Genomic DNA, 144179 nt, shown 5'->3' with positions numbered 1-144179 from the left:
TGTCCTCTTGTATTGAGCAGTGCTGCCCTGGGGAAGAGGCGCTGGCTATCCACTCTATCTATTCCTCTTATTATCTTGTACACCTCTATCATGTCTCCTCTCATCCTCTTTCTCTCCAAGGGGTAAAGCCCTAGCTCCCTTAATCTCTGATCATAATACACACTCTCTGAACCAGGCAGCATCCTGGTAAATCTCCTCTGTACCCTCCAATGCTTCCACATCCTTCCTATAGTGAGGCGACCAGAACTGGACACAGTACTTCAAGTGTGGCCTAACCAGAGTTTTATAGAGCTGCATCATTACATCACGACTCTTAAACTCTATCCCTTGACTTATGAAAGCTAACACCGGTGACGGAAAACCAAGTTATCAGAAGATTGATGCTAATGAGAGAGAGATAAGTGAGACAATGGAGAAACATTCAAAATGCTAGTAAGAGAGAAGAGAGAGATTAATGAAAAAGAAACACATTTCAGAATATTGACAGACCGGTTGCTTTGAACCTGAACTGTTTGAAGTTTGATGGACAGGCGATACCCCAGCAGGGTGATAAAAAGAACAGGTTCACTAAGGCACGACACACCACGAGATCACGAGATAATGAGACCCTGGAAGAGCAGTGTGCTCCCACAAGTTGGTGGGAGTTGGAGGTCTGGTTCGAGGGAACCGACCATAGACTGACAGGGTGAAAAGGGACGATCGGCGGGAACCTGGTGTGTGTGTCCGCCCTTGCCTGGGTGCCGGGTTCACCACGGAAGAATGGTCGTACCTGGAACGGAGGGGTCACAGTCGGTGACCACAGAAGACATAAAAGGGTTCACTCGAAAGCTAACTGCGAAGAACATCAAAGATCTGTTTGAATCAAAATTTGCATTCTCTCTCTCTCTCCAACAGCACAACAGCGATTACTGTGAACTGTACTAAGCTGAACTGAACTCTGCGTCACTTGAGACCCCTAGACTGCGATAGAGCTTGGTTGATTCCTATTACCCTAGTTCTGTGTACATGTGTGTTTTATTATTGCTAACCTGTTGCATTTATATCGTTACGATTAGAGTACTGTGTTACTTATTTCTTTAATAAAACTTTATTAGTTTCTAGTAAACCAGACTCCAACTAAGTTCTCCATTTCTGCTGGTTTGGCATCCCAGTTACGGGGTATGTAACACACCCCATAAGCTTTCTTAACTACCCTATCCACCTGTGAGGCAACTTTCAGGGATCTGTGGACATGCACCCCCAGATCCCTCTGCTCCTCCACACTACCAAGTATCCTGCCATTTACTTTGTACTCTGCCTTGGAGTTTGTCCTTCCAAAGCGTACCACCTCACACTTCTCCGGGTTGAACTCCATCTGCCATTTCTCAGCCCACTTCTGCATCCTATCGATGTCTCTCTGCAATCTTTGACAATCCTCTACACTATATACAACACCACCAACCTTTGTGTTGTCTGCAAAGTTGCCAACCCACCCTTCTACCCCCACATCCAGGTCGTTAATAAAAATCACGAAAAGTAGAGGTCCCAGAACAAATCCTTGTGGGACACCACTAGTCACAATCCTCCAATCTGAATGTACTCCCTCCACCACCATCCTCTGCCTTCTGCAGGCAAGCCAATTCTGAATCCACCTGGGCAAACTTCCCTGGATCCCTTAACTTCTGACTTTCTGAATAAGCCTACCATGTGGAACTTTGTCAAATGCCTTACTAAAATCCATATAGATCACATCCACTGCACTACCCTCGTCTATATGCCTGGTCACCTCCTCAAAAAACTCTATCAGGCTTGTTAGACACGATCTGCCCTTCACAAAGCCATGCCGACTGTCCCTGATCAGACCATGATTCTCTAAATGCCCATAGATCCTATCTCTAAGAATCTTTTCCAACAGCTTTCCCACCACAAACGTAAGGCTCACTGGTCTATAATTACCTGGACTATCCCTACTATCCTTTTTGAACAAGGGGACAACATTCGCCTCCCTCCAATCCTCTAGTACCATTCCCGTGGACAATGAGGACATAAAGATCCTAGCCAGAGGCTCAGCAATCTCTTCCCTCGCCTCGTGGAGCAGCCTGGGGAATATTCCGTCGGGCCCCGGGGACTTATCTGTCCTAATGTAGTTTAACAACTTCAACACCTCCTCTCCCTTAATATCAACATGTTCCAGAACATCAAACTCAGTCATATTGTCCTCACCATCATCAAGGTCCCTCTCATTGGTGAATACCGAACAGAAGTATTCATTGAGGACCTCGCTCACTTCCACAGCCTCTAGGCACATCTTCCCACCTTTATCTCTAATTGGTCCTACCTTCACTTCTGTCATCCTTTTGTTCTTCACATAATTGAAGAATGCCTTGAGGTTTTCCTTTACCCTACTCGCCAAGGCCTTCTCATGCCCCCTTCTTGTTCTTCTCAGCCCCTTCTTAAGCTCCTTTCTTGCTTTCCTATATTCCTCAATAAACCCATCTGATCCTTGCTTCCTAAACCTCATGTATGCTGCCTTCTTCCACCTGACTAGATTTTCCACCTCACTTATCACCCATGGTTCCTTCACCCTACTATTCTTCATCTTCCTCACCGGGACAAATTTATCCCTAACATCCTGCAAGAGATCTCTAAACATCGACCACATGTCCATAGTACATTTCCCTGCAAAATCATCATCCCAATTCACACCCACAAGTTCTAGCCTTATAGCCTCATAGTTTGCCCTTCCCCAATTAAAAATTTTCCTTTCCTCTCTGATTCTATCCTTTTCCATGATAATTATAAAGGCCAGGGAGCGGTGGTCACTGTCCCCCAGATGCTCACCCACTGAGAGATCTGTGACCTGACCCGGTTCATTACCTAGTACTAGATCTAGTATGGCATTCCCCCTAGTTGGCCTGTCCACATACTGTGACAGGAATCTGTCCTGGACACATTTAACAAACTCTGCCCCATCTAAACCCTTGGAACTAATCAGGTGCCAATCAATATTAGGGAAGTGAAAGTCACCCATGATAACAACCCTGTTATTTTTGCACCTTTCCAAAATCAGCCTCCCAATCTGCTCCTCTGTATCTCTGCTGCTACCAGGGGGCCTATAGAATACCCCCAATAGAGTAACTGCTCCCTTCCTGTTCAACTTCCACCCATACTGACTCAAAAGTGGATCCTGCTACATTACTCACCCTTTCTGTAGCTGTAATAATATCCCTGACCAGTAATGCCATCCCTCCTCCCCTTTTTCTGCCCTCTCTATCCCTTTTAAAGCACTGAAATCCAGGAATATTGAGAATCCATTCCTGCCCTGGTGCCAGCCAAGTCTCTGTAATGGCCACTACATCATAATTCCATGTATGTATCCAAGCTCTCAGTTCATCACCTTTGTTCCTGATGCTTCTTGCATTGAGGTACACACACTTCAGCCCTTCTACCTTACTGTCTTTACACCGTTTATTCTGCTTCTCTTTCCTCAAAGCCTCTCTATATGTTAGATCTGACCTTACTCCATGCACTTCTTTCACTGCTCTATCGCCCTGGGTCCCATCCCCCTTGCAAATTAGTTTAAACCCTCCCAAACCATGCTAGCAAACCTACCTGCAAGGATATCGCTCCCCCTCGAGTTCACGTGCAACGCATCCAATCTGTACAGGTCCCACCTTCCCCAGAAGAAATCCCAATGATCTAAAAATCTAAAACCCTGCTCCCTGCACCAACTCCTCAGTCACACATTCAACTGCCATCTCCTCCAATTCTTACCATCACTGTCACATAAATGTCAAAATATGAGATGAAGAGTCCTTGAAAGTGAGTCCATTGGTTGTGAGAATATTTCAATGATGAAGCAAGTGAAGTTGAGTGAATGTTACTATAGTAACAAGTCTCCGCAAAAATGAGATGATTCTTTTGTGTATGGCTATGCCCTCAACATGTCTGCACATCCTAATATCTACTAAAGTACTTGTTAATACATTTTAGATTGCTGGTCAACTCAAACTTTTCTCCACCAAGGTATGTGAGTGAGAGATTGCATAGCTTTAGTGGAAGTTACAGAGACAGATATGAACTGTACTACAATAGGTCAAAACTAAGAGCAGGTTTTGGATGATGGTGGATCAATCTAGAGGAAAAAGCCATGGAAGATGAAAAGTCTTAGTGCGAATAAGGTAAACTGTCCACTTAAATGCATTAAAAGATCACTGAGAATAAATGGTGTTAACTTTGAAATTTATAATTCCTCACCATGAAAAGAATCTGCTGGAGATCGGGGTGCCCAAGTGCAGGGAGATGATGTGTAAGGTCACTAATGCACTTAGAAACTATAACTAAAGTTTTGTGTTTCAGTGAGGCTTCCATTTAGTTTTGATGGGGTAATGTTAGTGGATAACCCCAAGACTCTGAATGTGCCCAGACCAAGGTAACAAAGTGAGTGTTAGGTATGCTTGTGCATATCAGAGAGATGATCAGTTTCACACTATGGTGCAGGCTATACATCAGAAAGGGAAACACCAGGAAGCATTTGTGAATGGTTTACAGCCTATTTACAGTGAAATACAAGGAGAAGTATTAAGCCAATACTACTTGACTGGAAACAGCATCTGCAGATCATTAGGAGCCCTTCTTGCTTGCACAGAAACTGTTGTTAATACAGCTATGTCAGGACTTGATTTGAGACAACCAAGCATGACAGAAGTTCACACATTACAGTCGTTGGTTTTCACGAGGGTGGAGTTTTGCAAAACACTAGTTTATTTCAATATGGTTCTGATCCTATTAAAGTGTTCAGAGGAGAAAAGATCAGTTACTAACATTGCTCTATTAAAGTAAGCATATCTTTCGCACCCTTCTGCTTGTAAAGACCCTTGGCATTAACAAATATTAGAGTCTTCAATACTTCTTGACACCACTCATGGCAATGCTTCAAAATGAATGTTTTCTTAAAAAATTCAAGAAAAAAAACAATTACTCAAAGAAAGATTGTTCTCACAGCTCCATTTGGGGGTTCCTAGAAGCAATGAATTTAAGAGTATCTTTTCTCTTTTAAGGCTAGTGTCATCACTGACAACCAAAGTCCAGAGAAGAAGTCCTCCCTTATCAGTGGAAAATCTTTTATAAACATAATAGAACAACTTCCCATTACGTAGTATCCGAAACATTTGTAGCTCCCCACTGATCTCCCTCCTGGTACTTATCCTTGCAAGCAGATCAAGTGCCTACCCTACGCTTCCTCCCTTGCTACCATTCAGGGCCCAAACAGTTCTTCTAGGTGAGGCAACACTTCACGTGTGAGTCTGCTGGGGTCATCTACTGTGTTCAATGCTCCCGGTGTGGTCTCCTGTATATCAGTGAAACCTGACGTAGGTTGGGAGACTGCTTCATTGAACACCTTTGTTGTGTCCACCACAAAAAGCAGAATTTCCCTGTGGCCACCCATTTCAATTCTACTTACCATTTCCATTCTGACATGTCAGTCCATGGCCTCCTCTACTGCCACAATGAGACCACACTCAGGTTGGAGGAGCACCTTATATTCCGTCTAGGTAGACAATAGACAATAGGTGCAGGAGTAAGCCATTCAACCCTTTGAGCTGGCACCGCCATTCACTGTGATCATGGCTGATCATCCACAATCAGTACCCTTTTCCTGCCTTCTCCCCATATCCCTTGACTCGGCTAACTTTAAAAGCTCTATCTAACTCTTTCTTGAAAGAATCCAGAGAATTGGGCTCCACTGCCTTCTGAGGCAGAGAATTCCACAGAACCACAATCCTCTGTGTGAAAAAGTTTTTCCTCAACTCCGTTCTAAATGGTCTACCCCTTATTCTTAAACTGTGGCCTCTGGTTCTGGACTCCCCCAACATCGGGAACATGTTTCCTGCCTCTAGCGTGTCCAATCCCTTAATAATCTTATATGTGTCAATTAGATCCCACCTCATCCTTCTAAATTCCAATGTATACAAGCCCAGTCGCTCCAATCTTTCAACATATGACAGTCCCGCCATCCTGGGAATTAACCTCATGAACCTACGCTGCACTCCCTCAATAGCTAGAATGTCCTTCCTCAAATTTGGAGACCAAAACTGTACACAGTACTCCAGGTGTGGTCTCACCAGGGCCCTGTACAACTGGGTAGCCTCTCACCTGATGGCATGTATGGCGATTTCTCAAGCTTCCAGTAACTGCCCCACCCCTCATCTCCTTCACCATTCCCAATTCCTGTTTCCTTCTCTCACTTTGTCTCCTTGCCTGCCCATCACCTCCATCTGGTGCTCCTTCCCCCTTCCCTTTCTTCCATGGTCTTCTGTCCTCTCCTATCAGGCTCCCCCTTATCTCTTTCACCAATCAACTTCCCAGCTCTGTGTGGCCCCCTCCCCTCTCCCAGTTTCAGATATCACTTGCCACCTTGTAGTACTTCCTCCTCCCTCGGTCCACTTTGTTGGTCTGATTCTCTCCCCCTTCCTTTCAAGTCCTATTGAAGGGTCTCGGGCCAAAACATTCTGTTTACTCTTTTCCATAGATGCTGCCTGGCCTGCTGCATCCTTCCCATTGTGTAATAAGTGTTTCCTAACACATGAGAGATCTCAGTCGCAACCAGCTTTAATTGTGCTGTTTAGCAAATTACCCATTATCACACTAGTGTTTTTATATAATATTAGCTGAACATCATCAGAAAATCATAGAGGGGGTGTCGGACATTTGCAAAATGGAGAAGATAACAGCATCTGTTAATCATAGGTTGGAACAGTTTGATTCATACTGGGAAAAATGGTTTAACTACATAACACCTCATAGGCCTGATTTTATTCTCACAAATCAATGAATATATTGTTAAAAAAAAATCACTCCCTACTTGTACATAGTTTTCTCCTTTTGCTTGTTCTTTCTGTCCTCTTTTTTCTATAAGTGTATACCTCAGATAAATATTATGTGAAGATTTGTGGCAAATATGACCGTATGATATTTATGTACAGTATCTGAAATACATCTTAGGGAAATGTTTGTTTGATGATGAACTTCAATAAAAAATAAGTTACAAAAAAAAATTAAATCAAACAATTAGAAAGAGGTGACCCAGGTTCAGAAAGTATTGAATCATTGTGGATAGAGCTGAGGAACTGCCAAGTTAAAAATACCCTGATGGGAGTATACAGACCCCTGAACAATAGTAAGTATATGACCTACAAATTACAATGGGAGATAGAAAATGCATGCCAGAAGGGCAATGTTACTGTAGTCATGGGGTACTTCAACATATGGGTAGATTGGGAAAATCAGGTTGGTGTTGGGTTACAGGAGTGGAAATTTCTACGAGATGGGTTTTTAGAGCAGCTCGTGGTTGAGCCCACTAGAGGATCAGCTGTTCTGGATTGGATGTTGTGCAATGAACCAGAATTGATTGGAGAGATTAAGGTAAAAGAACCCTTAGGGGAAAGTGATCATAATATGATCAAATTCACCATGAACTTTGAGAAGAAGGAGCTAAAGTCAGATATTATCAGTATTACAGTGGAATAAAGGGAATTACAGAGCTCTGAGAGAGGAGTTCACCAGAACTGATTGGGAAAGAACACTGGCAGGATGATCGCAGAAGAACAGTGGCTGGAATTTCTGGAAGCAATTCGGAAGGCACAGGATATATACACCCCAAAGAAGAAGTAGTATTCTGAAGGCAAGATGACACAATGGTGGCTAACAAGAGAAGTTAAAGCGAACATAAAGCCAAAGAGAGGCTATATAATAGAGCAAAAATAAATGGAAAATTAGTGGATTGGGAAGCCTTCAAAAACCAACAAAGGGCAACTAAAAAAGTTATTATCAGAATCATAATCAGGTTTATTATCACCTGCATGTGATGTGAAATTTGTTAAATTATCGGCAGCAGTTCAATGCAATACATGATCTAGCAGAGAAAAAGAAAATAATAATAAATAAACAAGTAAATCAATTACATATGCTGAATAGACTTTTTTAAATGTGCAAAAACAGAAATACTGTATATTTAAAAAAAAGTGAGGTAGTGTCCAAAGATTCAATGTCCATTTAGGAATTGGATGGAAGAGGGGGAAGAAGCTGTTCCTGAATCACTGAGTGTGTGCCTTCAGGCTTCTGTACCTCCTACCTGATGGTATCAGTGAGAAAAGGGCATGCCCTGGGTGCTGGAGGTCCTTAATAATGGTCGCTGCCCTTCTGAGACACTGCTCCCTAAAGATGTCCAGGGTACTTTGTAGGCTAGTACCCAAGATGGAGCTGACTAGATTTACAACTTCTGCAGCTTCTTTCAGTCCTGTGCAGTAGCCCCTCCATACCAGACAGTGATGCAGCCTGTCAGAATGCTCTCCACGGTACAACTATAGAAGTTTTTGAATGTATTTGTTGACGTGCCAAATCTCTTCAAACTCCTAATAAACCATAGCCGCTGTCTTGCGCTCTTTATAACTGCATCGACATATTGGGACCAGGTTAGATCCTCAGAGATCTTGGCAACCAGGAACTTGAAGCTGCTCACTCTCTCCACTTCTGATTCCTCTGTTAGGATATATATGTGTTCCTTTGTCTTACCCTTCCTGAAGTCCACAATCAGCTCTTTCGTCTTACTGACATTGAGTGCCAGGTTGTTGCTGGGACACAAAAAAAAGGTAAATCTGAGAAAGTAAATTTGGAACACAAAAGTAAGCTAGCCAATAATGTTAAATAGGATACCAAAAGTTTCTTCAGATATATAAAGTGTAAAAGGGAGGCGAGAGTGGATATCGAACTGCTGGAAAATGATGCTGGAGAGGTAATAATGGCGGGCAATGAAATAGTGCATAAGTGTTTTGCATCAGTCTTCACTGTGGAAGACACCAACAGTGTGGTGGAAGTTCCAGGTGTCAGGGGGCATGAAGTTACCATAACCACAGAGAAGGTTGCTGAAAACCTGAAAGGTCCAAAGGTGGATAAGTCACTTGGACCAGATGATGTACACGCCAGATTTCTGAAAGATGTGGCTGAAGAGATTATGAAGACATTGGTAATGATCTTTCATGAATTATTAAATTGTGGAATGGTTCCGGATGAGTGGAAAATTGCAAACGTCATTCCACTCTTCAAGAAGGGAGAAAGCTGAAGAAAGGAATGTAATGGCCAGTTAGTCTGACTTCAGTGGTTGGGAAGACGTTGGAGTGGATTATTGAGGATGAGGTCTCAGGGTGTTGGAGGCACATGATAAAATAGGATGTAGTCAGCATGGCTTCCTCAAGAGAAAATCTTGACTGACAAATCAGTTGGAATTCTTTGAAGAAATAACAAGCAGGATAGAGAAAGGAAAATTGGTTGATGTTGTGTACTAGGAATTTCAGAAGGTCTTTAACAAGGTGCCACGTGAGGCTGCTTAACAAGCTACGAGCTTATGGTCTTACAGGAAAGATTCTAGCTTGGATAAAGTAGTGACTGATTGGCAGTAGGCAAAGAATGGGGAAGAAGGAGCTTTTTCTGGCTGGGTGCCGGTGACTAGTGGTGGTCCCACAGGGGTCTGTGATGGGGCTGATTCTTTTTACATTATATGTCAATGATTTGGATGACAGAATTGATGACTTTGTTGCAAAGTTTGCAGATACAGTAATATGAAGATAGGTTAATAGGTAGTCTTGAGGAAGTGGAGAGGCTATAGAAGGACTTAGACAGATTAGAAGAATGGGCAAAGAAATGGTGGATGGAATACAGTGTCGGGAAGTGTACTTTGGTAGAAGTACATGCACTTGGTAGAAGAAATGAAAGGACTGACTGTTTTCTAAATGGAGAGAAAATAAAAAAACTAAGGTATAAAGGGACTTGGGAGGCCTTGTGCAGGATTCCCTAAAGCTTAATTTTCAGAATGAGTCTGTGACCATTCATTTCAAGAGGACTAGAATATAAAAGCAAGGATGTAATGTTGAGACTTTATAAAGCCCTAGTGAGGCCTCACTTGGTGTATAATGAGCAGTTTTAGGCCCCTTAGAAAGGATGTGCTGAAACTGGAGAGGGTTCAAAGGAGGTTCATGAAAATGATTCCAGGATTGAATGGCTTGTCATATGAAGAGCGTCTGATGGCTCTGGGCTTGTATTCACTGGAAGTCAGAAGAATGAATGGTGACCTCATTGAAACCTATCAAGTGGTGAAAGGCCTTGATAGAGTGGGTGTGGAGAGTATGTTCCCTATTGTGGGAGGGTCTAAGACCAGAGAACATAGCCTCAGGGTAGAGGGGTGTCCTTTTGGAAGGTAGATGAGGAGGAATTTCTTTAGTCAGTGTGGGGTGAATCTGTGGAATTCTTTGCTACAGGCAGCTGTAGAGGCCAAGCCTTTATGTATATTTAAGGCAGAATTTGATAAATTCTTGATTGGTCAGGGCAGGAAGGGTTACGGGGAGAAGGCCGGAGGCTGGGACTAAGAGGAAAGATGGATCAGCCATGATAAAATGGTGGAGCAGACTTGATGGGTCAAAAGGCCTAATTTTGCTCCTATATCTACTGGTCTTATGGTCTAAAATTTTACTGAAGTAGGTAGAATGTACAGTACAATATCACTATTCTAAACCGAACACAAAGTCTTGCTGAGTTCTGCATCCTACTACACAAAGAAGCAGGATGAAATCAGGAAGAAAGGGAGAAAGAAAAGTTAGAAGGATAAATACACAGTCAATTCCAGATTCAAGCGCTGAACAGGGCTGAGTAGATTGTGTTGGTCTGAAGAAGGTAAGACTGTACAGTCATCAAAGAGAAAATCAGCACCAAGTAACCAACTTAGGGTTAACAGAGAATGTTACAATTAGGGTAAATTCAACCCTTTGGATGAGGATTGAGGATTGAGAAATGGGAATGGGGAAGGAAGAATCAGAATCATTTTAATACCACTGGCATATGTTGTGAAATTTGTTGTTTTGGGGCAGCAGTACATTGCAATACATAATAGTAAAAACTACACATGTTGCATGTAATTGATGAAGTGGTGCAAAAAGAGGGGGGGAAGTGAGCTAGTGTTCGTGGTTTCATTGTCCATTTAGAAATCTGATGGCAGAGGGGAGGTAGCTGTTCCTGAAATGTTGAGTGTGTGCCTTCATGCTCTTGTACCTCCTCTCTAATGGTAGCATGAGAAGAAGGCATGTCCTGGATGATAGGGGTCCTTAATTGTGGATGCCCCCATTTTGAGGCATCGCCTTTTGAACGTGTCCTCAATGCTGGGGAGGTGAGTGCCTATGATGAAGCTGGCTGTGTTTACAACTTTTGGCAGCTTTTTCCAATCCTGTACAGAGGCCCCTCCATACCAGATGGTGCTGCAACCAGCTAGGATGCTCTCCACAGCATACCTGTATAAATTTGCGAGAGCCTTTGATGACATACCAGCTCTCCTCAAACTCCAAATGAAATACGAGCTCTCCTCAAACTCCAAATGAAATATAGCCACTCTCATGCCGGCTTTGTAATTGCATCAATATGTTGGGCCCAGGGTAGATCTTCAGAGATGTTGACATCCAGGAACTTGCAACTGCTCACCGTTTCCACTGCTGATCCCTCAATGAGAACTTGTGTATGTTCTCTCTACTTCCCCCTTCCTGAAGTCCACAATCAGCTCCTTGGTCTTACTGGCATTGAGTGCAAGATTGTTATTGCAACATCACTCACACAGCCAATCTATTTCATTCCTGTATACCTCCTTGTCATCATCTGAAATTTTGCCACCAATGGTTGTGTCATTGGAGGTGCAGGTGAGGGCAGCATCATTGGTGGAGGATGGGAAAGCCTGTTCTCTGTGGGAGGACATCTCTGATGCTTTGGAAAACATCACCTCTCTCTCTGCAACTTCAACAGGATCCTATCACCAAATCGGAAGAAGTGCTACGCCTGTCTGTTCACCTCCTCACTCATCTCCATACAGGGCCGCAAACAGTGTTTCCAGGTGAGGTGTCCCTTCCCTGGGAATCTGTTGGGGTCATCTGTTATATCTGGTGCTCCAAATGCAGCCTCCTCTACAGTGGTGAACTTGATATATTATTGGCTCTCCTCCATCATGTCCTGTTTAAGTTTCAAGAAAATAAGAAGTCGGACATTTGATACATCCTTAAAATTTGAACAAATATGGCGACCTTTTATCCAATATTTTCATTTAATTTGATTTATTACTCTTTCAAGTTTTTTTTTCAAGGTTTTAGATTTGATCAGAAAGTTTTTCTCTCCTCTTTTTTTGGTTGTATCCTCAAAATGGACTGCCCAGTCCTTTTTTTGTTTTGTTTGTTCTGGTTTTTTTTATATAGTGCAGTGGGGGGTTTTTCTCTCTCTATTTAAAACCCAGTGTGTTTTTTTTCCTTTCTCCTTTTAACTGGTAAGAGGAGAATTGTTATTTTCCTTTTTTAATTATATATTTTATACTAATTTAAAACCTATGATTTTGACAGTGTCTATTTTAATCTTGATTACTGATATATATTTGAACTAATTCTGCTCTTGATCGTATTTGATTGTATCTATGTTTTTAAATCAATAAAAAGATTAATAAAGAAAGAAAGAAGAAAGAAAGATACAGGTTGGGGGAACTACAATTTCTTTACTCCGTCTGTAAAAAGCAGGATTTCCTGGTGGCAACCATCTTAATTCCAGTCCCCATTCCTAACTGACATGTCAGTAGATGGCTTCCTCTACTGCATTGGTGATGCTGCTCTCAGGATAGAGGAGCAGCATCTATGTAGCCTCCAACCTGATGACATGAACATTAATTTCTCTAACTTCTAGTCAGTTTCCCCTGTCCCTTCCCTCTTTCTCCAGTCCTGACTCTGGATTCTCTGTCACCTCTTTTCCTCACCTGCCCATCACCTCCCCCTGGTGCCCCTCTGGATCCAATGGTGCACAAAAGAAACAATAAGGTGTAGAACACAGAATAAAAAACATAATAAATATAAATATGTAAGACAGTTTATATATGTAGATTGATTGTATGTACATAAAGTGGCGTCTCAATAGTCTAGCAACAAACCTTACATTTTGCGAGATTCTGCAGGAATTACCATGCCTGCGACTGTATCAAAACCGCTTCAAATTCAAGTAAGTATAATTATTAAAAGCCCTCACCACCCGGGACGTGTCCTCTTTGCTTTGCTATCATTGGGGAGGAGCTGCTGGAGTCTGAAGACCACATTCAATGTTTTTAAAACAGCTGCTTTTCCTCGGGCAACCGATTTCTGAGTGGTCCACCAACACAGCCCCTTTTATTCATCTTTTGCACTTTTTATTTATTTTGTAACTTGCATAATTCTGATATCCTGCACTCTGCTGCTGCTGCAAAACCACAAACTTCACAACTGATGTCAGAGATAATGCACATGATTCCCATTCTAAGTATGTATAATAATGAACTGGGGCAAGGATGAGGTCAACTATGTACAAGCTAATGGCTTGGTGATAGATTTGGTAAATTATTGCTTATGGGAGGACACTGAAAAATGGTGGTTCCACTGGGTGGATGAGCACAGTTGTGTGTTGTTTCAGGCAGGGGAACATATGACATATTTCAGGCAAGGGAAGGTATAAGTGAAAAGAAGTCCTGTGTGGAATAGAGCACTCTGGTGCAGGAGAGTGTGGCATTTGCCAACGCCAATAGGAGAACAGGAGAATGCTGCATCTATTGGTGGCAGCCTATAGAAACCACACAGAAACAATGAAATTTCGCTAAAGAAGTAGGAAGAAATTCAAAGGTAGTAGTGAAGTCTCTCATAGACCAAGTGCTTTGGCAACTCACTTAAACCCACCAGTAGGAAACTGGATAGTTCATAGAGAATGCCAACTGATTATAGAGTATTAAATAAGGATGTTCCTGTGGTAGATTTAATCAGGGTCTAAGCAGTAGACACTGTGAATATCTCTGATGATAGAGACGATAAATACAAGGTTGTCTTTACCTTTGGAAGCTGTACACCTGGACATGCCGCCTGCAGGAATTCCATAATGGCCCACCTGTCTTCCATCAGCAAATGACTAAATGTTTTCCAGCCGATTCAACAAGTTGCTGACTTGGCACTCTTTGCAAACATGACTGAATGTTGCTTCACAAACTACTGCGGCTCCTAGCAAGGTGTGGGCAAAGGATGAACCTCACCAAGGCTCAGGTAGTGAAATACAACATTTAATGCCCATGTTAAGACCAGAAGAGTGGAGCAGTTGAGGTCAAGAGGAAAGCAGCACAGGAGCTACCAGCACTTGAGGTCGAGGCATTGATCATTTCTGGAATTTACAGGGAAATCTGTGGTTTCATGGAGGATTATGCAGATCGAGCTAGACCTTTATACTCATCATAGGTGAGTACAGTTGAATGGGAGTGGACAGAGATATGTGAGAAAGCTTCCCATGTGCTCAGGAAAAAATAACAATGCCTTCAGCACTGGGAACAAAAGATACCACACAGGGTGTAACCACCCTTTGCCCTTAAAATTACATCAATTCTCTTAGGTACACTCTTGTACAGTTTTACATATACAAAAAAAATTAGCTGGTAGGTTGTTCCGAGCATCTTGCAGAACTTGCTGCAGTACTTCTGTGGACTTCGGCTGTCTTGTTTGCTTCTGTTTGTCCAAGTAATCCCAGACAGCCTTGATGATGTTGAGATCTGGGCTCTGTGGAGGCCATGCTATCTCAAACCATGTAAAAAAAATCTAGTGTGCTCAGTACTGTAGAAATGCATAAAATACACCTGGCATTTTGAGAAGTGGAGGAAACCATTGAGGAATTATACATAAGACCTGGAGAACCAATATAAGAAAGGAATGCCGTTTAATAAAAGGGAGGTTCCCACAACCTTGAGGGAAGACTTCCTTCATCTGGTACCTGGCGGGGAGAGGTCAGGGTTAGAACATCCTAGTTCAGAGCAAATGGTGAAGGAATTGTAAGTGCAGTGGGAAGTCTCATCATAAAGACTATGTGAAAGATTTTTGTTGCAGTTTTCTGATCTGTGCAACTCACGATACAAACCCTGTAGTGTTCTCATGCAGTGTGTTGAAACTCTGACTAATCACCAAGTTAAACCGGAGCCAATGAAGACAGAGTCGTAGTAAGGTTAACCATTTACTGTTCACTCGTCCACATTAACATCGTATGGTGAAAACTGTTGATAAAAAAATACAAACATATACAGCGTCTGTTTCATTCTGGAGACCACGCTCTCTCTTCTTTTAGCGAGTGTCTCCAGCCGCCCTGAGTAGCAGGTGAGGGGGGGGGTCGTGTCAAACTGCCGCCAGGCTCGAGCCCACCCCCCCGTTTGAAATTGAAAAGCTGACACATGCGCTGCCCCACCACTTCCTTAACAGAAACCGCGTTAATATTTTTACTTCAAATACTTTCTTGTGAACTTACGGCGTTGCTTCTATAATGTTTCTTTGTGGGTAGAAACGGAGCTCTTCACGGTCATGCTGCACGCATGGCACCCACCTTTCCACCTTCTCCAAACCGGAGGTTACACATGAGACGTGACGAAACTGGAGGTGACGTCATCTCATGCCGCGATATACCATAGACAATGAATTTACCTTTGTTATACTGTAACTTAATTATCAACCTTTAGCTTTAACTAGAAAATAGTTACAAACAAATCATTTAAAGCATAGACCCAACAAAGTCAAATAAATGCCTTAAGGACAACACAACCCACAAAAGAGAAAAGCAGCTCTGGGGTACACCTGAAAATCAGAAGGACTCTTGCAGTGTAGATAGGTTTTGTTGAAACTTTTCCAACTTGCAGTAGGAGAAATAAATTCATTATCTAGTTTTTGTGAATAACTTCACATGAAATGAGTTGAAGGCTTTCTGTGCTAGGCAGCTCCACAAGCTAAGACATCAATGACACAAATCTTTCCTTGATGGGAACTATTGAGCTTTGTGGAATCAGATTAGGGACAGGTTACTCAAGTAACCTTGAAGCTATTGGTAATTGCAAGGAGGTGAGTAATTGAGTCATAATCGTCAGGAATTGCTGAGCATATGAATAAAATGATAAGAGAAAGGTTTAGGAAAGGGCTAAATGAAGAGAAGAAAAGTTGGGGTGAGATCTCACCTCAAGTGTTAATGAACATTCCATACAACAGGATATCAACACCGCAAGTGAATGATGCTGGTACTTCTGTTAATACATACTCTGGTGATGAACAGGAGAAAAAACTAACTTTGGGCATAGTTGTAGAGGAACTAAAAAGATGGAGGGACTTTGTAAAATATCTACAAAACAAAACATGAAATAAATAAAATGGATTTAGAACCACATAAACCATAAAACTAGAACAATGGGTTCCAGATGATGGCAGGATTTATGCGTAGGTAGGACCACTTGAACCATTTTATAAGGAAACCATACAATTTTATGGAAAGAGCTAGTCAAATGGTTTCTTCTGTTCAGCCTCCCAAAAAAAAATACAGTGGTTCCACACCAGTTAGACGGAATTGCATAAACTATAAGAAACAACGGGAAACCGAAGGAATTGTTAGCAGTGTGAGCATGGTGAAATGGTGGATTGTAGAGGAGAATTTTCCCAAGGCAGCACGGTCACCATGATCAGCCCTATGTGGCAGAGAATAGGCAGCAGATATGACTTTGAGTCAAAGCAACCATATATAAGTCTTGCAAATAAATAGTTAATTTCAGCAGATCTGTATAGCTGAAGTTAAATATATATATGTTAATTGGAACACATCAGGACCAGTACATTTCCCCTCAATTAGCTGAAGTTTCGTGGAAATAGTTTAAAAGGTATAAATAAAAGACAAGCTACCATTTAACAGAGGAACAAATTATGCTCTAATGAAATACAGAACAAATTAGAACACTGCCAATACTATAATGGTTGTCTATCATGTCTGACAATGATGGGAAACCTGCATGGGTGAGTTTTAAAGTGGAAAAACCATTGTGTTGGGACACTTTCACTCTTTCAGCTTTGTAAGTCCAGGTCCAGTTTTACAAGTAGTCATTGGAACTGGGGTCTTCCCTGGTTGCAATGGATGACCCCATCATGCCCTTCGCTCTCCATGGAGCATTGTAGGATTGCCTTTCTGGCCATTGGATCTCTCTGTTGATCTCAGCTGCCCAATCTGTTGGTGCTGACAGGCATGTCCCTATCTCAACAAGGTGTGAGGCCCACCTGTCGAAGTGGTGTACTGAGGTGTGGCTGTTCTCGCAGGCAAGCATCTACTTGGTGCCACAGGTGAGAGCTGAGTGTCCAGTGGGGACCAAAGGTAATATTCAAGATAATTGTCGATTATCTTCAAATTCTAAGTAGTTCTTAACATTTTGTAGTGAAATCATTTTATTTTCACTCTCAGACATCTCTGGCATTTTCAAGCCTGAATGCTTGAAACCACAGTGAGCAAAACAGTTCTGAATTGTCTTAATGCTTATATCTCATCAACTATCAGTGACAAAAACTACTGTTTTTTGAACACCAACACATGCAACTTAAAAATGGATCATTCTAAGAACTACGTAGTAGTAACGGCTACACAAGTGCATGTGACTGACGCTACTTAGAAACTGTTCAGCAACAGCCTCCTGCCCCAATTAAGTAGCATAGTGTCCTAAGTAAATGAAGGGAGTCCCGTCCATTTTCTCAATTAGTTTTTGTTCTTTAAGAGTTGTCCCAAATAAGTGATTGCCCCAATTAGCCAAAGTTTCATGGAAATAGTTATGAAGGCATAAAAAAGACAAACTACTGTTTAGCTGAGGAACAAATTATGTACTTAAATACAAAACAAATTAGAACACTAGCAATGCTACTACAGTACTATAAGACTGTGTATTAGCTCCTAATAGTTATTGATGGGGCAATTCAGCCTGTGTACACTGCAGTATACAGGCTGTCCAGGGAGGAGGAGCTCCTCTGGTGAAGGGGCTTGTCATGTCTATTCTGGGGCAGCCCCCTCACCTTTGGTCCCCACCAGACACTCAGCCCTCACCTGTGACTCCAAGTAGCTGTTTGTATGCAACAGCAGCCCTACTCCGGTACACCACTTCAACACAGGCTAAACCAGTTGAAGGTAGCCAGCAGGCCACGTACCCGAGGGAAATAGGGACATATCTGCCCTAGCATGTGAACACAGCTCCAGCAGACCGGAAAAATTAGATCAACAGTGAGATCTAAAATCAAGGTAGTGGCTCTTCAAAGCTTCATGGAGACGAAGGGCAAGATAAGACACAGAAGCAGTCAAGGTTATCTGTCGCAAACACGGAAGAACCCGGTTTGTGATGAATACTCTGACTACTGGGCCCGGACTTCAGAGGTTGAGAGAGTGGCAATGTTCCACTGAAGTGGCTTTTCCACTTTTATAAACTCTCCCACACAAATTTCTTTGTCATTGTTTAATACGATGGACAACCATCATGCTGCCATGTTCTTTTGCTTGAGTGTAAATGAGCAAAGATAATGCAGACAACAAGTACAGATATTGGACTGCCTTCATACAGTATGCTTGATGATTGTTTCCTTCAAATCTTCATTTTCATTGTAACATTGAAGATGATGTCAATACCTTCAAATTCTTCATAGTGCTTAACTTGTTGAGTAGTGAAATTGGAACCGTTTCAACTTCACTTCCTGCTGTTTCCTGCATCTTCAAGACTGAATGCTTGAACCTGCAGTGAGCAAAGAAATTCTAAATTGTCTTACTGCTTATTTCTTGTCAACTATCAGTGACAAAAATCACTGCTTTTTGAACACAAACAGATATAGGATGCTATTTAAAAACTGTGTACACATATAAACTACATATATACCAGTACACAAGTCAGGGCAGTATGACATTGAAAACCAGCTGTTGCCCATGCAGCAGGCTCCCCCTCTCCAGGCAGCTTATGAATCCAGAGGAGACCAATACAGTTCAGCACCAGCAGCATCACAGGAGTTACCAGTCAATGTTAGACTGCCTTAGCGACTCAAGCTCCGGAATTTTCCACGGGGTTTACTCTGGAATCCTTCCCCATGAGTGGGCATAGGTGCAAGCAGCTGAGGTTTGAGATCAGAGTTTTCCTTCTCCTAGATGAGCTGACGACCTCAGCTGACAAGCCCCATCTGCTTGAAGCAACTAGTTTTAAGGCACCAGTAACCCGCCTTTGCCCCTTTTACTGTCAGTAGAAACGGTTCCCCTGGGCTTACTAGCTAATCCACACATAAAGGCCAGGACCAGAACTTGGCTGTCAGAGGCAATTTGAGATGCACACCATTGGGAGCCACTACCAGTCCCTGCTATGTCCACCTTAAGGAACCATGTATATAAAATATATTTTTAATTATTTTATAAATATAATATATGTAATACTATATATAATTACATATTTAAGAGTTGACCCAAATAAGCAGCTGCCCTGCCCAGCTGATGAACCAATTAACTGGAATCCACTGTCTGTCTGTCTGTATTTGTGAGTTTAAAATATTTTTTTCATTTTTGTTTCTGTAAAGAAGAGTGTAAGGGCTGTAATTCCTCCTTTGAATTGCTGAAAATACCTATCACTTATTTTACATGTTCCTTTAGCAGGTCTGGAGAAGGGAAAGGTAGCTTCGACACATATAATGCAGGTAAAGAAGAGGAAGTGGGTTCGTCTAAAAGACATTTTGAATTATCCATGGACAACTATAAGTGTATAGAACTTATATTCCCTCTGCTGCTTGTAAGAAGTTTGTACGTTCTCCTCGTGGCCACGTGGGTTTCCTCTCACAGTCCATAGGTGTACCGGTTGATAGGTTAGTTGGTCATTGTAAATTGTCCTGTGATTAGGCTGGGGTTAAATCTGGGGATTGCAGGACAGTGTGGCTCAAAGGGCCAGAAGGGCCTATTCCATGGTGTATGTGAATAAACAAATAAATAAAAACTTAAATTTTGAAGCACCACTGATATACTACCAGCCATACCGATCCCAGGAAGTTCTTGTGTGAAAGCTGAATGTGGAAGCTGCAACAACTGAGATCATCCATTCTGGTGTAGCACTGTGAACGGTATAGAGAACTGGAATAAACAATCAGGGGGGGCATTTATTGGAAATATCACAGATTCAGGGACAAGGCAGCAGGAATCAGTGTTGATATGTTTGAAGTAAACATCATATTATAACAACATAACAAATAAAACCGGAGTCGAAGAAGATGAGTCACCAAATACTGTAATGTTTCAACAGTGGATTCCAGGACATGAAAAGGAGGGGCACTGATGCCAACAAATCAAACTTTATATCAAAGTGTACTGTTTAAAACAGTTCCTGTTGGTATGAAACTGACCAAGTTGAAATGGTTGGAATGATGGAAAAATAGTAACAGTGGCACAAAAGCTTAAAGGCACAACATGGAGACAAGTGGTTAAAGGTTTTCAGAGCAACATGGGGACTTAAAGTTTTAGGAAATCAATTTTGGGATATAGAAAGTTAAAATTCTTCATTCACCACTGCGGTCACAATCATATTCTACAAGGGAGGAGGAGTCAGGATATGAGCTTGCGTAAACTAAGGAAAGTATTCAAATCACATATGATGATCCTTCAAATGATATCATAAAGGTGTGGTATTAATACTCCTCTTATAACTCCAAACTATCGCTTATTTAGAATGGAATAAATTGTATATTCATTAATGGAACACAACAATTACAGACTGCAAAGATAATGCTTTGTATTTTTTAATATATTTGTGATTGGAACAGATCCAGTGGGTTGTCAATAAGTAAGGGAAATAGAAATGGATGAAATTGCAAAGGGAGCTAGAAAGGGCATGTAATAAGGGTAATGCCACAATTGTGATGGGAGACTTCAAATTGCAAGGGGATTATGAAGATCAGGTTGGTATCGGATCGCAAGAGAGGGAAATTTGTTGAATGCCTACAAGATGGCTTTTCAGAGCATCTTGTACTCGAACCTGCTAGGGGAAAGGCTATCTTAGATTGGGTGTTGTGTAATAACCTAGATGTTATTCATCACCTTAATGTAAAAGAACCCTTAGGAGGCAGAGATCATAATATGATTGAACTCATACTATAATTTGAGAGGGAGAGGCATGTTACATGTATCAGTATCGCAATGGAATAAAGGGAATTACAGAGGCATGAGAGAGGAGCTTGCCCAGGTGGATTAGAGTAGGATACTGGTGGGGATGATGGCAGAACAGAGGTGGCTGAAGTTTCTGGGAATAGTTTGCAAAGTGCAGGATAGATATGTCTCTCAGAAGAAGTAATGGCAGGGCTAGGCAACTGTGGCTGACAAGGGAAGTTAAGGACTACATAAAAGACAAAGAAAGAGGATATAAAAGAGCAACACTGAGTGGGAAGTTGAATGACTGGGAAGCTTTTAAAATCCAACAAAAGGAAACTAGCAAAGCTATAAGAAGAGAAAAGATGAAATATGAGGGCAAACTAGTTAATAATATAAAGCAGGTTTCTAAAAGTTTTTCAGTTACGTAAAGAATAAAAGGGAGGTGGGAGTTGATAATGGACCACTGGAAAATGATGCTGGTGAGGCAATAATGGGGACAAAGAAATGGCAGATGAACTTAATAAGTACTTTGCTTCAGTCTTTACTGTGGAAGACACTAGCTGTGTGCCAGAAGTTCGTGAGTGTCATGGAGCAGGAGTGAGTGCCATTGCTATTACAGAGGAAAAAGTGCTAGGCAAACTGAAAGGCCTTAAGGTGGATAAGTCACCTGGACCAGATGACTACATCCCAGAATCCTGAAAGAGGTTGCTGAAGAGACAATGGATGCATTGTTCATGATCCCTAAAGAATTACTTGATTCTGGCATGATCACAGAGGACTGGAAAATTGCAAATGTCATTCCTATCTTTACAAAGAGAGGAAGACAAAAGAGAGGAATTTAGCCTAACCTCAGCAATTGGGAAAGTGTTGGAGTCTATTATTAAGGATGAGGTTTGGGGTATTTGGAGACCAATGTATCAAAGTCAGCATGGCTTCGGTAAAGGGAAATCTTGCCTGACAAATCTGTTAGAATTCTAAGATGAAGTAACCAGCAGGGTGGACAAAGGAGAGGCAGTGAATGTCATTTACTTAGATTTTCAGAAGGCATTTGATAAGATGCCTCACAAGAGGCTGCTTAACAAGATAAAATCCTATGGTGTTACAGGAAATATACTGGCATGGATAGAGGAATGGCTGACAGGCAGGTGGCAGCGAGTGGGAGTAAAAGGGGCCTTTTCTGGTTAGCTGCCTGTGACTAGTGGTGTTCCTCAAGGGTCAGTATTGGGACCACTACTTTTCACATTGTTTGTGCATGACTTAGAAAGTGGAATTGATGGTTTTGTGGCAAAATTTGCAGATAATATAAAGATAGGTGGAGGGGTAGGTAGTGCTGAGGAAGCGATGCGATTGTAACAGGACTTAGACAAATTGGAAGAATGGGCAAAAAATTGGCAGATAGTATACAGTTTCCGGAAATGTTCGATCATGCATTTTTGGTTAAAAGAACAATAGTGGAGACTATTATCTAAATGGGGGAGAACATTCAAACATCAGAAGAGCAAAGGGACCTGGGAGTCCTTGGGAAAAACTCCCAGAAGGTTAATTTACAGGTTGACACTGTGGTAAAGAAGGCAAATGCAATGTTGGCACTTAATTCAAGGGGAATAGAATGTAAAAACACGGAGATAATCCTAAAGATTTATAAGACACTAGTCAGCCACACTTGGAATATTGTCAATGGTTTGGGTCCCTTATCTCAGAAAGGATGTATTGCCATTGCAGAGAGTCCAGAGGAGTTTCACAAGGATGACTCCAGGAATGAGGGGTTAACATATGAGGACTATTTGGCAGCTTTCAGCCTGTACTCTCTGAAATCTAGAAGAATGCATGGGGATCTCATTGAAACCTACAAAATGTTGAAAGGTCTAGATAAGGTGAATGTGGAGAGGATGTTTCCTCTGGTGGGGATATCTAGAGTTAGAGGACACAGCCTCAAATTTGAGGGGAGAGCTTTTAGAATGGAATTGAGACATTTTTTGAGCCAAAGAGTAGTGAATCTGAAGAATGCTCTGCCACAGACTGCGGTGAAGGTCAAGTCCATGGGTATGTTTAAAGCAGAAGTTGAATAGATTCCTTATTGGTCGAGGCATCAAGGTATATGGTGAGAGGGCAGGTGTATGAGGTTGCATGGGATCTGTGATCAGCCATGATGAAATGGAGGAGCGAACTCGATTGGTTGAATGGCCTATGTCTTATGGTCTTTACAGGAGAACTTTATTGATTGATTGTGCTACTGCGTGGAATAGACCCTGCCTGGCCCTTCAGGCCATGCTGTCCAGCAATTACCCAATGCCAATTAACGTACCAACCAATATGTCTTTGTACTGTGGAAGGAAATTGGAGCGTCTGGAGGAAGCCCACATGTGGAGATTGAACCTGAGTCACCTGTAATGCAAAGCGTTGTGCTAACTAGTACACCACCATGCCGCCTATAAATGTGGGTTCCCTGGAGTGAGGGCAAAATGTATAATGTAATTACATCAAGGAGGGATGGCATTCAGCCTATAGTGGAATAGGATGTACTGTGTAACCACAACCATAAAACTCCTTCAACTATGAAAATGTCTACGTATCCAGTGACACCCCACCTGTTCATTCTGTGTCACCATAATGCACGCCGATAGAACACAAAACCCTATAGCCCATACACCATGGAAAAGAAATGATTATCAATATTTCTGATCAATTGTCTAATTTAAACCTGGAGAAATGTGTTAACAAATTTGGATATGATATTGATCTTCTTGAAGTGTTAGATCCATAAACTGAACAAGCTCTTAAATGAACTTGACGTCACCCAGCGTGTGGAGTGTGAACTGAAACAGAGACAAAATGAAGTAGGACAACAGTAGAATCACTTCATGGTGGCAGCGAATGGTTGAGGACACTTGAGATAAATCCTTGAATAGCAATCGTTAGCTAGGTACTGGATGTAATCAGCTTGGTCCTTGTCACCAGCTAACAGCGAAGAAAGAAGATCAACAAAGAAGAAAGCAGCAATGAGAACTAATGGTGATTTTCAGACTCAGCGAGAACATGGAGCATAGAACAGGCCATTCAATCCATAGTGTCTGTGATGACCATGATACCAATCTATTTAAAGTCCAAATTTCAAAGTCCAAAGTAAATTTATTATCAAAGTACATATGTCACCATATACAACCCTGAAATTTAATTTCTTGTGGGCATAATCAATAAATCTATAGAAGAGTAACCATAACAGAATCACTGGAAGACTGCCCAACTTGGGCGTTCAACCTGAGTGCAGAAGGCAACAAGCTGTGCAAATACAAAAAGAAAGAAATCATAATAATAAATAAATAAGCAATAAATATTGAGAACATGAGATGAAGAGTCCTTGAAAGAGAGTCCATAGGTCATGGGAACAGCTCAATGATGGGGCAAATGAAGTTGGGTGAAGTTATCCCTTTTGGTTCAGGAACCTGATGGCTGAGGGTATTAATTGTTCCTGAACCTGATGATGTGAGTCCTGAAGCTCTTGTACCTTCTTCATGATGAGAAGAGAGCAGGCCTTGGGTGTCTGGGTCCCTGATTATGGATGCTGCTTTCCTATGACAGTGTTTCATGTAGATATGCTCAATAGTTGGAAGGGCTTTGATGGACTGGTCCGTATCCACTACTTTTCCATTCAAGGGCATTGGTGTTTCTATACCAGGCTGTGATTCAGCCAGTCAATATACTCTCCAGTACACATGTATAGCTAATCCTATTTGCTTTCACATGGTCTGTATCCTTCTAATCATGTATCTGTTCATTGATCTGTTTAAATACCTATTAAGCATTGCTATCGTATCTTCTTCTACCTCTTCTTCTACCTCCTCCCCAGTAGCATTGAGCATTAACTACCATTCTCTGTATTAAAAAAAAACTAGCCTTGCAAATCTTATTTCAGTTTTTCTCCTCTCACATAAAGATGTGCCCTCTAGTAGTTGTCAATTCCAATCTGGAAACAAGATCTTATCTACCCTTTCCATGATTCTTATAATTGAATATACTTCTTCTAGGTACTCGTTGGCCTCTGATAGTCCAGAGAAGAGAAACTACCTTTGTCCAAACTCTCCTTATAGCTAATACTTTACAATCCAGGTGAATCTCTTCTGTCTCCTTTCTAAAGCCTTCACATTCTTCTTGTAGTGTGGCAACTGCACAAATGTGACCTAACCAAAATTTTACACAGTTAGATTATGAGGACACTCGGTCCTCGTGTATTGTCATTTAGAAATGCATACATTAAAAAATAATACGATGTTCCTCCAGTATGATATCACAGAAACACAAGACAGACCAGGACTAAAACTGACAGAACCACGTAATTATAATGTATAGTTACAACAGTGCAAAGCAATACCATAATTTGATAAGAACAGACCATGGGCATGGTAAAAAAAAAAAGTCTCAAAGTCCCGATAGCCCCAACACCTCATGCAGATGGAAGAAGGGAGAAACTCTCCCTGCCTTGAGCTTCCAGCGCTGCAAACTTGCCAATGCAGCATCCTGGAAGCACCGGACCACAGTCCGACTCTGAGTCCATCCAAAAACTTTGAGCCTCCAACCAGCCCTCCGACACCAAGCACCATCTCTGCCGCGCGCTTCAACCTTGCCCCGGCCACTGAGCAACAAATGAAGCTGAGGATTCGGGGCCTTCCCCTCTGGAGATTTCGGATCATTTCGGCAGTGAAACAGGCATTTCAGAAGTTTCACCAGATGTTCCTCCGTGCTCTCATGTCTATCTTGATCAAATCAGAATTGTGCATGGCATCCTACTTGACAGGTAACAGATATCATCACCGGAGAGGCTGTATGCGCTGCATCGTGCAGCCATCTTCTCCTCCTCCTGTAACAAAACCTGCCAGTTTTTATACTCAATGCCCAGAACAATGAAGGCAAACATACACTACATCTTATTTACTATCCTTTTCATCTGTTTTGCCACTTTCAGGGAGCTACAGTCTTCCACAATGTCTCTGCATATAGTCATGGTCATACTTTATTGATCCCGGGGGAAATTGCTTTTCGTTACAGTTGCACCATAAATAATTAAATAGTAATATGTAAATTATGCCGGGAAGTAAGTCCGGGACCAGCCTATTGGCTCAGGGTGTCTGACCCTCCAAGGGAGGAGCTGTAAAGTTTGATGGTCACAGGCAGGAATGACTTCCTATGACGCTCTGTGTTGCATCTCAGTGGAATGAGTTTCTGGCTGAATGTACTCCTGTGCCCAACCAGTACATTATGTAGTGGATGGGAGACATTGTCCAAGATGGCATGCAACTTGGACAGCATCCTCTTTTCAGACACCACCGTCAGAGAGTCCAGTTCCATCCCCACACCATCACCGGCCTTACGAATGAGTTTGTTGATTCTGTTGGTGTCTGCAACCCTCAGCCTGCTGCCCCAGCACACAACAGCAAACATGATCGCACCGGCCACCACAGACTCGTAAAACATCCTCAGCATCGTCCGACAGATGTTAAAGGACCTCAGTCTCCTCAGGAAATAGAGACGGCTCTGACCCTTCTTGTAGACAGCCTCTGTGTTCTTTGACCAGTCCAGTTTATTGTCAAATCGTATCTCCAGGTATTTGTAATCCTCCACCATGTCCACACTGACCCCCTGGATGGAAACAGGGGTCACTGGTACCTTAGCTCTCCTCAGGTCTACCATCAGCTCCTTAGTCTTTTTCACATTAAGCTGCAGATAATTCTGCTCACACCATGTGACAAAGTTTCCTACCGAAGCCCTGTACTCAGCCTCATCTCCCTTGCTGATGCATCCAACTATGGCAGAGTCATCCGAAAACTTCTGAAGATGACAAGACTCTGTGCAATAGTTGAAGTCCGAGGTGTAAATGGTGAAGAGAAAGGGAGACAGGACAGTCCCCTGTGGAGCCCCAGTGCTGCTGATCACTCTGTCGGACACACAGTGTTGCAAGCACGTACTGTGGTCTGCCAGTCAGGTAATCAAGAATCCATGACACCAGGAAAGCATCCACCTGCATCGCTGTCAGCTTCTCCCCCAGCAGAGCAGGGTGGATGGTATTGAACACACTGGAGAAGTCAAAAAACATGACCCTCACAGTGCTTCTCCTAGCTGGAGAAGTCAGAAAACATGACCCTCAATGCTGCTGAGGGTCCTGGCATTTACTCTATACTTTCCTCTTGAATTTAATTTCCCAAAATGCATCATGTCATATGACTGGATTAAACTCCATCTGCCATTTCTCTACATTTCTAACTAAACTATACCTTCCTCACTATCCATAATTCCACCAATTTTTGTCCCACCTGCAAATTTACTCATCAGACCCCCAATATTTTCATCCAAATAATTTATGCATATCGCAAACAATAGAGGTCCCAGCAATGATCCTTGTGGATCACAGCTGGAATTATATCTCAAGTCAGGAAAACACCCCTCCACCACTACCCTCTGTCTTCTGTGACCAAGTCAATTTTGTATCCAATTTTTCAATTAACCATGGATCCCATGTGGCTAAATCTTCTGGACCTTATCTACTAAAGTCCAGCTAAAGCTTTACTAAAGTCCATCTAGACAACATCCACTGTCCTACCTTCATCAATCATTTTCATCACCTCCTCAAAAAACGCAATTAATTTTGTGACGGACGACCAGTCCCACACAAAGCCATGCAGGCTATTCCTAAGAAATCCATGCTTTTCCAAATGTGAGTAAATCTTGTCCCTAAAAGTTTTTTAAAAATAATTTCCTGATGCTGATGTAAGTTTGAGCAGTTTTCTGGATTATTCCTCATTGGCCTTCTTAAGCAAAGAAATGATATCAGAAAGGCTGCAGATGCTGCAAATCCATAGCAACACATGCAAAATGCTGAAGGAACTCAGAAGGTCAGGCAGCAGCCATGGAAACGAATAGTTAGTTGATGTTTCTGGCCGATACCGTTCTTCAGGACTGAGGAGAAGGGGGAAGATGCCAGAATCAAAAGGTGGGGAGAGGAGAAGGAGGCCAGCTGGAAGGTGATAGGTGAAGCCAGGTGGGTGGGAAAGATCAAGGTCTAGAAAAGAAGGAATCTGTTAGAAGAGGAGAATGGGAAGGAGGAAGGGACTAACGGGAAGTAATAAGCAGATAAGAAGTAACAGAGCAGAGCGGGGAATAGACGGGAGAGGTATTTGTTTACCAGAAGGAGAAGTCGATATTCATGCCATCAGGTTGGAAGGTATCCAGGGGGAATATAAGGTGTTGCTTCTCAACCCTCAGGGTGGTCTCATCTTGGCACAATAGGAGGCCATGGACTGACATGTTGGAATGGGAATAACATTGATATTCTTCCATCCTCTGGTACTTCTGTGATAGAAAGATAAAAAGATCTTGGTCAAGGACCCAGCAATCTCCTCCATTGCCTCCCTCATTATCCTGAAATAGATAACATCAGGCCCTGGGGACTTATCCACCTTAATGCTTTTCAAGATGCTTCTCTTCCTTCTCTATATCAGGGAGCCGTAAAACATCAATGTTCTCCTCCCCATCTCACTACCATTTATGTCCTTTTCCTTAGAGAATACCGATACAAAGTACTCATTTAAGACCATGCCCATTTACTTTTCTCCTTTATCTGGAAAGGATAAAGGGGAAAGGTGGACTTAACCTTTCCCTAACTACTTGCTTGCTTTTAATATAAAATGCCTTGGGAACTCCTTGATCCTGCTTGTCTATGAAGTTTCATGGCCACTAGTTGCCCTTCTAATTCCTTATTTAAATTATTTTTGGCTTCTTTTCTATTTAGGAAAAGCCAACTGGAAGTAATGAAAGTGCTACGGCACCCGTCACTTGCATGGTGGACTCCTGTAGTCGGGTGACTTCAGAAATAATACAGAACTTGTGGTGAAACAGGGAAAGAAATAATTTAATTCCTGTTCATAGATATTGTGAGTAATTTCACGCCAGGCCTGAACTTTTCAAACAGTTTGTGAACTGGAAAGTTAACTGAAATATTTGCTTATGCAAGCAGATTTTTTTTTCCTTCCAGCATGTGACAGTGTCATCACGACACCTCATCACATAAGAATCACAAAGGCTCTGGTATGTCAGGTTCTGAATGCAACAGGTGCCCACAGGAATAAGAATCAGAATCAGTTTTATTATCACTGACATATGTTGTGAAATGTGTTGTTTTGCAGCAGCAGTGCAGGGCAAGGCATAAAAAAATATTATTAAGTTACAAATAAATAGTTGTAAAGAGGAATGGCATGGTAGTGTTTGAGAGTTCAGGGACCTCTCAGAAATTTGATGATAGAGGAGAAAAAGTTGTTCCTAAAATGTTAAATTTGAATCTGTAAGCTGCTTGTACCTCCACCTTGATGGTGGTAATGAGAAGAGGGCATGTCCCGGACGGTCCTCAATAATGGGTGCCACCCTCTTAAGGCACCACCTTTTGAAGGTGCCCTTGACATGGGGTGCTTTGTGCCCATGATGGAGCTGGGTGATGAGGGTTGAATATCAGGAGAAATACTCAGTAATAAGTTTAGACTACTGTTACACTCCAACTTCTCTCCATCAAGACTGTTTTAGTATGCTGTCAATCGAACAAACAGGATGGACACGGTGCAGTGGGAAGTGCCAACTCCATCAATCAAATTGTCATGGGCGTGATTTTTGGATTATACTTAAAAAGGGCTGAAGCAAAGTAAGGAATCATGGGAAGAAAGTCCTGCATGGTCACCATGGTGATATCTCTCTGAAATCATCAAGAGTTAAAGGATAAGTAATATTTGGAATTAAAAAATAAGGTTTGGAATATTTGGAATTAAGGAACCTGTTTTGGGGGACGGGGAAAGAGAAAAAAGAGGGATACAGAGAGAGAGATATGGTTAAGGGTTAAAGTGATGTAACAGCATATTAAAGTACAACTATTTGTAATATGTTATATCATGCCTTAGGTAATTTCATATGATGTCTGTGTGACTGACTAAAATGGAGCCACACGGAAGATGTAACTGGAAATATAGAAGTCTTAATTCACACAGTGAACCTCTCACTGAAGAGGGAATCCAGAGGAAACCAAGAAAATCTCATTTCCCTGGCACAATATTTTATACTTCTTCAACACAAAGAGAACAATAGATGATTAACTTCAGTTTCAATTGCTATAATCATCTATTTTGAATATAGTCAGGGAATCTACAGAATTATATATTTACAATGGTAGCACATCCCAACTAATTCAAATTCAGTTTTATTGTCATAACCAAGAGAAAATTTGCAGATGCTGGAAATCTGAGCAACACACACAAAATGCTGGAGGAACTCAACAGGCCAGGCAGCATCTAGGAAAAGAGTACAGTCGAAGGGTTTTGGCCCGAAACATCGACTGTACTCTTTTCCCTGATGATGCCTGGCTTGCTGAGTTCCTCCAGCACTTTAAGTGTGTGTTGCTCAATTTTATTGCCATTCAACAAAGACATGCATTCCATCTGGGTAGCCTCCAACCTGCTGTCATGAATATCGATTTCTCGAACTTCCAATAACTAATCCCCTGCCCCCTTCACCATTCCCATTCCCCCTTTTCCAGCCTTTTATCTCTTTCATCTATCAGCTTTCCAGCCCTTTACTTCCCCCTTACCCTGCCCTGGGTTCACCTATCACCCACCACCTTGTATTTCTTCCTCCCCTGCCCCTATTTCCTTGCTCTTAACTTCTCATCTTTTTTTTTTGCAGTCCTGATGAGGATCTTGGCCCGAAACGTCAACTGCTAACTCTTCTCCATAGATGCTGCCTGATCTGAGTTCCTCCATCATTTTGTGTGTGTTGCTTAGATTTCCAGCATCTGCAGAATTTCTCGTCGTTGTCCTGAACTATGTTTTAAGTGGCAGGGATGCATTGTTAACAATGTGCTAATAGTATAAATTTACATCTATTGTCTTCCCCCATGTAGTTTCAATAGGATAGGATCAGAAAGTTCTACACCCGATGTAGGACCCAACGTACTGACAATACTTTGTCACTAGCCACAATGTATCCATTAAGAAACATGCACAACACACTGGAGGAACTCAGCAGGTTGGGCAGCATCCGTGGAAATGATCAGTCAACGTTTCAGGGGAAACAGGGAGGGAATAGGCAGGAAAGGTGAAGAAGGAATAGGGTAAAGCACAATGGGTAGTAGAAGGAGGCGGAACTATGAGGGAGGTGATAGGCAGCTGGGGGAGGGGGCAGAGTGAAATATGGATAGGGGAGGGAGGGGGAGGGAATTACTGGAAGTTGGAGAATTCAATGTTCATGCCAAGGGGCTGGAGACTACCCAGACAGTATATGAGGTGTTGCTCCTCCAACCTGAGTTTAGCCTCATCATGGCAGTACAGGAGGCCATGTACTGACATATCCGAATGGGAATGTGAAGCAGAGTTGAAGTGAGATCCTGTCTGTTGTGGCGGACGGAGCGGAGGTGCTCGACAAAGCAGTCCCCCAGTCTGCGTCGGGTTTCACCAATGTAGAGGAGGCTGCAACAGGAGCACTGGATGCAACAGATGACCCCAACGGACTCACAAGTGAAGTGTTGCTTCACCTGGAAGGACTGTTTGGGGCCCTGAATGGTGGCAAGAGAGGAGGTGTAGGGACAGGGTAGCACTTAACGCTTACAGGGATAAGTGCTGGGTGGGAGATCCATGGGGAGGGATGTTTTCCTCTCTACCCCTCTCCGCTTTCTGCAGGGATCGTTCCCTCCACGACTCTCTGGTCCACACGTCCCTCCCCACGGATGCTGCCCAACCTGCTGAGTTCCTCCAGCGTGTTGTGCGTGTTGCTTCGACCCCAGCATCTGCAGAGTATTTTGTGTATCCATTAAGAGTTACATTATATACAGATTTAATTGCCTGAAGACCAGTTCTCATTTAGTTAATACATAATTATACTATCCATGATATCATAACTCCAGAGAGATCCCCAATAATGTTATATTTTCATATTATTTATAATGTTTGTATTTAGTCAGGTTTTGTAAACTTTTGAAGTGTTCTAAGTGGACGGTGCTACACTGTCACCCTTAATTAATTTTCCCATTCAAAATAGGCTCAGATTAGATTTAGAAAATAGCTGTAAGAAAAATTCCCAGAGTTGTGTGTTCCATGTGAATATTAATCTCTGACGTCTCCCCCCGCCCCCAACACACACAGACATATGCACCTTCCTGCACAACAGTCACACACCCCTGACCCCATCTCTTCAGACTTTCTGTGGTAGGAGGACTAACTGAGGAATGAACTCTGTTACCTGTTCTCCTGTTTTGTTTCATTTTAAGTGCTTATACAGAAATTATGTTAAAAAAAAGTTTTGGGTCGGGGTAGTGTGGGACATCCTTGCTAAAGTTACTTGAACTCCAGGCTGAGTGATTTATTTTCTGCTTGGCACTAAGAAAAGGACTGTGCATGTCCTGTTCCTTGTCAGGAAGGAGAGGTGGCAGATTTGGACCCATGACATCAAGGGCTAACCAATTTCATCTGCTCTGCTTCCTTTCCTTTCCCCTTCGTTTGCTTCTGATCCCCTTTTTGAAAGTGGACCCATTTTTGTATTTGCACATAAGGGAAGCATGAACTTTGCATCTGAGTGGAAGTTGGCCCCAGGATTTCTGACGTTTTTGACAAGAAATAACAAACACCACACCAAATTTCTGAATCAAATGTTATTTTTTCTGTACCATCGTGTAAGCCCTTTTGTTTTGTTTATGGAGGTTAATACGGCATAGTTTATTATTGTAGCATACTTTATGCTTTCCTACAATATTTCGCATCAGGTGAGTTTATTGTCATGTTGCCATTATACTTTAAGAATTTAAACTGGTCCGGAATCTTCTAGGACAAAAACAGAACATGATCAGAATCAGTAAATTAAGTGCTGTGGAGTTTTTTTTTTCTTCTTTTCAAGGCTTATACTGATTCCCCTTGACTGTACAACTTGCCCCTTGAGGTACTCTCAAAATGAAAGGCATTGATTTTTTTTTTGTTTGCAGACAACTTTGTGACCAAATGAACAATAACGAGCTGCTGTATCCCAGACGCTTTGAATCCGCATGTTCAGCTCATGTCTTGTGTCTTTCCTTTTAAAAAATGAAGACAAAACAATTGTCAATACTGTTTGTGGCCTGGATACCGTGACCTCCAAAACCCAAGGTACTCTGCTCGTTACAGATACCATGTGATATCTCAGTCTGTGTTTCAGCTGATTCCCATCCCATTGATAATAGTGCTGCTGATTTCTTCCTCCTGTTGCTATCCGTTGGCGCAACTAGAAATTGATCTGTTGCCCGGCATGTAGTTAATTATATTGACTTTATCACAGCTGGGTTTTCCTTGAGCCTGTAGGTATAATATGGAGAGGCATGCAGCTGAAGCTTGCTGTGTTTTAACTCTCTTGTTACCAAACAAGAATAGATCAAAACTGGCTCAATATAATTTTGTGAAACTTATTTATTTAGAAGTGACTTTTCGAATGTGAAGTGCAGGTGAAATTGGAAGTAACCTTACAATATATGGTGAGTACATACATCAGGAGTGGATTCTCCTTTTGTGGTTTGACTAATGGAGCGAGTAAACTTATAACAGATATATTATTTCAGTAAGATTCTATAAAAATAGATCTTGCTGATAATGTTATCCTGAGCAACTTTTTTGTTAACTGGACCTGGGTGCTTTAGTTCCTGTAAATTAGCCAAGATGTGAGCAGTGGTTTGTTTATGGTCTTAATGCATTAAAACAAAACTTGGCAATTCTGAATCCGAAGGAAGTTCACATAAAGAATGAGTTTCCTAATAAATGCAAGGCATTAGGAAGCACTTAGCTTACAACAACCAGCTTGAGTTTGGGATTCAGCCAGTCACCAGGTGTAGCCACACTCCCTGGCCGGGAATTTGGTTCTATTCAGACCTCCTGTCCCAGGGTTTTAGGTTAAATAAGCCCACAAAGTCCCCTGAAACCTAGAAGTGTGATCCTTCAGCTTCTGAATGGGTGTCCATTTCGACTGAGTCTCATTCCGTCCTTGCCTGGCACAGATCATTGATCAGCTTAGAGAAGCCAGGATCAAGAAGCCTGGGCAGTTCAGCCTTAAGCCCAGGGACAATCAAGCTCCCTGAGCATTTGAGAGACACCTCTTAAGCAGGCAGTGACTTCTTGTACAAGAAGTTTTAAGTTTAATCTTCACTCTGGTCTTGCTAGTGCATTATAAGTTGACTGAAAGGTCCTATGGCATTATTTTGAAGATCAACCAAGGATATCTCTTCAGTATTTAATGTATAGTTTATTATTTATGGTTCCTTAAGGTTGTCATTGCCGAGGGAGAGTGATAGGAATAAGCTCCCACTACTTATTAAGTTCCCCCATCCCTTTGTCTTTCAAATTACTGGTCTATCAACTGACGCTACAAGTATTCTTCAAATCCTTCCCCATCTTTCATTCTTCAGTCCTGACAAAGGGTTCTGGCCCGAAACGTCGACTCATCGTTTCTGACTGATGCTGCCCGACCTGCTGAGTTCATCCAGCGTACTGAAAGTGTTCCTTTTATATTTATATACATGGTTCCTTAAGGTTGACATAGCAGGGACTCGTAGTGGCTCCCAACAGCGTGCATCTGAGATAGCCCCTGACAACCAAGTCCATCTCCTGGCCTTTATGTGTGGTTTATCTACTAAGCCCGGTGGAACCGTTTCTACTGACAGGAGAAGGGGCAAAGGTGGGTTACCAGTGCCTTAAAACCAGTTGCTTTGGGCACATGGGGCTTGCCAGCTGTGGTTGGCAGCCCACCTAGAAGAAGGAAATCTTGGACCTCAAACCTCTGCTGCCTTGTGGCTACATCCACTCATGGGAAAGGCTTCGGGGGTAAACCCTGAGGAAAATTCCGGAGCTGGAGTCCTGCTTCTGCCGTGTCATTGAATTCATCAGTTGAGTGCGGGGGGGGGGGGGGTGGTGTTGCTGCATAGGCAACAGCTTTCCCTCCAAATCTTTCTGTCCTGGCTTGCATAGACAGCTAGGACATAACATTCATGGTCAACCTCACTCAACGGAGAGCTGACATTTAATTTATCCTTCCAGTAATGCAATCAGAAATCAGCTTGTCTTCTCACTGTCATATTGTTGTGTGTGTTAAGGTTTCAGTATTTCCTAATTACTTTAATTTGTTGCCATATGAAGCAGGGGTAGGCTATTCAGCCCCTTACCTATTCTGCTATTTAGTAAAATAATCTCTGATCCTGTACTACTTTCCCATATGAACCCCATATCGCTTGATCCTCTTACAATTCAACAGTCTGTTTATTTTGAATTCAACAACTAAGCTTTTTGGTTTGGGAACTTCCAGATATTTACCAATTATTGGCTAAAAATGTTTCTTTTCATCTCTTTTCTGAAAGCCCAATCCCTTATTGTGAGCAACACACATAAAAAATACTGGTGAACGCAGCAGGCCAGGCAACATCTATAGGAAGAGGTACAGTCAATGTTGTCAGGACTAACTGAAAGAGGAGTTAGTAAGAGATTATTATATTCCCTTATTTTGAGGCCTTGACTCATAGCTCTAGACACTCCAAATTATCCCTATCAAGTCATGCTTTAATGAGATCAACTGTCATGCTTCAAAAATCCAAATTCTAGATGTATTATTTATCCCAGTCTGGTTAATCTCTTCTTCAATGCCATCTCAGGAACAAGGATGGTGAACCTCTGCAGTACTCCTTTGTAATGTAAGCATATCCTCCCTTGGGTAAGGGAACTACTCCTGCCCACAATATAACAGCAAATCTGAAATTTGCCCCAGAATTGTAAGACTGCGTCTTTCTTGTCCTGCCGAGGGGTCGACTGCACTTTTTTCAGTCGATGCTGCCTGGCCTGCTGAGTTCCTCCAGCATTTGCTCAGATTCCCAGATTCTTCTCTTGCTTGAGACTGCTCATTTCTTGGTGATCTGGTTGAATTAAAGGAGCTTTGAGTGAAGGTGTCTCCCACGCTGTGAGCGAGCCGAGGTGTTCACACGGACTGCCCTTAAAATGCCAGAGATTAACTCACCGGACAATGAAAAAGCGTTGCAATTCTGAAACTTCAAATGAAGAGTCCTTCCTCTCCATTGCCCTTTCACCTAACTACCAGATTAGATCTAGGAATGGTTACGGTCTGCAAACAAAACATCTGCGAAAGTCTCCTGCTTAGTGTGCGCTCTCTTGGCATGGTTTTCCCAAAGCCAAAAGTAACTGACCGTTTTGCTATTTGATACAGTAGTCTGAACAGAGAAGTATTTGCACAGAACTGTCAGGATTTTTTTCCCCCTCTGACATGCTCAGCCAGGTCAGTAAAACTGAAATAGTTGTTGAGGTGGGCGCTATGCAGACTTTCTGCTGGTGACCATCGTTGCATTGAGGTTGACATTAATGCTCATTAAAACGTTCACCTGAGTCACAAATGGGCTGTAAATATTTCACTGTGCCCAGTCAACACAGAAAGGATCCGCTAATCCTTGGAGTACATCAAATGTACTTTACATAATTCAGTGAGCGGCTGATGAGAATTTCTCATATATAGAGAGAAGTGTAGTTTTCCTTCTTGCGCTTGTGCTTTTTAAGTATTAAACTTCTTTTCCTTAAGACATCCTAATTAATGAAAAAAAGGCACATTACGTAAAAAAAGTTCTTTCAACGTTGGCGGCAGATTGCAAACTAAATTGAGTGTGTATCTGCTTCAGCGGACGGGCCAGTTTCTCTGAAAAAGAAAGCAGAAAATAGCTACATTGATATGTCATTCTGCAGACAGAGCTGAGGTACAATTTGTTCTGACTGGATTTCGTGGGATGTCGAGGCAGCCAAGAGCCTCTGCGATTCTTTTTGATCAAATCTCTGTGAAAGATGAGTGTCATGCCCCGTTTCAGGCAGCTGCAGAGGGACTGCCCTACGACTCGAGGGACATGCTCAGAACACGCCAGGCTGGGGCAGAGAGGTGAGAGTTTGTTCTGGAGGTGAGCAGGAGATCCTGCCTCCCAACTCCAGAGTGTACCGAGTGGGAGGATCTCATTCCATCCCGTGAGGTATCGGAGAGGGGGGAAAAAGAAACAAAACTGAGGTTGAGACACCAGAAGGACACGTCGCTGGCTACTTGTACAGACCGGCAGAACTGATGCAAATCTCTTTAAATCAGCGCGGTATGGGAAACTGCTTGGTAGGTGAGGGGATTGATCGTCGCTGACAATGTCGGAGGTAAGTAATCTACTGGAACTCTGTTTGTGAGAAGTGGGTTGTAACAGCGCCGGGGAGCACTGGAAGTTGCGGGCGAAGTGCTTGCTAGCTTTCGAAAAGAACATTACGTTAAATTGATTCTTGCCGAAGATAACTTAAATAGGACGGCTGACCATTAAACATTAGCTGTCTGGGTAGGGGAGCCCGCTGTGTGTGCGCGTGTGAAGTGAATTGCCTGCTTAATTAAAATGCAAAGATAATAATTGTTGCTAATAAGTCAGCAATTGGAATCGGTGTAGACTTTGGGTTGGTATTATGTACCAGTACAGGGTTTTCTTTGGGGCTGTGTGTCTCTGCTCAAACGCAGCAAGTTAACTGTTTGTCCTGCCTTCATATGTGCGGAAGGCCTTTGGGGCAAGATGTTGTTTCTTTGTGTATGTGTATTTTTTTTTTTCGCGGCTTGCCGGAGCAGCCAGCTTCATTAGTTTCATGATAGCGCATCAGAATGCGCTTGCTGCTGTTAACCGTGAGCCTGTCCTGCAGCACGAAGCGCTGTTTCTGGCTTTGGATGAGCTTGTAAGGATTTGTCAGCCAGATGTGACAAGATCATCAAGAGTCTGGGAAGAGGGATCTGATATTAATCAGCACATAGCTCCCAGCTAACTTTCTGATGTGCTGTGTAGTAACATGTTTTTCCCATTTACTACTCTTCATTGTGACCACAGCGCTGCCACAGTGTGATTGCCTCTTACTAGGCAGTTGCTTTTAAACCTTTATAGTGGCAGCAACACGCTACTGTACAAAACGCAGGTGACAACTTGCTGACTTGCACGTTGCCACTTCTATAGGATGCACAGTGGGTTTGATAGTGTGGGGTTATTTAAGACTTCCATCACGTGCCTTGAACATTTATTTGCTCCTTTTGATAGTTATCGCCATTTTCCCTCCATCTCGTGATCGGGTAAAGATTTCCTTTCAGAATCATAACCATTAACTCCAATAAAATACAGCAGATTAACCAGTCCGACTCCACGCTTAACTGTCGTTACGCGCTTAAGGTGTTGGATTCAGAGAGATTAACTTTTGGCTGGCAGCTCAAGTTTTAATTGCGTTGAGGGGGAAAAAAACCTCTTAAAAGTCGCCTTGCCTTTTTAGTTATGAAAAAAATGCAGGTCGAGCTAAAAGTGTTAAACCTTTTTTACGCGCAACTTTGAACCGCCATCTGTTCAGTCAAAACAGTTGCATCTGTTCTACCTGCAGGTCTTATTTAATTTAATATGCATAGTTTTACGGTCTTACTTAAATAAATGGATCTCAGCTAGGCCAAAACGTGCTATTACAGATGTGAATTTGTTTTCGAAAGTTTAGGTGTAAGAAGTCCCGTGGCTGAATCTTATTAAATGATATTGTCTACTTTATACCCAGGCATTTTTGCAGAAATTGATGGCGAGAGTTGCTCTCAGTTAATCCCTTTAATACATTGTGGAGTGTATTTCTGTAGGCTTCTATACTGGTATCTCTTTACTGCATACTTGCCAATTAGCATGTTAGAAAATGATGAAACTGGAGCAGTCTGTTAGAATGCTCCCTTACATAGGCTGCAGTAACATGGATTAAATAGCAAGAAATTTCACATTTATAGACTTGTATCATTTCAAAACTCAATAAAACAATTAGGATGCTATTCTTTCTCGATAGAATATTTTCTCAAATGTTGAAAATCTTTAATGCCAGAAAATGACTTTTTGTTGAAATCATGATTCCAAAATGCCCTTTATCACACTCATTTTAATGGACTACAAATAAAATGCTTCCTCACGTCTATCTGATTTCCTCAAACCCCACTATGCTTTATCTAGTGTATTAACTGCTAAATGGCTGAAAAGCAAAGGCTAACAGGGTAGCTGATGATTGAGGCTGGCTATAGACTGTAGTTTGAACCATGATCAAAGTTACTTTAAAAAGGATCATGGGCTTTAAGAAAGGATAGAATATTTTGTGTAGTTTTAAACATGAGCTGTGAATAAAAAGCCAATTATCTACAAAAGTGACATTTGCACTGAAATTGAAATTCAGTAACAAGAAGCAAAATTCTGTACAAGAAAGTGAATACATATGAAACTAAATAGAGAGCACTCCCAGCATGCTACACATAATTTAGCATCAGTTGAGTTTCCCTGTAGGTCTCACTTTCAGGCACAAACTCTTTGCAATTTGAAGATTATTCAGATAAGTAGGAAAAAAAACACTTGGTAATTTATATATCGTCTTAGCGAAGGGACATAGTATCACAAGAAGAGGAAAAACATGATTTTGAAATACTTTAAAATTATATGATTATGAGCCTACATCCATTGACTACAATTCCATATTTTATAATGAATACATTAAAAAAAGGAATACATAAATTGATTTAAAATTTTAGAATACAGGATGTAATTCATAAATCAATTGTATTCCTTGTCTATTGGGATAACACTTGTTATGGGAATTGATAATTTATTTTGAATGTCTAATCCTAACCTTGAAGATTATTTCTTAAAGTAATCATCAAATGTGCATTTACAGGTTTCCTTGCCTGTTTGATTCTCCTTGTTACTCACAAGTCCATATGACCGTCTTTGTAAAGTAGCCACCCTGATTGTTCTTGTCAGTGACCTAGATTTCCTTGGCTGTGTACCCCAGGCCACTATTTACCGTGGCAAATCACATAATGCATGGTAAAGTTTGATGCGTATATATCTGAGGAAAAGTTATGCTCCCTTGTTTTGTAACATTGATTTAACTTTTATCAACTGGGGTACCTTGCTCCAGTTATAACTCAAGGCAGTAACAGTCAAATGTATCGACATAAAACTTTCTTAAAACCAGAGTCAATAAATGAATGAATTTTTACCTAGATGAACTTAGCCTAAATAGGAATGAGAAGAAATAATGTCTGCACTCTCAAGAATGTATAGTGGGTTGCGGAAATGCACGTAATAATTCTTGTGGTGGCTTATGAACATATACCTCCAAATATTTCCAGATATTTTAACTCTCCATCTACCCAAGCTGGTTCCATTAGGCATTCTTTAAGGTGATTTTGTACTTAAGGTAATATGGGCGATGTAATAGAGCACATTTTGACTGCAGTGTTAGAAACATAAAGACCCAGCACACCCATAAATCTCCTCAAACCTGCCTTATAGATGTGGTTACACTACAGTGATTTTTTTTTAACAACGTCTTGGTGATGTTTCTTCCATTCCTTTAACCAGTCAGACTGTGGCCTTTTTGATTCAGTATCTCAGCTTAGGTTCTGTGACCTGCAATGACTTGAGGCCGCACAAGCACACGTCATGTAGTATCTGGTAGTTTTCTGTTCAAAGACATTTGTGTCTCTGAATTGGTTAGAGGTTTAAGCTAGATCAGAGGTGTAAACTGTGCCTACCAATGCTCCAGTGAATTCCTGCAAACTTTTTATGCATAACAGGAGCTGTTATAGTGTGATATAAAGTATGTTAAAACCAGATACAATAGATGTTATGCCTGTTTTTCATTGGCATAGTCAGAAGAGAAACAGGCCCTTCGGCCCGCCACATTCAACCCCTTCTATTCTCATCGCATTTGCTTGCATTAAGACCATGTCCTTCTTTGCTTTGCTTAGTTATGTGTTTATGAAATGCATTTTAAACATAGTATTTGTATCTGATTCCACGACCTCTTCTGGAAGAATGTTCCAGAAGTAAACCATGTGGAGTGAAAACTTATCCTTAATATACCCTTTAATCTCCTACCTCAGAATTTAAGATTATACCCTTTGTTTTTAATAACTCAATCATGGGAGGAGGGGGAATTGACTAACTATTCTATAAGTGCTTATTTTACATGTTTCCTTAATACTGAGTAATGTCAGATTTGTGGTTTGAATATTTTTTTTGCTGTGAATTTCAATTTTCAGAGTTTGAATTTACTCTGAATACTTAGTTTCCTGCCATTGTACCAAATTTTATGTAAGTGTGTATTCCAAAGCTATTGCAAAGAAAGTTAAAATAACTAACCATCTGAAGAATTGTCTCAGCCTGAAATGTCAGCTATCCATTCTTTTCCATGGATGCTGCCGGGCCTGCTGAGTTCCTCCTTCATTTTGTATGTGTTGCTTTGGATTTCCAGCATCTGCAGACTTTGTTGTGTTTATGATTTGACTTGCCATTTAATACCAAATGAGTGATCTCCCTAACTGGGGTTAATATACAAAAAAAAACTCTTTTAACAGAGCTTTAGATGAAAGCATTAACTTTTGATGAAGTTCTTTACATCCCAATTTACACCCTTTAAACTCACTTACTGTTACTATGTGAATTGAGGTTGCCATCAAAATTATCCCAAATTTGTGGAATGCTGAAAATTGTAACGCATTGCTTGTGTTCAGAACTCAGCTTCTTTAATCTGAAAATCTATTGCAGAAAATTAATTGGCCACTCTAACCTCTCTAGCCTTCCATTTTTTAAAAAAAGAACATGCTGCAGGTGAATGTCTGTACAATGCAGTGGTTTAGATGTCAAGTTGCTGCAGTATTTTTAAGTAGTTTATAAGCCAAGGCCAAGGTTTCTTCCAGTTGTTATCAAGTGTTTACAAAGCTGAATTGTATTTTTTTTTAAATTACCACTAACTACTGGAGTTATTATGTTCTATTTATTAGTCATTACTTTTATGTATCTGAAAGAGTTTCTCATCCCTGCACTGATATTTCATAGTATACATATAGTTTGCTTTGTATTACAAACTGTACTCCAAATTTAATTTTTGCGGCACATATTTAAATTTAAAATTGGATATATGTTTACAGTGTAAGCAGTTCAAACCCATTATGTGCACTTAAGGTTTCCTCTTGAGAACTATCTTGTTCTGAAAGCACAAATACATCAATCAATATAATGGGAAATGATGCAATAATTGTTGTAAAATGTGTTTGCAATATTGGCTGGGATGTGGCAACACTTCAGTAACATTGGTCGTAATGTTATTCATCTCCTGTTTTTGCAGTGAGTGTGAATATATTGAAATTCCTTTGTATTGCCTCGATAGGTCTATAGGTTCAAGAGTGGGAGGGATCGTTCATTGTGGCAATCCTCAGGCATGGTGAAAAGGCCACATCTAGATTCACCTCAGTGCACACCCTGAATTTCCTGGCATTCATTATTTTTAAGTCAACTTATCTCTGCCCCTAGTGCCAAGGCACTTGAAGAACTCTAATCCAATAGCTGGTGTCAGGGCAGCTGTAGATCGGGGCCAGGCTGAAGATATTCCAGACAACCGCTCAATCTTTGATAAATACTCTTTCTTCAGGCTGTATGGTTCCTGGCTTCTGTTCATCAGCAGCAGCCAGTAAACCTTGTTCCCTACTGATTTATTGATACTTGGACAGGGCTGCCAACCCTCTAGGTTTGCACCAGATTCATTGAGGATTAATCTTTTGGACATTGCTGTTTAAAAAAAAAAAAACAAGGAAAACATCGTTAAAAGTTTGAAATAAAATTTTTATTGAAGATTTTCCAATATTTTTATATATAAAATGCAATGGGCAGTACATATGATGATGGGTATGGCAGTTGGAAGAGACACTTCACGTCTAACGAAAACTCCAGGCAAAGTTGGCAACCAATCTGAGAGGTAGGTCAGTAATGGAAACTTGCCCATGCATTCAAAGTGGCCCGGAGTGGAGGTGGAACATCATGACTCTCATTCCAAGCATGAAAACAGCTACTCTGTATTAACTATTACATCTTTCCTTCTATCGAGTGCTGGCATTGTATTAGAATCCTGTTAGTTTGTATTTATCTGGCTGGTGTCTGATAATATGTGAATACTTAAATCTGCAAAGCGAAATCAAAACAAGAAACTAGGTCCCCTCCGCCTTCTCTTTCTCCACTCTCCTATCCTCTCCTCTTCGATTCCTTCCTCTCCAGGCCTTTACCTTTCCTACCCTCCCAGCTTCACCTATCAGCTTCTAGCTATCCTCCTTCCCCTTTCCCAACCTTTTTATTCTGGCGTCTTTCCCCTTCCTATCCGGTCCTGATAAAGGGTCTTGGCCTGAATCGTCGACTGTTTATTCGATTCCGTAGATGTTGCTTGACCTGCTGAGTTCCTCCAGCATTTTGTGTGTGTTGCTTTGGATTTCCAGCATCTGCAGAGCAGCTCATGTTTATAAGTCACATTTCTGTTTGCCTTATATAATGTGCACACACTCTCCCACATGGGCACACCCCATTTAACCTACCCCAAGGCAAAGTGGCCCAGGAATTCTCTGTCGGCTTGAAAGTCATGTTAAAGGCACACAGCATGGAAGCTGGTTCCTTTCTGGCATACAGTGCCCTGTCATGAATATTCAAGGCATTCTGAGTGACAGATTTGGCCTTGAATTGGGCATGTGCAGAGAGAGCTTTCTTCTCTGGTTAAGTGTAAGAAGATATAGAAGTAGGCCTTTGGGCCCTTCAAGCCTGCTGTGCTGTTCTTTAAGATCACGGCTGATCTACTCCCTTAACTCCATTTTTCTACGCTGTGCCTATGTCTCGTGATTCCCTTACTGTCTGGACATCTATTGATCAGTGCCTTGAATGAACACAACATCCAAGTCTCCAGTGCCTCCAGGGTAGAGAATTCCAAAGATTCACCACTCTGAGTGAAGAAATTTGCTCTTGTGTTTTTTAATAATATGGAGAGGAGGCCAGTTGATTTTTATTTTTATTTTATTGATATAAGGCGCGGAATAGGCCCTTCCAGCACTTTGAGTCACGCCACCGAGCAATCCCCCAACTTAATCCTAGACTAATCACAGGACAATTCACAATGATCAATTATCCTACCAGCTGGTATATCTTTGGACTGTGTAAGGAAACAGGAGCACCTAGAAGAATCACATACGGTCACGGGGGGGGGAGGTACAAATGCCTTACAGGTAGTGGAGGAAATTGAACCCGGCTTGCCTTTACTGTAAAGCATTGTGCTAACCACTATACTACCATGTTGGCCCAGTGTAGTCTGCACCGGCTGCCTCTACTTACTTAACAGTAACCTATTCTCTCTCAGAAGGTTCTCTTCTGCTTCTTCCACCTACTTATTAAACTTTTAGTGTTTAATTAACCTGCCAACCAGTAGGTTATTGGCATGCAGAAGGAAAAGCAGAGGGCCTAGGGAAACTGAGTTATAGGGAGAACGTGGAAACTCTGCACTGGTAGCCCCAAACATTGTCCCTCATCTCAGTCCTAAACAACTTTGCTCTTATTTTGAATTTCTTTGCCTAGTCATAGATTCCTCTCCATAAACACCCTCTCTGCATCCGTCAAGCTCTTTAAGAAATTTACAAAGAAAAGCACAGAAATCAGGTGAGCCACATACCACTGGGTCTGAGCAATGACTGTAAGAAGATGACAAGGACTGGGCCAACATAAGTAGTTCATGGGGACAAGGTCAAGAGATGTCACAATGGGAGGAAAGAAAGTTGATGAGGGGAATGGTAATATGAGCAGCTGGGCTGGAACCTGTGATGAGGAGGACATAAATGGGGGCATCATGACATCAACAGCAAACGGGAGAAATGAATGCCACACAAAATACTTAGAGGGTCTTTCTGCCAGCAGATCGGTGTACAGCTGGAACTCTCCAATTAATGCTAACGCAGGCCTCAACTTTCTAGTTGGGGGTGTTCCTGTGTGATGGAGCCATGCTGTTCGCAGGCCTCCATTGCACAAGCACTTGTCATCACCCCACACATCTGAGCATCTTCAATCATATGTGCATCACACACATGGAGGGTCTGGAATGAATTTTCAAAATTGTATGAACTGCATTTTTTTTTAGAATTTCAGTCCCAACGGACTACAAAAGTGCTAGAATTTAATGCCTCGTTCATGAATTAATCAGTACTGAAAAACTGCCTCTACAGTGGTGTAGCCAGAGGCACCAAATCCAGTAGAAAATGAGTGAGTAAATTATCACCGTTGAGTTCTCACCAGTGGCAGGGGTACTTCTCCGAGGTGCCATCAATGAGTTTAAATGAGTGGCTGGTCTTCACAGGGGCTCAAGTTTGGAGCTGCCCGTCTAAGACATTCAATTACTCCAACTGGGGTAACGATCACCTCAGTGCTGCAACTGAAGGTCATCATGCAATCATCTCAATTCTAAAGGGACTCAGTCTTGGTACCATTTGCTCTTTTATCCACGTTTATGGCTTAACTACGTCTCCTGTGAACTAGTGAAGTGCAAGAAAATTACTGTCTTTCTCTGGCAACTGAAATTGATTATGATAAGGTACTGCACAAAGAGGCATGGGATCCTCACCAGTAGACTGGGTGAAATATGCAGTGTAAAGCTACAGAGACCGTGCAACTCCTGACATGTTCCTGACAAAAAACCATCTCAGAAGTGAGAGTGCATGACATTCCATACCAGAGTCAGAGATTTATAGTATACTTAAGTGTATTAGTTGTTTAAAAGGGTTAAATATTTCAGTTTGCCCATCTTTTCTTTTGAAGTTTGTTATGTAGACAGCTTTGCTTATGGAACTCTATTCATTCTCCAAGTATCTGCAGTGAAATGGAAACTTGCGTAAACACTGAGAAGAGTTACATACATTATGATGGATTGAATGTCTCTATTGTTAGAAATCATAAAAAGGCAAGACTTTTAGTCATTCTTTATGGAACTTTGTGTCTGGTCTGTATGGTGATTACTTTAAAATTGTTACAACATGGCCAAGAGCAGCTAGTCCAGATGGTATACAGACATTATCTGAATGAGGCTCCTGCATTCTGGGGTCTATTGTTATGGAATTTGGGCATCATTTTGTTCTTTTTTTTTAAAGTCTGGCAACTTTATTTACATTTGAATTTATCCATGACTAAACAGTAAATATGATGTTGGAGATTTTTTTCCCATTAGGTTGCCCTGGCTGCATAATGATCAGGTAGTTAAAAAGAGTGAGGACATCCAGGTAGTTTTTAGCTGGATACAGTGGCTGTCAACACTCTTTCCTTCCTTCTGCCCAATGACAGAGCATGCCAGATTCTTTTGTGCATATGGTCACCTTTAATGATCATCCTTAACTATGGAAGCAAAGTATATCTTGCGTTTAAGGAAATACACCAGAACTGTGTCGGAATGAGGACAATTTCTCCCTTCTACAATATGACCAATCATTAACTAACAATCTTAATACCTTTCACCACAATGTTAACTCCTTGTAACAGTTTGCCTGTGACAGTTTTCTTCTTAACAGTTATTCTCTATTAACAACTAAGAATAGCAGAGCATTGACTTTTCATATGCAGTAAATCTGCTCTCTTCAAAGAATGTTGTCTCAGCATCAGATTAAATTGAAGTGAGGAATTGACACCTGGTTCTCTATATGACATACATAGGTACATGACACAAACGGACATTTCATTAAATATGTCCTCTCCATGTCATCTTTGGAGTGAAATTCACTCTTAAAATTCCAAAGGGCTACCACAATGACACTGCAGATACAGTGATTGTCTTGGAGTTCTTAGGACCCCTTGTCAGTTTAGGTCTCTTATACAGTTTATGGAGTCTGCAGGTTCGCCGGTGACTGTTTTTGTTTCCCTGGGTGCTGCACTTTCCTTCCACGTCTCAAAAACATCTATCCTGCCATTAGTACAGGTGTTTGAGGAAATCAGCGGGTGTTAATGGACAAGTATGGGGCGGGGGGGGGAGGAAGTCAGCTGTATGAAAAAATAAATGAGGAAAAAAAGATAGGTAAGATTATTTTGTTTGCTGGTATGGTCTAGAAAGGTGGAATACCCTCCTCCTTAAAAAGAAATATAAATATAAAAATCTTCTCTGGAATCAAATTGTCCAAATTTTTTGATGAATATTGTTTGGAACTGTTTGAAAATGTGCCTTTGGTGTTCTAATGGTTGCATGTATGCCCAGAACTTTATATTGTAAATATTTTACTGTACTATACAGTAAATTAAGATATCTCATCTTAGCACTTATTAATATGAGTGATTTAGCTAATCCATCATTCTAAATGGCCATAAGAAATGTTAATTCATATTGCCTTTTAATAGACTTAACCATATCCTCTAAGAGATTTGACTCTTCCCAACAGCTAATCTTTCAACTATTAATGTGCTTCAAAATAGCCAATGATGACTTCTGCATTTTTCTGTTAAAATTGCTGATGGTGGAAACATTTTATTAAAGAGCTAATTAGAATTCTGTGTGATTTCTGAATACAGCAAAACTTGTACTGTTTAAAGTTCAGAAAACACTGGGGTGGGTATATATGTTTCATGAATAAGTAATTCAAATTATTCATTAACAGCCCTTTGCATCTGCAATATCCCTACCAAGGGAGAGAAAGGTGCTCAAGATATACATACAAGTCATCCTATATGTTGTATACAATAAGATGTAAAGCTTAAAATTATGATCTTGCTGTGCAGTATCAATAAAGTGATGTTTTTCTCGTATTAAGTAAGAAATAAAATTTCCATCAGATTATTGAAAGGAAATGTATCCATGCCATTATATTTTAGCCAATAAGCCACTACAGGTACTCCCATTTTCACAACTTAGGTGTACATCCATTGTTCAAAGCACCATTTCTATCTGGAATCTTAAAGTCGATGCATCAGGACCTAATTTCACAGGAGTTCCCAACCTTTTTTATGCCATGGACCCCTCTCATTAACTGAGGGTTCCATGCAGCCTAGGTTGGAAACCCCTCAATCCTCTTAAGGAAACAGGTGCATGGATAGTCACTGGCCTTCTAGTCTGCCCTGCTATTCAATATGACACTAACTAGTCTGTCCCAGCACTCAATTCTTCTGTGATGGTTCACCATAAGCTTAAATTACCCAAGCTTTCAAGAAAGTTGACCACCTCCTCTTTCCTCAGTGTTAACATCTCCGAAGACCTGTCCTGGGCCCAGCACATAAGTGCAATTATAAAGGGAGCATGCCAGCGCCTCTATTTCCTTAGAAGTTTGAGAAGATTTGGCATTACAACTAATACTGTGACAAACTTCCACAGATGTGTGGTGGAGAGTATATTGACTGGCTGCATCACAACCTAGCATGGAGACACCAATGCTCTTGAATGGAAAATCCTACAAAAAATAGTGGATACAGCCCAGTCCATCACAGGTAAAGCCCTCCCTCCATTGAGTACATCTACACGGAGTGTTGTTGCAGGAAAGCAGCATCCATCTTAAGGGACCCCCACCACCTAGGTCATGCTCTCTTTTCACTGCTGCCATCAGGAAGAAGGTACAGGACTCACACCACCGGGTTCAGGAACAGTTATTACCCCTCAATCATCAGGCTCAAAGCAGAGGAGATAACTTCACTTGCCCCCATCACTCAACTGTTCCCACAACCTATGGACTCACTTTCAAGGACACTTTATCACATGTTCTGGGTATTTATTGCTTATCTGTTTATTATTATTATTATTTGCACAGTTTGTTGTTTGCACAATGGTTGCCGCCCTGTTGGTGTGGTCATTTATTGATTCTCTTATTGTTGTTGGATTTATTGACTATGCCCAGAAGAAAATGAATCTTGTGTATAGTGACATATATGTACTTTGATAATAAATATACTTTGAACTTTAAATACAATGCTGTGCAAAAGAATTAGACACATATATATAGCTAGGATTCCTAAGACTTAAACACAGAACTGTATTAATTTTATGTATTGCCTTATACTGCTGCCACAAAAAAAATCATGACATCTGTGATTAATGATAAACCTGATACTGATATGGGTCTCTATTGTGGACTGAGAGTGGGAAGGGGGCACGGTGAGGGGAATCGTGGTTGCGAGTGGGGAGGGAGTGGGAAGCACCAGAACGACATTCTGTAATGATCAATAAACCAATTGTTTGGAATCAAATGCCCTTGCCTAGTGTCTAAGGGCTGGGTGCGTTTTCACCCATGCCACTCCTCACCCCACCCCCACTCCTAGCACTCCTTCTCTGCTGCCACTTGTCCCACCCCCTCCCGCAGTGCTCCACCCTCACCATTCCCAACATCCTTCGCTTCTGTTAGATATACGAACTCCGTCTCTACTCCGCGTTGACAACTGCAGTACTGTGCAAAAGTCTTGGGCATCCTAGCTATACTGTACTGTATATATGTGCTAAGACCTTTGCACAGTACTGTACCTACAACGTTCTGTCCTCCAGAACCCCTCTGGTACAGCGATTTACCAGCCACTGCAAGGAAACAAAATCCTGTGCTGTTCAGATTTAGGCCTCTTTATCTGGTAATTTACCCACCATTCAGATTGTATCCTCCTCCATTGCATCCAGGAGGGCACTGGTTCTGCAGCAGGGAAAAAACTGGAGCCAGCTGAAGAAAACAAAACTTTCTTGATTTAAAGTTCCCACCAAAAGAGATGGTGCACACGATTAATACAAAGCTTTCAAGTTGACAGTGAAGAGCGAAGTGGATTGTAACTGAACAATTGATGGAGGAAAATTCCAGTCTGGCCTGGGCATGTCCTTCTTCCTGCAGAAACTAATTGCATTGACTGGCAGACTTCCCTTTCCCACTCACTTATATGCCTGTCACCTAGAGCAACACATGGCATTAATGATTACATATGGGATTCCATGGGTTAGACCCACACAACAATCAATCTTTGTCATGTCTTTATATAACTTGTTCAGTATTAGTAGAGGACTGTTATTGATGGGGGAGGGGGGTGTTATCTTGTGATTTTTATTCCTTTCTTGTACATTGTAACTGTTTGTAAATATTACTTTGAAAACAATGCCAGCCCTAAAATGTTCAAAGTTGTTGCCACAATTTCATAAAATAACAGGGTTTATTGCCAATTGTACTTTTTAAAACTAACCTTACAAGTTCTTATAGGTGCTTAGCTAATCCATTATTGAGATTATTGAGTGGGAGTGACATATCTGTGAGCTGATACATGCTAGTATTTTAGACACTGGATCTTACTACATCCATTTAGGGAAAGAAAACATGAAAGATTTGTTTTGAAAGTGCAATCAGAAGTTGGAACCATAAACTCATTTTAGGTCACTTTTATTTTTTTTGTTCCTTACTTGCACTTTAGGTTGTGTTGATTGAAGTTGGCAAAACCATTACAGTAGGAATTAAAAATGCTACCACATGCTCTGAGTTAATTTTATATCCCTGCGTTATTTTTCTTGTAGTACACTTCCACCATTGAATACAGTGTGTATCGTGTTTCTAAAAGCTGTTGCGAGATCGGAGATGTTTAAAGCTGTGGTTCACATAGATTTTATTCACACACTGTACGTGCCTCTGATATTGTGCAAATGATAATGCTACCGTGAAGAATTGTGGTTCAGCTCTGCTCCAGGGATCTAGACGCGATCTTGATCTCTGGTACTGTCTGTGTGGAGTTCTTTGTTTTCCCTGTGGGTTTCTTCCAGGTTTTACAGCTCCCCTGCCCCCCCAACCCTAAAGAGGTGCTGATAGCTTAATTGCCTTCTGTATATTGCCCCCAGTAAGTTGCAAAAGAATACAGAAAGGGCATATGAGAGAAAATAAAGATGCAGAGTTACAGGGAAATAAGATGAGAGTGATTGGGACTGCTCTGCTTGGAATCAGCATGGATTCAGCAGGTTGAATAGCCTTTAAATATGCAATTAGAATGTTTCTAGTATACACTTGCTGTGGTCTATTTTAATTACAGAGAGCATAGCCTTCGCTATCAGTTCACATTAACTCCTGGACATGCCTATGCTTCATTACATCACCCTTTGGGAATAAGATTGATCAAAATACCTTTGTGCAGCATTTGCAGCAAAGGTGGAGAAAATCGTTACATTTAAATTTGCAGGAACCTAACTATTGCTAAGTTATGTCTCAGGATATTCACATTATCCTATGAGATGTTTTGATTCATGGTAATGATACAAACACTGTTTGCTGTGGATTGTTATCTGAATTTTCGTATCTCTCTGGGATATGCCCTCCCTTTTGGCAAACGCGTAACATCTGCATTTTATGTGGTGGAATATTTTTTCAAGCGCCCAGGGTACATTTGAAAGGTACTAAATGCACCATTAATTTTGCTGCTGTTGCAGAGTAAGAACGATTGTCCAGAATGCATGTGTTAACTGAATACGCAAAATAACTGACTTCCTAAAGCAATCTTAGTATGTTTTTTTTTCTGGACTCTTAGTCTGAGCAATTGTTATGGTTACTATCTCTTTTTCTGCTCACTGGTACCCTACAGATCCCCAAAATATTTGCAACTAGCCTGCATTCAGAGGGCAGATTGTGCAGGATGCCATATTAGCAGACATGTTAGCTTGCATGCATACTAAATGGCTGGTGGATAAATACAGCGCAAGCGGATCATGACATTGACCAGTGTTAACGTTTTGTAACTCAACACTTTGTCCTTTCTCAGTGTAAGCACTCATTCAGCGGCAGGAAGGACACCCACCAAAGGGATCATCAGCTAACGCAAGGTTAGTTGCTGGGTGATTTCTTCTGACTGTTGCGACAATTCTGCGATTATTTGCCACTTTCTGTATTTTACTGCAAAGGTCCATAGGGAGTAGAGTGCCAGATGCTGAATGAGTTTTTCCTTACTTCAAGACTTCCACACAGACTAGTTGATCTCAGACAAGGGAGCATTGATAGACATCAATGAAGAAATACATAGAGGTATACATAGAAAACAAGAACAGGAGCAGGCTATTTGGCACTTGCAGCCTGCTCCACCATTTGCTACGATTAAGGCTGATCATTCAAATTTGTTAAGCTGTTCCAGCTTTTTCCCCAGACCCCTTGATTCCCCAAGCCCTAAGAACAGTATCTAATTCCTGCTTGGATATATTTAACAATTTGGCTTCAACTACTTTCTGTGGTAGGACAGAGATCAAAGACTGGAAGAGGAGGAGGGGAAGAAGGGTTCTCAGCAGAAGTCTGTTCAGGGAGCAATACGCCTGAATAAAATTCATTAAGGAGCAACATTTGATGCATCTGCACATCACTGGATTCTCACCTACTGCAGCCACACTAACCTCAGAGCAGAAGGACTACGTTTCCAGTGGCTGTCTAGTTGACTGTGGCAATGAACTTTTATGCCACTTGTCATATTGGCAATTGAGATATTTGAAAAGTTTCTTCATTTAGTGTTGTGTAAGGGCAGTCATCTAGGTACTCTTTTCAAAGACAATATGACAAAAGTAACTTTGATTTACAACTCATTACCTTGACATCACACGCTGTTTCATGAATAACCCTTCTTCAAATAGTTCTTCTTTTTCTGCAGGTGCTACAGAGCGAAGTTCACACTCCATACTTTCTCAGGGTGATGTTGTGAATCTTGCACATGTTTAACCACTGTTTCCAATGTCTGGATATATCAGGTACCTGGCCCAAATTCACTTTCTTCTCACCAAGCAACCTTTCTCACAGAAGCAAATTTTGGATCCCATAAATAAGCCATCTTGGAACATCTCCTTCAAATTTGTACCATATTTATAGAGCCTGCCTCAATCTGCCAAGAAGTTTCCAAGAGGCATATCCGATGCTAACTCTGACACCCATATTGTTGTACTGTAGATGTTTAGCAAGCTTAACTAATTCTTTAAATGCCTTGCCTCCTGGTTTGGGTAGATCCTGCCAGAACTTGTATGCAGGAGTATCCACAAATGCAAGCAAAGTAAATAATGAACTCCCTTGCAGTGAAAAAGTGTTCTTTCCACATATTCTTTCCACATATTCTTTCCATATTTCATAGATTGAAAATAAGTGCCTGTTATGGCTATCTGGAGTTGTAGAGTGCCTCAATGTGTAAAGGATGGAATCAATGAAATCCAATTGAGTCTTGGTAAAGCCTAGAATCCCATGAAAGGCAAGCAGCACTTGCTTCTGTAATCATCCTGGATAAAGTGTCATTCATGTCACCAGTTATCAGAACAGCATTGTTTACTGTTAGCAAGCTCTATGTAAATAAAAAAAAATACAGCTCAGCAGTTTTCACCATGTGTTTTTCTATGTGGGAAGGCATTTTATTTTGAAAGTCATCCGACCACTAGAGGGAGGTGATAGAATAGCAAAAACTCTTTAAGGGACCTCTCCCAACAAAGATTCCACCAACAAACAAACTCATCTCTTGCTGGAGATGAGTAAGTGGAGTAAGCCTGTGGGTTTACTGTGATTTGGAAACTTCTCCATTGCACAGAGTGCCATTGACTGCATGCATGTTACTTTCTGGGTACAGCATGGTAGATCTGGTCTATCCCAGTACCAAAAGGGATTTCATTCACTTGACTGTCCAGCTAGCGTGTGATCAGACAAGGACAGCCAGGCAATCTGATACACAGCAGCAGAGGTGATGCCTTCAGTCTTCAGTAAGGTTCTACATCCGAAAGTGCTTGAGCCATGGTCCAAGGGATACTTGTTGGGTGTTTAGGGTTATTTGACTCTACTGCCTTTCCCATCACACCTGGCCAGTGAAAGGCTTGCTGACCACCCAAGTTCTAGTGTAGCAGTCTATGCCTTGCTGGAACAGAATTGTTCCTGTCATCTGAACTGTTCTTGAACATACCTCCAGGACTTTGGTTCAGGATTGCTGATGGCAGAGTATATGGTGCACCCACTTTTGTACGCAATAGTTGAGGCCTAGAGCACATGGAGGAGCTAATGTAGAGAGTTTTGCTGGACTGTCTCAAATTGAGTGTGATATCAGTAAACAGACCCCTTTCTCCATTCACCACCAGTGACACATCTTGCATGCTTACAGACTATTGTTGAGCCTGTAACTTGGCCATTATACCAAAGTAACATGCACAAAAGAAATATAAGAACAATACTTATAATTAAGTTACACCATCATGCTTTCACAAACCATTTATTCAAATGGTTGGTTACCTTTAGCACTTTCCTCTTACTATTGCTTCTCTGCGGTGTTGCCTTGGTAACCACAGTGTGGCGGGTGGAGGATTCCTGAGGTTCAACAATATTGGGAGAAGACAGTTCTGGGCCTAGAGCGTTGGCAGCATCCAGCACTGTCCGGATGCAGCCCTGCTGGCTGTAGGTGATGGCAAGCAGCAGAAAGGGGAAGAGGCTGCATTGTTCCTGAGTATTGTGTTCTATGCTTAGGAGGTGCAAGCTTAATGATCTGTTGGAAGAGAGATTGCTGAACAGTTGTGGCAGACAGCAAACCCCGTTGCATGTAATACACAAAGCATTTCAATTTGCATATCTTTCAACCTTCCACAGTAATCAATCAGAAGAAATAATACAGATGCTGGAAGTCTGAGACAAAAATTCATCACTGGTTAATTTCTTGGAACATGTTTGTCTTCTCACTTTTCCAGTTCTGATGAAAGCTCACTAACTGGAAGTCTTGGGAGGAATGCATGGTCTTTCCCTTCCTGACACTTGCTGTTGCCCTCAAAGTTATTTCTGCTTCTCTTCCATCTGACACTGTCTGACATGCTGACTGTTTCTGGTGTTTCTACTTTACCTGGCACATTGCAGCTCTCATCCTATTCTTCAGCAAAACAGTGGTTTGTGTTGTCCAAATCCTTTGCATCATCACTGATGCTTGGTACATAACCATATGCTTGCCCTGCCTCTGAGCATCTCAGTGACTGAGCTGGTGGCTTGAACTATGACCTTGACTAGTGGTATGTCTTAACCATCACTGCCCCACTGCTGCTCCCAGACTGCCTGTCCACACCAGTTCTTGGATATCTGAAAGATGAATGGAGCAGAGTGAAGGTTGTTTGGTGCACCAGGAGAAGGGAAAGAATGTAGCTCACTGTGCAGACTGAAAGGCTTTGTTTCAGGAGAAAGCATAACACAAGGGTGCAGATTGGGTATGAGAATGCCACCATCTTTCAGTCCCAACCTTGCTATTGGCTATAGGCCAATAACGGCCATTTCCTCATGAAAGATTAAGGCATGAAGGCATAGCCTCCCCATTCTTGTCTGCTCCTGCTACCTGCCCTACCCTGTTTCCCATGTTTCTGCAAAAGAAAAGTAATTGCCAGTGAGTTCCATACTGACGATAGCTGATAGGGTAATGTGGCTCTCATAGTTTAATAGTTAGCAAGTTGAAACGTGAGGGTATAAGGCATGCATCTGTGGAGTTCCTGAATGAGAGGCATGAATCCTGACTGGTACATTGACTATGACTGATGGGAGTGCAGTATATAGAGAAGAGTGTTACTGTTGGTTGGATATGACTTTTGAGGATTGATCTGCCAATCTTGATAATTTAGATCTTTGCACTTCATGCCCAATTGCATCTGGGTTGTCTGGACTTGATCCTTGATGTTGACTTCAATGGCTAACTGTTTTTTTTGCATTTTGGCGGTGACCGGAGAGCCTCTTGGCTGCTGGGGACATGGGACATGGAAGCCACTTCACCTTGTGTCCTCTGGTTCATCGCTCAACTTAAATAACTTCAGAACCTGTTTACTCTTACATTGTGACATAACTTTGTTTCCTGAACCAAATTTACTTATGAAGTAACTATCAATACTCAGGCAATTGTAATGTACACTCCCCCCCCCCTCCGTTAGAGACACAGGCTAACTTAAATCCAATCAATGGCTCAAGGTTCCATTTAATATCGGAGAATGTATATAGTATACAACCTGAAATTCTTGCTCTTCACAGACATCCATGTAACAGAAAACCCCAAAGAATGAATGACAGAAAAATAACGTTAGAACCCCAAAGCTTCTCCCATGCACAAGCAGCAGCGAAGCATGAACCCTCTCTTCTTCCCCCCAACCCCACACATCGCTCACCATCTAGCCAATGAACAGCATGGTTATCACCAATTGTATCCAATCATCATTCCTAAAGCAGATACGCATAGTTGGCATTAGGTTCAGGTTTATTCGTACCTGCATTGGAATTTACTGGAGTAGTAGATTAACTGTGAATTAATTGTAGACATTGAAATGGAGAGATGCAGTAAAGAAATGGCCTTCAGCCCAGGAGTCCACACTAACAATCCAACACCCGTTTGTGCACTTATCCTACACTGAACCTATTTTATTGTCCTCACTTCCCTCCTCAGGCTTGACCACTCACCTGTACACCAGAGGCAATTTACTCTGACCAATTAACCTTCCAGCCCACGTTTTTGGGATATGGGAAGAAAGCAGAGCAGACGGTGGAAACCCACTTGGTCACTGCAAACTCCACGCGGACAGCACTCGAGGTCAGGGTCGAGTGTGGATCGCTGGAGCTGTGAGACGTGCAAGCATGTGATTGCAGCGTCTGGCCTTGGGTTCCATGCAGCTCAGCAGATATTACCTTCCCCCTTTTTTTTCCTGCAAAGGATCTTGTGATCCTGAACTCCCAGAAATAGTTGAGCACTATTGGGTGACATGGCGCCAACGACCCCGGTTCAATGCCCATCACTGTCCGTAAGGAGCTTGTACGTTCTCCCCGCAACCACGCGAGTTTCCTTCCACAGTCCAAAGACATGCCATTTGGTAGGTTAATTGATCATTGTACATTGACCTGAGGTTAGGATAGGGTTAAATCAGGGGTTGCTGGGTGGCATGGCTCAAAGGGCTGGAAGGATCTGTTCTGCTCTGTATGTCAATAAATGAATCAATTAAATAATCACAAATTGGATTGAAGCTATTCTGGATACATGGTAACATTGGTAATTGGCCCATTTACATTATTCAGTATGAGGGACACAGATTATGGACCAATAAACACATTATAGATTATGGATTGTTCCCCACAGATTGGACAACTGTAAGGTCAGTTTGGGGGAAAAGATTTTTTGAAAGATTAGCTTTGTCACATGTACATCGAAAAATAGAGTTTTTCATCATTTGCATCAGTGGCCAGGACAGTCCGAGTATGTGATGAGACAACTACCAAGTGTCATCATGCTTTTGGTGTCAGCATAGCATGCCCACAACTTACTGACCCTAACCTGTACGCCTTTGGAAAAGGAGGTAGCAAGAAAACAAGGAAATGCAGACAAATCAGCCTGAAAATACTAGAATCTATTTTAAAGGATATAACAAGATACTTAGAAAATATCAACAGGATTAGACAAAGTCAACATAGATTCATGAAACGGAAATGGCAATTGACAAGTCTCCTGGAGTTTTTCTGGTTGAATTGATAAGGGATAACCTGGGGATGCAATACAAATCTTCGGAAGGTCTTTGATAAAGCTCACGTAAAAGTTTTAGCATGAAATGTAACAGCGCATTGGACTGGGGATAATGTAGTGATTTGCACTAAAGATTGGTTGACATGCAAGAAGGAGATAGTAGAAATAAATTGGCCTTTTAGGTGGTGGCAGGGAGTGACATTTTAGTACCAGTCTTGATCTATTTGACACAATGTTGCACTTCACCTCCAGCCCACTTTTTGCAAAGTTGATCTCAAGAACTAATTGTAAAGTGTTCAACTGTGGGGACTATACTTAAGAATTAAAGTCATCCAAATCTCATTGGTCAGGCTGCAGTGCTTTAGCCATGCTTGCATGTGTGCATTCGGGGCTGAGCTCAAAGATATCATTGAGGCATTAGCTGAAGCTTATGAAAGGATGGACTTTACTATTAATATTCAAAAATCAAGATTCTCTACGGTCGTAGCCTCTGCACCATACCGTCTTAGCTAAGTAAGTGTTGATGGTGAGATGTTGGAAACTATGGTCCATTTCCATATCTCCGAACTATCTCTTGGCAAAGGCAGATGAAGAGGAAGAAATTCATTACTGATTTCAATGTGTCAGAGCAGCATTTGGTCAAACGAGAAACAGGGTGTTTGAAAATTAACTCTCTGGACCTGGTACAAATTTCATGGTGTACCAAGCAGTAGTGATCCCTTCAGGTTGTGTGCTTCTGATACCTGTTTGATTGACAGCAAGCATCTCAAGCCACTGTTGACATACCACCTACCCAAGCAATCATTGAGATTCATTAATTGCCAATGAACCAATATCGTAGCTCTCTCTTGGGCCAACATCTTCAACGTTGAGACTGTAATCAATCTCCGTTAACTCTGTAAAGTATGAATGCCAAACAGACTACTGAACCAGACCTTCGATTCCAAGCTCTGTTATGGGAAGAGATCAACAGGCAAACAGAATGAAAGCTTCAAAGCCTCCATGAATTAGTGTCACATCCCCACTCTGACTGCTGAGGATCTCCATCCATGATTTCTCAAAGTGAAGAAGAAGTGGGTGGCATTGGGCATGCATTGGGAGTACACAAAAGCCCTGAGAGAGTAATGTAGTAAGTGCACCACCTCCGATACAATACATCTGCTTTTCCTTCTAGGACCTCCTCCCTTGTCTGTGGAGGAGCTTATTTTTCCTACTTTAACTTCACCATCCAGGTAAGAAACCACAAACCAGAGAGGAAGCAAATCACTTTTAATTCCAAGTGACTTCTGGGACTAAAGTGTGGAGCCTGATGCACAATAAATGTCTGATTTTTAGTGAGGAGCCTGAATGTAACATTTCTACATTTGCCATTGACAGGAAACTTGCTGGGGTTGTGAGGAGGATGTAAAGGATCTTCAAGGTGATTTGGACATGTTGAACGAGTGGGAAATTTTATTGTAGATGCATTATAAGATGGATAAATGGAACATTATTTACTTTGGTGGGGGGAAAACAGAAGTAGGTTATGCTGATAGATTGGGAAATATTGATACAGGAGGATCTCTGTATCACAAATTACAATAAGTAAGGATGCAAGTACAAGAAGCAATTAAGTATATTGACCACCTCTGTAAGAGAATAATCACAGCAATTACATTTGGAGTACTGTGTGTAGTTTTGGTGTCTGTAACCAGGACAAGATATACTTACCATAGAGGAAATAGTTCTGGGATGGCTGAACAGTTGTGTGAGAAATGATTGGATTGACAAGGCTTGTATTCATTAGAATTTAGAAGAACGAGAGGAGATCACATTCAAACATGCAAAGTTCTGAGGATAAAGGGAGGAATTTTCTCCTAGCCAAGATGTTTAAAACTAGGGATCACAGATCATAGGGTAAATATTTAGGACTGAGTTGAGAAGGAATTTCTTCACTTGGAGACCAATAAACCTATGGGATTCTCTACCACAGAGGGATGCAAAGGCCAAGTAGCTGAATATATTTGAGACAATTAAGGCTCAGAAGGCATTGGGAGAAAGTGAAAATTTGATATTGAAGCTAGTTTAGGAGCTGAGAGGTAATGTTGCAGCTATATAGGACCCTGGTCAGACTCCACTTGGAGTACTGTGCTCAGTTCTGGTCACCTCACTACAAGAAGGATTTGGAAGCCATAGAAAGGGTGCAGAGGAGATTTACAAGGATGTCCCCTGGATTGGGGAGAATACCTTATGAAAACAGGTTGAGTGAACTCGGCCTTTGCTCCTTGGAGCAACGGAGGATGAGAGGTGACCTGATAGAGGTGTATGATAAGAGGCATTGATTGTGTGGATAGTCAGAGGCTTTTTCCCAGGGCTGAAATGGTTGGCACAAGAGGACACAGGTTTAAGGTGCTGGAGAGTAGGTACAGAGGAGATGTCAGGGGTAAGTTTTTTACACAGAGAGTAGTGAGTGCATGGAAAGGGCTGCCGGCAATGGTGGTGGAGGCGGATAGGATAGGGTCTTTTAAGAGACTTTTGGATAGGTACACGGAGCTTAGAAAAATAGAGGGCTATGGATAAGTCTAGTAATTTCTAAGGTAGGGACATGTTCGGCACAACTTTGTGGGCTGAAGGGCCTGTATTGTGCTGTAGGTTTTCTATGTTTCTAATGATCAGGCATGATTTTATTGAATGGTGGAGTAGTCTCAAAGGATCAAATAGCTTTTTCTTTGCCATTCTCATTGCTTCTATGATGGTTCCAGTGGACATAGAAGGTCCCATGGTTGGACTTTGAAAATAGCAGCATGGTTCTAGACCATTTATGTACCCACTATTTATCGGCCAATCATCATTATTAAGGCAAACCATCTTTTCATCATTAAATTGCAGTTTGAGGAAGTTTGTTGTGTGCATATTGACAATGGCATTACAACTGTGATTACATTTCCAAAGTACTTCATTGACTCTTGAGCACTTTAGGATGTTTAGAGGTTCTGAAAAGCCTAACAAACACAATTTCTTTTTAGGTAACAGACAAAAAATGCTGGAGGAACAGCACATAGGTAGTATGTATGGCAAATGATAAGGAGGTGATGTTTTGGGCTGAAACCCTTCATCAGGACTGGAAAGGAAAGGGAGGAAGCCAGAATAAGAAGGTGTGGTGGTTGTTGGGGGGTGGGGTGGAAGGAATACTATCCAGGAGGTGATAGGTGAAACCAGGTGAGGAGGAAGATGGGTGGGTGGTGGAGGGAGGATGAAATGGAAGCTGGGAGGTGATAGGTGGAAACGGTAAATGGCTGATGAAGGAAGAATCTGATAGAAGGGTAGAGTGGATATGGGAGATAGGGAAGGAGAATGGATACCGCAGGGAGGTGATAGACAGCTGAGGAGAAGAGAAGAGATGAGAGGGGAGGCTGAATGGAGAATACAAAAAGAGATTTAGGCTTTGCTTGCAGGTGAACACACCAACAATTATTTAAATCTTATCAATGGAATATTTTTCATACAGATTTCTGCCATCTTTGATAAACTATACTACCTGTAACAGGGTAAATGCAATTTAGTTGATTAGAGCTCTAATGTTCTCAAAAAGGCTTAAGAGCTTTAGCAGAACCCTGAGATTGAATTAATCTTCCAGTATAATTAATCACAAGGATGTTCTAATGATGGCCATTATGAACTCATATTGCAAAATTATTTAATTTGAAAGAGAGCTACAATAAACGTTAATGGAGTAGAAATTCATCCCTTGCTAGAAGCACAATGTAGTTGAGGTTGGACAACGCTTCTGAAACGGTTCAATAGAATCAAATTTCCCAAGTGGAGTTCAACACATCCTCTACATCACTTTGCTGTATAGTTTTGACCATGTAGTATCACAATTTAAGTTTGGTTCAGCTGAGATCCAATACTGAGGTCTTAGTTTATGTGAGACCTCTGTCTTCTGCTGTCATATTGACCATCAGGTGAACAGTGAAGACTTGTGCATTGCACTCACATGTCCTTCTCAGTCTGCTCAATTGGGAAAAAAAATGACTAAGTGTCACTGAAGGAGGACTTGGATTATTTTTAGATTGTTGTGAGAAGAGTGAGAGAGAGAGAGACAGAAGTAATTTGATAGTTTTCATGTCTTTGCATAATGGGTCTTAAACTCAGCATGTGGAAATATTCAAAAGAATCTTTGTAATCGTTGTAATTTGTTAGGTCACCACTGTGGCATAGCAGTTGGCTCAGCGCAATTACAGCTTGAGGCATCAGAGTTCTGAGTTCAACCTCAATGTCCTCTCTGAGGAGTCTCCGTACACCTTCCCCATTGATTGCACGGGTTTTCTTTGGGTCCTTCAGTTTCCTGCCACAGTCCAAAGACGTCCTGGGTCCAGTAATTGGTCATTATAAATTGTCCCTTGATTAGGTGAGAATTATATCGGGGATGTCGGGGGTTGCTGTGCGTTGGGGCTCAAAGGGTTGGAAGGGCCTATTGTGCGCTATATCTCTAACTAAATAAATAAATGATCAAAGATTATAAGAGAACGGATCACAAAAAAAATACAGCAGAATAGAAGAGATAGTGGATGAGGTGGGGAAAAAGATGAGCCTTCGTGGCAGGGCTACTGAAGTGCCATCAGACAGACCATCCCGAATGTGGATTTAACATTCCTGACACATTTAATTTAGTGCTATTAAGTCAAGGTGAAATATGCAGGAAAAGGGAAGTTAAATTCCTTGGAAGCAGCTTCAGAGATGAAGATCAAATTGCTGTTCCGATTGAGGTCACAGTGAAGAGTGTCTCGGATGCTTGCAGACAGAAGAGAGAGTAGTGGACTAGTCAGTGCTTAACAAAGCAAGGATAAGGGTTCCTAATGCATTTAAAAAGAGGATCCCATTCTGTTGTTCTGTCACTTCTAGATCAAGGGTGATTGCTGAGTAGCGGTCGTAGGGAGGACAGATCAGATTAGGTGCCTTGCAGTTGCACAATGGGGAGGATTACTTGGAGAGATGTGTCTGAAATCATTGCCTTACCTTCCACCTCAGATTTCTATTAAATCTTTTTCCTTACATCTTAAACCTTTGCTCTCTAGTTCTTGATTGCCCAGCCACGGGGATAAAGATTGAGTGTGTTCGTTATATCTATGCCCCTCATGGTTTTATACATCTGTACAAGGTCACTTCTCAGTCTCCTATGCTCTACGGAATAATATCCTAGCCGGCCCAACCTTTCGCTGTAACCCAGTTCCATTGTTCTTTTAGTTTTACTATGGCGAAACCTCTTGGTCACTTGCTTAGAAGCACTTATTGAAAGTTATGTGACATTATCTTCCATGAGCAAAGTTATGCTGACTACCCCTAATCAGTCCTAGCCTTTCCAAATGCAAAAATACCTTTTGTTTGCCAGTGTTCCTCTGCAGAATCTTACAGTGTGTATTTTATGATGGTGAATATTGGTAGCTCGGTTTGAGGAGTTTGGTGTTAAGGTGCCAAGCTTTGCAATTAGTCTGCTGACATTTCATCACCAGTTGAGGTGACATCATCTGTGCAGAGTTGTTGGTGTTTCTCTCTGGGAGTGATCACGTTTACGTAGCCCTCCCATTCGCTTGCCTCAGTCCTGATTGGCTACCCTTGGGTTGACCTTTGAATTCTATTGGTTCGAGTTTCTTTGCCTCTCGGGTTCATCGAGGGCTTCCATTTCGATTAAGTTTGTTTATGGAGTTATCAGAAGAGAACCAGGCTTCTAAAAATTCTCGTGCCTGCACCAGATAGTGTGTAGTCCTAATCAACATACTGCTTTCAGTAATAGTATTGAAAAGGTCATGGAGAAATTTATGGACTGTTCAGCGGGTCTGGAAAATTAGTGTATAACCGGTGAGGTTATACTAACATTTTTTTGGAACAAAGGTGAAACTATTATGCAGAGAACAAGTTGATAAAAGGATCAGAGAAAGGATGAGGAAAGAATATTTTCATCTCAGGAGTCTACCCCTTGGTTATTGATCTCTCTGTCAAGAAAAATGGATCCTTAATATGCACCCTGTCTAAACTGCTCATTATTTTATTCACCTTAAATAAATCTTCCCCCAGTCTCTTTTGTATTCTGTGCTTCAGTTAATAACAGTAAGAACCCTATCTTCTTAAATACGTTTTCCTTCTGGGATCTGTGAACATGTGTTCCAATATCCTTCTGTTCCTCTGCGCAGCTTAGTATCCTCCCATTTATTGTATATTCTCTCACAGATTTTCCATTCCCAGCTGCATGATCGCTCACTTTTCTGGATTTACTACCACTGGCCATTTTGATCCTTACTCCATTGACACCTTCCCGCAGACTTGAACTTTCTAAATAGCTGCCAACCACACTGCTAACGTTAGCATAATCTGCAAACTTCTTAAACATGGCTCCAAGGGCCAATCTTGAAAGTGTTGTATGCGAAACAGTGCACCATTCCTGTGCCCAGTAGAATCCCACTGCATGTATCTTTCCAGTCGTAAAATTGCCATTTTCTTTCACCCATTGAGCAAGTTTAAATGCAACTTGCCATTTTCAGATGGGAAGTTGCTTTTAAACTTTCCTGATTAATCCATTATCAAGATTTAAACTGCATGGTCAACCACTTCCCCTCCCCCTCCCCCTTTAAATCTCAGCACAGCATTGGCATTGAAGCTTCTTAGTTGTGACTCCTAGCTACAGTCTCCTTCTAAATAAAAGTATCCTTGTGTTGACCATATCAAAATCCTTCATGATGTAAACAGCAGGCCAATCTTTCCGAATACGTATAATCTCTTAAATCTGATATCTTAGTTGTAAATTATTTTTCTGCAGTGCTTGAGTATCCTTTTAGTATTAGACCAGATGACACAGATCGATAGTCAGCAATTCTGTGGAGAAACTCTGTTAGCTACAGGATTCACTTGCATTTGGAAAGGCAAGGATCAACAGCATACATTCTGAATTTGAATGAGTTTTTTGAGGAGCTGCCCAAGAGGATTAGTGTGGGCAGGGCAGTGGACATTGCCTTCATGGACTTTGCCTAGGTCCCACCTAGCAGGTTGTTTTGGAAGGTTAGAATAGGTGGGATCCAGAGTGAGATGGCAAATTGACTGCAAAATTGACTTGATGGTAGTGGATGATTGCCTTTCAGAATGGAAATCTGTTGCCCCTAAACTGTGGAACAGCATTCCCATCAGATATGCCCCCTCCATTGACTCTTCTAAGTCTAGACTCAAAACATACCTTTATTCACTAGCATTTGAATCTCCCTGATGTGGCAGATTTTTGGCTTGTGCCTAGGCTCCTGTGTTGTTTATTTTGTGCCTATAAGCTGCGTGCCTTGTTGTTTATATCTGTGTTTCTTGTATTTGTGATTTTAGCTACCTGTTATGGTTCTTACAGCACTTTGGTTAACTTGGGTTGTTTTTAAATGTGCTTTATAAATAAATTTGACTTGACTATTAAGCTAAAAAGGATCAGGAAAGGGAGGCTGCAGTGTGACTTTAGAGTGATTTGTAAAATCGTAAGGGGTGTAGGTAATATAGATTGTCACAGTCATTTTCTGAGTGTAAGGGAGTCTAAGACTAGATAGCTTTAAGGTGGTGGGTATATAGAATGAGGTGTCAGAGCCAGTGGTTAAGGCAGGTACAATTACAACTTTTAATAGACACTTGAACAGATACAGGGGTGGAAAATGATAGGGATATCGGACAAATACAGGAAAACGAGATTAGTGTTGATAGGCATCTTGGTCGGCTGGACAAATTAGGTCTGTTTCTGTGCTGTATAACTCTATGAAAGCGACGGTTTTGACATATTTCTGACAAGTATGTCTGCACACAGTGGCATGTCAGGACTCGTGCTCTGCTCCGAACTTGCTGCTAAATTCACTGTATCTAATCTGTTGGCCTTCTGCCAGCTGTGATAGGGGAATTTAGCATAGCCCACTTATTTGAATGAGTTTGTCGATGCACACTAAAAAGGTGAGTAAAGGTGCTTTGTTTTACTTTATTTAAAATAAAAACGTGGAATGCAGTTTGAAATTAATTTATTATTTTCCTTAATTTAGTTACTTGGAAATTTTCTATCCCTGGTCAACAGAGATATTTTGGAAATAGCAGAAAATGCCTTTGAGGGGTTGAGCTGCAGAGGACAATTGAAGTCTCGAAAGGAGGGGGTTTTGTTTTCACTTTCTATGGGCTAGTTACCACTCTCAGCCTATTCCACTGCAGTAATTTCAACTGCTGCATCCCACAAGTGATGAACTTAAGGCAAGGGCTGAGATCAGGGCAATATGGCTTGATGTTCTCATTGGTACCATAAGGAAGAAGGTACAGGAGCCAGAAGCCACACACTCAGTGATTCAGGAACAGGATCTTCCCCCTTGCCATCCGATTTCTGAATGGATATTGAAACCATGAACCCGACCTCACTGCTTTTTTATTTTTGTTTTTGCATTATTTATTTAACTTAACTATTTATACATACACTGTAATTCACAGTTTTAAAAGTTTCATTATTATATATTGCATTGTACTGCTGTTGCAGAGACGACAAATTTCATGACACATTCTGGTGATATTTAATCTGATTCTGATCATTAGAGCAGGGAACAGATGGGCTTGCATTTATAGGAAACTCCTTTCACAAGTTTAGACCGGTCAGGGGAGACCTAAGAGCAATTTGCAGCAAATTGAATGATTTTATATGTAGTCAGTGCTGTGGCAAATGGACCAGCCAAGTTGTGTACAGCAAGTTCCCACAAGCAATCGTCTGATCATCCATTTCATTGATGCTTGTTGAGCTATTAATATTGGGTGATATCTGTGAAAGAAATCTCAACTTGTCTTCACTTGGACATTGGTTGTAGGGGATTTGTAGCCCATTCTTTAGTTAGAGCCTTCAGCATTTTGGGCATCGAGGGAGAGAGGAAGAGGAGAGCCATCTGCAGTACCACCAATGTGGCAGAGAGGGCCTCAAGATGGCTGTGGCTCAAAAGAGGGGAGCCATGGAGTCATAAGTAGCTAGCCATCTGGACAGAAGCTGGGGTCTGATCAGCGCCGGCTGGGTCACCTGGAGGAGGTTGTATGATGTTGAAAGACCCGAAACACCCGATGACTCCAGCAACATCACTGAAGATGTGTCCAGAAGCATCAATAGATGTATGTACACAGTTTATTTTCACCTGAGAAGGTGAATGTGATATAGCTTCCTAAGTTACCCAAAAGACAGCTGTTCCTTTAAGGCGACTCTGGACTAAAATGTCTATGTAAATTTTATGTTCGTCTCTGGAGTGGGACGTGAACCTTTAACCTACTGACCCACAGACAAGTGCTACTAATCATGACTCATTTGGAGCTACATTATAGATGTTCATGACTTAAGTACATTTTGTGCAAGCACGCAAAATTATCATGCCTCAGTGCCTTATTTTGCTTTGGAAGGAGAGAGCAAATATAAGAGGCAATGTAAGCATAGACTCAACAACTTGAGATCAGATGGCAAAACCCATAGCAGTGACCTGCTTGATGTCTGAGAACTGATCTCCAGAAGCGTCATGGTAGATATTGCAGACGAGACAGATCACATAATTCAAGCAACAAGCTGCCAAAATTTGTCATGACTCCACAGAGCTTTTTGGCCAATCTTTCTTGGCCCTCAGTCAATAATCTATTTTTTTCATGGATCTAACACACACATATTTGACTTAGATTTATTTATTCATTATGCTACATTTTTTAAAAGTTTTCTGTTTAGAATATGTAAGTTTAGTTTTGGAGGGTGTTGTAGTTTTGTTGGAAATTGAAAATAGAGAATGTACCAAAAGATGATACGTGCACTCCAAAGGAAGATAGTAGATACCAAAGCTGGGATAACATACAACCTGCAGGACTGATGAAGAAACTGGAGCAAGAATAGTCCAGATGGCCTCCCAAACATGTTCCATCACTTGGTGATAACATGACTAATCTGATTGTGACATCAACTCCAATTTTCTACATGTTGCTCAAGTCCCTTGAATTCCCTGAGGTCCAAGCTTCTGACACAACAGTCTTGAATGTGTGCCTTAGTCTCCACTGCTCTCTTGGGTGGAGAACTCTAAATATTTAGTTCCTTATGTAAATAAAAATAGATGGGTCTTGAAATCCCTAAAGTTCTGTATTCACAAGGGAAAATATCTCTCACAGCATCTCAGAATCAGAATCAGGTTTAATTTCACTGGCATATGTCGTGAAATTTATTGTTTTGCGGCAGCAGTACATTTCAATACATAATCATAAAAAGCTATAAATTACAATAAGAAATAGGTACTGTATAAAAATTAAGTAGTTCAAAAAGAGAACAAAAAACAAAAAAAAAGTGAGGTAGTGATCATGGGTTCACTGTCCATTCTGAAATTTGATGGTGGAGGGGAAAAAGCTGTTCCTAAAACATTGAATGTGTGTCTTCAGGCTTCTGTATCTCACCCTGGATGGTATCAGTGGGAAGGGGGTATGTCCTGGATGGTGGTGGTCTTTAATGACGGATGCTGCATTTATGAGGCATCAACTTTTAAAGGTGTCCCAAATGCTGGGGAGGCCAGTGTCCATGGCGGAGCTGACTGAGTTTACAGCCCTCTGCAGCTTTTCCTGATCTTGTACAGGGCTACTCCTTGCCAGACGGTTAGAATGCTCTCCATGGTGCATCTATAGAAACTTGTGAGAGTACTTGAAGACATACCGAGTCTCCTCAAACTCCTAATGAAATAAGCTGTTGTGCTTTCTTTGAAATTGCAATCATTATTTAGGCCCGGGATAGATCTTAACACCTAGGAACTTGAAACTGCTCATCCTTTTCACTGCTGATCCCTCGATGAAGACTGGTGGGTGTTCCCTCAACTTCCCCTTCCTGAAGTCTACAATCAATTCCTTGGTCTTACTAATGTTGTGTGCAAGGTTGTTGTTGTGACACCACTCCACCAGTTGATCTATCTTGCCCCTGGAAACTTCCTCATCACCATCTGAAATTCTGTCAACAAGTTGCATTATGGGCAAATTTATAGATGGTGGTTGAGCTGTGCCCACACAGTCATGGATGTAGAGAGACTAGAGCAGTGGGTTAAACACGCATCCGTGAGAGGCGCTAGTGTTGATTGTCAGAGAGGGGGAGATGTTATTCCTGATCCACAGTGACTGTCATCTCCCAGTGAGGAAGTCAAGGATCCAATTGCAGAGGGAGGTACCGAGGCCTTGTTGTCTGAAAGATTATCTACATGCTGGTGATGTCCAGCAGAGAATTCTGAACAAAGAACTTTATAGAGATTTTTTTTTAAGAAATCTTACAGATTGTGACATGGGACTTACTAATGCTTTTTGGCTACTTTTATTTGCCAGCAGTTATGTAGTCCAAGATGACTTGAGTTAAAAGCTGCCAAAAATGTATATAAATGTCACAGTAACTGGAAATAAGGAGTTGCCGGATAGGAATAACAGAATGATCTTCCCAGGAGAGGCAGGGAATGAGTAGAACTAATTTATAAGGTTCCTGCAAAGTATTTGTTGAAACAATAGCCTATGCTTAAGATGCTCCAGGCTAACCGAGCAGCTCCCAAAATATGTCGGCAAGTGCCATGGAAATTTCACTGGCATTTATAATCAAATCCAAATTTTACTTTGAGATCTTTTTAATTGATTTTGCAGTTGGGTCCCACTAACCTACGTCCACAAATTCCATAAAACACCTCTTTAGATTCCTTGCATGACTACAAAGAACTTTCAAAGAAGGCAGAATTCTAAAGAAAATTATTTTCTTTGCGTTTTTGAGAGATGACTTGCCATTTCCGTGTCTCCCTACCCGAAAGTGAGGACTAATGCTTGGTTAATCTTCATATATTCCTCAGAGAAAATGGTATTTTTTATTTTTATTTATTAGCCTACTTAGCAAGAGTTAGTAGGTGGATGTTTGTCTGCCTGACACTGGATTCTCCAACAACCCCAAGCCCTAACATGGGAAGTGATTATGAGGTGAACAGAGAAGAAGATTCAAGGATGTGCTGAGAGTTCTTTGAGGAAATGCAACATGGTCTTCTGACTCCTGGAGATTCTGGTTCAAGGTTATTTAGTAAAATAGAAACATTTGGAATGATATTAAGAATCTCGAGGCCATGCAGTTAAATCAACGGATTATCTGACAAACGATGCATCGCGTGCCAATCAACTTCTGCCGTATCTGTGGAACAGAGTATGTGCCCTACATTGGCCTCAGATCTCCCAAAATCACAGCAGAACCAAGTAATCCTCCATCCTGTGCAAATGTCTGAGAAGAATCAGTGGGGCAAAATGGCCTAAAACCATTAATTCTGCAACTGTTCAGGGTAGAAGATGCATGAGAACACCATAAATTTCAAATTTCCAGTCATGTCACAAGCCATCATAATTCAGGAACCAATATCATCATTCCTCTTGTGGAAATTCGGTCGTGGTACATAATAGCAAAATCTGTAGCAGAGGGATCAAAATGACTGAAGAAAGCATCTCACCTCTATCTTGTTAAGTATATTGTATCTGGTGACACATATGCAATTTGATAATGAATTTGCTTTGAACTCTTCTTGGGCAAATGGGAATGGACAAGAGATGCCAACTTTGTCAGTGACACATACTGACCAAGGAGTTTGTTTGTTTCTTTTATTTTATTGAGATACAGTGTAGATCGCCCTTGAGCTGTGCGACCAGCAATCCCCTAGTTTAACCCTAGCCTAATTACTGGACAATTTACAATGACCAATTAACCTACCAGCCAATACACCTTGGGATTGTGGGAGGAATTCGTAGCACCTGGAGGCAACCCAAGCGGTCATGGAAAAACTGTACAAACTCCCTCCAGGCAGTGCCAGGAATTGAATCCAGGTTGCTTGTCCTGTAAAGAAATATGCTAACCATGACTCTACCAGGCTTCTCTCACCCCACCTCTGACCCCCGCCTCCTCTGACACCCCTCTCTCCTCACCCCCCTCTCTCCTCACCCCCCTCCCTCCTCACCCCACCTCCTCACCCCCCCACCCCTCCTCACCCCCCCCACCCCTCCTCACCCCCCTCCTCACCCCCCTCACCCCCCTCCTCACCCCCCTCCTCACCCCCCTCCTCACCCCCCCCTCCTCATTCCCCCCCTCCTCATTCCCCCTCTCCTCATTCCCCCTCTCCTCATTCCCCCTCTCCTCACCCCCCTCCTCATCCCCCCCCTCTCCTCACCCCCCCCTCCTCACACACCTCCTCCCCCTGACAGTGTTGCTTATTGCCTGTCCTGATATTACCTCAAGGGCTCAGTGTCAAATATTCATCGGAACTCTTTGAATGGAATACCTTGTCGTGTTGTTTTTCTCCATGCTGAAAGTGGGGAAAAATGCAAGCCTTTTGTTTCTGATTGGGCCTCACTAGTTCTTTAGTCAGCTGGTTGTCACAGGGAACAGCTGTGTTTAGAATTGGAAGGTGTGCTAACTTGAGTCATGCAGAAGCCTTCACTCACTCTCTAGTGGGTGAAGCTTTGACCTGCTTGTGTCACCAGTCACGATTGTTGTGATTTCCCTGGATATTGGTCGAAGTGGCTCTGTTAGCATTTCAAGCTCTTTTACTAAACTGGATACCTCAGCCTGCACTTGTTTTCATGTGGCTTCTTGCATTAAGGTTTGTTCAACTATCAGAGAAGGCTTTGATCTTTAAGTGACAATTCATCTGGAAGTTAGTTTTACCTTGCCCTTTTGGAAAGTTCTAGAAAGGCTGAATGATTGCTGAAATATCTATAGGTACATGCCCTTCTGTTCATCTGCCCAAACATCTTAAGATGTGCTCTGTGGAACTGTGCGAGATGCATAATGTGTTGAGGTACATCTTCCTAACTGGAATCTAATCTGCTGGCATCCTACGGGTTGTTAATGGTGACATATATGTACTTTGATAGTAAATTTACTTTGAAAATTTATTTTGAAATACACCATTTCTCCTTTATCATTGATCCAAGTTTTACAAATTCTTTTCGACTGGAGGAGAGCACCTTCAGCAGAAGCATTGCAGCAGGGCAAGAAAGCAATTCACTACCAACTACTCAGGGGCAATTTTGGGAGACAATAAGTGTTTGCCCAAGATTCCAAACAAATAAATCATTAAAAGAAATACAAAAACATCTTGAGATAATTAAAATTGTCAAACCAAACTAAAATAATTCAAATAAAGTTACCATATCCTATAGGATCTGAGATCCTATAGATGCTATGCCGAAGTTGGGTCCATTAAAGGACATGAAAGATGACAGAACATCAGGGAATTCCAATAACACTAGGCTCTATCCTTATAGAGTCCATGTAGAGGGCATACTCAGTAAATCCATAATAGAATAATAATCATAACAGGATCAATGAAAAAAAAACGCACATAATTTGGGTGTTTAACCAGTGTGCAAACTATGACAGACTGTATAAATACAAAAGTAATAATAAATAGGCAATAAACATCGAGAATGTGAGATGAAGATTCCTTAAAAGTGAGTTCATAGATTGAGGGAACATTTCAATGATGAGGCGAGTGAAGTTATCCCCTTTGGTTCAAGAACTTGATGGTTGAGGGGTTGTAACTGTTCCTGAACCTGGTGCTGTGAGTCCTGAGGTTCGTCTGCCACCTTCCTGATGGCAACAGTGAGGAGTATGCCCTGGATGGTGGAGGTCCCTGATGATGGATGCCGCTTTCCTGCGACAATATTCCATGTAAATGTGGTCTGTGGTGGGGAGGACTTTTACCTGTGATGGAGTGGGCTGTATCCATTGCACTTTGTAGGATTTTGCATGCAAGAGCTTTGGTAATTCCATAGCAGGCCGTGATGCAACCAGTCAATATATTCTTCACCGCACATGTGTAAAAGTGTTTCCAAGTTTTAGATGTCATGCCAAATCTTTGCAAACTCCTAAGAAAGTGGGGGCTTTCACTTACGTGCTGAAACCAGGACAGGTCCTCCGAAATACGAACACCAAGGAATTTAAAGTTGCTGACCCTCTCCACCTCTGATCCTCATGAGGACTGGCTAATGGACTGCTGGTTTCCTCCTGCTGAAGTCAATAATTGGTTCCTTGGTTTTACTGGTGTTGAGTAAAAGATTGTTATGGCACCACTCAGCCAGATTTTCAATCTCCCTCCTATATGCTGATCCATCACCACCTTTCATTTGGCCTACAACAGTGGCGTCATTAGCAAACTTGAATATGGCATTGGAGTTGTGTTTAGCCACACAGTCACAAGTGTAAAGTGATTAGAGCAGGGACTGAGCACGCAGCCTTGTGGTGCACCTGTTCTGATGGAGATTGTGGAGGAAATGTTGCTGCCAGCCTGAACTAACTGGGGTTTACATGTGAGGAAATTGAGGATCCAATTCCACATGGAGTTATTGAGGCCAAGGTCTTGAAACTTATTAATTAGTTTTGAGGGGATGATGGTGTTGAATGCTGTGCTGTAGTCAATGGAGAGCATTCGGATGTATGTATCTTTGCTGTTCAGATGTTTCAGGGTTGAGTAGAGAGCCAGTGAGGTGGCATCTTGTGTTGATCTGTTGCTCCAATAGGCAAATTGGAGCAGATCCATATCACTTCTCAGGCAGGAGTGGATATGTTCCATCACCTACCTCCCAAAACACTTCATCACTGGATGTAAGTGCTACTGGACAACACTCATTGAAGCAGGTTACCACTTTCTTCTTAGGCACTGTTAGAATCGAAGCCTGTCTGAAGCAGGTGGGGTTCTCAGACTGCCGAGGTGAGAGGTTAAAGATTTCAGTGAAGGTTCCAGCCAGCTGATCGGCACAGGTATTCAGTACTTGCCCAGGTACCCCATCTGGGCTGGATGTTTTCCGTGGGTTCACCTGCTTGCACATCAGCCTCAGAGACTGAAATCACAGGATAACCGGGGACTGTGGGAGTTTGTGATGGTTCCTCCATGTTTTTATGGTCAAAGCGAGCGGTCAATGGGAGGGGGAGGGGCATTGAGCTCACCTGGAAGCAAAGCCCTGCTGTCACCTATGTCGCTTGATTTAACTTTGTAAGAGGTGATAGTATTCAAGCCCTGCCACAACTGTTGAGCATCCTTTATTGATTCAAGTTTTATCTGGAACTGCCACTTCGCCCATAAAATGGTTTACCGGAGGTTATACCTGGTCCTTTTGTACCTTTCTTGGTCACCAGGATGCTTCTGATCTGGCCCTCAGCAGATTGCAAATCTCATGGTTCATTTAGGGCTTCTAGTTGGGGAAGACTCTGAATGAATGTGGGGGCACACTCATTTACAACTGTTTTAATAAAATCCATGGCGAACATGGCATATTCATTCAGATCCACAGAGGAGTCCCTGAACACGGCCTAGTCCACCAATTTGAAGCAATCTCGTAGCCGACTCTCTACCTCCCACAACCACCTCTTTGTTGTCCTAATCTCTGGAGCTTTGCCCTTTAGTCTCTGCCCGTAAGCAGGGAGGAGAAGGACAGACAAGTGTTCTGATTTACCGAAATGTGGTCTGGACATGGGATGGTAGGCATTCCTTATCTTTGTGGCCTAGTGTGTTGGGACCTCTGGTGCTACAGGTTATATGCTGATGGCAATTAGGCATAGTTTTCTTCAAACAAAATCGTGGTTGAAGTCCCGGACTGTGATTTGAAATGAAATTCCCAGTCAGGATGATATTCTATATGTTTGAGAACTTGCAGGGAAGTAACTGCTGTTCGTTTTTTAGATGGTCCATCTGTTTTATGTGCAACTGGTGAAGGGAAGGAATAGTTAGAGTCGCTGATAGGGTGCCAATCATGCGGGCTCCTTAGAAATTGAATGAATCAAGTTTCTAGTGAACTCTTGAGCTGCTCTAACCTAAGCAAGGACAGAATATGTAAATATGTATATATTAGAGATAAAGCAGGGGAACAGAGTCTTCCTGTCCAATGAGTCTGTACTGCCCAATTAGACTCATGACCAATTAACCTACTAATGTCTTTGGAATTTGGGAAGAAATCTAAGCTTCTGATCTGCACATATTAGATTAGATTTATGAATCATATTTACTTCAAGGCAAATACTGAAATGTATCATTTGCATTAACAAGCAATACGATCTGAGGATGTGCTTGGGGCAGCCAGCAAAAGTGTCGCCACATGTTCTGGTGTCAACGTAGCATGCCCACAGTGTCCAGCTGAATGACATGCAGCTAGTATACTGTACAGCAAGTAAAGACAGAGAAAATAAATCCCCACCGCCCTACGACTGCCCACAAAGACAGACCTCCAACCATAGGACAGGACACCTCCGGGCCCATGACCACCTGACAATGGCCCCGGACTCAGGCCTCCGATCTCCAAACTTGTTTGGGTAGACTGGTAGATGGTGGACAGGCATTGCGTTGTCAGGAGGTGGGCCACCCACCAGAGGATATCTAGCCTCTGGCCTGCTCTTGGAGTCTTACAGCAAGGAAACAGGCCCTTCTGCTTATCATCCTTGAACCAGCTATCAAATACCCTTTGACTCCGTTTCGCTAATTTTGTGTTTCCTCCTCATGTCCTCATCAGCTTTCGCCACCCTTCCCTCCTGTCACCCATTTGCACTCGGTGGCAGCGTACAAAATCCAGTTAAGCTCCCGTCCAGCACTTCTTGGCATGTGGAGGGAAATGAGAGGACCTCGGGCCAACCCACCTCGTTGAAGGGAGAATGTGCAAGCTCCACACAAACAGTACCCGAGGTCAGGATTGAGCCAGACCTTCTGGAGCTTCGAGGTTGCAAAGCTAGCCACCGTGCCACAGCACGTCTGTGGCCACAATTTCTGCAGTTGCTCTACTTGAGTTTCTGGGCAATATGTCCTCCCTCTCCAAAACCCCAAAATGAACCGTTGATGTTGGGGACTTGGTGGATGGCAATGTATTTGAATGTGAAGTACAGATGGTTAAAATATCTCTTGTTGAAGATGGACATTATCCAGCACTTTAATGCCATTGCTAGTTACCAACCCATGTTTCTTCAATTGACTTTACTGAAAAAAAAACAGAAGTCACAATTGTCAGTATTAATTCATTTTGATAATTTTTAAAATCAGAGTCGGCTGTTAAAATGTTGATATATCCAGCACTTTGGTCAAGGTTTGCTAGGCCTCTTCAGAAGCTGGGCATCCTTTTATGTAGCACTGCTTTGAGCCTACTTAACATCTGAATTTTGATGCACAACTTGTGAATATGGCAAAAGCTTTCCTCATCTGATCGAGGGAAGTGCAGGTCTATGGGGACCAGAACCAGCAGACTTTCCAACAGCCGTTCAGGGGTAGAGTTATGTATTTTGTGTTTGACTGGCCCATTACCCTGGCATTTAGATTTCTTGTTTCAGTCAAGGTCCATGATGTCTGCTCAGCATTTATGAAGCATACGCAGCAAGAAACCTGCACTAAGCACCAATCAAACACACTGTTGCATCCATAGGTCACTGGGCCACATGCATGAAATTCAAGGATTTCCTGGTTGTTGTCCCTAGACCAACACAATCTAATGGGAAGGCGGTGATCATTGGCAGGTTTCCGTCCCTGTACTGCGGATGGTCTGCTGTGAATTGTCTTCAATTCCTTCACTAATTGATAGCATGGAGCCAGATGTTCATTATTTTTCCTGCTGGACATGAGGTGGAATTGTTCCCTGGTCAGCCGTGACACCTGTGCTTATCCTGTTTCACCTGCAAAAGCCTTCTGTATCTGAAAGAACAAACCATCAGTGCCTGCCTCTTAATGTCCCCTCAGATTGTGACGGTTTCTCCCACTGTATTGCATGAGACTCAGGGATTTGTTGACGATTTACAGTTAAGTGTGATAGTTGCAGAATGACTTGAGTTTATTCAATCTTTATTCAATCTTAACTCAGAAAGCTTTCTTTAAATTACAAGTGCAGAGAACACAAAATCAATTGCAAAATGCGGTCGGCATAGTGGCGAATGGTAAACTGAAATGACTTCCGTACATGTAGACGTTTGACCCACAGATGCAGTTATCCGTGGGACTTCAGCTTTGACAGGTGCATGTTACTCATTGTTGATGCCGCACCGAAGCAGCACTCACGCTGAAAGACAGTGTAGCCTTGACGGAATAAGTCAACAAGCTAATGTGCCACTCACGTGCGGAACACAGAATAGTCCTTCCATGAGTTTGGGGAATCTTCTCCACTGGACTTGATGTCTCCATATGTTTCAGGCAAGTTTGTTTCAGTGCTTCCTTATGATGTAAGTATTCCTGCTGCCACTCATTGTTAGGACAGCAAATTCAGCTCGTTACTTGAACCACCTCATCAGCAGCTCCCACACTGGACAGTGGCCGTGCAAGTAAATTTGTTCTTCACTCATGCCGCTTGAAGCTACTTGTGGTTCACATGGGATCAGCAGTATGTATATACAGAACACCTTGGATGTTGTGCACGTAGGAGAATTACTCGCATAACATCCCTTTCCCGCCCAAATCACTGCCCAGTAATGTCAGGATGCGTTTCACTGTGCTTTACAATCTCTGGCCCATCACTATCAATGTGTGAATCTTTATTGATTCCTGATGAATCAGTATTATCATTTGTACAGCAGGCGACAGAAAAAAATCTTTTTTTTCAGAATCAGATTTAATATTAACGGCATATGTCATGAAATTTGTTAGCTTTACAGCAAAAGTAAAATGAAATTCATCATAAGTATAGAGAAAAATAAGTTACATAAATATATATTAAAAAATAGGTAGTACAAAATAACAGAAATAAAGAATAAGTAGTGAGGTAGTGTTCATGGGTCGATGTCCCTTTAGAAATCGGATGGCAGAGGGGAAGAAGCTGTTCCTAAATTGCTGAGTGTGTGCCTCCAGGCTTCTGTACCTCCTTGCCAACAGTAACAGAGTGAAGAGGGCATGTCCTGGGTGGTGGTGATCCTTTAACGGTGGACACTACCTTCCTAAGGCACCGCTCCTTCAAGATGTCTTGGATACTACGGAGGTTAGTACCCGTGATAAAGCGGAGTAATTTTACAAGTTTCTGCAATTTATTTCGATCTTGTGCGGTAGCCCCCCCCTCCCCCCCACCAGACGGCGATGCAGCCAGTCAGAATGCTCTCCATGGTACATTTGTAGAAGTTTTCCAGTGTTCTAGTTGACAAATTAAATCTCCTCAAACTCTTGATGAAATATAGCTGCTGTCTTGCCTTCTTTATAGCTGCTTCAATGTGTTGGGTCCAGGTTAGGTCCTCAGAGATATTGACATCCAGGAACCTGAAATTGCTCACTCTCTCCACTTCTGATCCCTCTATGAAGATTGGTTTGTGTTCCCTCATCCACAATCAGCTCTTTGGTCTTGCTGACGTCGAGTGCAAGATTGTTATTGCGACGCCACTCAACTAACTGGTGTATCTCGCTCCTGTACACCCTTTCGTCACATAGAAACATAGAAAATAGGTGCAGGAGTAGGCCATTCGGCCCTTCGAGCCTGCACCGCCATTCAGTATGATCATGGCTGATCATCCAATTCAGAACCCTGTACCAGCCTTCCCTCCATACCCCCTGATCCCTTTAGCCACAAGGGCCATATCTAACTCCCTCTTAAATATAGCCAATGAACTGGCCTCAACTGTTTCCTGTGGCAGAGAATTCCACAGATTCACCACTCTCTGTGTGAAGAAGTTTTTCCTAATCTCGGTCCTAAAAGGCTTCCCCTCTATCCTCAAACTGTGACCCCTCGTTCTGGACTTCCCCAACATCGGGAACAATCTTCCTGCATCTAGCCTGTCCAATCCCTTTAGGATTTTATACGTTTCAATAAGATCCCCCCTCAATCTTCTAAATTCCAACGAGTATAAGCCTAGTTCATCCAGTCTTTCATCATATGAAAGTCCTGCCATCCCAGGAATCAATCTGATGAACCTTCTTTGTACTCCCTCTATGGCAAGGATGTCTTTCCTCAGATTAGGGGACCAAAACTGCACACAATACTCCAGGTGTGGTCTCACCAAGGCCTTGTACTGCAGTAGTACCTCCCTGCTCCTGTACTCGAATCTTCTTGCTATAAATGCCAGCATACCATTCGCCTTTTTCACCGCCTGCTGTACCTTCATGCCCACTTTCAATGACTGGTGTATAATGACACCCAGGTCTCGTTGCACCTCCCCTTTTCCTAATCGGCCACCATTCAGATAATAATCTGTTTTCCTATTTTTGCCACCAAAGTGGATAACTTCACACTTATCCACATTAAATTGCATCTGCCATGAATTTGCCCACTCACCTAACCTATCCAAGTCACCCTGCATCCTCTTAGCATCCTCCTCACAGTTAACACTGCCGCTCAGCTTCGTGTCATCCACAAACTTGGAGATGCTGCATTTAATTCCCTCATCCAAGTCATTAATATATATTGTAAATAACTGGGGTCCCAGCACCGAGCCTTGGTCACTGCCTGCCATTCTGAAAAAGTCCCGTTTATTCCCACTTTGCTTCCTGTCTGCCAACCAATTCTCTATCCACATCAATACCTTACCCCCAATACCGTGTGCTTTAAGTTTGCACACTAATCTCCTGTGTGGGACCTTGTCAAAAGCCTTTTGAAAATCCAAATATACTCCATCCACTGGTTCTCCCCTAGTCACTCTACTAGTTACATCCTCAAAAAATTCTATGAGATTTGTCAGACATGATTTTCCTTTCACAAATCCATGCTGACTTTGTCCAATGATCTCACCGCTTTCCAAATGTGCTGTTATCACATCTTTGATAACTGACTCTAGCAATTTCCCCACCACTGATGTTAGGCTAACCAGTCTATAATTCCCTGGTTTCTCTCTCCCTCCTTTTTTAAAAAGTGGGGTTACATTAGCCACCCTCCAATCCTCAGGAACTAGTCCAGAATCTAAAGAGTTTTGAAAAATTATCACTAATGCATCCATTATTTCTTGGGCTACTTCCTTAAGCACTCTGGGATGCAGACCATCTGGCCCTGGGGATTTATCCACCTTTAATCCCTTCAATTTACCTAACACCACTTCCCTACTAACATGTATTTCCCTCAGTTCCTCCATCTCACTGGACCCTCTGTCCCCTACTATTTCCGGAAGATTATTTATGTCCTCCTCAGTGAAGACAGAACCAAAGTAATTATTCAATTGGTCTGCCATGTCCTTGCTCCCCATAATCAATTCACCTGTTTCTGTCTGTAGGGGACCTACATTTGTCTTAACCAATGTTTTTCTTTTCACATATCTATAAAAGCTTTTACAGTCAGTTTTTATGTTCCCTGCCAGTTTTCTCTCATAATCTTTTTTCCCCTTCCTAATTAAGCCCTTTGTCCTCCTCTGCTGAACTCTGAATTTCTCCCAATCCTCTGGTGAGCCACTTTTTCTGGCTAATTTGTATGCTTCTTCTTTGGAATTGATACTATCCCTAATTTCCCTTGTCAGCCATGGGTGCACTATCTTCCTTGATTTATTCTTTTGCCAAACAGGGATGAACAATTGTTGTAGTTCATCCATGCGGTCTTTAAATGCTTGCCATTGCATATCCACCGTCAACCCTTTAAGTGTCATTTGCCAGTCTATCTTAACTAATTCATGTCTCATACCTTCAAAGTTTCCCTTCTTTAAGTTCAGAACCTTTGTTTCTGAATTAACTATGTCACTCTCCATCTTAATGAAGAATTCCACCATATTATGGTCACTCTTACCCAAGGGGCCTCTCACGACAAGATTGCTAATTAGCCCTTCCTCATTGCTCAATACCCAGTCTAGAATAGCCTGCTCTCTAGTTGGTTCCTCGACATGTTGGTTCAAAAAACCATCCCGCATACATTCCAAGAAATCCTCTTCCTCAGCACCCTTACCAATTTGGTTTACCCAATCTACATGTAGATTGAAGTCACCCATTATAACTGCTGTTCCTTTATTGCACACATTTCTAATTTCCTGTTTAATACCATCCCCAACCTCACTACTACTGTTAGGTGGCCTGTACACAACTCCCACCAGCGTTTTCTGCCCCTTACTGTTATGCAGCTCTACCTAGATTGATTCCACATCCTCCCGGTTTATGTCCTTCCTTGCTATTGCATTAATCTCCTCTCTAACCAGCAACGCCGCCCCACCTCCTTTTCTTTCATGTCGATCCCTCCTGAATATTGAATATCCCTGAATGTTGAGCTCCCATCCTTGGTCACCCTGGAGCCATGTCTCTGTGATCCCAACTATATCATATTCATTAATAACAATCTGCACTTTTAATTCGTCCACCTTGTTATGAATGCTCCTTGCATTGACACACAAAGCCTTCAGGCGCTCTTTTACAACTCTCTTAGCCCTTATACAATTATGTTGAAAAGTGGCCCTTTTTGATGCTTGCCCTGGATTTGTCGGCCTGCCACTTTTACTTTTCACCTTACTACTTTTTGCTTCTACCCTCATTTTACACCCCTCTGTCTCTCTGCACTGGTTCCCATCCCCCTGTTGTGAACTAACCTCCTCTCGCCTAGCCTCTTTAAATTGATTCCCACCCCTTTCATTCTAGTTTAAAGTCACCTCAGTAGCCCTCGCTAATCTCCCTGCCAGGATATTGGTCCCCCTAGGATTCAAGTGTAACCCGTCTTTTTGGTACAGGTCATGCCTGCGCCAAAAGAGGTCCCAATGATCCAAAAACTTGAATCCCTTCCCCCTGTTCCAATCCCTCAGCCACGCATTTATCCTCCACCTCATTGCATTCCTACTCTCACTGTCGCGTGGCACAAGCAGTAATCCCGAGATTACTACCTTTGCGGTCCTTTTTCTCAACTCCCTTCCCAGCTCCCTATATTCTACTTTCAGGACCTCTTCCCTTTTCCTACCTATGTCATTGGTACCTATATGTACCACGACCTCTGGCTCCTCACCCTCCCACTTCAGGATATCTTGGACACGATCAGAAATACCCCGGACCCTGGCACCAGGGAGGCAAACTACCATCCGGGTCTCTAGACTGCATCCACAGAATTGCCTATCTGACCCCCTTATAATCGAGTCCCCTATTACAACTGCCCTCCTCTTCCTTTCCCTACCCTTCTGAGCTACAGGGCCGGACTCTGTGCCGGAGGCACAGCCACTGTCGCTTCCCCCAGGTAAGCTGTCCCCCCCAACAGTACTCAAACAGGAGTACCTATTGTCAAGGGGCACAGCCACCGGGGTACTCTCTATTACCTGACTCTTCCCCTTCCCCCTCCTAACTGTAACCGACTGGTCTGCCTCCCGTGGCCCTGGTGTGACCACCTGCCTGTAACTCCTCTCTATCAACTCCTCACTCTCCCTGACCAGACGAAGGTCATCGAGCTGCAGCGGTCCCTTAGGAGCTGCATCTCGGCGCACCTGGCGCAGATGTGAACGTCCGGGAGGCTTGGAGACTCCAGGGCCTCCCACATCCGGCACCGAGAACAACAAACTGCCCTCACACTCATACTGCCCCTCTCCTCAAATAACAACAAAAAAAAATGAATACAAAATGTTCCTCGCCTCGCCCGTTTCCGCCTAAGCCCGGTGAACCGAAGCCCTTAAGCCTTCACTCTGCTCCCAGCTCACTCCGCAGCCCGCAAACTACGCTGCCCACTGTATGAGGCTCTGTTCCTTTTAAATCTTCCGCGCTTCACTGCCCGACGTCACACGCTTGCGCAATCCCGCCTCTTTGAACGCCGATGGAAAAAAAAACGAAAAATTCAAAATCTGAAATTCTGCCAACAATGGTTGTATCATCGGCAAATTTATTGATGCTGTTTGAGCTGTGCCTAGCCACACTGTCACAGGTGTAGAGAGAGTAGAGCAGTGGGCTAAGCACACATCCCTGTGGAATGCCTGTGTTAATTGTCAGTGAGGTAGAAATGTTATTTCCAATCCGCACCGTTTGTGGTCTTCCGATTAGGAAGTCAGGGATCCATTTGCGGAGGGAGTTACAGAGGCCCAGGACTGTAGGCACAATGGCGTTAAATGCTGAGCTGTAGTCACCAAACAACATCCTGACATAGGTGTTTGCATTGCCCAGGTGATCCAAGGTGGCATGGAGAGCCATTGAGATTGCATCTACTGTAGACCTATTGTGGCAATAGGCAAATTGCAGTGGGTCCAGGTCCTTCCTGGACAGGTGTTGGTTCTAGCCACGAACGACCTCTCAAAGCATTTCATCACTGTAAATGTGAGTGCTGCTGGACGATAGTCATTGAGGCAGTTCACACTGCTCCTCTTGGGCACAGGTATATTTGTTGTCCTTTTAAAGCAGGTGGGAACTTCCGGCTGTAGCAGTGAGAGATTGAAACTGTCTTTGAATGCTCCTGCCAGTTGATTGGCACAGATTTTCAGAGCCTTACCTGGTACTCCAATGGGCTCTGTTTCCTTGCAAGAGTTTACCCTCTTGAAAGACAGTCCAATGTCGGCCTCCAAGACAGAGATCACAGGGTCATCAGGTGCTACAGGGATCCTCATAGCTGTGTTTTTTTTCTCCCTTTCAAAGCGAGCGTAAAATGTGTTGAGCTCATCTGTTAGTGAAGCATTGCTACCATTCATGATGTTGGGTTTTGCTTTGGAAGAAATAACGGCCTGCAAACCCTGCCAGAGTTGACGTGCATCTGGTGTTGCTTCTAATCTCTCTCAGACTTGTTTCTTGTCTCCTGAAATAGTGCCGTGCAACTCAATACCTGGTTTTCTTATACGGACCTAGATTGCCAGACCTAAATCTAGCCCTCAGCAGACTATGAACCTCCTGGTTCATCCATGGCTTTTGGTTTGGGAATGTACGGTATGTTTCGTAGGCACACACTCATCCACACAGGTTTTAATGATGTCAATGACAACTGTGGAATACTCATCCAGGCTTGAAGATGACTCCCTGAACACAGTTCAGTCCACTGATTCAAAGTGGTCCTGTAAGTACTTCTGTACTTCCCTGGTCCACACCTTCTTGATCCTTACCTTCTTGGTCCTCACTACTAGTGCTGCAATCTTCAGTTTCTGCTTATACTCAGTGAGTACAGCCAGATGTATGGGGTGTCAGGGAGGGGTAGCACCTCTGGTGGGGGAAAATGTCGCGTCCTTTTCAAAGCAGTTAGTCCACCTTTGGTCCCCACCTGGCACTCAGCTCTCGTCTGTGGCTCCCCGTAGCTGTTTGCATGCGACAGCGGCCATACCCCAGGCAACAGCTTCGACAAGCCGGCTAAACCAGGTGAGGGTAGCCGACGGGTCTCAAACCCTCGGTGAGATAGGGAGTTGTCTATCCCAGCATGTGAAGACAGACTCCGGCGGATTGAGCGGATGAGACCAATGGAAGGTCCAATGGTCAAGAAAGCAGTCTCTGCAAACGTCGTGAAACGTGTAGAGCAGGACAAGACACCGAAGACATCCTGGTCATCCACTGCGCCTAGTCCCATCTCCAGCCGTCTCGACTCTGTCTTGCCACTGGATCCAGATGGGAATTGGGAAGAGAGAGTGAAGCTGACGCTGCGTAACTTTCCCTCACTTAAGTCCAAATCACGCGCTAGTCTCGACACCATCGAGGTCCTCATCGACGTTAACGATGGACGAACAACAACAGCCAGATGATCAGACTTACGAAAGTGTGGGCATGGGATAACATGGTAGGCTTGATCTTAGTGTAACAGTGGTCTAGTGTGTTATTTTAAGTATTTATTTAAGGGACATACATATTGCAGGCAAGGTCAGTACATCCATCCCTAATTGTCCCGAATGTGCTAGCTTGCTAATAAACTTACAAACTTTCAGAGAGTGGTTTGACAAGACCTCAAGGCTCTGCAGAATGCTTTGCACTAATGAAGTGCAGCCACTGTTGTAATGTAAGTAACATAAGAGATCTAATATTTGAAGCTAAGGACAGGTGTTTGATCTGCAGTGGGCAATGTCCAGTTCCAGGCCCATACTACTGGATGTCTGGAGTGGCGGGACATAGAGTACTGTTAAAGCTTTCAGCGAATTTTACCCCCAACCTACATGGGTGTGAAAATTATTTAATTTGCTTCTGGCTGTTGTTTGTGATTGGTCTTCCAAGCTCCGCTAATTAAGTACTTGCAAATAGCTTTTATTCACTTAGCTGTTGTGCTGCCAGGATAATTGCAGTTCCTCATTCACAGTCTGGATGGCAGCTACAAAGCTTTATTTAATTGTAGTGTGACCTCCCTAGGGAGGAGGAGTGTTGGGAACAACACCTTCAAGCTGCCAATTTCCTTTTTTTTTGTATTTTTCTTCTGGCTGCTTCTGAGACTCATTTTATGAAACAAATAGGGTCCTGGTGTCTAGTCGTGTTTTGTCTTGCAGAGGAGTATCTGAGGAAGTTGACAATGGGCCCAAGCATCAAATGGCCAGGTTGTGATACCAGCTGAGGAGCTGGGCTCCAGTCAGTTTTCTGGACCGGAGGGTCAAGGAAGGGGATCAGTTTCACCAGGAAGCAGTGGGCAGTTACAGCAGGCGGTTAACCTGTTATATGTCTAAAAGGGAGGAAAATTGATGACGATAATAGCTTTGGTGATCGATTGTGATCTTCCTTAGCTCATCACTTGCGTTCCCAGGAATGAGAGCGATAATGGGGCCAGTGCTACAGGGCGACATTGATATTTCTGGGAGGGCCTGCTCTCCCCACATTGGGCTCATCAATCTCTCCAGGACCCAACCTAATGGCATGAACACTCACTTCTCTAACTTTCGGTAATTTCTCACTGTCCCCCCTTCTCCCTCTTTCAATCAGCTTATTATGGCTCCCCTATCTTAACCATTACCTTCTTATCACCTCTCTCCTCCTTCCCTTTCTCTCATGGACCACTTTCCTCTCCTATCAGATTCCTTCTTCAGTCCATTACATTCTCCACCTATCACCTCCAGCTTCTCACTTCATCTCTCGCCTGGCTTCACCTATCACCTGCCAGTTCGTACCCTTTCTCCTCCCCCCACCTTCTTATTCTGGCTTCTTCCCCCTTCCTTTCCAGTCCTGATAATGGGTCTTGGCTCAAAACTGTGACTGCTTATTCCCCTCCATAGATCCCTCTCCTGACCTGCTGAGTTCTGCCAGTATTTTGTGTGTTGCTATGGAAGGGCCACCTTTCCCATGCCAAGGGAATGTCTAAGGAGAAGATGACCAGTTCTACTCAGCCATCTGCAGTGGCCTGAAGGCCAGGAAGTTGTAGCACTCAGTAGCAGCACTGAGCAAGGAGAGCATGGAATCCTTGCCCTTTCCACAAATGCCTTACTGCTGTGTTAGGTACCTGTCTTGGTGCTCCGCTGTGTGCTTCTGTGGCATTGAAATGGTCTCATTGAAATGGTCTCATTGATTTTTGGCTTGCTGAGGAGTGAAGTACCCAAGGCAACGTGGCTGTCTGTAGGGGGAGGTGTTGGGTGCGCTCAGGCGACTCAGCAATCACAGAACGGAGTGGACCGTCTCACCAGCAACCTATCAGCCCTTTGGCATTTATGGAAGAATCCATGGTCCCCACATCGAGCTCATCGGTCACCTCCAAGCCCACCAAACCAGAGTGCAAGGAAGTCCTTTTCTATCCTAGGAGGAGAAGATGATCACTGTAACTCAGTCAGCTGCAATTGCCCCAATGCCAACAATCCATCTGATGAATTGTTGGAGGCCATATCTTTTAATTTGTCACAGTCATATGTATCATATTAGAACAGGTTTCTTTTGGCACAGAGCAGGCAGGATAAGAATGTCGGTAATCTTTTGAGGAACTGCGCTTTATTAAAGATAGAGAAGTTTGTAAACATGTACCGCCAGATTTGAAGTCTGCTCTATCCTTCTGCTGCTGTATCCTTCAGATGCTTGATTGAACCTCTCATATCATAAAGATGAATTCTCGACCTCTCAATCTACCCATCCGTAGCCCTTGCTTTATTTATTTGTTACACATGCACTGCACATTCTCTGTAGCTGCTCTGTGTATTTTGTATTCTGTTTTCTTTTACTTCCTTGCTGTACTTGTGTATGCATAATCTACCTGCTTGCCGTGCAAACAAAAGATTTTCATTGCATCTTGGTACACGTGACAATAACGAACCAATTCCAGTGAATCAACTTTTTTTTTGCATCCTCATGATACATATTACACGCTGTCATATTGTGAAGGTTGTAACTTCAAACTCCTGTGTCTAGAATTTCTATGAAGTAGATTATTGCACGGGTGGCATATGAGAAGCTCATTAATATGGATTCGCTGGACTGAATGTTGGGAGTTCTGCTCAGAAATGGTGGCCTTGCTTGTCCAACTGTGCAGGGTTTGAAACTCCTGTGTGAAGGTGAAAGTCCAGGTGCAGACTTCCGCTCTAGTAGTGAAGCACAAACGTCCTCCCATGGATTCCCAGTGTTTAGGGTCTAGAATCTGCATGATGAACCAGACTGGTTGGTGTAAGTTGAGCCAGCCCATTCATTTGAATGAGAAAGGATGGAGAAAATGTCAAGAACAAGTTAATGTCCTTGATTTAAGTGTAATTTATTGATTGTAACTGTGACCTAGATTTTTTATGAGTTAAAATTAAAACTTTAGATATTTTTATTTTTTTGAATGATTTGAGAATTTCAGGACCTTTTTCAATGATGGTTTTGACAGCTGGAAAGCCTGAGGCAAGAGCTTCACTGACTCTTAAAACAATTTTTGGGATTGCAGCTGTACAGCCACACTCAAAGGCCCTATTCTGTGCCAGGACTGCTGAGAAGCTGCGACTTCGCTCTCTAGATAAGAGTGAATTTCAAAGCGAGGCAAGTGACGAGTTTGGGTAGACAGCCAATTTTAGCAAAATTGGACAAAGTTTTGGAGTTCTGTAGTATATCTGACAACTCAATTAGCCTTTTAAAATTTTATTGCAACTCTTAATGCTTTTTTGTTAAAATTGATTTCTCCAATCAGTAGAAATCCCATCCAACTAAGTTCCTTTGCAACAGTCCCCCAGTTTCTGATGAGTTTCCATTATGTGAAACTTTGTAGTTTGAAAAGACTGGGCTAGGTGTATTATTGTTATTTCGGCTCATTGTGTTCTTATACACAGAAAACATGGAGAACTATTTGTAATAGTGAAATATAGCTTTGTTAATTGAAGACATGTGTCCCAAAAGGGTCCATGCATTGTTGTGAAAACTTGTAAATGAGCATTCATAAAACTGTAGCTTTAAGCTCTCAGTATAAATTCATAACACTCAATTAGCAGGTTTCTATTGTCTCGTAACACTTAATTTGATACCAAGTGGATAATACTATTTTATTGGCACAAATTTCATGAACTGTTTACATACATCTTAAACAATGATAGTGGACAATGGCAACATCATTCACTGCTTGAAGAGACAAATTCTGACCATGTAAAACTACTTGCTTGCAGATATGATCAATACTTCCTTTGTGTCTCTCAATAATGTGAATGTGTTGCACTTAGATTTAAACTGCCTGAGTTTAAAATACTTTGCTGGGAATGGGTCAAAAGCAATCAATAAACTGAAATGTACAAAACTTAAGAATTATTTATATTCATTTTCTCATGTTATGCTTTATAATTAAGTGCTGCAATGAAATTCAGTATTTTTTAAATAATTGGAGCAGCTGAGAAGTTGAACCTGCAAACTGTGACAGATACGTAAATGTAACAATTCACGGCTGCCTTGTTTATCTGGGCTCACGTCTCTCACTTCGACAGGGTTTCCCATGCTCCTTCAAATGTAACAACGCCTATTATGTCAGGTTGCTTGTTTTGAATTGAGGGACTATAGATTTGCTAACTTTTTTTTGGTTTAAAAAAAATCTTCCCCTCCCCCCCCACACCCTCAGAATATAGGGTATGCCTCATATAAAATTTCACCGATCCCCATTGATGGGACAGCATTGGAAAGGCTGTGCAGTTTCAAGTTCTTTGTCAGTGCTATATTTGATTAAGAGTTTGAGGTGATTTCGTAGACGTGGGATCATAAGAGGCTTCAGAGGGTTGTAGACGCAGACAGATCATAGTTAAAAGCCTCCCCACCATCAAGAACATCTTCCAAAGGCGATGCCTTGAGAAGGCAACATCTATCACAAAGGACCTTCACTACCAGGGACATGCTCCCTTCTCATTACTACCTGAAGACCCATACTCAACATTTCATGAACATCTTCCCCTCTGCCACCAAACTTCTGAACGGTCCATGAGCACTACCTCCTCTTATGTTCTATTGATTTATATTTGATGTAACCTATTATAATTTCTTATGCCAGCGCTGTCCTGCTGCCACAAAGCAACAAATTTTATGACTTGAAGATAAACCAGACTTGGGTTCTGATAAGGCCGGCACAACTGATCTGTGAGCTGCTCTTACTTTCCAAGCCAGGCCTGCGTCCGTTCAGTCCAGTCTTAATGTAAAGTATCTGAGAATTCCTCTGTTGGTTTGTTATGAATGTGGTTTTGTTTAAATTATTGGATCAGTCACATATTTTTATTGCAAATAGTGACCTTGCTTTGCTAGTAGACTGTGCTTTAAATGTTCCTGTTGTTTTGCTCAGGAATGCTCGACTGTGCTGGAAGAAAATATTGTACCATTTGACTGTGCAATTGAAGACTGGTCTCATAACCCTATTTAATAACATAAACCAGAACATAATAGCCTTCCTCAAACCTTTTCAATGAAGGTTGTTTATCATCTGAGGGATTAAGCGTAGAATGAATCTCATTTACTGTGCCTTTGGACAACTAACAAATGGTAGAAAACAAAACAAACTTTAAACTGGAATTTATCCATTTTTAGAAATGAGCATAGTATTTGCATTCTATTTATTCCTTTCTTGGCAGTTTTTACTTCAGTAATCCTCATAAATTCTGGATGGCTTAGTGGCACAGCTAGTAGGGCTACTGCCTCACAGTATCAGAGGCCTGAGTTCAGTCCTGGCTTAGGGTGTTGTCTGTGTGGGGTTTGCCCATTCTTCCTGTGACTACATTGTGCGTGCACTGGTTTTCTTCCATATCCCAAAGATTCGTGGATTTGTATGTTTATTGGCCTTCTAAATTGCCTCCAGTGTGTAGGTGATTGGTAGAATCTAGGCTGAGTTGAGAACAGGAGTGAACTAAATATGGAGTCAATATGGAATTAGTAGATACGGGTGGTTGATGGCAGTGCAGAATCAGTAGGCCTGTGAGCCTGTTTCTTGCTGTAACTCTATAAATTTCCCGAAGGAATTCTTTCGTGGATTTTAATGTCACTTATTGTTATGCTTTCTATTTATGAAAGTAAATAGGAATGTAAATAAGAATTGCAAATGCAATATTAGTAGTGATTTTGAGAGGACTAGGACAGACATTCCACCCTGCAAAAACTCATTTCAGGGAGGTAGCACCATCAATTTGCGGGAGACTCCCGGAACTTCCGGGAGAGGTGGGATGTCTGCAATAGAGTAGCTCCTTAGCAGCTAGCCAGCTAGTTTAAATAACGTTGCTATGCTAATGAATGAATGACACCTGTTAAACTCACCTCAACATGTCTTTTACAGTCTTAACCCACCATGGGCAATAGAAAAGTCACTGTTGCAAACAGTGCAGCGAGCAACACTGTCAGTATTTTTGACCCCTATTAGGCAGGGGTACACTTTAGTGCAGTCTGGGGTGACGTATGTTTTATATTTTCTTTTTTTGGAACACTCTGTCATAGCGCGCACGTCTCCATCTCTCTCTCTCTCTCTCTCTCTCTCTTGTGCCCGTTCGCTCTCACTCTCTCTTGCTCGCTCTCAAAAAAATTGATTTCTGGGATATTGTATATAATTTGCAGGCATTAGGGAGCTGCTGTCAATATGCGGGAGACTTCCAGAACTTCCGGGAGAGGTGGCATGTCTGCTGGAATATAAAAGCAAGGATGTAATGCTGAGGCTGTATAAAGCATTGGACTATGGTGAGCAGGTTTGGACCCTTTATGTAAGATGTACTGACAGTGGAGCGGATCTGGGTGGGGCGGGGGGAGTTCATGAGAATGATCCCAGGAATAAAGGGGCTAATATATGAAGAGCTTTTGATGGTTCTGGGCCTGTACTCACTGGAGTTCAGTAAAAAAACAGGGGGATCTCATAGAAACCTACCAAATATTGAAAGACTGAGATAGAGTTTCCTATAGTGAGGGAGTCTAGGACCAGAGGGCACAGCCTCAAAATAGAAGGATATGCCGTTAGAACAGAGATGAGGAGGAATCCAGTTATTGGGTATATTTAAAGTTGTGATTAATAGGTTCTTGGTTAGTCAGGGCGTCAGTTACGGGGACAATGGGGTTGTGGGGGATAGTATATCAGCCACAGCAGAGCAGACTCGATGAACTGAATGGCCTAGTTCTGCTCCTACATCTTATGGTCTTTTCCAGTGTGTGTGGAAAAACGAACAGTCAGAGTTGGGGATGAAGGGAAGTGTCTATTGTGATAGAGATGTTAAAGGTTTTGCATCAGCCTTTTCAGAGGTGGTGAAAATGAAAACATAAAAAGAATCTGTGAAAGGTACAGAACAATTGTAAGAGCAAAATGTAGAGAAGGAATTGCTTCTGGGGTAAAGTATGAACAGAGCCCCCAAGGCTGAGAAGTCAACATGATATGATAGCAGCTTGCTGAGCTGTTGAAAGATGTAAGAGAGGAGATAGCACTATGCATATTTCATCCTTCAGTTATGCAAATTATTCTATTGGACAGGAGATTCCTACTGCAGGTACCATGGGTTTGCCATATGCTCATTGACGCATAACAGCAGTGCTGCACGTGGGAGAAGGCCATGCATGTCGAGGTGATGGATACCTTCACTTTAGTCAGGCAACCTTCCACTGTTATGTTCAGAGCGAGGTCATTTCTCTTTGTAGTCCTGTTGCTATATTTGCCTCCTGTTTAAAAGTCGGGTGCCTGTTCCACAGCAGATGGCCCCTTGTCAGCCACCAATGAGTTTCCTTCTTACCTGTGCTTGGTAATTCATCAAAATCTTTTATTCTGAATATCACAGTGGACTTATCATCATTGTATGCCAACTTCTGTTCCTATAGACTCTAGGTTGCATGTTCTGGGTTTGGGTGGAGATTGGCTTAGATAAGTTCAGTCATGTACTCAGATGATGTGTTCATTAAGCATCTGAACGTTCTGAGATCTCCCATGGTCCTTGTCCTCCAATCGTCACAGATTTCTATTTTTTCAATGGTCCCAGTCAGGCAAACCAACTAATTTTTCCCTTTCTGTTTGTCCTCTTCAATACATTTTCAATGATGACTGTCATCAATATTTCAGGTTTATTTCAGATCGTACAAACACACTGTACTCAAAAAGAAAATGTCCAATTTTCTTACTAATTCTTCTGGTTATTTCAATTTTGTGACCTAAAGGTACTAAACCACTTAGAATTTTAAAAAAGCGGAAGTAATCCATATGTCAAGAAGACCATTGAAGTTCATGATCAATTCTTGGCTGATTTGACACGTCACTGACCAGTTAGTGCCCCACTAGCCAGAGGAAACAGGTTTGCAGTGTCATTAAGACTCCTCCTCCTAATTTTGAATGTATGTGCAGATATTAGATTTTTTCGTACTCTGCTCTGCGGAAAACAATTATGTGCGTATCCCACTTAGCCAAGGTCCTTCGTCCTGGAAGATGTCTATCCTTGTGGCAGGCAATGTGAGATGACCTATGTTCTTGCAGGGCAGCTGGAGATGGAAGTCATGTGGTGGGTCTTGAAAGAATATGGACAACTGAATCGATGTTGAGAATTTGCTAAGGATTGCAGGACCTGGGTAACTAATTTAACTTGAGCCCTTTTTAAAAGTACATCCTTGCACCTCGCAGCTTTAGCTAACCTAATAGCTTCCATTGAAGGTGTTTGTAGTGCTGTAATCCAAATAGGAATTATCGAGAATCAGTCAGTTAAAATATACAAAGCTGTGCAGCAGTTTGTCTGTGTGTGGGAATACTTGGTCAGCTGCATACATAATAGGATCACCTAGCTCCTTCAAAATGACAGGTCATTCCTAATTATTGTTACCCATGTGTGATGACGCTTAGGATATTATTTTCATTGCAGGAGGAATAGTTGAGTTAAGAGGGAAGTTGCACAGCAGCAGATCTCCTGAATAATATACTTCCCCTGATTCTTTTAAAATTATTAACCAAAACATCCTCTAAATGAAAATCCTTGACTTTGGGTCTGTATACTCAGCTGCAGGATTTGGTGTAATTAGCAGCAATTTTCTTTTAGACTGCATTGTGACCTAGGAGCTTCTCGTGAAACCATGGAAAGTCTTTTTCTTAGAAGAAAATAGCATGGCAACACTTTGTGTTCCGTCGACTGCCTGCCTCCGGAGCAGGAATCTGAACGTAAAGCATCCTTGTTTGCAAGCATTTCAAGAGCGCTTGTTGTTGGCAGCGGGGCTTTTGAACATAACTCCTCCGCACAGTAAGTGAGATGAAACAGCACAGCGTAGTGGGGGGATAAAAAAGACAGAAATTGCTAATCTTGCCAGACACAGATACCAAGGGATTACACTTTCGTAATCGCACAGAAACCTCTTTGCCAGTAAATCACATCAGTGGAGTGATGAAATGCTCAGCAGATGCAAAACAGAGCAAGCACAGCTGACTGATGTTTCGACTGTGCTGGAGGAGGATGGCAGCTCTGAGGGGAACTGAATAACCGCACAGAATAATACTGAAGACCAATTGAAAATGTGCATCGTGTTGGTCTTGTTGTCGTAGCTATGCAAGGCCATCAAGCAGAAAAAAAATCATGTTTAGTGCAATGCATATTGCGACACTGTTCCAAACTCTGAATTACTTACCCCCACCTAAACATCTTATTAATTGAGGAATCTTACCATGCTAATAGGTGCCATTAGCTCATCAAACCCCTCATAGTTGTCTGAAAGAACTATCAACCATTTCTAATTTGATTTTTTGCAACAGTTCATTAGTTCATCCAAAAACTAAAATCCCAATCTAAACTTAAGGGGAACATGAGGGGAATCTTCTTCACTCAGAGGGTTGTGAGAGTGTGGAACAAACTGCCAACACAAGTGGTGCATGCGAGCTTGATTTTGACATTTAAGTGAAGTTTGAATAGGTACATGGATGGTAGTGGTATGGTGGGCTGTGATCCTGGTGCAGGTCAATGGGAGGAAGCAGTTTAAGAGACTTCAACATGATCTAGATGGGCCAAAGGGCCTGTTTCTGTGCTGTACGTTTCTATTACTCCATGATTGTAATCTCTTCGCCAGGCTATTTTGTTTCCGTAAGTTTTAACGGTTTCTCATGTTTATGCCTGCTTCCTATATTTTACTGAAGGAATAATTTTTAGATTAAAATAGTGACCAGGATTTATGGACTTCCTGATGGTGTTTACTAAAATGGCTCTTAATGGGTTGTTAGATAAAGTTGAAATTCATAGTACAAAAGCTAGCTGAGTGCTATGTGGAAAGTGGGCTGATTAGCTGGAGGCAGAGTGTAAGGAAAATGGCAGATGATTAAATGGGTAGGGTGGGATAGTTGTGTTGTGGAGAGATAGGATGGGAACACAGGGAAAGGCTGGGACAGTTGATAGAGAGAGTCAGAAGGTTCTGTGATTAGTGATGCAACTACTCAGAGTGATTATAATGGATGGTTTACACAATGCTAGGGAGTAATAAAATCATAAGACATGGGAGCAAAATTAGGACACAGGAGCATAAAGGGACTATTCAGTTTGCTCTGCTATTCCATCGTGGCAGATTTATTGTCCCTCTCAACCACATTCTCCTGCCTTCTCCCCGTAACCTTTGACGTTGTTACTGATCAAGATCCTACTAACCTCTAAATTTTTTCAGTAGTTGATTTGCTGCTGTTGTAGATATTTTGTATGCGGTATATATTCCCAAAGGAGCAAACAAAATAAAGAACTTGTTAGTCTATTTCCAATAATGTTGCCGTTGTCTGTAAGGAGTTTGTATGATCTCCCTGTGACCGCGTATGTTTCCTCTGGGTGCTCCAGTTTCTTCCCACAGTCCAAAGATGTACCGGTTGGTAGGTTAATTGGTCATTGTAAATTATCCCGTGATTGGGCTAGGGTAATTTAACCTTAAATTAAATTAGAGGGTTGATGGACAGCACAGCTCAAAGGGCCAGAAGGGCCTTTTCTGTGCAGTATCTCAATAAATAAATGTTAGTTGAGGGAGATTTATTGGCTGTAGAAAAGGCAAAAGGAGTCTCCCCTCAACCTTTTGATAGCTATAGACTCTTAAACTGCAGCAATCTCATAGCTGCTTCATATTAATGAAGCTCATTTAAATATTAATTTAAAGTGGACTTGAATCCATTCCTTTCCTACTTGGATGAAGATTTTAAAAGTCACGCAGACTTTTTTTTTGTGAAGTTTGAAATCCAGCTAACAATTTTACTTATTTAGCAGATAAAACCTGTGGTCCCCTAAAGACAATTCTCTTCTTAATGAAGAAGTTTTTAGTCAGCAGATTGATTCATCCCTGTTAGATTAGTTTAACCCAAGTAAAGTACTTATAAAGTCATGGGAGTTAGAGTGAAGAAGAATGAACTTCTGAGGTCATCTTGCTGTACATTAGCATGATTTTAAACTAATTTCATATGTGTATAACTTGTTATGCTCTGTGTCATGGCAGTTCCATTGCCATATTAAAGCCTGCAGTTTTATAGTCATGACATTGAACTGGCTGACTAAAATTACAAAACATGTTTTTATTTAAGTACACAATGTCCTGGAACACTAAATGTCTATTAACCTGAATAAGAGCTCAGACCCTGTCACTGTGGCTCCACTGACTCAAGATACCACTCTCACAACTCTTGCTCCTGTCTGACTTCACAATTTCCAAATATGACTGGTTTTGTCTCATATACTTGAATTAGATGCTGGTAAGTTTATCTTAGTTCCAAGGTGTGGTCAAGTCCTGTAAGAGGTGTTTTCTCTGCAGGAAGCCCCTTGATTTTTCTCTGACAGGGAACATAATTTTAAAAAAAAATCTCTTTGATCTTGAGCTGTAGTTCCTGTGAGAAGGAGAGCATTCAGTCAGTTCAAGGGCTGTTTTGTTCATCTGGACAAAATAAAAAAAAGTGACTTTTTTAATGACCCCAACGTATGTTACTCAGGCAATATCCCCATTGTGCAGCAGTGAGTAAGTACAGAGGGAATGAAATTCCATTAGTCAAAATCCACAGAACTACTGGGAGATGTTTTTCGTATTGAATCACACCTAAATAAAACATGTACCGTGTCATTTTCAATTATTAATTGCCCACATGATATATTCAACAGCTAGTATGCATTATATTAGATTAAACTCTGTTGTGTATATAGTTATTGTTACAAATCAAAGTAAGTAGTATTATTGTAGTGTTTTCTGTCTTGAGGTTTCTTGTAGAACGTACTACTTTGTCAAGTGATATTCTCCTGCTGAATCACATCTGTTTGCAATTTCATTGAAAGGGAACCTGACACTCTGTAGTTAGGGGTTAAACCTTGGAACTACAGTAAATGTCTATTCCTGTAAAGATACAGCTTGCTATTTTGGAGATACCAGAGGAATTAGAGTCATAGTCATAGAGAAGTACAGCACAGAAATAGGCCCTTCAGGCCACTTAGTCCATGTTGAAACTATTTGGACTGCCTAGTCCTATCCACCTAGACTGGGGACCATTGCCCTCCATGCCCCAACAATCGGGATTTATCAGGATATGTGTTTATAAGTCCATCCTTTTGCTAGTGTACTGATTTAACTAGGAATTCTCGCAAGTAGACTGATGTTCCTGATCTGTAGCTTTGCAGGTATGTGTGCTTATGCACATGTATGTGAACAAACCAGTGAACTTCAGTTTGCTCTGAAGTTCGTAATCAATTAATCGATTCTGTTGGAAGGTTTTCCACAATGTTCGCGTTGAATGAGTAAAATATACACACTTAACAAGTAAGAGATTGCTGGGTTAACACCGTAAACCAAAGGACATTTCTCTTCATAAAATATCCAGACCCCAGAGACTTCAGCCTACATTTGAATCAATTATGCATATACCTTGTACCAGGTTTTCACCGGACCATTTTTTACTTCATTCTGCTGAAGGAGAAGTATAAAGCAGCTGAAAAACAAACTCTTCGATTGAAAAGGGAGAATTGGGAAATTGATGTAAACCTTTTTGCATTACAATATTTGGGAAAAAGGACTACAAAGACTCATCTGAATTCTATCTTGCTGGAAACAATATAAATATAAGTACATCATTCACAACTGTGTTGGAATGCTGGAGGACAATATAGATTTTTAAAAAATCTATGAATCCCTAAACAGTTAAAAGTAGGAATAAAATAATTCTGGATTATACTGATTGAAGTGTTCTCAGTTAGTTGCTTACAGTCCTGTGATTACATACAATTCATAACACAGAAAAAGACCAGCAGTCCTATTTGTTGGCTCTAATGTCTAAAAGATGTCTGATGTCCTCATCTGTCTTATTATGGAAATTTACTATATTTTTTTAAATTCTTAATTCATCACTTCAATTCTTAATCATAAATGACTAATCTGAAGATGTTTTTCCAAAATTGTCAAACGTCAAAGTTACTGGAACTTTACTTAAAGAATGGAGTGTCAAAAGCATTTCATAAAGTGTCAACATTTCTTAATTGCAATTCATCGACAAGAAGTTCTTAATCAAACACTAAACTTATATTAATAATTTTGGCATGTTTAGTGAAGGTGATAATCTTTCCTAAAAGACACTGTAAAAAAAATTACATTTTTTTTCTCTAAATCCTGCAAGTGGAGCCCAAGATACTGTATGTGCAGCTCAAAGATAATTGGACATAATACTATCTGGTGCTTGCTAAAGTACAAATTTCAATGGGAAGTTTAAATAAAATGTTGCCTCCAAGATGCTTTGCTACAAAGTTTTGCCCTGTTGCTTTACAATGGGAATCTTAATATGTGTGTTTATAGTAAATCTCTGATAAATAAGGTTTGCAATGGCCGAGTGGTTAAGGTGTTAGACTTGAAATCCAGTGGAGGCTTTCTACGTAGATTCAAACCCTGCTCCCGGTACTATCTTTTGAGGTACAGGACTGCCTGTCCCTCACACTTTCTGGAGCAGACTTGATGGGCCAACTAGCCTAACTCTGCTCCTATATCTCATGGTCCTGCACTCTAATCCAGCATCCTCTATATTTTGCATGTTCAAACTGGCAGGTTTTCTGAACTATTAGATATGATTCCTATAAGAATACACTTTTAGTTAACTTTTTTTTTCAGAAGATGGCAGTCATATAAACTTTCCATTGGACTTGGTGACTCCTAGATGGGCTACCAACCACGGTTGAGGAGCCCCATCTGCCCAAAGCAACTGGTTTTAAGGCACCAGTAACGTGCCTTTACCCCTTCTCCTGTCAGTAGAAATAGTTCCGCTGAGCTTAGTAGCCAAGCCACACGTGAAGGCCAGGAGCTGGACTTGGTTGTCAGAGGCTATTTGAGGCGCATGCCATTGGGAGCACTTAATAGGTAGTGGGAGCTTGTCCCCATTGCCACCCCCCACCCCACCTATAACAACCTTAAGAACCAGCAAGTATATAGATGTATATTAAGTAGTTAAATTAAAAATAGTGCAAAAACAGAAATAATAAAAATATGAGGTTAGTGTTCATGGGTTCAATGTCCATTTAGGAATCGGATGGCAGAGGGAAGAAGCTGTTCCTAAATCACTGAGTGTTCACCTTCAGGCTCCTGTATCTATACCAGAGTCAAAACAGATGTTGTCGCAAGTGTAGGTGACTGACCAGTCACACAATATTACCAGCATTATTTTTAAATGAAAATTGTAAATTCTAGCTCACTAATTGCCACTCTAAATAATCCAGTTAATCTTGATGAAGACTTATGTGGAAAAGTGATTAAATAAATTTAACACTTAAGATATATCAATGTATTTTATATGTTTACTTTAACAGTACTGCCATTCGTGCTATGTGGATGAAGACTTTATCTGCATTGGACGACTGTGTAAAATTCTCTCTCTGTTTCCAGGCTATTCGCTGCACACTGGTGAACTGTAACTGTGAGTGCTATCAAGCTGGGAAGATCAACGTGCGTCAATGTGACCATTGCAAACATGGATGGGTGGTGCATGGTAAGGAGAACGGGAGATGCTGGCATCCTTCGGCAATCTTGGGGACCCTTGCAAAGGTGGAACAGTTTGCCTATCCAGTTGACAATGCATGGTATGCATTGCAACGTTCTGACCACTGATATTATATAGCCGTTCATCTCAATGCATGTTCTCTCAACCCATAGTTCCACACAAGTCTGTGTTTATATAGATCCTTTCCTGTCCCCTTCAGAATGTTTCCAAGTGTTTAACATTTAAAGGTATCCTTTTAAAGGGGATTCACTGTTATAATGTGGGAAAGGGAGCAGGGGGCATGGCTGATGGATCAAGTCTGGTTGCCCAAACTTTAAGGATGATGATTTACACAAATGGATCATAAATAAAAAAAAAACATTATATACTAGAAACTCCCATCAGTTTGGGCAGCACCAGCAGGCTGAGACATAAGGATTCAGGTTAAAATCATCAGAACTGCAAAGGTGCGAAGTCAAGCATGCTTTAAGGTGCAGAGAGGAGGGGCACAGACCAATGTAGAAAATCACTTTTAAAAAGTGGCTGGAGCAAAATGATACCATGACAAATTGAAACATAATAAATTGAAACAAAGACACAGCCACACTTAATTTAATTTAAAGCCAAAATGGTTTAAATTAAATTGTTAAAGTCATGTGTTAACCTCTTCAACATCTGTTCTCAAACCCTCACCCCTTAGTCAGAGAATGTTCAAAGTAAATTTGTTATCAAATTACATGTATGTCATCATACACAGCCCTGAGATTCATTCTCTTGAGGGTCCTCACAGTAAATACAAGAAACGCAATAGAAATCAATGAAAGACCGCACCCAACAGGATGCACAACCAACCAATGTGCAAAAGGCAACAAACTGCAAGTAAAAAAAAGAAAGAAAGTAAGTGTTCTTGAAAGTGAAACCACAGATTGCGGGAACAGTTCCGTCCTGGGGCGAGTGAAGTTGTCCCCCCTGGTTCAAAAGCCTGATGATTTGAGGGGTAATAAGTGTTCTTGAACTTGGAGGTGTGGGTCCTATGGCTCCTGTACCTTCCTGATGGCAGCAGTGAGAAGGAGAAATGGCCTGGATGGTTGGGGTCTTTGATTATAGATCCTGCTTTCCTGTTACAGCGCTCTGCATGGATGTGTCAGTTGTGGGAGGGCTTTACCTGTGATGGATTGAGCCATATTCACTACCTTTTGTAGGTGTTTCCATACCAGACCATGAGCAGCTAGTCAATATACCAACAGAGGCACTGCTGTGCTTTTTTCCCCAACAGCTCTTACGCAGTGGACCTGAGATAGGTCCTCTGAAATGATAACACAGATGAATTTAACGTTGTTGTCCTTCTCTACCTGTGATCCTCCAATGAGGACAGTCTCGTGGACCACCTGTTTCCTCCTCCTAAAATCAATAATCAGCTCCTTGGCCTCGCTGATATTGAGTGAGAGGTTGTTGTTGTGGCACCACTCGACCAGATTTTCAATCTCCCTCCTATATGCTGATTCATCAACACCTTTGATTTGGCCAGCGGCAGACGTGCCATCAGCAAACTTAAATATGGCATTGCAGCTGTGCTTAGTCTCATAGACATAAGTCAAGTAGAGCAGGAGAGCTAAGCACACAGCCTGTGGTACACCTGTACTGATGGAGATCGCGGAGAAGATGTTGTTGCCAATCCAATCTGACTGGGCTCTGCAAGTGAGGAAATTGAGGATCCAATTGCACAAGGGCAATGTCTTGAAGCTTATTGATGAATTCTGAGGGGATGATAGTACTGAATGCCGAGCTGTGGTCAATGAAGGGCATCCTCATGTATGGATCTTCAGTGTCCAGATGTTCCAGGGCTGAGTGAAGACCTAATGAAATAACATCTGCTGTCTGCCTGCTGTGACAGAAGGCAAATCAGATGGGAAGCAAGTCACTTCTCAGATAAGGAGTTGATATGTTTCATCAGCAACCCCTCGAAGCACTTTATCATAGTGGATGTAAGTGTTACTGGACGATAGTCACTGAAGCAGCTTAAGCACTAGTATAATTGAAGCCTGCCTGAAGCAGACTGCCGAAGCGATAGGTTAAAGATATTGATGAACCCTCTAGCCAGTTAATCAGCACAGGCCTTTAGTACTCGGCAAAGTGCCCTGTCTGATCGGGATGCTTTCTGTGAGCCCACTGTCCCGAAGGATGTTCTCATGTGTGCCTTGGAGACCGAAGTCACAGGGTCATCGGGAGCTGAGGGAGTCCGTGAAGGTTTCTTCATGTTTTGATGGTCAAAGCGAGCATAAATGACTTTGAGGTTAACTGGGAGCAAAGGCTTGTTGCCACCTATGTCACTTGGTTTCACTTTATAAGAGGTGGTAGCATTCAAGCCCTGCAGAGCTGTTGAGCATCCTTCGGTGATTCAAGTTTAGTCCAGAATTGCCACTTCGCACAAGATGGCTTTCCGGAGGTCGTACCTTGACCTCTTGTATTTTACTTGGTCACCAGACCAGAATGCTACTAATATGGCAGATTGTAGATGTGGAGTGGAGTTTTCCTTGTCCACTTCCCATCCAATCAGCCTCCATATTCAACAGGTCATCTTTCCCATCTTCAGCTACCTCAAACTGCATTCCATCACCAGATACATCATCATTCTTCCTGTTTCAGTATTATGAGGTGACTGTTCCTTTGACTCTCTGCTCCACTCTGCTGTCTCCACCAGCCACGCTCTTTTCACAGCTCTTTCTCGTGCAACTGAGGGAGAGGTAACGTCAGCCCCTTTACCCATTCCTATCCCTCCTTGCAAGCAAAATGGAAATCCCTGCACCTCTTTCTATACAGCGTTCACAGTGTGGACTCCTGGGCTTTGGAGAATACAAATGCAGATTGGGCCACCACTTTGCAGAATATAGCTGTTCACTTTGTAGGGGCAGACCTGAGGTTTCAGTCTCCTGCTATTTAAAAGCACCGTTTTAGTTTAACTGTCTGTCGTCAGAACACCATGTTGCAATGCTGCACAATATAACTTTAAACAATCTGACTCAACCTCTGCCTTGGGCACAAACATTGGCAAACTAATACTGAGCTTAACAATTTTAAGTGAACCCATTTATTTTCACAGATGTGGCAGAATTTATTTCAATTTTTCTCTGTATCATTTGTTCTATCTGCTGTTTTTTTAAAAAAGAAAATACTGTCTTAATAAATTTGGCTTGGATCCTATGACAGACTTTCCCTCTTTTCACTTAAGCCCATATTTGTAGCTTAAAACACTTGCCTTTTCCTTTTTCCAGTTCTACGAGGGTCTTTTACCTGAAATACTGATTCGTCCCCAGCTGGTGCTGCCTGACTAAGGGCTTCCAGCATTCTCTGATTTTATTTCAGGTATGCATAATAAAAAATGGTTGTAGTGACGTTGTTTAACAGGGAATTGAGGAAAGGAAAAAAACATGATGAAAAGTAGAACTGGAGTAGATTAATGAAGACTTGCCATTACTGTACAGAAGATTAAATTATATCCACTGCCATAAACTTTAACGTAAATGTTACTGAAAGAAGAAAATGGGTAAAAAAAAACAGGAAAATCCCAATTTTATTAATTTCAAGCAGAGGGACATGAAGGTGAAGAACAAACTATAAAAACTGAGGATGAGTGGAGTCATAGAAAAATACAGCACAGAAAAAGGCCATTCGGCCCATCTAGTCCATGCTGAACCATTTAAGCTGCCTTCTCCCATTGACTTCCACCCAGACCATAGCCCTCCATAAACCTCTCACTCGTGTACCTATCCAAAATTCTGTTAAACATTGAAATCAAGCTTGAATGCATCATTGCAATTGAAAACAAGAAGAAAATGCTGGGAATAGGCAGCAGGTAAGGCTGCATTTGTGGGAGGAGAAACAGAGTCAATGTTTCAGCAGGGTGATCTATCATCAGAACAGTAACGAAGATAAAAGCTGTGTGGGGGTGAGAGGTGCGATGTCTCTGATAGTGTAAAACAGGCGGAACCATGGAGATAAACTGTGAATCAGGTTGTCTGTGCCGTGAATGAATGGGAGCAGTCAGAGGGTGAGAACATTGACAAAAGAATGTGGACGTTTCAGACTGCGGAGGAGGAGGACCTGCCCAACATAGCAGGATGGGCACGAATGAGTGAGTGAGAGAGAGCGAGAGAGAATGAATGAGAATGCTGAACTATTATCACAGATGGATGACTGATGTAAGCTGAGAAATCAAGTTACTTTAAAGTTGTATTGCGTGCAGAAGACTACAACATGCCCAGAAAGAAAGTGACGTGTTTTTCCTCAAGCTCATGTTGAGCCTCACTGTGACGTACAGACCAATGGCTTGGAGTGGGATGTAGAATTAAAGTGGCTGGCACACTGAATTCAGGTGTTCTGCAAAGCAATTGCCCAATTTGCAATTGGTTTCTGCAATGGAGAGCAAACTACATTGTGAACGCTGAACGTAGGACCCTGCATTGGAAGAAAGGCAAGTGAGTCACTGCATCACTGGGAAGGACTGTTTGGGGTCATGAATAGTGAGAGGGAAGAGGTGATGGACATCACCTGCCATTGCAGGGTAAGTGGCACAAGAAGTGTTGGGGTGGGGAGTGGGTATGTAGTTATGGGAACAGAGTAGACCAGTAGTCATGAAGGGAAAGGTCCCAATGAAATACTGAATGGGTAGAAAAGGAAAGATGTATCTGGCGGTGGAATCTCTTTGAAGGTGGTGAATATTGTGGAGAATGATCTTTTGAAAACAGACAACACACATCAAAGTTGCTGGTGAACGCAGCAGGCCAGGCAGCATCTGTAGGAAGAGGTGCAGTCGACATTTCAGGCCGAGACCCTTCGTCAGGACTAACTGAAAGAAGAGTGAGTAAGGGATTTGAAAGTTGGAGGGGAAGGGGGAGATCCAAAATGATAGGAGAAGACAGGAGGGGGAGGGATGGAGCCAAGAGCTGGACAGGTGATTGGCAAAAGGGGATACGAGAGGATCATGGGACAGGAGGTCTGGGAAGAAAGACAAGGAGGGTGGGGGGACCCAGAGGATGGGCAAGAGGTATATTCAGAGGGACAGAGGGAGAAAAAGGAGAGTGAGAGAAAGAATGTGTGCATAAAAATAAGTAACAGATGGGATACGAGGGGGAGGTGGGGCCTAGCGGAAGTTAGAGAAGCTCTTGGCTCCATCCCTCCCCCTCCTGTCTTCTCCTATCATTTTGGATCTCCCCTTCCCCCTCCAACTTTCAAATCCCTTACTCACTCTTCCTTCAGTTAGTCCTGACGAAGGGTCTCGGCCTGAAACGTCGACTGCACCTCTTACTACAGATGCTGCCTGGCCTGCTGCGTTCACCAGCAACTTTGATGTGTGTTGCTTGAATTTCCAGCATCTGCAGAATTCCTGTTGTTTTTGAAAACAGAGGCTGGTGGGGTAGAAGGTGAGGACAGGAGACTCCATCTTTAGTTTGTCTCGGAAGAGAGGAGTTGAAAGCAGAGGTATAGAAAATGGATGAGATCTGGTCAAGCGCTTTGTAAGCAATTGTAGGGCGGGAAGTTGCAATGCAGACAGATAGAAGATATTTCAAAAATTCTCTGTATGGAAAGTCTCATCATCGGAGGACATAAGACGGAAATGAAAGAACTGAGGGAATGGAATAGAGTCCTTACAGGAGCTAGTATGGGACAAAGAGCGGTGGAGGTGCTTGTTGTGTCATTAGGCTTGTAATAGATGTGAGTGGCTAGCCTATCGTGTGAGATGGAAACTGAGGAAGGAAGGGAAAAGGCAGAGAATAACCTCATGAAGGTGAAGAAGCTAGTAAAAATTCACAGCAAAAGTAATGCCACTGTTGGGTTCTGCATGAGTGTAGTGAGGAAGCACCAATGCCCCTTGCCCTGCCTTCCCTGCTGTTTTACAACTACCTTCCTCATCTTTTCAATTCTGGTGAAGCGTCTCTGAACTGAACCATCTGCTCTGTTTTTTTTCTCACCTATACTAGCTGAGCATTTCCAGTATCTTCTGTTTTTGATTAAGTGCAGGGAATCATGCATAAGATGTACATTTTTATTAATTGTGCAGCTATAAAATATTTTAATTTAAAATATAATGAGCATGTTTTATTTGGAGTAGAAGTCCATTATAGAATTGAAATTCTCCTTAGTCCTGAAGCAGCTGAGCATATTTTTGGACCCTTTGGGAAGCTCTATTTTCAACATTGATGTATTAAAAGTTTAATCTGACTGGAAGTAATTAGTAATTCAAATGATCAGTGCATTTCCCAGTCCTTAACCTGCCTTTAAGATTGCTCTGTTGTGGAGATAATTCATTTAACTTATCTGTTTGCTGTAGTGAACAAAAAATGCTGTATTTATGGATAGATTCCAACACAAGAAACATCTTTCTAAAATTTGCAATTTTGAGCCTCTTAAAAAGGGCAGACTGAAAAACCAGGAAACCTAACATTGAGGAGGAACCCATCGCTACCGCCTGTCTTCCCTATGTTTCCATGGTTTCCGGAGGATCGCCAGGGTCTTGAAGAAACATCAGATTAATACCATCTACAAGCCATAATGAAGCTCAGGTTATAGCTTATGCAGGTCAAAGATGGCGTTTACAGGATTCCCTGTGAATGTGGAGCAGCGTATGTCAGCCAGACAGGATGCATGGTGGAAACCCACTTCAAGGAGCACAGGAAGTGTGTCTGTTTGGGTTACCCAGAGAAATTGGTGATAGCAGAACACTGCATTTCCAATGGCCATAGGATTAACTTCTACGGCACAACACTACTGGTTTTTGGGGCCGCCTGGTAAAATAAGCCAATGAAGTAAAACTGGAGGAAAAGAATTTTAACCAAGACGAAGGTCTCACTCTGAGTAGGAACTGGAATTCAATTGTAAACGAGAGTGGAAAGCTGATTGAATGAGGACTGACCAATCAGGAGGGACGGAATACAGGGGTGTAATTACCACTGGACTACACTTGCCCAGGCGTCGTCCCTGAAGAAGATGGCAGAGTTTGTCATCGAAATATTGGTTATAACCGATACCTGCACCCAGCTTGAAGCCCGAGAAGAGTTTATTTGTCATAAGCACCGTGAAAGCACGAGATCCTTTTTGAGCCTCTGTATTTATTATTACTTGTTGACAGTGTGCAAGATAGTGACTTTGCATAGTTTGTCATGTAACATTATTTTTAATGGTGTGTTTGAGTAACAAAATAAAAATTCAATTGTTTATCGGCTGGAATTTTTGTCTTTACTGTGGTGCGATTGGGCAGAGTCATGAATGAGGAGGTCTTCAATGTGTTCCTTCCATAGGCATGCATGCTCTCTCTGTCCTTGTTACATTCCCCTCCATTCTTACCTCTCAATGTGGTGGGTCTTAGATGACTTAGCCATTGGTAAGCTTAACACTGTTTAAAAACTTCAGCATGTCATGGCTGTCAACCGGTCACTGAGCAGCCTCTTATGCTCTTTCCATCCATCATCGGTGCTTAAGGTCATGGATTTTCTGCTGGAGCAAGGTCTTCACTTGACTTTAAGGTTGTTACTTTTTCTATGGGGCATGGTGGAGCTTCCAAACTAGGAACACCTTTTGTCTGAAATTACTTAGCTTGTGGATCTTATTGTTCTCATCAAACTAGTCCTGCTTGTGAAAGAGGTGCTACCTGTTCGCTGTTCCCAATGTTAGTGCCTTTCAGGCCAACTCTTCTATAGCTTGGCTTCTGCAGATATAACTCTTCTACAGCATGTTTTCCTTAAGGGAAAGTCTTGCCTGACAAATCTGTTGGAATTCTTTGAGGAAGTTACAGGCAAGGTAGACAGAGGAGAATCTGTGGATGTTGTACACTTGGATTTTCATAAGGCCTACGACAAGGTGCCACACATGAGGATGCTTAACTAGTTAAGAGCCCGTGGTATTATGGGAAGACACCAGCATGGATAGAGCGTTGGCTGATTGGCAGAAGGCAAAGAGTGGAAATAAGGGGAGCTTTTTCTGGTTGGCTACTAGTGACTAGTGCTGTTCCATAGGGGCCTGGGTTGGAACTAATACTTTTTACGTTATATATGAATGATTTGGATAATGGAATTGATGGCTTTGTGGCCAAGTTAGAAGATAGGTGGAGGGGCAGATAGTAGTGAGGACGTAGGGATGCCATAGAAGGACTTAGACATAGACAGGAGAATGGGCAAAGATGTGGCATTTGGAATACAGTGTCTGGAAGTGTATGGTTATGCACTTTGGTAGGAGAAACAAAAACATAACCTATTTTCTAAATGGAAGGAAAATTCAAAGATCTTGGGTGCAAAGGGACTTGTGAGTCTCCGTGCAGGATTCCCTAAAGGTTAATTTGCAAGTTGAGTCAGTGGTGAGGAAGGCAAATGCAATGTTAGTATTCATTTTGAGAAGACTAGAATTAAAATCAAGGATGCAATGTCGAGGCTTTATAAGGTACTGGTGAGGCCTTATGGAGAATTGCAAGCAGGTTTGGGCCCCTCTACGAAAGGATGTGCTGACATTGGAGAAAGTTCATAGGAGGTTCACAAGAATGATTTCAGGAATGAAAGGATTACCATATGAGGACCAATTGATGGCTCGGGGCCTGTACTGACTGGAATTCAAAAGAATGAAGGGGGATCTCATTGAAAACTACAATTGTTGAAAGGGCTTGATAGAGTGAATGTGGAGAGGATGTCTCCAATGGTGGGGAGTCTTGGCCCAGAGGGCACAGACTCAGAATAGAGTGACATCCATTTAGAATGGAAATGAGGAGGAATTGCGTATGGAATTCACCAAGTGGTGAATCTGTGGAATTCATTGCTATAGGTAGCTGTGGAAGCCGTTATTGGGTATATTTAATGCAGAAATTGATAGTTCTTTGATTATTCAGGACATGAAGGAATATGGGGAGAAGGCAGAAGATTGGGGCTGAGAGGGAAATGGATCAGCCATGATGAAATGGTGGAGCAGACTCAATGGGCCAAATGGCCTAATTCTGCTCCTATATCTTATGGTTTGACCATTAGCATCTAAATTGACTAAGTCCCTTGAAATCGACATTGAGAATCAAAGACAATATTCATTATTATCTTCCTCTACGTATTATGGTGGGACCACAGAAAGCCTAGAAAGAAGTTGTAAATAAGACTAATATCATTTAGAGTGCATTATTGAAAGAAGCAGTGAGGATGTTGAATTTTTGAAATCTATTATATAGAATAAGGATTGAGTATCACGCCTTTGAATTTGGTCAAAATTATACACTGTTCTTCAATAGGCTTGGCAACAACGTACATAAATATTTGCCTTTATTGTGTAGATATTTATGTACATAGTTGTGAAGGAGAAATTTCACCTGATTAAGCATATCGTCAATTCTGTAAGATAATGCGTTTACGAGGCTGCAGTTGTTCAGAATTAAAGACTTTCTCTAAGTTGGGAATTGTTTCTTAATGTTTTCTCTTTTATTTCTTTGCAGCCCTGGACAAACTACGAGTGAATCACCTATATCAACAAAGCCAGGTTGAGATAGTCCAGTCAAATGTAGTATTTGACATAAGTAGTCTTATGCTGTATGGAACCCAGGCCATTCCCATTCGCCTCAAAATCCTACTGGATCGTCTTTTCAGTGTTCTCAAGCAAGAGGAAGTTCTCCAGATCTTGCATTCTCTGGGATGGACACTGCAAGATTACATCCGTGGTTACATTCTGCAGGTAACTCAGCCTTGGCATCTGGCCTTGATACTTAAGATTTCAGCCCACTGGGATACTATATTTAGTGTAGTAAAATAACACAGAAATAGGAGGCAACTACTTCCCACATTTTAACACTCCTTACAATCTCCGTTCAATATACACAGCGGATTCTGGTTAACTAGGGCACATCAGGACCGGTATATTTTGGCCCAATGAAGTAAGTGGCTACCTCAATGAGCGGAAATTTCATGAAAATAGTTTAAAAAAAAACAAACTACACTCTAACTGAGTAAGAAATTATGCACTTGAACAATGAAATACGGAACAATTGATAACACTACTAATACTACTACAGTACTATAAAACTGTGTCTTAGTTGCTCATAGGTATCCGCAATGTAATTCATCCGATATACGCAGCCTTGCATGGAGTGTAGAGAGAGGGGTAGCACCTCTGGGAGCCCAGTACAGATAATGGACTGCCTTCATACGGTGCTTTTGATGATTGCATCCTGAAACTGTTCTTTTTCATTGTGACATTCAAAATGGTTGTCAATACCTTCAAATTCTTTGTAATTCTTAACTTGTTGAAATAGTGAAATCGTTTCATTTTCACTCCCAGCTGCTTCTGGCATCTCCAAGCCTGAACTAATGAAACCGCAGTGAGAAAAATTGTTCTGAATTATCTTACTGCTTATTTCTCACCTACTATCAGTGAGTTCACTGCTTTTCGAACATAAACACACACAATTGGCACTATTTAAAATCTTCGCTCTAAGCACGAGTAGAGGGCGAGTCTAACGGCCACACAAGTGATGCTAGTTAGAAACTGTTCGGCAACAACCTCCTGTCCCAATTGAGCAGTAGAGTGTCCCAAATAAACGAAGGGAATCCTGGATATTTTCGATTAGTTTTTGTTCTTCTTGGGTTAGCACAATGCTTTAAAGTAACAATGACATGGGTTCAAATCCCTCCACTGCCTTCAAGGAGTTCGTACTTTTTCCCCATGACCGCAATGGTTTCCTCTGAGTGCTCTGGTTTCCTCCCACAGTCCAAAGACATACTAGTTATCAGGTTAATTGGTCATTGTAAATTGTCCTCTGTTTAGGCTAGGGTTAAATCTGGGGACTGATGGGTGGTGCAGCTTGAAGGGCCTATTCCACACTATACCTCAATAAGTAAATAAATAGAGTTGTCCCAAATAAGCGGCTGCCCCAATTAACCAATGGCCCAATTAAACAGAATCCTCTGTAGTAGGCAATTATTTCAGTGTAATAACATGAAGAGAATCATGGTACATTTCCCATCTTCTACCTCATTTTACAGCATCCCACAGAACTGTTAAACAATGGTAGAAATATAAAGAACAGGTCCATTGAGAAACTCCAGCCATCAAGCATCCATTGAAAACAAATCCTATTTTTCTAGTAAGTAGTAGAAGCAGATACAAAAGCAAGATTTAAAAACATTTAGACAGACACGTTAACAGGCAGGGAACAGAAGTATACAGACCTTGCTTAGCAGATGAAATTGGTTGAGATTGACAACATACTTGCTGCAGACATGGAGAGCCAAAGGCCCTAATCCTGTGCCTTACTGTTCTTTATTCCTTATTAGAAAATCATTTGTATGATGTTTGCAGGGTGTCCAATATCAGATATGATCTAAGGGGGAGAAGGTGGAAGCTTATCTAGTAAGTTGATGATCTGCTTAGTATTTCCAACAAACGGTTTTATTTTAGTTTCCCATTGTTCTTCCTGTTTTACATCTCTCTTGCTTTTCTGTTTTCACTCATCTCTTCCAATTTACAACTCTTCCACATAATCAATTGTCATCAACAGGCCTTCACCACCATCTCTCAGATGGTACCAATGTCAAATGTAACATCTAACCTCCTCTTGTCCCCACCCTATCTCCCTCCCTTTCCTTATCACATCCAGTCCCTCTACAAATTAAAAATATTCCTAATGTTTCCTTAGTCTGCTGAAAAGTCACCGAGATGAAACATAAACTCAATTTCTGTCTCCAAAGATGCTCCTTGTCTTGCTGAGTATTTCCATCATTTTCTGTTTTTTATAAGCAATTAAATGAATCTTTTTCAGACGCTTGTGTGTGAAAGGAAAGGTGTGAAATCTCTGTTCTTGAATAAATTACAAACATTAACAAATCACATGCAATGAATGATACATAATTATGCAGTAGTAGCAATGATTGCTGACGTAATAAAAACATAAAATACTGGAAACACTCAGCAGTTCAGGCAGCATCTGTAGAAAGAGATGCAGTTAAAGCTTCAGGTCTGGGATCCTTTATTACCACTGGGGAACAACAGCAAGCCACAATAGTTTCAGCTCCTGAGAAGGTTGACAATAGTGGAGGTGTAGAGAGAGGGAATATCTTTGATAGGTTAAGACCAGCTGACTTTTTATGGCAGTTTCATGGTAGTATGTTGTTAGTATCAAATTTGTGGGGTGTGTCCAGCGGACCAGACTTGCAGGTAACAAAGAAAAACTGAACCAATCTGATAACAGACAGAAATGGCCAATTCTGACACAGAGAGAAAGACCAAGTTTCCTAAAGCAAGAGAATTTCAATATTAAGGCCATGAGCACAAGAAAGCCTGCAGTTGCTGGAAATCCAAAGCAGCACAGACAAAAAGCTGGAGAAACTCAGTAAGTCAAGCAGCATCCGTGGAAAAGACTAAACAGTTGATGTTTCAGGCCTAGATCCTTCTTCAGGACTGAGAAGGAAGGAGGAAGGATTCCAGAATAAAAAGGTGGGGGAGAGGGAACAGGCTAGCTGAAAAATAATAGATGAAGCTGGGTGGGTAGGAAAGGTCAAGGGCTAGAGAAGAAAGTATCTGCTAGGAGAGGAGAGTGGACAGTAGGAGAAAAGGAAGGGGAGGGGGACCCAGGGGGAAGTTAATCGGCAGGTGTAATTCGGCAGAAGTAAAAGGTTAGAGTAGGAATAGAGGAAGGGAGGGGATGGGATTGGGGAAATTGGAGGGTACCCAGATGGAATATAAGGTGTTGCTCCTCCACCCTGAGGGTGGCCTCATCTTGGCACAAGAGAATGCCATGGTTCAACCTTGGCACAAAAGGAGACCATGAGGTTGTAATTTGCCAAAATGGCAGGTGAAGTTCTTTCCTCAACCTTTGATTGGGCCTCTAAGAGTGAAGGAAGCAAGAGAGAGATAGGTCAGAGTGGGAGTGGCATGGGAAATTAAAGCAGTGGTCAGGCAAAAGCTCAGGATATGCATGCAGACTGGTCACCGGTGTTCATAAAATCATCACCTAATCAGCACTGGTTTTTCCACTGTTCAGGACTCAGCACTGTAAACAAATGTAGTACGTTAGATTGGACGAAACGTCGGTGAATCACTGTTTCACTGGGAAAGAGTGTTTGGGTGCCTGGATGGTAGGAAAGCATGGGGTGAAAAGATGGGTGTTGTGCTTCCTGCTATCATTTCAGAGGGCATGTCCTTGTCCTAACACATAAAGTGCAGTTGTGGAGAAAGCTCAGAAGCGTTTCTACTTCCTTAGAAGCTTGCAAAGATTCGCCATGACATCTAATACTTTGACAAACTTCTATAGACTTCAATGTTGCAAAAACAAAGGAGCTGGTTGTGGATTACAGGAGGAATGGAGACGGGCTAACCCCTATTGACATCAATGGATCTAGGGTTGACTAGTTGTATCGACTAGTTGCATCACAGCCTGGTCCGACAACACCAGTGACCTTGAACAGCAAATCTACAAAAAGTGGACACGGTTCAGAAAATCACGTGTAAAGCCCTCCGCTCTATTGAGCACGTCTACATGGAGAGTTGTCGTAGGAAATCAGCATCCATCATCAAGTACCCCTACCACCTAGTTTATGCACTCTTCTCACTGCTGCCATCACAAAGAAGATACAGGAGCCTCAGGACTCAAACCACCAGGTTCAGGAACAGTTATTACTCTTCAACCAACAGGCTTTTGAACCTGTAGGAATAACTTCATTCAACTTCACTTGCCTCATCACTGAACTGTTCCCACAACCTATCGACTCACTTTCAAGGATTCTTCATCTCATGTTCTAGATATATATTGTTCTGTCTTTTTTATTTGCACAGTTTGTTGTTGTTAGCATATCAGTTGTATGTCCGCCCAGTTGGGCATGATCTTTCATTGATTCTATCACGATTCCAGTGATATATATTCACTTAGATAATAAATTTACTTTGAAATTTGAATGTGAACTTTGATTACACAGGAAAGTGCCATAAATTACAATAAGACGTGGTTAGGGATGGTGATAAGTGGTCCAGGGACATGCAGAGGGGAGAAATCCCTTTAAGGTGCTGGAAAGGGAGAGCAATATGTCTCAGCTACAATGGTGTAATGATTCTCTTCCAAAGTAAAAATGCAAGGCCCATCATAGTGATTTTGATAGTTTTATTTTTGAAGAAAATATTTTCCTTTTTATGGTTGCTTAATGCATAAGTTAATTATGTAAGCTAAATGGATATGCCCAAAGCAATGCACACTACATGTGATTTGTCTATTTTTCCTTCAAAAAAGTCTCTTGAAGATCTGAATCCAACAGACTGCATTGAAGTCACAATTTCTTGAACTCAATGTTCTAAACTTATTGATGCTTTTAATGCCATGGTCTGATTGAGAAAATTAACCCGAATCATACCCATTTTGTTAAAACTGGGCTCTTGTATGCTCCTGAAAGAAATGTTTTCCCATAATCTCTCGATGCATCAAAGACCTGGATGCAGTTCTTTTGTCTGTTAGCAGCTGTGATTTTGTGCCTGTCATGAGTCTATTTGGAAAATATCTTAAAACTCACCCAGACTGTAACCTGAGGTGTAAGAACAGCCTATAAAGATCCATTGATTGTGCTTATTATGAAGGATAAGGTGAAATTACCTCAGCATATAAAGAGACAGCACTATTGCTCTAAATTGTAATTATCAGGGTAAGTGCGCACATGCGGAGATTGGGGAAAAATAAACCTAAAATGCTCCAAATAGGTCTTTCTCCTTGTCAAAGGCTAATATATTAAAAATATATATGGGAATCGGCAACCTAGAGGCCCGAAACACATTACAAAGCCATTGTTATTGACCGTGTTGATAGTAATGGATTAATATATCTCAAGCATTGGCATTGATGGTGACTTGCTTTCGCTATGTTTCTTTGGGTTCTGAGGTGACCAGTGGGGCCAAGCAGATAGGGCAGGTCATGGCTGATAGGACAAGAGGTAGTTTGTTAGGTCGACTGCTCCTTCCACTGCTCAGTCGGGGGGTTTTCTGTTCCTGATGCCATCCCCAATCTCTGCACTTCACTTTGGGCAATCATGGCCAGGAATTCTTCAGTGCAAAATTCAATGTAAATTTATTATTAAAGTACATAGTTATCACTGTATACAACCTTGAGATTCATTGTTTTTGCAGACATCCACGTAAGTACAAGAAACACAATAGAGTCAATGAGAGACAACGCCCAACAGGATGCAAAAACAACCAATGTGCAAAAGAAAAACCACCTGCAATTACAAAGAGAAATCATAATAATAAATAAATAAATAAGCAATAACTACCGAGAACATGATATGAAGAGTCATTGAAAGTGAGTCCATAGGTTGTGGGAACAGTTTAGTGATGGGGCAAGTGTAGTTGAGTGAAGTTAGCCCCTTTGGTTCCAGAGCCTGCTGGTTGAGGGTAATAATTGTTCCTGATCCTGATGGTGTGAGTCCTGAGGCTCCTGTACCTTCATCCTGATGGCAGCGGTGAGAACAGAGCACGACCTGGAAGGTGAAGTTCCTTGATGATGGATGCTACTTTCCTGCAACTGCACTCTGTGTAGACATGCTCAATGTGTCAATGGTGGGGGAGGGCTTTGCCCATGATGGACTGGGCCGAATTCACTATTTTTGTAGGCTTTTCTGTTCAAAGGCATTGGTGTTCCATACCAAGCTGTGATGTAACTAGTTAATCTCCACTACACATCTATAGAAGTTTGCCAAAGTTTTAGACACATGCTGAATCTTCGCAAACTTCTAAGAATGTAGAGATGATGCTCTGCTTTCTTTCTTAATGGCGTGTATATGCTGGAAACAGGACAGATCCCATGAAATGATAATATCGAGGAATTTAAAGCTGCTGACTTTCCCCACCTCTGGTCCCCCAATGGTGATTGGCTCGTGGACCTCTGGTGTCCTCCTACTGAAGTCAATAGTAAGCTCCTTTGTCTTGCTGACATTGAGAGGTCGTTGTTGTGCCAGCACTCAGCCAGATTTTCAATCTGTCTCCTAAGTGCTGATTCGTTCTGCCTCCTACCTTTGATTCAGCCTACAACAGTGGTGAAACTGGCAGATATGGCATTGGAGGAGGAGAAGATGGTGGCATGATGCAGCTTGCAGTGGCCACTCCAGAGAATGATATGTGTTATCTGTCAAGTAGGGTGCCGTGCACAAACCTGTTTTGATGGAAACAGACGTGAGAGCACAGAGGAATGTTTGATGAAACTTCTGAAATGCCTGTTTCGCTGCCGCTGCTACTGTGTGATCCACAATCTCCGGAGGGGAAGGCCCCAAGCCCTCGGCTTTGCTTGTTGCTCTGCGGCCGGGGCGGGGTCGAGGTGCTCGGTGTCGGAGGGTTGATCGGAGGCTCGAAGTCTTCAGATGGACTAGGAGTCAGCTGCAGTCGGGTGCTTCCAATGCATCGGCAAGTTTGCGGCGCTTGGAGGTTCATGGCAGGGAGAGTTCCTCTCTTCTACCGTCTGCGTGAGGTGATGGAGCTATCGGGACTTGAGACGTATTTTACCGTGCCCATGGTCTGCTCTTTATCAAATTACAGTATTGCTTTGCACTGTTGCAACTATATGTTATAATTATGTGGTTTTGTCAGTTTTAGTTCTTGGTTTGTCCTGTGTTTTTGTGATATCTTTCTGGAGGAACATTGTATCATTTTTTAATGCGTGCATTTCTAAATGACAATAAACGAGGACTGAGTGTCCTCATAATCTAATCTAATCTAATCTGCTTAGCCTTATAGATACGCGTACTAAGTGAGTAGAGCAGGGGACTAGGCGCACAGCCTTGTGGTACACCTGTGCTGATAGAGATCGTTGAGGAGGTGGTATTGCCTATTTGATCTGACTAAGGTCTGCAAGTGAGGAAATAGAGGATCCAGTTGCACAAGAAGGTATTGAGACCAAGGTCTTGAAGCTTATTTGTTAGTTTTGTGTGGATGATGGTATTGAATGCTGAGCTGTAGACGATAAAGAACTTCCTGGTGTATGCATCTTTGTTGTCCAGATGTTCCAGGTTTGAGTGAAGACCCAGTGCGGTGGCATCTTCTGTTGACCTGTTCTGAAATTAGGCAATTTGGAGAGGTTCCAAGTCACTTCTCTGGCAGGAGTTGGTATGTTTCATCTCCAGCCTCTCAAAGAACTTCGTCACAGTGGATGTACTGTAAATGCTACTAGAAGATAATCATTGCGGCAAGTTGCCATGTTCTTCTTGGACACTGGTATAATTGAAGCTTGCTTGAAGCAAGTGGGTACCTCAGACTGCCAAAGCAAGAGGTTAAGGATATCAAGGAACACTACAGCCAGTTGATTAGCAAAGGTCTTTAGTACTCAGCCGGGTTCCCCGTCTGGGCCTATCCTGAAGGATGCTCTTCCATTGGCCTCAGAGACTAAGATCACATGGTCATCGGGGGTGTGGGAATTCGTGAAGGTGGCTCCCATGTTTCAACAGTCAAGGTGAGTATAAAAGGCATCGACCTCATCTGGAAGCAAAGCCATATTGTCACCTACGTCGTGCGGTGCAGATGTTATATTCCTTCAAGGAGAGCTTAGGCACATCCTTAAATTATTTTTTGGGTTATCTTGGTAACTTCTTACCATGATATAGCTAGGATTGGGCTGTCTGTTTTGCGTGTCTGGGGCTGCGCATGCAAGTAATATGGCCTACCTAACAAAGCCAGCTAAATGTAAGTACTGAGGATGCTTACTTTGGAGAGGACGCTCTTGGCTTGAATTTTTCCAGTGAATTTGGAGGATCTAGTGGAGAAAGCAGCCAAAGCAGCAGGACATAAGTGAGAAGATATCATTGCCGAATTCTTTACTAATTAGAAGACGCCCTGATTAGTTTGTGCACATTTGATCAGCGTGTGGCAGGAAATCTGTCTTCATGGAAAAGGACATGAGTATTGGAAAGTGTTTGTGAACCTAGCATCTAATGAAGGTGAAAAACTAAATGAAATTAGTAAAGTTGTAATCATGGAGCCATTAATGCACAGAAAATTGATAAATGCCCAGAGCTGATTATCTTGTATCCCTGAGAACTAAAGGAGGTAGGCATGGAAACAGTGAATGCTCTGGTTACAATTTCCCAGCATTCTAAGATTGTGGAATAGTATGAGGTAGGAGGGAACTCCTTAGAAAACATTGATTTATCAAGGGGAAATAGTTTGTCAAGCACAATTTGATTTTTGAGGATTGGATCACCAGATTAGATAAAGGGGGAGGAGGACAGTGGAGGTGATGGACTTTCTTTATCAAAAGAAAGCTTTTGATAAAGTTCCACATCATAGGTTCTTTCTCAAAATGCTATTACTGTTAAAGTTTCTCCAAGCTAATTCCCAGGCTGCTGAGAATGTTTATAAGGAGAGACTATGTCAACTGGCTTTCTATTCACTGAAGCCTAAAAGAATATGAAAATAAACCTAATTCAAACTTGGAAAATTCCCTCAGTGTTGGTCTGAAAGATGCTTTTCCTGGCTGGGGTGTCCAGAAAAAGAGGTTAGTGTTAGGAGATCATGCAAGCAATGTCGGAATGAGATCCCATGAAGTCTTTCACTTTGTGGGTGGTGAATTTATGGAATTCACTAACATGAGAGATGTGTTTTCTCTAAACTCGCCTTACTCATTCGACATGAATCTACTATTATTCAATGAACAATGTAGTAATCAGTTTCTGGAGCTTTTCTGATCTTGGAACAGGGGTTCACAACCTTTTTTTTTATGCCATAGACCAATACCATTAAGCAGGGGGTCCGTGGATCCCAGGTTCGGAACCCCTGCCTTAAAGGATTTGGTGTCAAATTAACGTTTGGACTGCTTATATCTGAACTTAAAGAAGAACTGTTCACCAGATATGATTGAGTATGTTTAGTTTGCTTCCTGAAGACTACTATGGATCTAGTGTGAACACAACTTCATAATCAAATGGTTTACCATCCAGACTTGGTTCAGCTCCAGCAGGGATCACTTGGTCTACAAAAACATACATTTTGTTGTCAGCTTCGGTAAGATACTTCTTGGTTGCTCAAACCTCCACTGTGGTTTGTGTCTGCCACTTGCATGAACTAAGCTTGCCAGATTCACTAGGAACTCAAGTACACTTGTTTTACCTCAAGACGTTTTTCTCTTTCTGGTGTCCATGGCGCCATTTTCAATTCAACTGCACTTTGGATTTAACTTTAGAAGCCAGGCTTGGTGAATCATGTTCCAGACTTGTCTCCATTAAGATTTCTGTCGGGTGTACTATGTGTCTAATAAACACACAGTAGTGCATGAAGTTGCTGTGCGTGTCAGGAAATTGACCAAAGAATATTTCATGTTGATTTTTGCATATCCTTGCAAACTTTACTTCTTGAGGCCTTTCTTAACTATTCTGAGTGACAGTAGCTTTGATATCATTCAACTTCATAAATTTTACAGAGGTGAAGAAACTGGGGGGAAGGGACATTCATAGAAACATGCTCTTCAAATAAGCATGACCTCAATTCATCCATTGTAGATTCAGCCATGGCAAATGAAGCCATGGTTCAGTTCAATCCACTTTGAATCTTTACTGATCAGAACCAAGACATTTTTGTTCCCATATACAGTATAAAATAAGTCTCCATACACACATCCAACAGTCTAGTTGGCTGTGACCCATTCCACAAGGGAGTATCTGGTGGCTTGTTATTGCAACTTCAGCAGATACTGTGTTTGCTTATCAATTATTAAAGGTCAATGTCAAAAGAAAGCCAATAATCAGTGTTCCTTGTGAATATTTTCATTAAAGGTCTAAATTGAAATGGCCTTGTTCAGGTTTTAAGTTCCAAAAATTTTGAGAATTTTTGTAGACATCCAAAATTGCCTTTGACAATGACAGCGAAGGGGCACATTGGATACAGAGAAAGAACCCACAAATTTTCTGGAGGCTGTCAGTGAAATTAAATGAATGAAGCTTAGGGGAGTATTTCCAATATCATTTACCAATAAATATTGGGTTGTATGGACGAGCTTGGTGCAGTTTATCCACCTGCAAATGATGCCAGAACTCATTGCCAGGATGATCCAAATTCCTGTAATTGCTAACACAGCTACCACTGCTGGATAATGCTTTACAGAATACAAAGTACTTCAGTATGTGCTGTATTAGATACAGGTGCTCACCCTGAAGCATCTTTAAATGAAAAATGTGCTTCCTTCAGAATTCCTACTCGACATCAATAAATAGGGGAACCTTCAAACATTTTTTTTCCATCTGGTTTTCCTTGGGATAAGAATGATCCAGAGCATTTTTGACAACATCAGATTTAAATGAAACAATGTTGGCTTCTCTGTTGAAAGCTGGTTATCTGATCTTTGGAAGCTGGACATCCTGATGTCCAGATGCCCTTTTCAAAATGTTGTTTCTATCTCGGAAGGAGTTGAGTCTATTAGAGTTTCTCCTTTGATCATCTGAAGTTAGGATGAACCTCCTGAGGAAAAGAAAAGGGAATGTACTTTAATTGTAGATACATTCATGGAATCCAAGGCTTCTGAGCCAACAGCTCACATTGTGGCCCCAGTGGCCCACCATTGGCTCTGTCAGACATGCCACATTGTTAGAGTGCCCTACAACAGCCAACACGAAAGAGACGTGCTGTCCTGAGCTCTGTCATAGGAGGAGGTTGCCAATTAGACAGAGAAAAATACTTAAGGATGTACTTAAGGCTTCCTTAAGGACATACACCTTCCCCAACGTTTGTTGGCGATCTTGGACCATGATTACTTAAAGTAGTGAAGTAACATTCAGGATGATATTGAGAAACAAGCTCATGCAGTAGGACTACATGGAGATACACTGTGTATGTGTTGGGAGCTGTGTACCACCTCACAAGTTACCAAAATGACTATTGAAAAATCTGAATGTTCCCACATTCACCTTATTAGCAGTAGCAGCCAAGTGGCGCCTTGAAACTTCTTAGTCATTCAGCATTATCACGGCAAAACGAACCTTGGTCTGTACTTTTCCTGCTCTCTCCCAAATTCTGTTGACTCACGTATAGTTCAAATGTCTGTCAATCTTTATCTCAAATAAATGTAATAACCTCTCTTTCATGCTTCCCTGGCATAGAGTATTCCAAAGATTCATGTTCTAGATATTTATTGCCTATTTATTTCTTCTTATTTTTTTTGTATTTGCACAGTTTTCTGTCTTTTGCTCATTGGTTTTTTGTCCATCCTGTTGAATGTGGTCTTTCACTGATTCTATTATGTTTCTTGGATTTACTGAGCATGTCCACAAGAAAACTAATCTCAAGGTTGTATATGGTGACATATCTGTGCATTGATAAAAATTTACTTTGAATTTTAATTGGAAAAGTTGACTTCTTATTAAATTGTGAGTGTCCCCCTCTTCAGAAACTTTTGTATTCTGTTCCACAAATGCTAGATTATCTCAACATCTGCTGTGTTATTTCTCTTCAAATCTTGTATGTTTCATCTCTCCATCTTCTGAAATCCATTGAGCATAGGCACAATAAACTCAACTTTTGGTTTCATTTCATCACATTTATCTCAGGAATCAGCCTAGTGAATCTTCTCTGCATTCTATATAAACGCAGCCTTCCATAAATATAGAAACATAAATTCTACAATGAAATCTCACCAGTGCCTCGTTGGATAGGAAAATCAAAATTTCCCTATCTTTATAATCCAGACCCCTTGCAAAAAAGGCCACCATTCCATTCACCTTCCTCATTACGTGCTATACCCACACACTAACATCTTTATGCAAAAAAGACATGAAGGATTCCAAATTCTTTTTTATCTTAACATTTAGTTGTCCCAGTCCATTTAAACAATAATTTCGTTCTTATTTCCAAAGCAGGTAACTTCACATATTCCCATATTATTAGTCATCTTCCATATTTTGTTCTTTCTCTGATATATTAATGTTTGTTATAATGTAGCCCCCCTGGCCACCCTCAGGGTCGCTCGGCTCACTGTCGTCTAGGGAAACAACCCTCGGCCCCGCCAAACTGGGTAATTAGTTTGTGTGGATGCTGTGTGATGTACCCCACCCCACCCAAATAACAATACATCAGATACGATTAAATGATTTACAGTTTATAGATATTACTGGAACTATATAATTAATAGAGAATAAAATATAAAAGGAAAATAAAAGGCGCCACACTTATCAAAGTTCAATCTATTCGTGCACAAAACAGTTGGAGCTCAAGAACCTTCTCCACCCTGCAACCCTTCGGACCACCTCGACCGGCCGCCTGGGACCAACAACGGTGGTCGACCAGACGCTCCACATGAGTCCGTCTCCGTCTCCTCGCCGAACGCCTTCCTCGGGGTCCGACCCCGTTAGCGGACATCACAGCACCTGGTTCATCCTCTGTCTCGCTCTCCCGCCTTCTGCCCCAAAACCCGGCACATACAAAAACTTCCAGATACACCAAAGTCATAACAACTATCCCAATTGGTTCATAACATTCTCTTATCACCCTCTAACCCACAACAAGCTGCTAGCGCAAAGCTTTCTCAGCATTTAACATAACAAAGAAGCCATTTTAATTAGCCTCCGCAGTAACATAAAAGACGAAACCCCCCTTACAATAGTCAGATGAGTTGTCAGCACCAATCACTGTGGTATAGTATAAGCTTATGATTACCAAACTCAAAATGACCCACTCAGCCCAATTCTATACTTCCTGTTAGTTTACCTACACCAGACCCTATCCCTCCCTGCGAATAAATCACCCTGATCTAGAGCTCTCTTGTACAGCAATCTTTTATGTGGCACCTTACTGAATGTTGGGCATGTGGCCAAGTGGTTAAGGCATTTGTCTAGTGATTTGAAGGTCGCTAGTTTGAGCCTCAGCTGTGGCAGTGTGTTTGTGTCCTTGAGCAAGGCACTTAATCACACATTGCTCTAGTCTGTGCCCCACACAGATTTCCAGTCTGCGCCTTGTAAGGCATAAAAATGCCCAACGCAGGCCCCTCATGGTCTGAGTCGACGTTCCCCTTACTGAATGGCTTCTGGACGCTCAAATAAACTACATCTGCATTTATCCGTCTCACCTTTTCAAAGGGCTCCAGAGAAATGTGACAGATTTGATTTTCCTTTTATGAAATTGTGTTCACTCTGCTTGTCCTAGTATAACTTTAGCATTTTCTAATTGACATTGTTAATCCAACTGGCCTCTGATTTCCTGCTTTTTGTCTCCTTTCCTTTGGAGTGGTGCTAGAGTTGTGACTTTCCAATTCCCTGGTTAGAAAAGCAGAGTGGGCTTTGAGGAGAATGAAGAAATACTTTAGGGGCCTATCGACAGGCAAAATGATGGGCAAGGATGTGGCCAGTGAAATATAACATGAAAGGTCAGCCGTTGTTGTTGAAAAATTATGTGGAACAGTCAGTGATTGAAAAGTGGTGATATTTTGGGTGATAGGGATACAGTATATGACCCAATGAAGGTTAGCATGTAAAAATAGAAAACTGGTTGGGAACACAATGATCTTCTGGGCTTTATTGCAAGAAGGTATGAGTACAAGTCTAGGGATGTCTTGCTAGAATTATATAGGGGACAAGGAATTATATGGGCCCATAAGGAGAAGATGTTTCCAATACTGGGAGAGTCTAGGACCAGAGGGTGGTGAAAATGTGGAATTCATTTTTTTAAATTTATTCATTAAGATATAATGTGGAATGGGCCCTTCCAGCCCTTCAGGTCACACTGCCCAGCAATCCCCCGATTTAACCGTGGCCTAGTCATGGGACAAGTTACAATCATCAATTAACCTACCAACCAGTACATCTTTGGACTGTGAGAAGAAATCGGAGCACCCAGAGGAAACCCACGCGGTCATGGGGAGAACGTACAAACTCCTTACAGGAAGTGGCAGGAATTGAACCCAGATCGCTGGTACTGTAAAGCGTTATGCTAACCACTATGCTACTGCAAATTCCTTACTACAGATGATTGTGAAAGCCAAATCATTGGGTATATTAAATGTGGAGATTGTTAAGGTTTTTGATTAGTAAGAGCGTATAAGGTTATGGGGAAAACAGAGGCAAATGGGTGGAGGGGGAAAATAAATCAGCCATGATCAAATGGTAGAGCATACTCAAAGGACTGAATGGCCTAATTCTGCTCCCATGTCTTATGATTTTCCGTTTTTTCTATAAGATGGTTTAGAAAATTTTATTATGTAGAACCAATAATAGCTGAATATAAAAGAATTACAAATATGATATTGCTTTCTTAATTTCTGACGTTTGTAGTTTATAGCATAACTTTCCATCTGCTAATTATTATGCATTTAATCTAAAATATATGGACATTATATTTAAGATTCTTTGCCAAAATTTTGTTGTACTACAAATTGCTTGCATTAATAAGCAATGTGTTTCTGTGAAGAGTTGTGCGAGGGACTGCAAACAAGAGGGGAAATAAACTACTGAAAATACAGATTGGGGAGCTGGGCTAAGTGTAGTAAATATAACTCAACACGTGCATGTGTGAACCTCGGTGACTGGAATGTAATAACAATTAAACGCATTGTAAACCCAGTGGGAATATCCTGCAGGTGGTTTGCATGTGTATATGCATGGCTGTGTTACTGTGCATATCATCGTGTGTGTGTGGGTGGGTGTATATTGTCCATCTGCACAAGAACAAGTGTCAGTGTGGGTGGGTGTATATTGTCCATCTGCACAAGAACGAGTGTCAGTGTGGGTCTGTGTCTGTGTGCCATATTACAATGTGCAACTGCCTGACAAGAGAATGAAAGTTTGACTGTAACACCCAATTTGACTCTACAAATAGTATCTATGTTTGTGACTTTTCTGCCGATCAAGCCGCTTACTTAATTGCAGGTAACCTTAAGCTAGTTTCTTCCTGTAATGTAAGCTAGTCATTCATTCAGAGAACTACATCCATAAACAGAAAATACCTCATTAGCATAGAAAACAAGTACATTTTCTTTCAAAACAGAGCAAAGAAAAGCCAGATATTTAATTCTAAATGTAAAAATTACATGCAATTAAATGTTGACAGTCATCATCTACTATTGTCCTGGTCAGAAGCTATTAATCTCTGATTGACAGATAACACTGTTTTCTAATTATACTGTGTGGTTTTCAAGGAGGAAATACTGCTTTCCCAACAGTATTATATTCATATTTCATTCAAAGAGCAGTTTAACATTTGTGCTCTTATGAAAGAGCATATTGTCTGTTACATCATAACCAATATAGTAGGGGATCTGCTGAGAATTTGGATGTGTGCAGTTATACATGTTTTCAGATTCACACTTCTTGTGTTTCTTTTTACATTTATTCTTTCATGTTCTTTTTTTTAATTTGTTTTCACTTAGAACAGCATATAATGCTGTATGAGCTCATGAAAAGGTTGCTAATAACCAAATAAGACTAAGGAACTAGAAATGATGAAGAAAGGAGAGTTAACCAAGGAACAGAGATTGATCAGGTGCAATCGATCAAACACAGCGTTGAAGTATTCTTTCATCTCAAAGTTTTACGAGTTGAGAAACGTAGCTCTGAAGATAATGTTTGAAACACGTTTCTGTTGAAGTATGGGGATGGGGTGAAACACCTACTAAATAGGGTCATTGCCAAAATAATGTACTTGTCTCATAGTTTAGTCTTTGGTCCTAATTGCTGATTGCTACAATTTAATCTTGCTTGGTGATGTTAAATCAGTGACATTTGTGGTCTGGTAATGTAGTACTCCAGTCATCCACTTCTGGTGAACATGTGATCCTAGCTCCCTAAACACAGTAGGAGATGTTGGAAACATCTAGAGAGAGCTAGAGGGAAGGGAAGGGAACAAAGCGCAAACAAGTTGTATGGAGTGGCCCGGGAGGTGAATCAGGCCCAGAGATGAAATCCATTCCCCCCCTCCCTTTAGCCTTATCACCTTCTCCTTCTCTTCCTCATATTGCCAACTTTCTTCCTGCTGCTATGGAAATGGCCTGTCATTATCATCATTTTGGACATGTGTAATAAGCCATCATGCACCTGATGTTCTCCATTCCCTCCTGCTGGCCTGGCGTCCTTTCCTCTTCTTCCTCCTACAGACCAGGATACTGATGAGCAAGCAGTCATTTCTCCTGGGAGCTCCTCTAAGGTTAAAGAGACAAACATACTTTTGTTTGTCAAAATGCCCGGAGAGTTGCATGCAGAAATATTGATAGGAATATTCCACAATGTTAACAGGGTGCCCCACAAAGTTTCCTGAGGTATTTCAATTTCTTGTTCAAATCTCCATGAGCAAATTAACCCCATAATGATCTATCCTTGTACAAAACTTCCACCGTTCCCTGGAGAGGTCACAAATGCTTACAGGTTTGTTTGGGTTATCTTGGAATGGAAGTAAGGTGATTAAAGTCCAAGTTGCATAAGCAAGGGTCTTACTGGGCTCCATCAAGATTAAGAACAGGGAAGAGTGATGAGATGAGGCAGGGCGGTCTTCCCAAGGAGATTGGTGAGGGTTCTAGACAAGGGTTATCTGGAGGCAGCACTAGGAGCTATGATTCTGAAGTAAATGGTCACTGAAATGTGGCAACTTCTGCAGGCAGTTCCCCAGTCCCAAACCCATAGCTCAGCAGGTGGAGGTGAAAGGAACAATGGTCCTTAATTTCTATCCAACACACACAGAATGCTGGAGGAACTCAGCAGGCCAGGCAGCGTCTGGGGAAAAGAGTAAGCAGTCGACATTTCGGGTAGCGGCAGCCAACGCTGGCCACATTTTGCTATGTGTGCCTTAACCATTTATTTGAAAGATGAGCATATCTGACAGTGTTACCAGGAGCCGAAACACAGGCTTCATTGCCTGAAGCGCTCTAAGTGCCTGCGGTGCACTTTAAAGTGGGATTCCCCTTTGTTGTTTCCTGCTGAATTGTCTATGATCTGGCTATTATTGGAGAACAGTGTTTGCCCACCGTGCAATAACAGCAGGCGGCATATGTGGAGGAGGAGAAACATGGCAAATAACAATATAGATGACAATGGATGTACTGTCAAAGAATGCTTTGTGAAACTTTAAGTGAGGCTGAGTGCGTGGTGGAGGCACATGATAAGAATGTTGATTGACAGGTCTGTTGCCAGGTGACCTGCGGAGGTACAGTGCATGAAGCAGCCCATAAATAAAATTGTGCGGTTTCTGGGAGGTGAAATTTGTTGGCATATTCACTGATGAGAGCTTCTTTCAGCACCAGGTCCTGGAGATGATGATCCAAGCACTGACCTTTCTTAGTCTCCTGGCTCCGTCAGTGAAGCTCATGTCCAAAGTGCCTCCTGATCCACTCATTATGCCTGTTCCTTCTCTCAGCTACAACCTTTTTAGTGCAGGTTACATTCTGCAGAAAATGCTCTCCAGTTTTTGTACACTGAAGTTAAACTATGTTATATACCGAAATATTTATCTGAAGGATTTATAATCCATGGATATAAACTTATAGCAGACATGCTAAACAATAATTATGGCTCAGAACCACTTCAACACAGACAACACCTATAATATTTCCAGGATCTTTTGCAGAGAGTGTACTACATAAACGCCTTAAGTTCTTGCTATATTGTTGATTGTCAAAGGTTGTGTTGGATGAGGCTGAAGAACTACACACTCCATACAGTAGATGGGCAAGGAAACACAGCAATGTATGGATTTTCCTATTTAACTCTTGCATTTTGTATAAAGTGTTTAGTTTCACAGTGTAAAGATGATGCGGCTTCACAGAATTGCTGACATAACTGCAATATCCCCAGGAAAGGATAGCTATGCCTCAGGAAACAGTGGCTGCAGTTCCATCCCCCTCCTCCTCCGCCCCCCTCCCCCCGTTAGAAGGGATCAGAGAAGAATATTGAATTACTCAATAGCCTCACATCAATTTCTGATAAACAATGAGAACTCTACAATCAGAGTAAGACCAATGCCACTAGACCCACTGTTAATCTCAATCTAGAATAAACTTCACTTTTTTTTGCCAATTTCCAAACACTGTCTTGCAGAAATTTCATTTTTCCCTTTTCTACCTTGAATTGCCCAAAGACTTAGTATTATCAAGGACCCCACGCGTCCATTCAGCATCCCTTTTGACATTCCGCCATCAGGCAGGAGACCCGGATGCATAAAAACAAGAATGGTCACAGTAGGAAACAGCTTTTTCCCTCTGGCCATTAGGCTTCTGAACTCCCTGCTGCATGTCATTCGAAGTGTCACTGGAAAATTTGTACTGTACCCTACAATATTTACTTTATGTACTTTACTTTTTTATCTATGCATAATTCATTTGTGGATTTAATTCTTGCTTTCCTAAGTTATTGTGCTTTACATCCTGGTCCAGGGAAACACTGTCTCATTTGGCGGTATGCATGTACAGTACATAGTTAAATGACAATAAACTTGACTTGACTGATTTCCTATTCCCTCAGTCTAGTTGGTGTGACTAAATTATAAAGCTTTCTTCCTTATTTTAAGTTTGCAACCACCCCCCCCCGACCACCACCAGATCCTAGCATCCTTTCCTGCCCCGCAGTTTGCATGCTCTTAATCATTCAATGCTAGCTTGCTGTGGACTCTTTTTTTCCCTGCCTGCCCCTATTCCATCTTCAGTGCAGCCCTAGACCACGATATGTCTCTACTTTCAACTTCTCTCCTTTGTCCCCTTCTAACTTAGTGTAACTCTGCATCCTCAACAAGCTAACAATGTATATTTGATTTGCAGTTCATTTAAGTATGTGTTGGAAAATCATATCAGTTGTGTTTTGGATGGACTTGATCTATGAAGAATTCTTTCTCTCATGAGTTTATGTAATGGCAAGACTTTAGGAAATGTTGATGTTAAAAGCTCGAGGCTGTCATGCAAGTGCAGCAGGCAGTTAGGGAGGTTAAAGGCATGTTCTTGGTTATTGTTAGGGGTTTTTGAATACTAGATGAAAGATGCCTGCTGCAATTATATCGGCTTTGGAGGGATTACACATCAAGTATTGGGTACTTGGTCCAACCAAGCAGAGTCCACTGCCAAGGAGTCCCACCAGCGCCTTTACTTCCTGAGAAAACTAAAGAAATTTAGCCTGTCCCCTAAAACCCTCACTAGTTTTTATAGATGCACCATAGAAAGCATTCTTCTAGGATGCATCACAACCTGGTATGGAAGCTGCCCTGTCCAAGACCGAAAGAAGCTGCAGAAGATCGTGATCACTGCGCAGCACATCACACAAACCAATCTTCTGTCCTTGGACTCACTTTACACCGCACGCTGTTGGAGCAATGCTGCCAAGATAATCAAGGACACGACCCACCCAGCCAACACACTTTTCATCCCTCTTACCTCCGGGAGAAGGCTCAGGAGCTTGAAGACTTGTACGGCCAGATTTGGGAACAGCTTCTTTCCAACTGTGATAAGACTGCTGCACGGATCCTGACCTGGATCTGGGCTGTCCCCTCCAAATATCCAGACCTGCCTCTCGGCTTTTTTGCACTACCTTACTTTCCAATTTCTATTTTCTATTTATGATTTATAATTTAAATTTACTAATATTTACTATATTTAATATTTGTAATCCAGAGAGCGGAAAGCGCAGAATCAAATATCGCTGTGATGATTGTACGTTCTAGTATCAATTGTTTGGCGACAATAAAGTATAAAGTACTATTTTTTATCTTCTTATCTATAAAATGAGAATGTATTTGCTATTGATGGAGTCCAATGTAGATTTATCAGACTGGTTCCAGGGAAGAAATTGTGCACAATTGTTAATCTTTAGAATTTAGAAGAATGCGATTCTTAGAATGTGCACAATTCGTATCTTTTGAATTTCGAAGATTGAGTTTCCTAGAAGATTGAATGAATGATTATGTTTTTTTGTATTTGCACAGATTGTCTTCTTTTGCACATTGGATGTTTGTCAGTCTGTGTGTCGGTTTTCATTGAATCTATTGTATTTCTTTGTTCTACTGTGAATGCCTGCAAGAAAATGAATCTCAGGGCAGTGTATGCTGACATATATGTACTTTAATAATACATTTACTTTGAACTTCAAGATGACTTCAATGAAGCACATAGTATACATTTTTAAATAACCTCAAACAAAGATGTGGAAAAGATGCTTTTCCTGGCTAAGAAGTTCAGAGACTCAAAATAGGACTGAATTGAGAAGTATTTTAACTGAGAAAGTGGGAATTCTCTACCCTGGATGGGTCTGGAATTTCAGTCATTAATTCTAGTCAGAGCAGAGATTGATAGATTATCAATGCAATTGAAGGAAATAAGAATAGGATACAAAAAAGACCATAAGACAGAGGAGCAGAATTAGACAATTCGGCCCATCAAGTAAATGGTATTTGAGGTTGAAAATCCCCAACCCTAATGCAATATCATGGTGTTGGATGGAATGCTACTGCTTCTTGTTCTTATCTAATAAAATCGTATTACACTTCTTTTCCATTTGACCACTCCACATTGCTGCACCTAGGAAGAAAGCATGAGACTAGTTAAAAACTAACAATATGCACTAATTATCATAGAAGGAACAGATAGAGATACAATAAGAGGGTGATACAACTGACTTGATTGTGCCTTTGCCTTGATTTTTTCAACTTTCTCTGTAGCATGAATAAAGACTGAAAGGATATCATCTAACTAAAACAAAATAATAAACTTCCTATAGGATATGCAAAACTTTTGGATCAATTGTCATTCAACATGTTTGAAAACTGGGTAATCTGTTTTTTTTAAATAAAAACGGGCCATAGACTTCTGCAACTGCTATAATGATTATATTCTTTTAAGAGTTCCTACTGATGATTGAGAATAAAACTGAATGCCAATATGTATTAGGGAAAAAGTCTGCAGCATTTGAATATGACCCCTTCAATCCCCACGTTTCCCATCACCAGCATGCATTTGGAAAATTAACAAGCATGAGAACATAAAACTATATTTAGCAAGTTAATAATTAAGTAATTCATATTAAGTTGTAAGAGATTTAATCCACACTAATTTTTGTGCCATAGGATGCCTCAGGAAAAGTACTTGATCGGTGGAATATGATGACATACGATGAAGAAATGGTGTCTCTGCATCAATTCCTTCGTTTTGGAGAAACCAAGTCCATCGTTGAACTTATGGCGATTCAAGAAAAGGAAGGAAATGCCATTGTTGTTCCATCCGCCAAGAGTAACTCTGATATCAGAGCATTTATAGAAAGTAGCAATCAAACTCGAAATCCCAGTCTGTCCACACATTCGGAAAAAGTAAATCCAAGCAGTATTCATCACTTTGAGAAAATCGTGAACAACCTGGCTTTTATGCTGCCCTTCCAATTTTTTAATCCTATTCCAATGCCTCTATTAGGGACATCTCCCAATAGTTTCCTCCTTGATCAACTTCAAGAGAAACCAAGGGAAACCAAGCAAGAAATTCCACTTCCCATCAGCAAGAGTTTTCTTACAAGCCCTGGTGCTGACTCATATCATAGTGCTGAAGAAAATAGTCAGAATTCCCAAGATAAAATTAACCTAGACATAAAGAATGACTCCACCAATGACTCTAGCGTTGTGACATCCCCGTCACTAAGTGTAACGCCCAACCCAGAGCTTGAACAAGCACAACAGCCCTCTCATACCACCAGAGTCAAGTCCATGGAAAAGTCAGGCAGTCTAACTACCAAGGGGCGAGTTTACTGCAGTGCGTGTGAGAAGACCTTTTATGACAAAGGCACGTTGAAGATTCATTACAACGCTGTTCACCTGAAAATTAAACATAAATGCACTGTTGAGGGTTGTAATATGGTTTTCAGTTCTCTGCGAAGTCGCAATCGCCACAGTTCAAACCCCAATCCCAGGCTTCATATGCCAACCATGAAAAACAATCGAGACAAGGATCTGAGAAATTGCTCTTTGTCCACAGTTATCCAAGTCAATGATAAAAGGCTGGATACCAGCAACTGCTCTGGCACTGATACCCATTCTCTCGCAGGATTTGATAACCCCCTTGCAGAGTCAAATGCTCAGAGTAATGCTCAGATTAGCATTGCGAACCCTGGGCATGGTGCAGCCTTTCAGAACCTGAAGACAGTGCAGCCAGTTTTCCCCTTCTATCGCAGTCTGGTTACACCAGCCGAACTCACTATTCCGCAAGCAGTGCTCCCATCTTTACCAAATGCAGCTCCTTCATTCCAAGAGCATTTTACGGCAAGAGAGCCAATAGCAGATCCTGTGCCAAAAAAGAAGTCCCGAAAATCCAGCATGCCGGTAAAAATTGAGAAGGAAACGATGGAGGAACTGGAAGATTCTGAGAGTGGAGTTTCTAACTGTGATATGGCTGCACAATTTAGAAGTGATAAGTTCAAGAACATGAAATATGAGTTGGAAAATACAGAAAGTGGTGCTAGTTACTTGTCTGACATGGAGGAACAGGACCCCAAAGTGCGGCAGCAAGACGTGATGACCACGGATGCCCGAGCAAATTCCAATGGAAAATCAGGCAGTGATCCTCACCACTTGGAGAACGGTGATGCTCATATGAAAGCAAAAACTGTAATAATTTCTTCCTTTGGGGACGAGCAAAGGGAGGGTGAAACGGACAATGGCAAGAATTTGTTACCCAAATCAGAAGGTTGGTTGCAGGCAGACGTGCTGATGAACAGTTATAAAGAAGTGCAACACAGTCTGATCAATGGAGACTTCGGCAGGGCTTTAATACAGCAGAGGGCCAGATCACTGTGCTTTGACAGCCCAGCGGTGAATGGCTGCACGTGTCCACAACCAGATGCCGATAAGGGGGATAATCAGGGTACTTCTAATCCTAACTATTGCTTTGTCTGCAAGAAGGTGTTTAAAAGTTCTTACAGTGTTAAATTGCATTACAAAAATGTGCATCTAAAGGAGATGCACATGTGCACAGTTGGAGGTTGTAACGCAGCTTTCCCTTCAAGGCGCAGTAGGGACAGGTCAGTGCAAAGTTGCTTCTTGTCTTGTTTTTACAACCTGATGGCAGTTGGTTCAATAATGTACCGATTCACTTCACCTTGTGTTCTCAAACTGGCCCTCACATTTGCATGTTTTGAAAACCTTTTGCCTGGATTTTCCTTGGCAAGCGCCCGATGTGTCTGGCACGGTTACAGAAATCAGAGTTTGTGCCTGAGACGGTGCTGTTGGAATTTTGGCCGTCCCACCTGCATTGGCCTGAGGGATCCTGAAGCGCAGCTGTGCGGTCTGCGGGAGCGGGCTGCAAGTAAAGTACTTGAGGGAGAGATCAGCCCTTTGAGCAGCTTACCTGCAATTTTGTCTTCTAATTGTTACATTAAAACAAAACTTGCCAAATTGCTTTCACATGTGAAGTGTAGGGCTTTACATTATATTGTCTTAAAATGAAAATAATGGCTTTGGGACACAATTAGTGAAATAATTTTTAAGTTGATTTCAGGGTTCCCTGTTATTCTATTGAATGTATTCAATGAGCAGGTAAACCTGGAGCTGGTTAGTGATAGCAGCACTAGGTTAGAAACAGTCAATGGTCTTGTCACTGGAGAGAAAATCAGAGCAATGAGAGAACTCTTGCACTGCACATCCCTGTCAGTTTCCCACCTGAAATAGATCACAGGGATTCAAATTGAACAATAACCACGTGCCTGAGATACTGAAAGGATCCCATCACTTGGGGGAAGAGTGTTCCAGGATAAATTCATGTCTTCAAAACAGGAGACGTGTATGGCTGACAACGCTTGGAATCTTGGTGACAAAGTTGTTTTTTTGTTTCTTTCTGCCACTAATTAGACACCTACACATACGCAAGGAGATCCAAGTGTGCAAATTGTTATTTAGATGGTATTTAAATGCTTTCCAGTCACTCACTTTGGATATTGCTGAGGTTAAGTTACTGTTTTGGCATTCTAGCCACTGAAGGACGTTAGGCTGATAGCATTCCATCATCAGTTTTGTCGTGATGATTATTTTAGATGGACTGGCAGCACTAAGGTATATCAAGAGATAATTACTTCATTTCTCCTTTTCAAAAGGACATTTATTTGTTGATCGCACCATCACATTATTGCCATACTACAATATTCCATAATTCACATGATTTACAGTTTCAAATTATAACATAGTCATCTCTGTCCAGAATGTCCTTGGGCCCCTGTGGCACCCACCGCTCCCAAAAATCTTGCATTGTACTCGTGGATATCGTGTGCTTCTTCTTCAGGGAATCTTAGACACAGGTGTGAGCTCAGTAACACACAAAAAATGCTGGTGAACGCAGCAGGCCAGGCGGCATCTCTAGGAAGAGCTACAGTCAATGTTTCGAACCGAGACCCTTTGTCAGGACTAACTGAAAGAAGAGATAGAAAGAGATTTGAAAGTGGGAGGGGGAGGAGGAGATCCGAAATGATAGGAGAAGACAGGAGGGGGAAGGATGGAGCTAAGAGCTGGACAGGTGATTGGCAAAAAGGATACGAGGCTGAAGAAGGGAGAGGATCATGGGATGGGAGGCCAAGGGAGAAAGAAAGGGGAGGGGAGCCCGAGGATGGGCAAGGAGTTATAGTGAGAGGGACAGAGGGAGAAAAAAGAGAGAATAAATAAATAAATAAATAAATAGATAAATAACGGATGGGGTACAAGGGGGAGGTGTGGCATTAACGGAAGTTAGAGAAGTCAATGTTCATGCCATCAGGTTGGAGGCTAGCCAGACGGAATATAAGGTGTTGTTCCTCCAACCTGAGTGTGGCTTCATCTTGACAGTAGAGGAGGCCGTGGATAGACAAATCAGAATGGGAATGGGCCGTGGAATTAAAATGTGTGGCCACTGGGAGATCCTGCTCAGAGGAAGCAGGATCTCCCAGTGACAGAGAAAGCAGGATCACCCAGTGGCCACATATTTTATTCCACGTCCCATTCCCATTCTGATATGTCTATCCACGGCCTCTTCTACTGTAAAGACGAAGCCACATTCAGATTGGAGGAACACCACCTTATATTCCGTCTGGGTAGCCTCCAACCTGATGACATGAACATTGACTCCCCTAATTTCCATTAATGCCCCACCTCCCCTTCATACCCCATCCCTTATTTATTTATTTATTTATTTATTCATTTATTTATTTATTCATTCATTCATTCATTCTCTCTTTTTTCTCCCTCTGTCCCTCTCACTATAACTCCTTGCCCATCCTCTGGGCTCCCCTCCCCCTTCTTTCTCCCTAGGCTTCCTGTCCCATGAACCTCTCCCTTCTCCAGCCTCGTATTACTTTTGCCAATCAGCTTTCCAGCTCTTAGCTCCATCCCTCACCCTCCTGTCTTCTCCTATCATTTCGGATCTCCCCCTCCTCCTTCCACTTTCAACTCTCTTTCTCTCTCTTCTTTCAGTTAGTCCTGACGAAGGGTCTCGGCCCGAAACGTTGACTGTACCTCTTCCTATAGATGCCGCCTGGCCTGCTGCGTTCACCAGCATTTTTTATGTGTGTTGCTTGAATTTCCAGCATCTGCAGATTTCCTCATGTAAGCCCAGTAGATAGCTCATTTGGATTCTCAGACACCGTTGCCTGCTGTGCTGTAGCTGACACAGTCTGACATATTCTGTTACCTTCTTGCCTTTATACACCTGGAGAATTAATCAGTCTTTTTAACATTATTCCATTAACACCAAGCCTGATGCAGTCCTTATCTATTATCTATTATCCTTATCGATGTTCCCTCATTTATTAAAGTTCCTAAGTTATTCACAGACTAAGCAACTAAATCAATCAAAAGTACAGTCTGGTGGATAGAATATCAGAAGATGTTTGAGGTCTGTGAAAATACTCATAAGTTGGTGCAGAACCAAATGATTTTTAGCGGTGATACAGTTTTATTGAGGAAAGGCATAATTGCCCATGAAAAAAGCAAAGCGAAAGAGGTTGCACAGAAGCCAGTATGGGGATTTCTGGATGAAAGATGAATTACTATCGGTTTAGAGGAGGTTACAAACGTACGGTCATTATACCATCGGCCAATTAAAATGCGACAAGGCGCTTGAAATTTCTGTGGTAGTTGGAGAGGCAGCTTAAGTCAGTAAGAACAAAAGTGGGGACTGTAGTTGATAATCAGCTAGGAGCAGATTAGGTACTTTGAGAGAAGAGAGGATGCAAGTTGGCCAGAATATTTGAATCATTGGATTTTGAGATGGAAGTGGCACAGATGAGCATTTTGACAATCAAGGGGGAGCCAACAAAATTAAGATGGAAGTTGTCTGTCTTTCTGATGGAAAAATATATTAGAATAGCAGGACAAATTTGACTTAAGTAGGACATCAAAGTTATACCATACTTTTACGACCAAGGTGGTGACTATTAAAGAGGTATAGAATTAATGGCAAGAGTAATCATACACAGTATCCCTTCTTCCTTACCAAAGATAGTAGCATTTTGGTGATCTGTAATAAGTCTGGCAGCACAGAAACAGTGGAGAGATTAAACAACTAGTGTTACTATAAAACTAAATAGTCGTCAGGATGTAGAAGGTGACCCTTCATCTTTGGATTATGTTAGCAGGCGGCAGCATGCTGATAGAAAGGAGAACCAATTTCTGGGTGCTTCATGACTAATCCAACTATAGAAAGGTTTGATTTCATGGAAACATTAAAATCAAGTATAAGGAATTATTATGAAGAGGGTATGGTGTACATCCAAGGCTATAGAAAGGTGACAAGGATTCATCATTTATCACATTCACAAAGACAAATCATTCATAACTTTGATTTGTTGCAATGCCTTGTTGAGCTGAATCTTAATTGGAGAGAATTAAACAAACAGCATAGAAATAACAGTTTTGAAAATAACGTGTTTAATGACTTTGGAAAGAGGTTGAGGATGGATATTTGAGGAGGATACTAATGGCATGAGAGCTAAATACAACTGTGACAGTGTCATATGGTATGAAGGCCATGAAGAGGAGTTTGGTCAGCAGGTTAGTTGTGCATGGGCTGGGTTGGAGAGTGAAAAGGTGGATGGAAGCCTAGGAAAGAAGTTTATTTGTTGGGCCAAGAAGCAATCAATTGATTACCTCCATCCTGGTGGATAAGTCTCGAGTCACATTTTCATAGTAGTTGAGATGGGAAGGTGGGACTTAGGAGATATTTGCTGGTGTAGGCTTTTTCTTCATTGCAATTTAGCTTTTACATTCTACAATGACCTAGGAGTAGAGAGCTACTGTGATGGTAAGAGTAGACCCAGTAGTACTCGAGTTACTTTTGGACAGCTCTGTCAGTGGATAGCAAAACCAATTAGCACTCAGAATACAGATTCACTCAAATCTGGGAGCTCTGAGGGACCAAAAATGAATCCTTTGCCTGTGGGTTCTGCATGAAGTTGAAGCACATTTACAGCACAAAAACTGATCATTCACATGAACTGGTCTGTGCTGATGAATGTACTCAACTCCTCTTCCCAAGACTCTATCTTGTCTGCATATCTCTTCCTTTCTCCTTTGTATAGACGTCTGGATATTTATTGATTATGATCAGAATAGGATCAAGTAGAAGACAGGCAATGACATCACAGTGGAGGTGAGGCTATGGTTAAGCAGATGAATAGTTGTAGAAACATAAGGGCAAATGGAATACCAACAGCAGTTAGATATTTAAACGTCTATCTGTAACACAGAATTTTCTGGACTGTACAGTCAAAATTTGGTGTGTGGAAAAAAAGGTTAAAAAATAATGGCTGAAAAATGATACAAAGGTATTCAGAGCCATCCAGCAGTCGTGCCAGTGGCTGAGTCTGTGAGGGAAAATAGGCGACAGCTGTATAGGGATCACATCTGGAGTATTGCATGCAATTCTGGTCACTTGACTCCAACTGTCTGTAGGGGCAGTGCAGAAAAGATTTTTCAGTATGGCCCGTGATGATGTCTTCCAGATGCACTGGAAGATTAGACTGGAGAAACCGGGATTATTCTGCATAGAGCAAAGAAAACTGAGACTATATGCAATAGATTATGATTGTTTTCACTTTTTTTTTGTTAAGTATAAGGAAGATGGCTAAAGGACCAGTGGACACATATTTAAAATCTTGGGAAAAATACAAGTGTATGAGATATTTTTCCATTTCAGAGTGAGGGGGATCTGGAATTCACTGTCTGTAAGGATGGTGGAAACAGAATCAATCAGTATTTTGGTTGGAACAGGCACCCAAGGGAACCATATGGAATGAGTGAGGGAATGGGACTGATTAGATTGTTAAACCAGGAGCTGATGTGAACCTGATTTGACAAACGGTTTCTTTTTGTGTGGCAACAAGTCTTATGGCTCTGTGGCATGGTTGACAATAAAGCCAGCAGAGTGCTTTGAAAATAGGTAAGTGTGTTTACATGAAGAGAAAGATTCAAGGAGGATAGTGAATTCAGCAGAGGGTTGGAAAAGATGGGTTCAATTGGGGAGTTATTCAATTGAGGCTGGAGTTGCTAGTGTGGACCAGGGGATGGTAAAAGCAATGATTTTGAAGGAGAGATGTGAGGCATGCAACAAGATGCATTAGCACACTGTGTGAACGGCATATTGTTAAACTCGACAGAATCAAATCTCATCACATACATTAGAACATTTCAATTGGTATAGTTTTTAAACAATTTGATTATAAAAACAGCTGTTATAATTGGAGTTATCAGTTTGTTACAAGATGCCCCAAGTTCACAGATTGTCTTTCAGAGAGAAATCCACCATGTCTACCCACCTTGTGCTATACAGTATGTAACTCCAGCCCCAGGCCAATGCAGTAAATACTTACTTGCCTTCTGAAGTAAACCATTCAATTGTTTAAAGTCACCACCAGCAGTTGCAGGAAAGGATTCCCCACCATTAGTATCACAAGCACTACCACTTCGCAAATACAACCAAGGGTATATAATAAACTCTGGCCTTAGAATGATGTGGAGAAATCAGAGAACAAGAGATTTCTCTACCAGGCCAAGGTTTGATCAAATGAAGTGGTCACATATCTTGAGCATTCTGGTCACACATGGGTAATCAGGTATGAAGGTGTCAGCGTTGGTCAGGGTGACATTACCCCATGAACTAAGTTTTAGTCAGTATGATGGAGAGTGGAGTAGTCTCTGCTTCACTTGGCCAACACTCATATGCACAGATATTATAGCAGGACCCTGGAATGGCTAATTTCCCCATTTCCAATTCTCACAATGGAGCTGTGGCTATTTACTTTCTCCTTACTGCTGCTCTTTAAATGAAATCCAGTGATTACTACAGATCTAAATTTAGATCATGCACTTCATTTTTATCTTATTCTCGGGTCATCCTAAATTAATTTTGATTACAAATTAAGTGTGTAATCAATTAATCTTTTGAAAATCCAGTTGCAATAAACCAATTATCACTCAGTGTTTTACTTGCATATCAGCTGACCTTGCCACATTTGGAAGAGGGTAGAAAGTATTCAGTTTATTAGTTTTTTTTAAGGACAATAGTTTGCAGAATCAGTTGGACTGTGTGAAAGGTTGTGTAGCTCCAGGGAGACGACTCGTAGCTCAGGACTGACCCCTGCAGGAGATGATCATAATCACTGGTTTGTTGCCCATATTTGCTAGCCGTGCAGTTCATGTATCACAGGACAGAGGTCATCTTGACAGTGAGGTCATGGGCCAGTGGCCCAGCCATGACCTAAAACTGTTCTGAGTGATTTGCAATTAAACCTTCCTTTGTGTACAGAGGTGACAAATAGATCTTTAGTACAAAAGAGGCTTAAAATAAAACCTGGAGGAATGGTTGGAAGCAGTCCAGTTTAGTCAGAACACCCATTTCCATGAACCTTCCACTCACTTGACCCTCAACATTGGGATCACCTCTCTTGTTACCAAACACTGCTAAAGTAGAATGGCAGGTCTGCCTCCTCCCCCACTAATGGCAGAATGCAAGATCTGTGTTCAGGCACAGCACACACACACGGGGCTTTTATTTTATTTTTATTTAGAGATACAGTGCAGAATAGGCCCTTCCGGCCCTTCAAGCTGCACTGCCCCGCAACCCCCAACAACCCTGATTTAACTCTAATCAAATCACAGGACAATTTACAATGACCAACTAATCTACCCAGTGCACCTTTGGACTGTGACAGGAAACCTGAGGGCATGGAGAAAACACGCACATTCTACAGGGAGGATGCACAGGGATTCCTTGCAGAGGATGCTGGGAGTGAACTCTGACCTCTGCCCCAAGCTGTAATACTGTGGTGCCCAATCTTTCGTCCCATTTAACTACACTTCACAACATTTCTTGGTAGCATTCACCAATCTAGCTGCTGGACAGCCAAAATTTATCTCATTGTTCAAGATGCAAACACCATTTTAAATCTACAGTTTTTGCCAAACTGTCTTTTGCTGGACCTTCTCTCATGCTCCCAACTCTGTGATGCTTCCCATCTTGCTTCCATCCCCCTGCAGTCCGTTACACCTTCCAGCCTTGCAAAAACCTACTGGCTGTCCCGTGGGAAGCAGAAACAGAAATCACTCAAACATCAAAACACACATTCCATTTACAAGTTCCAACAAAACTCGGATTCCTCTCCTGTAGTGCTGTCTTTCCCTGGGTACAATCCCCTCTGCAAACAATACCTCCTAATCCTTCATCTCCAATTTGCAATAAACCCACCCATATCACAACAATGCTTTTCCTTTGATTGGAGAATGCTTTGGGACACTCAGGATGTGATAAGGCACTATCGAAGTGGAAGCTATTATCTTATATTTCACTGCTGCTCTATGCACTGTTGTAAAACTTAAGACATTTTGTCTGCAATACTGAGCTACAAGAAGGGATAAAAGCTAAATTCAAATCTATGGGATGATTAGTCTTTACAATTTCCATGAGCGAATTAACAAATAGCTCAATCTTCAATCGTCTATAAAAATCTCCGTTTCCCCTGTGCTGAAATTGGCAATCCCAACCATTCCGCAAATTTCCTTGGAAGACTGTTAAACTTTGATAGACTAAGGTCTCTTTTTAAATGGAAAGCTCATAATCCTAATGGAATGACATGTCACTTGTCATAGGTTGGAGTGCTATAAAATATACACATTAATTAGCATAGTGCTGGCAAAATCTACTTGTATATGTATCTGGTTTTTGTCTGTGTCCATTATTTTTCAGATGCTATGTTGTCATAATTTTGTGTCACATCTTTCTAAAAAAAAGCTTACCTAATCTTTATTGACCTAAATAAAGACTGAAGCCTCCAATTATCCTGAAGATTGCTGAGTAAATGTATTTGCTAGTCTTTTGAAAGATGAGGAAAGTTACTCATAGTGTGGCAGAGTATAATGTAGCAAGGTATAATATAAAGTGATATGCCCTTCAACTTCTGACATTTACCACAGGAGATCCAACAGTCAAATTAATACAAACTATAAAGAAATACATGGATATGGAAATTACAGAAATAAAATAAGTTAGCAGAATATTTGCAGGTAACTTTGCACCTTTTGATGCATCATAAAATGCTACCAGTGGAATCTTAATTCAATTCTGGACCTTAGACTCACTTGTTTGTTGTCTTGTTTGTTTTCTTTAGACATAGTGCGAACATCAATCTTCATCACAAACTTCTGACTAAAGGATCACATGAATCCCAGAAAGACTTCTTCAACAGTACTGCTTTGTCAAAGGAACTTTGTGAAGATCTTCTGGTGAGAACCCAAATGGAACAGAGTCCAGTGATACTGAGAGGGAAGAACAGAAATGAACATTTTGGGTTTTCTATCCTCACCACCCAGGAGCCACCCAGTGAGGCCCAAGGAGGGGACAGTTTTTACAATGAAACTGTGTTGGATCTGAGCACCACATCTAGTGTCAAGTCTGGAAGTAGCATCCATTCATGGGATTCAGACGGTGGGAGTGAAGAAGGCGTTCCTGTAAATAGTGATGAGGGTTTTGAGCAGGCTGATATGATGATGAAAGATAAGTTCTACCAACTTTCTGCTGTGGTTGAGGAGCCAATTGACTGTTTGTTACAATCCTCTTCTGCTAACTCACCCATCATGTGCAACATTTGCCAGAAGATGTATAGTAACAAAGGGACTTTCAGGGCTCATTACAAAACTGTGCACCTTCGTCAGTTGCACAAGTGTAAGGTGCTTGGTTGCAACACCATGTTCTCTTCTGTTCGGAGTCGAAATCGACACAGTCAGAATCCTAATTTGCACAAAGACATGTTCTACAGTTCCAACGAGAGTCATTGAACTTCTAACTTTTTTGGGATGATGGATTCTGAAGTTAGTATTAATTTGTTTTTCTCATGTTTGTTGCAGTGATAGAAGGTGAATTTCAAACTCTTTCAGAAAACTGCCAAGACTTTGTATTGCTTAGTGATATTGGCATGTTTTGCTCCCTTCTGGTCCTCAAGAGTAATGGAATGCAGTTTTCCAACATTCCTGTTTTATAGGTGATGAAGATAGGAATCAAATGGACACCGTTGTCCCAGGACAATATTTTATGAATTAGATTTTTTTTATAGCATGAAAGGTTCTTTGTTGCAATTCTTTGATTATCTGGATCAAAAGGCACTTTTGATACTAGCTTTTGGCTTGCGCTCTGTTTGACTAAAGATGCCTTTTCATGTGCACTTATGCCATCTTTTTCACATTCCAGTTTCTTAGCGTATGGATAGGTAAATGAGGCATAAAGACACAATAAGATATTTTAATTTTCAAACACCTGCACCCTAAGTCATTCAACAGCTCTGATTCCAAGTGCTATTGTCACAGTTTTCCTGAAATCTGTGAATGTAATACCCAAAAACGTGCAAAAAAAAGAAGCATTTTATTAAGCTTCCTTTGTTTTTAATGTTTCCTCCATTTCATTTGAATGCTTTTAGGTAAGTGAAGGATCAGAAAGTATTCTGGAGTGAGAACAGTGTATTTCAGGTTGTTGTAAGGCTTCTTGGACTTAATGAAAATTAACATTATAATGTGTTTTGCTGGTTGGTTTCTTAGTGCTTTAAGTTATTCCATAGCATTGTGAATGTTAAAACATTTTGCTTTTGTGATATGTAATGATATTTGCTATTGGGCTATCTTAATGCTCACAAGAAGCTTAAAAATCACAGCTTGCCAAAGATGTATCCAATGTGATAATCTGTAAATAAATCAACAAGTAATATTCTTGAACAACAAATTCTGCTTAAAATAATGAACATTTTTTTGTTAATTACAAATATTCCTTTGCAAGATTAAACATGATTTTAAAAATGTATTGTATTTCCATTTAATGTATGTTAATGTATTGTATTCAATTACTCAAATTTAGGTTTTCCTTTTTATAAGCATTAATTTGACAGGGCAGTTTGTCTCAATAATTTGTTTCTGACTCTAATATTTTGCACAAATGCCTCATTGTACTAAAGTATTCTTTGAGGGAAGAAATAAGGTCCAGTCCCATTCAAGAAACTCGGCAGAACAATCTAGTCTGACACCTCAATGTCATACTTGGAGAGTACTGTATTAGGATGAAATACTGCATTCCACAGATTTGTAGAAAAAGAACGTCGCAACAATCAAATTAGAACATGGGAGTTCTCCTGCTATCTTGATCTGTATTTAATACTCGAAAATCAAAATGTATGAAGTATAGCCATACTGAGGGATCTATAACTCCCTAAGAGTGACAACATGTCCATAAAGTGGTAAGGAAGGTGTATGGCATTCTCTGTTGGACAAGGCATTGGGTATAGGTCAGCAAGTCACATTCCGTCTGTATACTGTGAAGCTTTGGTTAGGCTACACATGGAGTGTCATGTGCAATTCTGGTTGCTGCAGGGGTTAGCACATATAGCAAATAACTTCAGCCTCTTATCTTCAAATCTGAATATGGACTGTAGATTAAATTAAAAGTGCAGCTCTGGACAATAGGTTTCTAAGTTCCATGAATTACAGTTAATGGGAAGACCAGACAATGCTGGTTAAAATTCATTTGGGTGTCTGTGGTGTGGGTGTGAAGCAAGAGGTATGAAGGTTGTGTGTAGTTCAAAGGGAGCACTATGAATGCATTGTAAATATGGAATTGTCCTTTGATCCTTAGCACATAAAACGTCGTGTAGTTTTGGGTCAAGCAGGCCTCTTCCTCTGAAAGGAGTCTCAATATGATGGCTGCAGTGTCTCATTTTGTCAAATAAAGAGAATGCTTCATATCTACTAGTACTTCTCTCCAATGACTTTGTTACAGACTATTCTCCAGGCTGCTTGGACTGGAGAATATTAGCCATCAGGAGAGGTTAGACAAACTTGGGCTGTTTTCTCTGAAGTGCTGAGGCAGAAGGGAGTTCTGATAAAAGTTTCTGAGATTATGAGAGGCATAGTTAGTCAGAGTCTTTTTCCTAGAGTGGAAATATCAAATAGAAGACATAACTCTGAGGTGAGGGGGGAAGTTAAAAGGGGAAGCATGAAGCAAGGTTTTTATGCAGAGAGTGCTAAGTGCCTGGAATGCACTACCGGAGGGGGGGCGGGTCGGGAGAAAGCAGATACGATAAAACATCTAAGAGGCACTTGGGCAGCCACAAAAACGCACAGGAAATGGAGAGGTGCAGACTACATGCAGATAGGTGAAATTAGTTTAATTTAGCTTCCGAGTCCAAAGGCTTGTTCATGTGCTGTGCTGTGTTCCATAACGTCACAGTTAGCAAATTTATTTTTCTAGGTAAAAATTGATTCCAATAAATGTGACATTTAGTCAGTAATATAGCTCATAAGATTTGATAAATATTGTACACCAAAGTTGTTTGATCATTCCAACAAAAAAAAGTTCAGGTTGAGTGAGTATGTCAAGCAAACTCTCTCACCATAGTGCAACAGCTGGTAGACAAGTCATATGGCTGGTTATAATTAAGCTTAACTTTTTTTTAAAATTAATTGCCATATTTTTTGTTAATGACAATATTTCTTTAAAACTCCTTTCTGTAAATAAATTCTTCACAGCAGTGTTAGACCCTATCCACTCTCACTTACTTACACAACTGGCGTTTAGGGCAGCAATGAGTTTCCTCTATCTCTGTCTGTCCTTGGCCATCTTCTCTACTGTGCCCCAGGTGTGGTTTGGGGTCCTCAGTCACACACAGATATAGAAGGATTCTTCATTGTTGTTTCCATGACAATTGTTTTTTGACCAGTCAGAGTCGTTAGCCCGGAGCTGAACCCCCAAACCTGGAGGACTGGTGGACCACTCTTCGCACAAAGCCCTGACTCCAGCCAACATAAGTCTCTGAGTCATTGAGGCACACAGGCCTCTAAACCCTATGGCAAGGCTGTGTCTTCTTGGAGGATCCACTCTCACTGATGTCATTTATTGCAAACACTAAGTTCAGAGAAAGCTGGAAGTGCTCAGCATCAGTGGGGGAATGAAATTGTCGATGGACCCTGTAAAGAAGCCTTCATCAGATCTAGAGATGTGAGAAGTCAAGCACGCTAAAAGTTGCAGAGAGATAAATGTGGAAAAATGTGATAAAGTGCAGATGAATATTGTCAAGGTAGCTGTTGTTTTAAAACTGGCTGTTAGAATAAAATAACAGATGCAACTAGATTATTGCTGCTTTGCAGATAATCCACCATTCTGATTCTTAAGTTTCATACCTCATTTGAACATGTACTCTAGGGCTGGGGTTCCCAATCATTTCTATCATTAACCGAGGGGTCCGTGAACTTTGGGAAACTTTGCCCAAGTGTTTTTGTTCAGGATGGTGCTCGTGTATTTTTGGTAAAAGGCAAGGAGAAAAGTAATACCTCAAACCCAGAAAAATCCAGCTGTCTCTTCGGAAGTTAACTGTTTCTCATT

At 41.7% G+C, this 144179-nt stretch overlaps 1 protein-coding gene across 4 annotated transcripts; it reads left to right on the top strand.

Annotated features, from left to right (window-relative positions):
* The first annotated feature begins 36714 nt into the window (after positions 1–36714).
* bnc1 (basonuclin zinc finger protein 1) lies at positions 36715–141588 on the top strand. 4 transcript variants are annotated; one of them, XM_072278314.1, is made up of 5 exons: positions 36715–37205; positions 98311–98413; positions 107862–108097; positions 129392–131328; positions 139930–141588. In XM_072278314.1, the coding sequence occupies exons 1-5, from the start codon at positions 37197–37199 to the stop codon at positions 140594–140596; spliced, it is 2952 nt and encodes a 983-aa protein (XP_072134415.1). In that variant the 5' UTR covers positions 36715–37196; the 3' UTR covers positions 140597–141588. The 4 variants fall into 4 exon arrangements, with proteins under 4 accessions (XP_072134415.1, XP_072134417.1, XP_072134416.1 ...); XM_072278316.1 differs by lacking the exon at positions 36715–37205 and adding an exon at positions 90082–90180; XM_072278315.1 differs by lacking the exon at positions 36715–37205 and adding an exon at positions 95084–95158.
* Positions 141589–144179: the final 2591 nt, after the last annotated feature.

The sequence above is a fragment of the Mobula birostris genome, chromosome 14, assembly GCF_030028105.1.
Source record: "Mobula birostris isolate sMobBir1 chromosome 14, sMobBir1.hap1, whole genome shotgun sequence".
Lineage (NCBI taxonomy): Eukaryota > Metazoa > Chordata > Chondrichthyes > Myliobatiformes > Myliobatidae > Mobula > Mobula birostris.
This window is presented reverse-complemented; position numbering and strand designations above follow the sequence as displayed.

Excerpts from the sequence above, each read along its gene's own strand:
- bnc1 (XM_072278314.1), top strand. Across the intron at positions 98,414-107,861 it reads ACATGGATGGGTGGTGCATG|CCCTGGACAAACTACGAGTG; the intron begins GTAAGGAGAACG and ends ATTTCTTTGCAG. Across the intron at positions 131,329-139,929 it reads TCAAGGCGCAGTAGGGACAG|ACATAGTGCGAACATCAATC; the intron begins GTCAGTGCAAAG and ends TGTTTTCTTTAG.